Source organism: Patagioenas fasciata, chromosome 1 (assembly GCF_037038585.1).
Source record: "Patagioenas fasciata isolate bPatFas1 chromosome 1, bPatFas1.hap1, whole genome shotgun sequence".
Lineage (NCBI taxonomy): Eukaryota > Metazoa > Chordata > Aves > Columbiformes > Columbidae > Patagioenas > Patagioenas fasciata.
In genome coordinates this window covers 139,564,067-139,696,625 of record NC_092520.1, presented here as the reverse complement: position 1 = coordinate 139,696,625, position 132,559 = coordinate 139,564,067, and the positions used below count along the sequence as shown (strand labels likewise).

General features: G+C 40.1%; 1 protein-coding gene across 7 annotated transcripts; it reads right to left on the bottom strand.

Annotated features, from left to right (window-relative positions):
* Window positions 1-12,598: 12,598 nt before the first annotated feature.
* On the bottom strand, window positions 12,599-103,162 carry RASSF8 (Ras association domain family member 8). 7 transcript variants are annotated; one of them, XM_071816086.1, is made up of 7 exons: window positions 103,023-103,162; window positions 63,345-63,439; window positions 51,254-51,335; window positions 34,408-34,603; window positions 21,782-22,671; window positions 18,056-18,200; window positions 12,599-16,929 (listed from the first exon to the last, which is right to left on the bottom strand). In XM_071816086.1, the coding sequence occupies exons 4-7, from the start codon at window positions 34,508-34,510 to the stop codon at window positions 16,808-16,810; spliced, it is 1,260 nt and encodes a 419-aa protein (XP_071672187.1). In that variant the 5' UTR covers window positions 34,511-34,603; window positions 51,254-51,335; window positions 63,345-63,439; window positions 103,023-103,162; the 3' UTR covers window positions 12,599-16,807. The 7 variants fall into 7 exon arrangements, with proteins under 7 accessions (XP_071672187.1, XP_065701592.1, XP_071672185.1 ...); XM_065845520.2 differs by lacking the exon at window positions 51,254-51,335; XM_071816084.1 differs by lacking the exons at window positions 51,254-51,335; window positions 103,023-103,162 and adding an exon at window positions 102,495-102,943.
* Window positions 103,163-132,559: the final 29,397 nt, after the last annotated feature.

Below are 132,559 nucleotides of genomic sequence, written 5' to 3'. Positions count from 1 at the left end.
GACACTTCATTAGCATAGCAGATGCTGCCAGGCTAACTTTCAAGTACCTCAGCCTTTTCATGGTTTTGCAAAAGGACTCCAGCACCAGGAGTGCATAATACCATAGCAGAATTTGCTACACATGTTAGATACCTGAACTTTTTATTTATTTAGGAGCTGCCAGTCTTCCCTGCCCCGCCTGTCACATAGTCAGTCTTCCCATCTATATTTCTCAGATGTACCTCAAAAGGCCAACCAAGGCTGGAGGACCATGAATGGCACCCCACTGAGCCTCCTGCTCTGCCATGGGGTGGTGCCGTGCCAGGGAAAGGCATCAATACCAGCCTCAGCAGCTCTTGCTGGTTTGTTTCTCACTGCAGCCAAGGGGCCAAGAGCAGCCCTCAGTCCTGGCCGCAACATGATCCTGCTGCTGCACACATGACACAGTCTGGATGCAGGAGCTGCTGGGTTCTGTGTGTCTACAGGGCAGCAGTGGAACATGAACTCACCACAGTTGGGGGGACCAGAAGAGAATCTTACGGTGTGGTTAATAAGGCACATCTGTACCCCCTGCTTGCTCTGGGCCTCTACTTGGATCTTGACCCAAAAGCCTTTCACAGAGGTAATATAGATACACAAATCGAGGTGTTTTTGAACAGCTGCCTTTATTTCAAAACTGTTGGTGGTGGCAGCACTCACCAGGTGGCAGGGGAGGCTATGGCTGGAGGCACATATTGGACAGCACAGAAAGATCAGAAGATAACACAGTAATCTGAGAGGAGAAATGGAGATTCCAGCCCTGCTTTGCGATGTTTCTGCATTTTGCATTACAGAACCACTGGAAAACAAACAAAAGCAGACTATCACAGGAGCTGGGAAAGAAAATGTCACCCTGGTTTCCTCAGTAAGAGACTGCTTAATTATTCTGTGCGAACTAGGACAAGAGCCACAATAAAGACAGTACACACATCTCTGTGAAGAGCTTTTGGCCAGGGCCTTCTTACAGGGAGTGGGAGTTGCAGAGGCGAACCTCCTTGGAGGAAGAATCACCTACTGAGAAAGAGATGTTGTAGTTCCCAAACTACTATTTAAATGCAGGGTTGCAGCTTTTTGTGTGAGGAGCGGTGCCCTCTGTTGTTCTAGAGGGAAGCTGCTATGAGTTAGGGGACTGAAAGCATTAACATGAGATTGGTTTGTTTTTTCCAGTACAGCAAACTCTGAGTGCACTACAATGGGGACTCCGGTTTCCAGAGTGAGATCAGGAAGGAGGTACCTGTAGAAGGGTAGGTATAAACATGAGTAGGAAAAAACTATTTAATATTAGACTGCTTAAAAAATAGAAAAGGTATGACGAGTAGGCAAGAACTGCTTATTATAGGTGCTACCAAGGTAACTGAAGAGTACCAGAAAGTGTGTGGGCAAGGATCAGAGTTAAGGCTGCCTGGGCATCCTTCAACATCTCCTGCTATCTGAGGGACAGGGAGTTATCATGGCCTAACAAGCTGCCATCATTAGATAATCCTTGTGGGCACTCCTAGTCCATCTGCAAAGAAAAATGTGATTGTGTAACCCCAGGCTGTATGTGTTCCTGCCCCTTGGCATAACAGAGAGAATTTTATGTTTGGTTTGCAGTTTGTTCTACAGACCAGCAGAATAAGAAGGTAAAGGTATATCCACCTGTCTGCAAAACGTGAAGTGGTTTTGCAAAATGCCTGACACAACTGGTCATAGTGCCAATTCTAGTGTTGTAAATTACAAAGTAAGTACAGTTACTTAAAATGACCTTTGAGAGTAATCTCTGTGCCATGGCCCAGGAGCCATCTATGGGAAGCGTGCTCCCATCACTGTCCTGCCAGGCCCAGAAGGTATTTCCAGGAGTCCAGCTGTTTGCTGTGGTTGCTGAACATGCTGAGTCTGCAATAACCGTTTTTAAAAGTACACAGTAGTGTTGTGGGGTTGCTTGAGTTTAGTAACCCCAGGGCAATACATTCAAAGGGGTAGAGGGCAATTCAGATGCCTGTCGAAGTCAATGAGAAGATACCGCATGTCCCTTCACAGATTGGTTCAGGGAATGGTTGGGGCTGGAAGTGACCTCTGGAGATCATTTTGTTTTGCTCAGAGATCACCTGCACCTTCTTCAGGAACAAAGCTGCCTGGTCTGGAACGGCACTGTGGTAGAGTTAGCCTAGCATTTTCCCTAGTGGGTACAGTCAAATAATTTGTATTTGTACAAGCCTGTAAAGAGGGATCTTCTCCCTTTCCTCAGATGTTCCCAGTGAGTCCATGTGACAGTGCCTTTGAGATGCACACTTGCCCCTTTGACTAAAGGCACCTCTGCATTACAGGAGAGTCTCAAGCTTCTGGCTGGACCAGAAGGAGCAGAGAGGCAGTTTTGAACCACTTCTTCATGGCTGCATGCTGCACAACTGCATGCTGCACAAGAACCCTTTTGATCTATGCCTGTTGTCAGTACCATGAGATAGCTGGAACTGCAACTCAGCCGTGCAGCAGTGAATCGTAGCAGGAACACCACTGCGAAATGGCAACTTCTTTGCATGTACAGTTTCAAACCACTGTAGTTTCGTGGGTGGCTTCAAATCTAAATATAATCACAGTTTGCTCTTTCTAGTTTTGGTGCACAGCTTTACTAGCAAAACAGGTAATTTGTGGGTGCTGACAAGAGAAGCAATAAGCTAAGTACTATTACCTGAAAAAGAAATCAGAACAGAGTCAAATTTTAACCCCAAACACAACTACCCCAGAATTGCATTGCTCAGATGAAGTCCCTCTTACTAATACCCCATAGTTACCTTTTCACCTTCTGGCTTTAATCAGACATGGAAGAAGTGAAATGCAGTGAGCCCATCTGCTGCGCATCAGAGAGTGTGTGCATTTATTTCTATAGCCACAATGAGATGGAGCAATGCCAGGAAATTTTCCCTTATTCTTAGTTCAGGCTCTAAGAATGTTTTGCATCCCAAAGGTGAAAAACTGATGGAGGTAACTGGGGTCTTGATGGTCTGAATGACAAGAAAACACAAACCTGACCCTTTATCATAGAATAGCTTAATGTTGTTGTTAATTTTGACTTCCCCACTTTGCAGTCCCTGATAAAAATCTTAAAACAAATGGGCTTAATTCTACAAGGAACTGAACTCCTGCAGATGCTGAAGCCACAGTGCTAAAATCAATGCTAGATGAGAACATTCATTTTGCAGAGTAAAGCTTTAAGTTTAAAACAGGCTAATTAGATCTCAAAGGTAAAAGCTTTATTGTTCAAACCTAGTGCAATGCTTGCAAAATGAAAGATTAAGAGTAACTTCTTTTGAAGTGCTTAGATTGTTTATTTTGGAAGGGAGATAAGTCCTCTGCTATCAGGAAGAGGTTTAAGCTTTGGCTGAAGGGTTAGGGAAAGCTTCCCATCCAAGAAGGTTATTTTGGTAACTCCAGACCAGGGTGCTGTTTACTATTGAGCTGCCTGTGCCCATTCAGCTCTTGTTATGGATCTAGAGGCTGAATGCTAGGCCAGCTGGCCCTCCAACCTCACTGAACCATAGTTGGACAACTCTGTATTTCCGTGTGATCAGAAGAGACTTTTCAGTGGAAGATCCATATATAAATGTGGGTACACAGAGATGAAGGGCAGATACTCATTCTGTTATGGCCCTATTGAAACTTGATTAGTTTCCCAAGCAGACAAAAGGGATAATGATATTTAATGACTGCACTACACACACATATATGTGTGTGCATATATGAAAAATGTATATGCTTGAGATCACTGTTATTCAATGATAATAACATAAGAAGATAGATTTTATTTCTTGGGAATGTTAGGGTGTGTTCCAATGAACAAAGACACATTAAACAAGTAATTTCACTGGGCAGTCATGCTTCTCAGGCTACTGAGCCCGGTTTTGTGGTTGCTTACAGCACCCAAAGTATGTGCTTGTCCTGTGTGACTGCACACCTGGCACATGACAAGGCCAGTTTTCTTACCAAAGGTGAGACGTGTTCCTAGAAGCAGGTGCTTCCTGCTGTATGGTTCCTCAGATCACCATGGTCAAAGGTAGCAGCAAGAACTTTATTGAGTAGGACATGAGATAAAATGCCCCACAACAAATTATTAATTGCCTTGTCAAATGTCGGCAGCTGCACAAATTATTACCTAGATGAGTTCAGATGGCAACACCTTAAAATGATCTTTAGTCTCAAAACTGAGTGGTAGGCTGAATCTCTGTGGTCAGGCATGTTGAAGGGTGCTCATTCTTTGCAGGTCTCCAGAGTAAGTGCAATTGAGTTGTTTGTTAGTTAATTAACTTTATTTGGAACATGTAGAAAACATTTTGGAATCAGAAAATGACCAAAAAAAGGCACCCTCTTACAGTGCTAACTTGCGCGCTTTCTGTCTTCAGCCCCTAGTAGCAAAGGGCACTTAGGTATCTACAGACAACTGTGAAATGGCAGCCTGTCATGGTCGATTACTACTTGCACACACATTGTTAGACCATCAGACTTGTGGAAACACTGGAACATTTAGGACCACCAAGCAAATCTCAGCCTGCTCAGTCAATTGTTTCTATTGATTAAGTACAGCACACTCCCAAGTAGCACTTGCAAAAGGATTTAGGCTGCCTCTTGAAATAGTATCACTTTGCAAGAAGAGTAGAGTTGAGCAAAAGTTGAAATGAAAGGTTTTTATTCCTCTACCTGCCACTTTCCTTTTTACTCCTTTAGAAAAAGTAATTAATTTAAAGCTAAACAAGAATTCACCTTCAGAAACCTCCAGCTTCCCTCAGCACACCTGCATCTTGCTCTCTAACATAAAACTAACTTAGAGTGACTTCTTGTCTTCCTCTTGGTACCATATAAAAATATGCTGTATTGTAACAGTATCTAGATGGCACAGCCAAGACCAGGACCACATTGTGCTAAGCACTATTTGCCAAACAAATAGGAAATAAGATGCGGTTCCCCACGGGGCTTACGGTATATATAGACAAAGTCAAAGGGGGCGAGGTGGTATTATCTCAAGCTTACAGCTGAGGGACAGATTATAGTAGCTTCCCCAAGGTGACACACAGGAAATCTGTGGCAGAACTGGGAAATGAAACAAGAGCTTCCCAGGCACAGGCAAACATGCCAGGCATAGACTAGTCTCTGAAATGGAATGTTTCAACCACCATTTGTTCAGTTTTCAGAAAGCTACTAGGCCTGAGCCCTCCTCACAGAGACTGTGGGAGCTGCATCATTTGTGCGTCAGCTGCACACATGCTGTGACTAGGACATGCTTTTTCATGAGTATTATTGTGTTCTTTCTGAAAGAGATTATTTAAATGGAATTATGCATATTTTATGTGATTATCACATGCTATATATGCCCAGAAAATCTGCTTTTCAGCTAGCTGAGTGGCTATGCTGCTTCAGCATGTCAGCATGTGTTGCTGCCCTCTTGCGTAGACCTTGTAATTGCAGTGTTGTGACAGAGTTGAGGTGACAAGATTATCTGGTGCCCTGCATCTAGTGTAACATTTCACCCGAGCTGTACAGCTAGTGGACATTGTTACCTTTCTCATTTAGCCGCTGACTTGTCCATGCTTGTTTTGTCGCAGTCTCAGTAACCATGATGCAGATTTGTTAGGTTAAGAGAACAAATAACACAACTTTGTAGCAAAAACCCGTAGTTAAAGGTTGGCTGATGTTCTCAAGTTTCCCTTCATCTTTCCAGAAGGGGCAGTGCTACCTCATTGGTCAAAGTTCACCTCAGGTTGATTTTGACTCCTAAAGTCAAACCATCTTTTCTGGGCACATAACATTTAATGAAAAATAGTTTGGTACACCTGATAAAAGGGTGTCCTGATTTCGGCTGGAATAGAAACTTGGTGGGATGGATCTCATGACTGGAGAGTGGTAATCAGTGACTACAGGCTGTTCAGAAGGGACAGGCAAGGAAGGGTGGAGGGGTTGCCCTCTACATCAAGAGATGAATAGAGCATGAAGAGCTGTCTCTGAGGAATAGCCATGAGCAGGTTGAATGCGTATGGGTAAGGATTAGAGACCAAGGCAACAAAGGAAACCTTGTCATTGATGTCTACTGCAGGACGCCCAATCAGAGAGAGACTGTTGATGGAGTAATCTTAGTCCAGCTACAGGAGGCATCTTGCTTGCAGGCTCTTGTTCTGCTGGGGAACTTCAACCACACTGACATCTGCTGGAAAGAGCATGGTGAGCTGTAGGCAATCCAGGAGGCTCCTGTGGTGCATTGAGCATAACGTCCTGAGCCAAGTAATAGACAGGCCTACCAAGGGAGATGCAATACTGGACCTGATGGTCACCAATGCAAGTTAGCTAATTGGTGACATCAAGATTGGAAGCAGCCTGGGCTGCAGTAATTACACACTTGTGGAGTTTGCAGTCCTGAGGGATGTGGGACAGGCAAAGAGTAAAGTCAGGATCCTCAATTTTGGGAAAGACAACTTCCAGTTCTTCAAGGAACAGAGCTGCAGATCTTTAAGGTTGCTTTCCACAGAGCAGAAGAGCTCCCAATTCCCAGGTGTCAGAAATCAGGTAAGGAAGGCAAGAGGCTGGCATGGCTGAGTTGAGACCTGCTGGTCAAACTAAAGGACAAGAAGGAAATGCACAGGCAGTGGAAACAGGGACAGGTATCCTGGGAAGGATACAGGGACACTGCTCAGTTGTGCAGAGATGGGGTCAGGAAGGCCAAGGCACTGGTTGAGCTGAACTTGTTGAGGGATACAAAGAATAGCAAGAAGGGATTCTACAGGTATGTCAACCAGAAAAGGAAGATCAAAGGAAGTGTAACCCCCCCCGATGAACATGACTGGCAAACTGGTAACAATGGACAAGTAGAAGGCTGAGGTACTCAACAACATCTTTGCCTCAGCCTTCACTGGCAAGCTCTCTTCCCACACCTCTCGAGTGGAGGAACTGCAAGATGGGGACTGGGGGAGCAAAGTCCCTCCTACTGTAAGGGAAGATGAAGTTCATGACCACTTGAGAAACCTCAACATGCCTAAGTCTATAGGATCTGATGAGATGCATCCCAGAGTCCTGAGGGAATTGGCTGATGTAGTTGCCAAGCTACTCTCCATGGTATTTGAGAAGTCACAGCAGTCAGGGGAAGTCCCTGGTGACTGGATAAAAGGAAACATTGCAACCCTTTTTAAAAAGGGTAGAAAGGAGAACCCCAGGAACTACTGACCTGTCAGCCTCACCTCTGTGCCTGGGAAGATCATGGAACAGATCCTCCTAGAAGCTGTGCTAAGGCACATGGAGGACAGGTAGATGATTCAAGACAGCCAGCAATAGCTTCACCAAGGGCAAGTCCTGCTTGACCAACCTAGTGGCCTTCAATGATGGTGTAACCACATCAGTGGACAAAGGAAGGGGTATGGATATCATCTATCTGGACTACTGCAAAGCCTTTGACATGGTCTCCCACAACAACTTCCTAAATTGGAGAGGTATGGACTCAATGGGTGGATTGTTTGAGCGATGAGGAACTGGCTGTGTGGTTGCATATAGAGGGTGAAGGTCAATGTCACAGTGTCTGAATGGACACCGGTGACAAGTGGGACCCTCAGGAGTCCATACTGGGACCAGTAATATTTAATATCTCCATTAGTGACATAGTGGGATTGACTGCACCCTCAGCAAGTTTGCAGGTGACACCAAGCTGAGTGGTGCAGTTGAAACGCCTGAGGGATGGGATGCCATCCAGAGGGTCCTGGACAAACTCGAGAAGTGGGCCCATGCAAACTTTATGAGGTTTGACAAAGCCAAGTGCAAGGTCCTGTACCTGGGCCGGGGCAACCCCCGGTATTAATACACGCTGGGGGATGATGGGATTGAGAGCAGCCCTGCAGAGGACTTGGGGTACTGGTGGATGAAAGATTGGACATGAGGCGGCAATGTGCGCTTGCAGCCCAGAAGGCAAATCGTATCTTGGGCTGCATCAAAGGGAGCATGGCCAGCAGGTCAGTGGAGCACTCTGGTGAAACTGCACCTGGAGTCCTGTGTCCAGCTCTGGAGCCCTCAGCACAGGAAATATATAGACCTGTTAGAGAAGGGCAAGAAGAGGGACACAAAAATGATCTAGAGGGCTGGAATATCCTCCTATGAGAACAAGCTGAGAGAGTTGTGGTTGTTCAGCCTGGAGAAGGCTCTGGGGAGACCTTGCAGCCTTTCAGTACTTAAAAAGGGTCTATAAGATAGAGACAGACTTCCCTGGAGGCATTTCAGGCCAGGCTGGACAGGGCTCTGAGCAACCTGATCTAGTTAGAGATGTCCCTGCTTGTTGCAGGGGATTGGACTACATGAGCTTTGAAGGTCCCTTCCAACCCAAACTGTTCTATGATTCTATAATTTTCTTCCTAGTAGCTGCTATAGTGCTGTGTTTTAGGTTCAGTATGAGAAGAATGTTGATAACACGCTGATGTTTTAGTTGTTGCTAAGCAGTCAAGGGCTTCTCAGCTTCTCATGTCCTGCCAGTGAGAGGGCGAGAGATGTCCAAGAAGCTGGGAGGGGGCACAGCCAGGACAGCTGACCCAAACTGGCCAAAGGAATATTCCATACAGCATGACATCATGCTCAGTATATAAACTAGGGAAAAGTTAGCAGGGGCGCTACTGCTCAGGAACTGGCTGGGCACTGGTCGTTAGGTGGTGAGCAATGGCATTGTGCATCACTTGTTTTGTATAATTTTTTTTATTATTTTATTTCAATTATTAAACTGTCCTTATTTCAACCCATGAGTTTTCTCACTTTTCTGATTCCCTCCCCTACCCCACTGAGGGGCAGGGAGTGAGTAAATAGCTGTGGTTTGGTTGTTGGCTGGAGTTAAACCATGACAAAGAGATGTGCTGTTGCAGGTTGTGACAGTAATATATGAGAAGCTTCATAGGCAACAACAAAGACATTCCAGTTATTCTCACTTAAAGGCTGGCCTGAATTTTATCTTAGCAACAGCTACTGCTGGTACCCAGTGATACCATGTCAATGGTGCTAAAGCTGGATTATTCCTTTCACTGCCCATCACCTGGGTAGTGAAAGGGCCTTCAGGGCAAATCTGAGTCAGGTTAAAGGTGTTCTGCATCCTCCTCCTCTCCTCCGCTGCCCCTTTTGTTTTTTGTTTTGACCAGAAGCCCTCCTTTTTAAAGTATCTAGGCAGGTAATTGTTGGTACTCATTTGTGTTTCATCGGATAAGGCTTCTCTCTAAGTGGACTTTGCATAAGCCCAACTGAAGGTCTTCTGAATATTTTTCTTCAAGCTTTTGCTCACTAAAAAAGAAATCATATGAAGCTTTCCACCTTGACCCAGGATTGAATATTAGGTCTTTTGTATTGCATTTTCTCACTAAGTCTTCCAATTACTTATTGCCTTCCTCCTTCTGCAGAGGGGTAAAGCAGACAAAACGTGTACCTGAAACAACAGGCACAAAACAGTATATGCACAGAAAGGGAAAACTATAGCTTAAACAATAGCATCATTGTTTTGCAGGAACAGTGTACATGAAAACATGCTATTGGAGAAGAAGCCAATACATAGGTAATTAATTCATTACACTGTGAGACAGGGGCATGGGGCATAGTTCATGACTGTTGCAGGCCAAATGTGTGTTACTGTACAGGTAACAACTGTCCTGTTGATTTGACTTCATGTTGTTTTCATAATTCTGCTTGTCCTTGATATACCTGTGACTCAGAGGACTAGAAACTGAAATCAAAGTCTCATACACTTAACCCATGCAGACCAAAGCAAATACTGGAAACTAACACCCAACTGCCAGCTGAAGACCTATTCTGCTGTAGCTGTATTTCACCTCCTTCAGCTTCTAGATGACTGAACAAAAATGTGTGATGACACTATGATGACACTCTCTCTGCCAGAGATTGCAGAGATCCCTGCGGCCTTTCCATAGCCAGGGATTCAGATCAGAAAAGCTTCTCCAGAAATAAAACTCCAGTTTGCATGAGGGACAGACGTCTGTCTTAGCCATGAATCAGTGCAGAGCACATACACATTCACAGGAGAGAACACCAGGGCTGTCTATATGACAGAAAGGAGGTTTCTTGCCTGAAGGAGGCACAGACTGACTCACCACAAGTGGCATGAGGACACTGGCAGGGTCCGAGTTAATTGAGCAACCTCACCACCTGTCTGATCAAGTTTATTGTCTCTGTTTGCATCAAGTTACTTGTTGCACTAGCATGTGCCAAAGGGGCTCTTTTCAAGCCACTCATCAGAGAGCAGCTCACATTTATCAGCCCCAGAGCTTGCTGACATGACAGCACATGAACAGGGAACTCACTGCAAAGAATGGGAAAAATACACTGTATCCCCACCTGGAAAAAGAGAACAAAACAGACCCGTTGAGATTGTCTCTATGCAACATTTCTGGAGAAAGCTAATGATGAAACAGTGGCTGACCTAGAAAATACTTGCTCATTAATACTAGCTACAATGCAAAATGTAGCAAATATATTATTTTCAAGAAAGGCAATAATGGGGACCATTGCTCATTGTACCCTATGTCAGACACTAAACAACTTAGTTGAAACAATCATTAAAAATTAGGATTATAAAGAAATACCACCTAGCTGACAAAGATGTGACAGGCAGAACCCAGTAGAGCTTCTAAATGAAACGGACCATTGATCTCGTCTGGTTTTGCAACTCATTAGAGGTCCAGTTACACTGAGCTAGTGAGTGCTGCAGCAGCCACACACAAATATACCACTTTATTCTTTAAAGGCAAAGCAACAGATCAGAACCATTAGCTGTACCCCAGGCCCTACTAAGCATGCTGGGAAACCTTAGTTACCACAAACCCCAGCCAGCTGACTCGCACAGAAGCAGAAAAGGGGACCTTCAGGGAGCAGAGTCCTGCCAATATGAACCCCAGATGCTAGGTTTCAGCACAGCTCGTGACATTCTTTGTCTTATTGCCAGTCAACAGTGCTACTACTGTTAGCTCATTTCTCCCCACATCTAATGAGATCAGGCTCCAGGTGGCTTAGGAAAAAACATTTGTTGGGATACTAGACTAAGGACTGCATTTGGATGGCTAAAATCAGAAGTCCTCAGCTGTAGCAAGTTCTCTGTCTTGATTAGCTCAAATGATTTCAAGCAATCTTCACAGGCACTCCAGTCTTCAGCACAAGGACTAAACCTGAACTGGGTCTTCAGTGTCTTGTTCAAAGCTTAATTCCTTCCTGCCCCAAAAGCATCTGTGCACCTCTCATTTGTTGTGTGAAGATGCTGTACCTTCCTCTTCCCGATCATCTCCAAACAAACCTCTGCCTCTTTGCTTTAAGTTATACTTGCTTGTAACTTTACCAGTCACTTAAGTCAGCAGTCGCTGACCAATTCTATCTTTTCAGGATTAATATTAATCTCAGTGACAGTTCCTTAGTTGAAAACGAGCTGCTCCAATCTTATAGTTTCTGGGCTGTATTTGATTAAAATGCAGCAGGTGCACACTTTATGGTAGAGGACCTCTCTTGTCTTCCAGAGAGTCCCCACACCAACCAGTTGTACGTACCACACCTCCAAATAAATGGCCATTTAGGGGAGTTCATTTTGTCCTAATGCTCGACAGATGGTCATTTTAGGACAAAAAAAAAAAAAAAAAAAAAAAATCATCGAACTCTAGACACACCAAGTGTTACCTTGGCCTGCTTTTCAGGCTAAGTCTTCTTTCACTGACAGTTCCAGTAGCTGTATCACAAGATGTGCGCGAGATGTACACTGCAATTCCAGCAAACCATGAACTGTAAAGACCCAAAGTTTCAGAGGGGAATTTATTGTATGGGAGCATATCCAATATCTTTTGTCAACCATTCATGAGAATAATAAAAAATAGAAGCTTTTTAAATGACAAAAATATAGTTACATATAATACAGATTTTCATCTTGCATTGAAGCAGAGCAGGAATAAAAGGATCACTCGTGTTTTCACAGTTAGTTTGTGTTGCTTCTCTAGGTTAAAGCATCAGCAACTCAAATCTTCCAGTCAGAACCCCTCGTTAGTAGTTTCATGGGGTGATCATGAGGTTGAACATTCTCTGCATTTTGTACCCTTTACAAATAGAGCAGGCATGCTTGATCCATCCCAGAACTACTCAGATTTTCAGAGGTAGCAGCTACGCTTGAAACAAGGCATCCTTGCTGCAACTGAAAAATTTTTGTATCAGAACATGCTTTCAGGCCCAATTCAGAAACACATCTATGGAATACTCAAGAATGTGCTTAAATCCCAGTTGGCTCAAAGGGCTCTGAGTTGATCCCTCATGACCACCTCAGCTTTTCTTGCCCCTCGCAAGCACAGCACACTGGCACGATGCACTAACCAGCATTTGACTGCATGTGTAACTTGCTTGCAAGACCACAAAAGATTTGAACATTCTTCAGCACTCCATTTACTTGAGACCTAAACGCATTCGCTGCATGCACAATTTACATATATACTGCCAATTCCCCCAACCCTCCCCACAATATTATTGCAATAATTCTTTGCTGGTATAACAGTTTATATACCAAGTTTCACTTATTTAGTTTTCTATAAACATAGAAAAAAAACACCTGAAGAGAGCTAGAACAGCTTTCAATCAGTCGCTATATTGGCATTGAAAGCTTTATTTTGAAAACTTGAAGCAGCAATACTGAATAAATAGACAGAATGATTGTTTTGTCATCTCCATACAACTGATGGCCTTCATCCAAAACATTAAAATACTGTAGCAAATAGAATAAACATGCATGTTTCAATGTTCTTAAAAAAAAGTGTAATATAAAAGTAACACTTTGACACTTACTTTAATACAGTACAGACCAGTAGAGACTATTTTCTGGAAAAAAAAATCTGAATACGATTTTGTTATTTACATGGATCATTAAGGCCCAATTCACTCAAGTTAATGCACATCAGGAATTTATATGCTTCAAGATAACTCACTAAAAAGTACAAGATCAATTTGTTTGCTCGAACTTATATGATCCCAGTTCACTAAAATAATGCAATACTCTTCATGCTAAAAACAAGGCAATTATTGCCCCAAGATAAGATATTTATTTCACTAAAGGGTCTTTTCCGTCTTACCTCACAATGACAGCATGTTTGCATATTGCTAATGCTAGTGGTAGTTCTCTCCTTCCAGAGTTTCCTTCCAACTTGCTAGGACTTAGAAAAGCAAGTCATTTCCAAGCTCACATACCATTTCCAGAAGCAATTCAGGCACTTGGGAACCTAAGTCCCACAGAAAGATAACAGGAGGCAGGTTCCTGGATGACTTTTCAGAGTGGGACTTGGGTTTCTCCCTTGCTCGGGCATTCAGAATGTTCACCTTGGCCTTAACCTACTGGCTTTTCAAACAGTCACCCCACTCCCTCCCTTTTCCCCACACAACATAGCATCACCAGCAAAAATAAACTGTATCCTCATGGATGAGAGAGGTAACACAGTTGATGTCTATTAGTAATAAATTACAGGAGTTTTCCATATAAATTCCCTGTGCACTGGAAAATAGTGCTTGTGTATTCAACTATTTAACACGAGCAAAAAAACCCATTTTTTTCATGCTGACCAGTAAATAATATGGCACTTGTTAAAACTAATATGTGTAGCTTCCTTTATGCTAATGCCCCATAAGGAGGTTTGAAACACTTCTGAAAAGGAATTTTTCTACATTTGTAAAAAAAAGAGTGAGGTTCTGCAGTTGATTAGAAGCAAAACTCCTAATGCCATAACATAAGGAATTTTTGTAACTGTAATACATTGTTCAAGTCACATTTAATGCAAGGGCATGCCATTTCTTTTTGGTTTATTTACAGAGAGGGTGAAAATGCTACAGAACTTTAACCAAGTGAAATTCAATATGCAAGAGGAGTATGGTTGGGGCAGGGGAATTTGTCAGCGTCTCACAAGTGACAGGTTTGGATACTAAAGCCTCTCCTTTGCCACAACAGTGGCTAAAACTGTAAATGTTTTTCAGATCATCTTGCCACATGTATTAAAGCCCTGACAAGGAGGGTCCACTCAGTGCTGATGCAGTGGCTGCTCCTGAGCCAGCTCCAGGCTGACCCCTCTGTCAAACAGCTGCTGCAATCAGCAGATACTATTTTGTAACTTAAATGACAAATTCCTTCCTTGATTCTATTACAAAGCCATAACTCAAGCCCTCCAAAGCTGCTCTTTCTCATCCGTTTAATCCTATTTCTCCTCCCTCCACCTTAAATAACCTGGCAGAAAAAGAATGCAATTTTTATGATGCAAGAGTCCAATTCAGCTCAAACTGACATCTGTGGGAAATGGACCAGTCACAAATTATGACAAAAACTTGAACTGGTAAGTATGCTGACCTGCCTTAAATATTTTATCTCAGTACAAGACTGAAATTGCAACAGGCTTTTCCTTGTGTTTCTCCCCACCCCTCTGCAGCATAATTTGGGCCAGACTTTGCAAGGTGCTGAGTGCCTCAGGTCTCTAACATCAAGAGGTGCTAAAGATGCAAGATATCCACTGGAGAGGGCCATTTTATTTCTGTAAATTGAACCCAGAATGTAAGGCATATATGCTCAAGTACCTTGGGACAGATATTGTCCCCAGACTATATATATTTTACACTTTTTGAATATATATATATATATACACACACTTTTTTTTTTTAATACAAAGTTATGGGCACAGTAAACATGAGCATGGAACTGTGATAAACCAACAGTAAAATCTGTGAGCGCTGCAAAGATTCCTCAGGTAGGAACATCTCTTTTTCCAGTTTGCTCACAAGGGAAAAAAAGGCCTGTTAAGCAGTAAAAATTCAGAATCCATTTGGAAAGGGCCTTTATATATTCACAGCCTTATCTGTTGCTGTTAGTCTAAATACAGCAGCATTTTTAGAATATATGATGCCATTAGTAAGTGGAAAGGGAGAACAAAATGCATTAAACACTCAAGAGTCCTTCATCTTGTACTACATCCTACAAAACTTCAATTTGTCAATATGATCAGGAAGGTCCTTTTTTAAAAAAAGAAACTTAAATTAACATTTATCTGCACATCAGTAAATCAACACAAGAGGATGCTAGGAGTTAAGAATTCTTAAGTATTTTCTATGGCAAAAAGCTTGGAGTTACCTTCCAGTGGTAAAATCTTGACCGTCCCAAAGGCATCAGGAGTTCTGGCGTTTTGCCACTGACTGAAGTCCAGGTATTCAGTACTGCAGCAAAAACGCGGTGACCCCCTCTCATGTCAAAGGGCTCTCAAAGGTGGGGATGATAGTATGGAGTTGCTGTTAGAACATGAAATCCAAATGCAACGAGGTAATGCCCATCCCTTCTTCAACTCATCCATGAGGCCAGCCTCCGAATGTGTACAAAGTGTTCCACTGATGCCAGTCACTGTCTCTGCAAACTTGGCATTGACTTTAGCAATCTAGTTTCACTGCCTGTAACAAACATGCTACGTGGTAGGGTCTCACTGTCTCACTTTCTGCAGGGAAGCCATTCTGTCTAATCCTTGCTTAGCTCTGATTGCATTAGAGTGACACCAAGATATGACAATGTTATCTTTTCACATTTTTTGTAAAAATAACTACCAAATGTGTGAATTTCCTGTTTGTAAGCTTTATATTCTGTAAGTGACCAAGCAGCAATACATCTTTTAAAGGGGCTAAAAGTCCGCCATTTAACATCGAGGACCTGGAAGGAAATCCTGGCCCCACTCAAGTCAGTAGAAGCTCTGCTATTGACTTGAGACTCTGCCAGGTTTCTTTCCACCACAAAACTTGAGTGAATTTTGGAAGGCTGGAAGAGAATATATATTTCTTTTAGATTATTCTTCTTCCCCAACAGTAAGATTGACCACAAAACAAGAACACTGTAATGGCTAGTGGAAAAAAATAAAGTACAAAATCACACACAGTGAAAGCCTCCTACTCTCTTTTGGTAAGATATATGAAGACAACTTCTTACATTGTTCTTTTCTTAAAAGGCATATACAATGTGTCAAAATATTTCAAATATACATTCTATATAATAAAATATCATCTAACTAGTGCATCCTCAATCATATGCTGGAAATATTTTTACCAAGCCGAGTTTTAAATTCCATAAATCTTTCAAACACTAGGTGCTTCATTCAAGGCAGATTCAACAGCGAGTGAATCCCACAAGCTCACTTCTCAAGCCTTAAAAGGTAGCAATGACATACTATGACCCACAACAGAAATTAACAGCGTCAGTGGTGAGAAACCATTTCAATGGTTCAGCACTCCACAGGACTCTGCATTGCAAGTTGTTGTACTTGATCAAATGGCAGATGGGTGTACACGCAAATTAAAGTCACCTTGTCAGACTGACATACAGCCATACATGATTATTCACAAGTTAAAAATAAAAATATAAAAGGTCAACATTCACACGTCCATTGATTAAAGGGAATAAATTAAACCTCATTTAAGTTGCATACATGGTTTCCTTCACCCTCAGTCTTTTATTTATGCCTATACATGGAACAATACTTTCCCAAATACTTCTGAAGTAGCAAAAACAAATGAAAGTTTTTGCACTCTAGTTGTGTTGATAGCAAGTTCATCCTTGACAATTATGAATCAGGACAGTTTCTCTGTTTCTTTAGCATCAGTGCACAGGGTATGGCTCCAAGGGGTGTGTTGGAGGAAGAGGAAAAAAATATGTAGGCTTAACCAAAAAAAAAAATTCTTCTTCCATTCACCGTTGGCAGAAAAAAAACCAAAAGCGTATCTTGTCCAGGGTACCTTACTAGGTCCTCTCCAGAAGAGGTATATACTGTCATACATAAATGCCCTCTGGGTTAAAACCAGATGATAGGGGATTCTGTAGAATCCGAAGGTTACTGGGGAGTTGCCTTGATGACCCAGGGCGCTTGAGTGACCCAGACTGAAATGTTGGCTCTGCAAGAGAAAAAGGGCAGTTAGAAAGGTCATCATCAAGGGTGATGTCCATAGAATGCCTCTCCTCTTCCTGCTTAGTGCAGTACAGAAATACTGATACCACATACCACAAAAAACTGAAATGCTTGGCTAGGAAGTTACGAGATCCAAGGTTCCCACTTCCTACTCATTTCAAACCACAAAGATATACCTGCTCAATATAATTACCCTCCCACAAGGAACACACACAGGGATACATGCAATACATTTATCAAGTAATATGCAGAAAGTGGTTGTACCTACACAATTCAAAGCTTCAGCTTCCAGCCCACTTAATCGAGAAGCTTCATACAAGTGCTGACATTTAAGGCCTGGTCGTCTTTTCTTCTCTCCCCACCTCCCTACCCTCCCAATGCCTTTTGGTTAGAAAGATTTCTGAGGGGAATGACAGAACCAGCTAAGGAGAATGCTGAGATAAACAGACCACTTGCAAACAGGGTACCAGATGAAGCACATTCCAGCAGAGGCTGAGCCACAGCAGAGGAGTTTCTGCTTGTGCCACGGTTCTGACACACAGAAGCGCTCCCGTGTTTCTGTCTAGGAAATGCTGGATTCAGATGTGGGCATGCGGAGAATGCACTGATCTCAATTTGCATATGCCATAAGAGCCACCCATGCAGAACTTCTGGATGGCTGGCAGCCTAATTGGATTAGCTCCTCTTTCCATGCAGCTGCTGTCTGGGATTGCTCGAGATCCAGACATTCCTTTTTCTACTCTGACAACACATCCCACCAGAAGGGTAAGAACCCATATGAGCAGCCATGTCAGACATGCAATCAGGTTGCGTGCCAGCTTACATGCCTGCAGCCATGGTGGCCACACTTAAAAGCTGCTAGCCTAATGGGTTACTGATGGGACAAACACATGCATAGGCACAGTGGGAGAGAAGTTATCTACACACTGCACTTTACTTACAGCTTGCTAAGCCCTTGGAATGAAGAGGGGTATTTGCCACATTGCTGTTTTAATATTTTACTAACTTCTTCGCTGACATTCACTTCATGCATGAGTGCTAGCGCTAATGCAGCAGGTAAACGCACTGCCATCCCCTTCTCCCACCCCCCACAGGTATTCTGAGTGCTGCACCTCTCTCGAGCTCCACATGTGGGGCCTCCACCTCAACAGGGTCTGCTGGCAGCACTGTGACCTTCGTTCCCGTTTGCTGGATGAACTGTTGGAGATTGACCTGTCGCAGCTCCTTTGTCAGTTGCTCCAGTTCTTGTTCCCTGTCCTGCGAGGAAACAGAAAACATCTGCTGAGCAGTAGCAAGCAAAAGGCAGCATTTCAAGAACTCTATTTGCAAATGGGCAACTAATGCTTGACTTTTGATGAGAAAGCATCTGACTTCTAAACTCAAATGGAAGAGCTGAAGGTTAAAACACACTCGTAATTTAGAAAGCAAATCAACACTCACTATTACTCATTAGGGGTTACTACTGGTCTCTTTATAATGCTTCTTGGATGACTAGCAGATGGTTCTCACATTACCTGAGAAAAACACATCAACTGAGCATCAGCCTGGCATTAAATCCTAGCTCTGCCAGAAGTGTCCAGCATGACTTGGATATTTCATTTAGTTCTTGTGTTCCTAAAAGGACAATAATACCTTTCTGTTCTTGTTCTTTGCATTTTCTGTTCAGAGTGTAGATTTTTACTGACAGAACTCTCACACTCTGCAAGCATACTGGGTTTTATGCAACGAGGCCCAATCCTGGCTGGTTCACCACCCCTTCATTAGCACAGAAGATGATAACTGAAGATCTTCCTCAACACTGTGTCATTCTCACATGATATACAAAACCTACAGTTCCAAGGGATTAATGACAGTCTCAGACTATAATTATTCCCTGCTGGCTCCCCACATTCAGCTTCATTAGCCGACAGCTGCATGCGGTGCTCTTCCACAGCGAGCATGGGCCCTGTTCGTGGGCATTTCCACACAGTGCATACTGCTACATCTTCATTGTGGCAAGAGATGGAGGTCGGGTCAATGCTCTTTTCCCTAAATATCTCGTGTAAGCAGAATTATCCATGAACTCCAGAGAAGGATTGGGGCAGAATGGTTTTGTGGATCTGTTCTAGGAACGGTCGCAAACAGCAGAGCCCTTCTTCATTTAAAATCTGCAGTAAGGTCACAGCTGAGGCCAAATTTAAGAGTTAGCAAAAAACTTAACACAACTGACCTGATGTCTCAATTAGGACCTTTTCAATGTCCATTGTTTTGTCACTCATGTGTCTGCTTGATCTGTTCAGACAATGCACGTCATGTTGTTTGTCTCAGTTTCTCACGCTAGACTTGTGTTTCCATTCATTTGCTATGAGGTTTCAGAGGAACTGGACCAAGAAACAGAAACCAAGCCATCTCCAAATTTTAAAACAGTTCTACAAAAATATTCTTCTATTTATTTTAGTCCTGTTAGACTCTATAACTGGGCACCTGGGAGACAGGAAATTCTCAACTGTCTTTACTTACTACAATGTTAATTCTGCAGCTCCATATTTTAATGATATTGTAACAAAGTTGCCACTGAAGAGAAATCGGTTAAAAAAAAAAAAAATCACTGAAATACACAGGTTAGCAGAACTAACATAATAAATAACTTATTAACGACATTTCCCAACTTTCACAGGAAAAAAGCAGAAATGCTAACTATCACCCCAAATTTTATTAGTTTAAGCTCTTATTTTTGTACTTCAATGTGAAACTTCAGTGAGAGCTTTTACTTGAAGAAGGGTGGGATAGGAGGTGGGGTGGAGGCGGGGCAGGTAGGGCTTGGAATTTAACATCTTTCTCTAGAAACAGGGAGAGCAAAGAGCGCTGCATCTGATCCTCAACTGAACACAGCATCATCTTGCTGAAAAGTAATTTAACTGGTGTGGCCAGAGAAAACGAATGAAATACAAGAGGCAGGACAAATTACTATAAATTTATCTCATGCTATGAAACATTGCCACCTTCCTGTTCTTATCACTTAAAATTTAGTGAATCAGTATTTTCTTTCCTTCCTTATTGAAAGGTTTATAAAGAAACCCAACTTTTATGGCTTCAAATCGGCGATTCTATGAGTGTTACAAACTTGAAGCATGCAAGAAAATATTTCTCTATTCCTTCCATCCAAAAGTGTGTAACATAACATAAAATTGAGTGTATTTTCTTCTGAACTTCTGGATTAGTGCACCTTTTGGTGTAGAACAAGCTTGGAAGATCTGTATTTAATAGGAACTCACCACAGAAAATGGAACCCTAACCTAAAAAAAAAAAAAAAAGCAAGGAAGATTTTAAACTCAATCATAGACTCAGTAGGTGTTACTAAGGATTGGTAAAATACATACATTTTGCTTTGGAGGAAAATATTACATTTTTTACCCCCCTACATTTAGTAAAAACAGCTTATATTGAAATGGTTTGGGGTGCTCAAGAGTGATGATGCAAAATCCCTTTATATATTCACAGCAGAATCACCTTTACTGCAACTGCAGCATTGTGTAATATAGTAACTGTGAATTCCAGGTATGCGGAGAGAATTGCGACTCAAACTGATGTGCAGTGCCTCTGTCCTATCTTACGTTGCACACTAAAATCCCAGGAGCCACAATCTCTCCTTCACCTCATCCAGCTAGCAGCTGGATTTCCATTTATATTTATTCTTTCCTGCTCTACCAAGTTCCAGGTGATATCATTAACTTTAGCTAGGAAGCAGAGACTGGCTTTTCTTGTGACACATGCTGCAAACACCTGAGGTGGAGAGAAAGCAAAATTCTGAACACCAACGCATCAGGCAGGAAATGGGAGATGCTATTCTTTAAAACAAAGGCTCTATAAGCTAACAGCTGTTTTAGCTCTACATCCATCTATCCATGTGCTGGTTTTGAACTGTTCATCTGAATTCATCTGTGGCAGACAGACCTAGAAAACAATCTGAAGTTTAGCCTCAGAAAAGGCTGCGATAGTGCAAATTTCCATGAAGTTTAATAATATGAGTGACTGAGCTGCCAAGGCCTAGGACCTAAATCCTCAAGATACCTAATGCCAAATCAACAGAGGCTTGAAGACTTAAACTTTTAAAGGCATTAGCCTGAGAGCACTATGGTCCCGTTTAGCATCCAGCAGTACAACAATCCCCCGCCAGTCCTAAATGTGCTCTTGCTCCTCAAGGAGCTATTATTTGTCTGAGGTGCCCAGACCCGCCAGCAGAGCAGCACCTTGCTGGAGCCAGCGAGCTCTCCCTCTCAGCAGGACGAGGCAGTCAGATGTATCACCATGGGGGGCAGCCAGACTGCCCTCTCCTAGTTTGGCTGATATTAGCTCTGGTGTTTCTCTATCATGGACAACTGCGCAGTGAAAATATGCTTCAAGTGATTTCTCAGAGGTCACCAGGCAGTCAGGGAATGGTAGCAAACCAAGCTGTAATTGCTGGGGAAGAAAGTGAGCCACAGCACATGAATAAATGAAAGGTGTTGTGGCGCTCAGCGCTAAGCCTGCAGGCCACTCAGGCCTTCCAAACAGACAGGAATACAAGCACCAAAATATCTGCTGGTTTATCCTGAGACAAGTAACTAAATCCTATTTTTCTTTTCAGATGGTTTGAATGAGTAAAATAGACACAGGTGAAATGACAACTGTCTGCTCTTAAAAAAAAAAAAAATCTGAAACACCATTTGTAAATTAAAGTGACCCTTTCTTCCTTTTACCCACTTCACTGTGGAAACTTGCTTGCATTTTCTTTCATGGGCTCCAAATCTGCATAAGAGAAACTAGTTACAGTCAAATCTTTCACTGTTCTTTAGCAATGGATAAAAAGGACATCTTACCTGTAACCGTTTGGTAGCTTGGCCCAAAGACCTTTCTACAGCTTTAATGCCATTTTCCAATCTGAGACTCTGCTGGCCCTGAATATCAATTTCACCCTTCACCTTCTCAATCTTTTCCTTGACCTCTTCTTCATTTACTTGGGACTCTTGAACTTCCCGCTGCAACTTCTCTGCTTCAAGGCCACTTTCCATGTTGTGGATTTGAGACATGTAGTCCTTCAGCTTGTTCTCACACTCCATGATCCTCTGCCTCATCTCCTGCAGCTGCTCTTTCAGCTGTTTTTCATTTTCCTGCTCGATCTGCAGCTCATTTTCCCAGAACTCTTCCTCTTCAATCTCCACTTCATTCCTTTTGATCTTCTGCTCCAACTTGAGGATTTCTTCTTCCAGGCTGGAGTTATACTTTTGTTCCCAGTAGCGGATCTCAACTTCATTGGACTCCAGCTGTTTCTCAATGCACTGAAGTTTCTCCGTCTGCAGGTGGATCAATTTCTTCAACTCATCTGCTGTTGTTTTACAGTTGTTGAGCACCTTTTGCTTGAACTCAGATTCTTTGCTTTTCCCAAAGATGTCCATTAACCCTTTGGCCCCTCCGGTGAAGGTGAGGGATTTCCTTTTCGGCTCCCTCCTCTTCATGGATTTGTCACTGGGGGGCCTCAGCTTGGCCAGGGGTGGTAAGCTTTGTCGGTACAGAGTCCTCTCAGGGATGCGAGCCACACTGTCCGAAGTCGGTCGCTCGCTCAGCGAAGGCCCGGTGCGGCGCAGGATGAGCTGCACGTCGCTCGCGTACTGGCCCCACTTGTTCAGCGACACGATGGGGTTTTCGTGGGGCGCCAGGTGCCGCTCCGTGTCCCGCCATTTCTCGATCAGCGTGTACCTGCCGGTGCGACCTGCAAGGCAAGCACACCCGTCAGCGGCTCAGCCCGCCAGGGGGCGCTGCCGGACAGCAAGACGGGGCCGGAGCGGGCCGTGGGCGCCCCCTGGCGGCTACCCGGCGCCGCCCTCAAGCGGGCGCCCCACGTTCGAGGGGGAAACGGAGGAAGGGATTTGGGCGGGGGAAGGGTGGAGGGTGTGTGTAAAGCGGGCAGGCAGGACCCTGGCGCTGCTCTGCGGAGTCACCCCAGAAGTGTCTGTGCCCGCAGGCGCTGCCGGCCCACAGAGGGAGCAGCCACCGACTGTTCCCGGTGTGTTACAGTAAACGCTCCTCCATTCACTCGGATAAGCACAGTGTCTACACACTACTTATTTCAACTGTAAATTATCTCGGGAATATCCTCTCCACAAAGAGCAGTAACTAAAAAAGTGAGTACCAGTTTACACTGTGCACACAAGTGAAACTGCACAAGTCCCCGTGGCTTCCTTCACATTTTAAGCCACTAAAATCGAAGCAAATGACCTAGTGATGCTGGTATCTAGCAAAGAAACACAAACACACATCTCCGGAGGATGAAAACAAGAATAGAAAGAGTTCCAGAACATCCTTCATACAGCCACGCAGAAAAATCAAAATTTGGAGACAGTGTGTTTGATTTTAAACTGTGTCATCAATCAGAGAGGCAACTGGTAACGAGGTACTGAGTCTTAGCTCACCATCTTGTGCTCCCCAAGTCAGTCCAGACACTAGGGAAACTGCCTGGGGGCCACAGCAGTGTTGTGCCAGCTCACATGGGCCGTGGCAGTGCTGCTGACATGACAAACCTTCATGGAGCAGAGCACAAGGACGAGAGCGGCCTGAATTGGAAACTAGCAACTCTGGTTCCCTGTGCAGACCTTTCATCTGTAACAGCACAACACAAGTTCCCTGGGTTGGGAAACCTTCAGGAAGAAGCTAGAATCCTTTAATAACTGTTGTGCTGTTTTCCAACCTCTGTGCTGACAGCCAGCTGTACAATGAATGTGCTATGGTTTACTTTTAGGGTAGGGGGAAGTACAACTTTTGTCTATGGCTTCTTTTGTGCTGCTACCAAACATACTTTAATTCAGCATAACGGTCTTTTTCATCTGGGACCCTCTATAGGATGCTTGGAATGCTACAAAAATATAGCATTTGAAGTTTTCCACTATTCTATTTTTTTTTCTAAACACTCTTTCTACTCCTAGATACAGCATTCTCCAAATGCAGAAGAGTCTCCCTTATCACTTCACTTAAAAGCCATGATACTGTTTACAAAAGGTTTGAAAGATCAACTGCTTTTAAAGTGTATAATTCTGATGACGTTCTGAACAGCACCACAATTGCCATTGACCTTAAAACCATCATTGGCTATTTTAATGCATTACATATCCATTTCTGTGATAGATCATCATTCAAACAAGGATTTATTTCAGCACATAAATGCCTGAAGTACCCATCATATATGCAACTATGGAGTGGAGGAGTTGGAATAAATGTAGTTAATCAGCAGTAACTCATTTGATGCATTTTCTTTCCTTACACCACCTGCCCAACCCCTGTACTTTTCCCAGGAGAACAAAAATACCCTAATCTCAGGCTGAAGATCTGCCTCTGGCCTCCAACCAAAAATGTGCACAGACACCCCACTTGAAATTTGTAGGAGACAACTTCCACTGTGGCAATTAACACACTAAGCAGCCCCATAAAATCTGATATTGTCAGATGAGCCTTATAAAGAGGTCTCTAGGATATAGCTACTGTGTTGGAAATGGCTCCTCTCACCTCACTTTCTCACAATTAGCTCATGATGCAAGGAATAGCAACAACAAAAATCAGCTGCCCAGGCACCGCCTAGAAAAATAGGCTGCTTTGGTTTATGGGTCATGCTAGTGGTAACTAGCTGGCCAAATAAGAGACCAAAATGTCCACGTTCACTTCCAAGTTAGGAGTGAGAGCTGAAAGGCTATATGAAGATTTGACCAATAGAAGTTGGCAAAACAAGGCAAGCAGCATGGGAACAGCAATCCAGCCCCTCTAATGCCTTAAAAATAAATGACTTTAGGTAAGCACTGGGGGGGTGTGTGGGGGGATGCAATCTATCAGCATACCAACATGTTTGGCCAACACTCTCAGAAACAGAGTTAAAGTTTATTACAACAAAGTACTTCAAAATCAAGTTTACTATGTCGAGATACAAAGTCAGAGATTTTTGCCAACCCACAATATTGTTCATTGATCCATGAAGATTCACAGTTTGTAGTAGGCATCGGTGTTACTACAGGAAAAATAAACCTAGCGATATTTGCCATAGCATACTAACGATAAAATCACAGAGAAGAAAAAAGTAAAAACATACCACAGAACCCCGGACAAAGCTTGCATTTTACAACTCTATTTTGCTAATCTTAAAAGCTTTCAGCTTGTAATCATGGTAATGCTACTAATGTTCTTGTGTTAGAAACAGCCAAGTTCAAGTAAGTCGTGAAATTGTAAACAACAGTAGGTATCACTAGGGGAGTCTACTATTTCTATTCACTTTACTATTAAATGCATTACTTCAAAGAAACATAACAAGAGGGGGAAAAAAAGCAACAACAAACAGGGGGAGGGGAATAAAGCTAACAATCTTGACCAAAGTTAATTAAGAAATTAAGGAATTAAGTGAGGCACTTGCCAAGAGCTGTTTTATTTTAGCTTAGGGGTCCCAATCAACACACAGTCCTAAATAATGAACTCAGCACTCAAGATCCCTATAAAATAAAGTTTTTTGTAGGAGTAATACTTACACAGTTCAACAACCACACCTGGAGTTTAGTGCTAGTCTAAAGCAAAGCTGCCCTCATCTGATATCATTAGCTAGGTTTACTGTAGTCAGCCTATGTATGACACAGATTAACAATACCTGAACAACCACAACTGTGATGTTTGCTTGCAGTAGAAGGGATTAATCCACAAATGAAAGGGTGAATGAGTTAATTCAAAACTAATGACAGAATACTTCACAACACAGGCATCCTTGTAACAAAGTGCTGGTTTTGATGAGACACAATTCACAAGGAGAAAGCAGGTTACTTGTGTTGTTGACAAAGAACAACACCTGCATGCTGCTTCTTGTCTTGTGTGCTGTCCATAAGCTTCTGTGCTTATACAGCACCTTGCAGAACTCAGCCCTACCTCATTCACGCAAACCTTACCATTTAAAAAATTAGCTACTGTTGTATTAATGTAATGCACCCGTGCATCAAGAATAGTGCAGCCAGCAGGACTAGGGAAGTGATCGTCCCCCTGTACTTGCCACTGGTGAGGCCACACCTTGAATCCTGTGTTCAGTTTTGTGCCCCTCACTACAAGAAGGACATTGAGGTGCTGGATAGAGTTCAGAGAAGGACAACAAAGCTGGTGAGGGGCCTGGAGCACAAGTCTGATGAGAAGCAGCTGAGGGAACTAGGGCTGTTTAGCCTGGAGAAAAGGAGGCTAAGTAAAGACCTTATGGCTGTCTACAACTCCCTGAAAGGAGGTTGTAGCATGGAGGGTGTTGGTCTCTTCTCCCAAGTAACAAGTGACAGGACAAGAGGAAATGGCCTCAAGTTGTGCCAGGGGAGGTTCAGATTGGATATCAGGAAAAATTTCTTCATGGAAAGGGTTGTCAGGCACTGGAACAGGCTGCCCAGGGAAGCGGCAGAGTTGCCATCCCTGGAGGTGTTTAAAATACACACAGATGAGGTTCTTAGGGACATGGTTTAGTGCTAGTGTTAGGTTATGGTTGGACTCAGTGATCTTGAGGGTCTCTTCCAACCAAAATGATTCTATATGGGCAATGTATGGCATTCATTAAACCATTATGTTTTCCCAGCTGCATACTGAATACATTGAGTCTCATACAGATTTATGAAGTATTTCCAGGCAGTTGTCAATTCAAGCTTTAGTTATTGTACTGATGTTCACAACAGCTATGTGCCTTGTTAATGGATCCCTTACAACTTCTGAAATCTTTAAGAATATGTATGACTAAAACATATTGGACCACTTCCACTTTTTTTTTTTTAATATTATCAAAGGCTCATACTAATGAGAATGGTAGAGAAAACAAAGCAGAGAGCCTTCAACAAGCACCAGCTGGGGCTGTGTTCTGTCCTTCCCTCCTCAGAAAACAGCAATGCAGGGGCTGGAGAAAGCACAGAGCCTCTACACCCTATTCACTGGCTAGCTACTTCTCAATAATATTCTGTGCTGAGCCCCTGACCTATAATATTACCATCTCAACACAATAATCAAGAATTTGTATCTGTTTTGCAAGACAGCAAATGACAAGCTTTAACAGAAGTAAGTATATATTTACATATATAAAGCACAATGCATCTGCACAAAAGGCCAGTGTCAATGTTAACAGGTTTATACCTACAGCTACCTAAGCAGACAAATTGATCACATGTTCTATTAATACAGGAACATCTTCAAAACAATATTTTATATTAAAAGTGAGAAAGATTTAAAAAAAAAAAAAAAAGGAAATATATGGACTCCAGAACATTGATGTACTGATAGCCTGCAACTAGTTGTCATGAGTGGTTTGAACCTGGCTTTAATACCACCAGTTATCACTTAATCAACAAGACATTAAAGAGTTAACTACAGCCACTACTCTGCTGTACAGCCAAACGCCAAGATCCAGACCTGAGTGCCTACCTCATGTGCCCAACTGTTGTAGTCTTAGTTTGAGATTGATGTAACTTGGTAGTTTAAGCACAGATTCCATTACAGTGAATGTTGGTTAAACTAATGAAATACAGGAACAAGATAATTGAGCTTTTTCTCTTTACTCTCAAGAGATAGATTTTAAACTGCACGGCATGAAGGTAGTAGGACCCCTATAACTATTATTCACTTTAAGCTTCTATATATGCTTTACTATTTGCAGCTGACACAGCAGACAAGAATGAGTATTTCTGCTGCCAAAAGTAAAAACTAATTTCTGAAGACAAGAAGCAGTCGCAGTGTTTCTGATGCAATGCTTTTCACAGGACTATAACTTGAGAAGTCATCAATACTGTTCTTCAGGACATAAGTGATTCCTCCCTTTCCTCCCTCCCAAAATCATATCATCCTCTGCACACAAAGCATTTCAGGGACAGGCACTACAATTTTTGTACGCAGGTAGCATGATACACCAGGTAAAACTATCTGTGCCTTAGCTTTCCAGTCAGGCTACAAAAGTTTACTTCAAGCACCAAGCCAGCTTTTCATTGTGTCTCCCATGCTTCACAGACAAGACCTGCAGTAGGGAGTCAGTGCAAGCAGGTGAGTCATTGCCCTGGTCTCATATTATTTCAGGGAAAGGTGGCTAGATGACCAGTCTACAACACTGGAGTACCTCCCCTTCCCTAAGGAAGGAGCTGGTGGGGGCAGGAGCAGAGCAGGCCTTTGTCACTAGAGGTCATGTGCTATTGCTCCCAGTTCCTCCTCTTTCCCCAAGACCCCCAGGCTCACTTGGTGCCAGGGAAGTTTCCTGGCAGGCAGACTCCTTGCTCCCATTTTCGCCAGGGATCTCATCACCTCTGCTGCCACACAGCAGCTGTGCCAAACACTTTCTCTGCAAGGTGGCACTCCGGACAGAGTCTGAAAAAAGGCAACTTCTGTCTTGCATGCAAGTTTAAGACAGCCAAACTATAAAGGAAGCCCTACTAGTCTTGTTCTTGAGCTAAATCTGATTGAGCACCCCAACCACACAACAATGCATAGCGAGACACAGCAATCTCTCTGCACACAGGTTTCTGTGGAGGAAAAGCCAGGTATGCCAACATATGCTCCAGTTGAACCCAGACTTCCCAGAGCTCTAGGGACACTGACAAATGCACTCCCTCCCCAGCCTGGATATAAACTCCTGATCCACTTGGTTTCCCAGAGGTAGCCCTTCAGCCCTAGGCTAAAGGATGCTCTCTTCCTTAACAAGGCAATATAAAGCAAAAAATAATTGCACATGGGTAAAATATTGTAAGAACTCTTTAACATGTGAAACAGACAGGAAAAAGTGATCTGTCTTACCAAAGGGACAACAGCATTAACTCCTGAATCTTCAACAGCACTCATAGAAAAGTAATTGCTGGCAATTTTCATAAACCCAGTATGATTTGAACTCAATGTCTTTGAAATATGAAGCTGACATTTCATTTTTTATGTGCTACTTAAATTAACATCAATAGCAATTAAAAAAAATACCATTCTAGCTACACAAGACCTCATTAAACACCCAAGATAGATTAAGAACAAAAACACCCTTGAAAATAGAGGTTAGGGTTTGCATTACTCAGATTACTTAATTCGTGCCATATTATGCACATGTATGAATGCATACCATAGAAAACAATGAAAATCAGAGCAGGGGTCCAGTCCTAAGAAAACATGCCCACTGAGATAGACAGGCTCAAATCTAATGGCAGGAAGGGCAGTTTGCTTCCTTCACTAGGTACAGCTGTGCCCACAGTGTGATCATGTGTCTTTATCAGGACTGAAGTCTTTGTTACTATTATCCTTTCACTCAAAAACAAAGCATTTCTCATCATTTCACCCTCCCAACTGCCTTCCACCTACGCACCCTGCGGTATGGCACTTATTTTAGACCTGTTTCCTAAATAGGTAAAACAATGCAGAGGAGCAGTTTGGCCAAGCTCAAACAGTAAGATGTGTCAAAGCAGATCAAGCAGCCCAGGTTTCAGCTGCCCCTGCCACCGCTACACTAGACATCCCATATCATTACAGGTTGCTACAAATCATCCCACCCCACCACCGTGCCTTTCAGCAAGGTGACTGGCAGTAGATTTCTGAGCCATAAAGTTTATTTGAACACACCATGCAACCACCACAGTGTGCAGCTTTCTTGTACTTCTTATCCCTCTTAAAGTTGCTATTTGAAGTAGCAGAGAATAAAATTTTGGGGTCAAAAATAACAAAAGTTTAGCAGATTCTTAGCAGTAAACTGCATGATTCATTCAATGTTTTAAAACTTTAGTTTGTACACAACAAATATTGTTGCCTTTTTCAATCCTCTTCAGACTCAAAGCTACAATTCAATTCAACCTCAGACTCTCTTCTTTCTCTCAAAGTGTCTGACAGTCAGCTCTGGCACTTGCTTTGGCAGAAATTACCTGGAGGAAGGGACAAACATAAGAAGCGACAACAACAAAGTGGTGTGGTTTTTCCAGATATGATGCTGGCTGAGCCTTACAACACTATAATACATGTTCGAAACAGCATGAACAAATCTCTGCTTTATTTTCATAAATACACCCCATTTATCTTTGAGGAAGAATACTCAACTGCAATAAAAAAACTGACAGCTGCATTTGTTTAACTTTAAAAAGACACAACTGTACTTCTTGTTCAGTGAAGTGTTGCTCATATTCTCCTGATATTGTGCTAAAGCCAGAAAGCCAAAATCCACAGCACTATTTAAAGCAAGTCTGCCATTTCAATTATTTGCCACAGAAAATTATGGGGAAGGCAGAAAACAAGAGTGCACCTTGGTAAGAAATTCAAGCTTTGCTTCTCCAGGCTAAAATGTTCTCTTTCTAGGAAACAAATGTGTCATTCTGAGTACAGAAGATGCACTCTAGTCCCCAGAGAGAAAAGAAATCACAACAAATACCGTAAAAATCCTCACAGGGGCCGGAACTGGGAAAAGAACGCTTCTGAAGAAACAGGGAAAATATATTTGTGACTGTGCTATCTATCGCTATGTTCCCTTGGAAGACTTTTATTTTTTAGATTTGAATGGAAAACAACCAGTAAAATCTAATGTAAAAAAATATAATCTTCTGTAGTTAAACTATATCTGCCTAAGCTACTAGCTAAAAAGATTAGCTCACTTTCTTTTAGGATACATACCATCTGCTTTTTCCCTCAGTATTACAATGATTTTTTGAGAGGAGCCGCTACACTCGCACACACTTGAGTATAAGTCTACTTTGCAAAACAGACCTCTGACTGGATTCACCAGCCATCTCATCATACATATAGTTGAAAAGTAGCAATGAATTTTTTTTTTCCTCATTTTCCAGTTGCCCAAATTAAGAAGAGGAATCAAAATAACAAGCAGCATCTACACAAAGCCACTCTGGCATGATTTTCACAGAATGCACAGAAAAGCTAGTGGAAGCAGAAAAACAGGCAGTATTTGCTGTCAAATGTACATTTTTAAAATAGACAATGATGGATGTGATAAAATCTAGCTCATCTCTCCTGGCAACAATATTTTTAAAACTACTCATGGTTCTCCATTTAAAATGCGTGCTGTGGTATATTTTCACATTTTGGTGAGTGCTTAGTTTGTCATGACAAAATGATTGCTTCTCTTATTTGTATTATAAGGCCAGATCTTCCTCTTTGTAATTTGCAAGCAGCTTGAGTTGGGGAAAAAAAAAAAAAAAAAAGGGCACAGCCCTGGGTCAAACTCTCAAAAAGTTATATTAAGTATTTTTCAGTATCCCAGTGGAAGGTGATTTGACTCTCTGGAAACTAGAAACTAGTCTGTCTTGAACAGAATTCCAGCAACCCTCCCTCCAGCTAAGGCATTCCTAATTCCTTCTAAGTTAGAGACACAATCATTACGGCATCCAAAATTATATTCAATTGATACAAGTTTTACTGGGATCACCAAAGGAGACAACTCTCCCTTCTTTTTTGTTTTAAAGAATGAGGTTTATTTGAGATTTAATTCAAACCCTTTAACTTCAAGCCAAATGGAAATTAAAACCCCCTTAGCTGGTACAGAAACTTGGAGGAGAATAGTTTCCTATTCTTCAACGATGAAGAAAGGAACAACACAGGATGGAGATCATAATGCAAGAACAGTTTACACAAATGCTGTCCATCTGGAGCATAGCCCCAATGGAAGAGACACAAACATGACTTTCCACTGAAAGAGATAATACTAGCAGATACCAGTTTACAAGGAATAGGGCAAGGAGCATCAGCTGGGCAAATCAAGTAACAGGACTCCACTGTCAAAGGATTGGGGTACACTTGGGGTACAGCACAGAACCTCCTACAAAGAGGCAAAGCCCAGCATGATCAGCTATTTCTGTTCGGTTATAACAGCTCTAGAACATAAGTCCCTGTCATTGCACTTAACAAAGAAAGAAAAAAAATACTTTTGTATCCTGAAGTTATTACTGAATTTCCATGACATGAGGGGAGAGTTGGAAAGCAAAAAGATAGAAACCTTTTTGTTGCTCTTATCACAGCAAGAGATCAGGTGACATGGCTCTGCCTTTCATCAAGTGACAGGAAATTTCTTGAAATACAAGAAATTCCATTCAAACATGAGGAAAAGTCCGACTGCGGGGGTGACTGAGCACCAGAAGACCTGGCCCAGAGAGGTGGTAAAGTTTCCATACATGGTCATATTCAAAATGCAGCTGCACATGTCCTGAGCAACCTGCTCTTGTTGGCTCTGCTTTGAGTACTTTGAGTAGCAGAGCTGGACTATAAGATGTTCAGAGTTGCCTTCCAACCACACCCCATTCTATAATAATTTTTACTTTCTTATTTTTGAAATAAATTGTAAAGCTTTACTTTTCAGATCTCTGGAAGAGAGGTAGCTTCAGTTTGTTCATGAGAGGCTTCTTGAACTATGGATGTTTTAATACAAGTATCATTGGCTTGTGTTTTCTTTGGTGCATGACTGTAAAAAGTTAATTTGCAGATATTTCAGACACTGCGCTTCAGCACAAATAATATACCTTTTGCAGTTCATACTTCAGGCTCAGTGAAATATGGAAGGGTGTGCGTGTGTGTTAAATTTTTTTAAGTTGAGGACCCAACGAGCTGTAAGACACAATAAACCAGAAGGAGCATCTCAAAAACTTTGCAGACAGACCAAAAGACAGACAAAATAATACTGAGTCCTGCTAAGCTATGTGACTGCTGAAGGAGCCAGACTGCAAAGTGGAAAATAAGATCAGAGCCAACCAAGGAGGTAGCCAACTAAGTCTGGCTACTTTCCACCACCAAATGTCAGGTGAGAGCTGAAGGGATACATTTTAATAGATTCCCATCCAAATTCAAAGGACAAATATTCCTGGTAAGCTGGTACCTATAGCCAAATCAAAGGAGCAGACATATGGTTGTTTTTCTGATGAATGGTCTGACAGGAGGGCTGGGAAAGCCCTATCTGCCAAAGACATGCAAGAGTAATTTATACGGTGTTTAATATTGTCCTAACAGCCCCAGTGAGAAACTGGAGCATAATTATTCTAGGTGTTTTCTAGAGAGGATATTTGTCTCAGGAAGCAGTTTCCAAAGGATTATCTTAATTTGGCTCTGGTTGCAACTGAAATTTATCTCCACATGGAACAAGAGTCACATGTCCCAGATGAACTGGTGATGTGTTATGGAAAAGGAAGTCTGCTGACTTGACAAAACACTGTGCATTTCAAGACTGATGGAGTCTTTTCAGATTTCAGGATAAGAACTCAGGATACAGAAAAAAAAAAAAAAACAAAGAGAAATTACACAGGAGAACACAAAATTATTGTCTAGAACTGTGAGTATGAAGGTTTTCGTTTTGCAGGAGGAGGTACAGGAAACATGATAAAAGAGATATTGAGAGCAAAGAACCAAAGTCTATCACAACCAGTTCCTTTTTTTTTTCTAAATATGTAGCAGTTCTTAATCACCACTAGGGAGTAATCATGCTAGCATAATTACACCTTAAAAAAACCTGCAGGCAGAAAATGAGATATGGATGCAAGCAATTCATAAATCAATTAGCACTAAATGAAAAGCTGTAACTAACACAAACAGTAAAAGCACACTTATCAGTTAACCATTGAATATAAGATTTGAGAGACATACTGACTGAATTCCTATAATTTTTAAATGAAACTTTAAAAGGCATTTGATGTATATAGGTAGAGCACACCTATTTATTAGAAAATTATTATTTTGCAATCAAGGCAGACTGCTAATACAACCTCACAAAATTATCAGAATACCGACAAATGCAAAAGCTAGCCCTTAGATTATGAATTTAAGTTAAGACATAGGTTTTAATGCCTAAATTTAAATAGTATGTAAAGCCAATTATAAAATCTTAACAAAGAATAAGATTCAGCATAGGAAGCACTGGAGGAATGAACCTGAGGCTTATTCAGGATGCTCTCAATCACTGAGAAAGATCTGACAAGACTGAAGGAATGATCTCATAGTGAAGCCCAAAAGGTGGTGCTTTTTTTTTCTCCCCACTAAACTGTTCAGCAAATAGTTAATACTGGACAGACTTCAAGTTACCCTTTCATTAGTACTGAGTCATGTGGGGTGCAGGAGTAAGAAGAGGACTTGAAGAGTCTATTTTGTCATTCTATACTATTCTAAATATAGTCAGAGATACTTTCAATGTGTATAATTTCAATGAACATCATTAGCTTGTGAAAGCCAACAAATTATTTTGCACTGCTTTTATATTTCTTCGTTACTCAAACATACAGCACCATATTATTATTTAAAGAATAAAACCGACCTAGTTTAAAGTCTATAGATTTCAAAGTGTTTATTTTTAATCTCCCTCTGGCAGGTTAAAAATCAAAGGCTGCAAGTTTACACTGCAAGGTTATCCCGGTGTGCATTATATGTTCCTGCTCCACTGAATCTCAGTGAAACCCACCTCACCACAGTTCAGCTTCATAAAAAAAAAATTCACCCCAGTTCTGAGACATCCAGCTGACAGGTTACTTACCAATAGCCTGAGCAAGGGCTATTACAACTTCCTGGCATGTTGTGACTTCAGTGACCCCACACACAATTCTCTGGACTCCATCCACCCATACTTTGAGCTCCATGGTTCACCAGATCATCCAAGAGCCATGAATGCAAATCAGTCAAGTCATACTTGCAGCTATAGCAGAGATAATGCAGCAGGCTTCTCTCAGCAGCTAGAAGAGAAAAATCCTGGTGTTTATATAGTGAAGCATTACCAATTTTAAAAGTTAACAAATTCACCTTGACATCTATTGGGTAGAAGAGGCAACATGGTTTCTTTAAAAATAGTAACAGAAATCAAACATCCCTTGCTTTAGCAATGTCTACCCATTCTGTAGATGTACCAGAAGTTTCATGACAGTTTATTTCCTGAAATATACAAAGTTATTACAAAAAAAAAAAAGTAGCAAAAGAAAGAGCATTAAATAAACAACTTCGGAATGAACTCGTAACAGTTTCCAGTAACAGGTGCCCCTCTTCCTCTATATACTGCCTGGATGTCTCAAGGTACTCAAAGAGTATTTCCAGTATTTCTTCAGTAATTCCTAGCAGCTAGTGGTATAACAAGACAATGGGGAAATATCTTTAACTACAGCATCCATCAGAGCCCAGCCTTGCTTTCCATATGGAAGCAGTCAAAGGTTCCTGGTCCAAACAAACCTGTGTGTTTAGTACCAACACTGGAAAACCCAGAAAGGAAAGTTAACAGTCTTTCTTTCTCTAAAACGAGGAGATGCATGAGAGGAAGTGTCGTAGAGGTGGTTTAACCCCTGTCAGCACTGTGCTGGTTCTGTAAAAAAGCAGATTTTGCCTGAAGTGTTATCCTAGGTTTCTCCATAGGCATTGCAATGCTACTAAACCAAAAAGCAAAGGGCTCTGCTGCCTTTGCTGAAATAACACCGAAGTCATACCAGCTAGTATGGTGTACTAGCTCCCTATCTCATTTTAAAAAAGAAAATTCCCAAAGTTTGTAAACGGAAAAAAATGTTCAGAGGGTTGCTTTTCTCTGAAACAGAAAAAATCTCGAGTCCAAAAATCTCTTTCTGCACTCAAACACCAGAAAAACTTTGCAGCATAGAAATGAAGTTAGAAACTTCAGGAGGTGGGTTAGGATTTAGCAATCAGCCATCTGCCCTCTGCTGTCTTGTTATTGACAATCAAGCTACTTAAGGTTTATCTAGTGTTAACTTCTGGATTAATTACTGATCTGAACTCTAGTGGTTTTGCTACAGGTTCAGCTTTTGTAGAAGCTGCTGTTCTTCTGCATAAACAAATCCACTCGCATCAGGGCTTACAAGACTTAATTTCTAGCTGGAAATGCCAAGATGCTGAATTTCAAAAATGTGAACAACAAGTCGAAGAACTGTCTCAAAAATAAAAAACCCCACTCCAGCCCCAAAACAAAACCCAAACCACCAATAAGGGTGATTTTTCTTAACACACACACACACAGCACCCTCAAAACGAAACACACACCCTCCCTCCTGCCCCAAACCAAAAACTAATGAGAGTACAAGTTATTTAAGCAGATACAGGAAAAATAAACCATGTTAGTACAATAAAGGTATTCAGGTAATCCAATATGGATAAAGTGATAAAACTAAAGACAATATTTTTTAAGAATTAAGTACCAGTAAAATGGCTATCACAGGAATAGAGTGAAAGAAATATGAAAATTATTTAGAGGAGATTACTAAAGACAAATAGGGTAGGGTTACACAAGAAACATGGAATCTGATGATGCTGACGGATTTAACAGAATTGCACATGGAGACAGAAACAATGCAGGAAAAACTTAGGAAGCAAATATCTACTACAATTCATGTTTTACAGTCTAATCAGCGCTGCCTTTTCCTGCTGAACATCCCTCTATCAGAAAGATAGACTAGTGCAGCTCTCATGCTATAATGGAAAGATGTTTTTCTCTCTACAACTAAATCCTTCTGTCATGGTTTAACCTGAGCTAGCAATACAACCACAATAGTCGCTCACTCACCCTCCCCCATCCGCCCCCAACAGGGGAGAGAATCAAAAGGGAATGGAGAAACCTGGATTGAGATAAACACAGTTAAATAAAATAACAAAATACTAACACACTGCTAGTAAATATATCTATATTTTTATATTTATATATATACATATATATATATGTAAAATAGGAATAAAAGATAACTCAACGCAATTCCTCAATTCCATCCACACTGAGCAGCCAGTACCAGGAAGCAACCCAGTCCCAACAGCTGATCCCAAAGAGACAAGAAAGAGAAAAAAGGCAGAAAGTCCCAAAGACCTCTGCAAAACAGCAAGAGACCAAACTAAACGTCCTGAACCAGAACTCCCTCGGCTGTGCCCTAGAGCAAGCAAAAGCGAGTGGAAGAACAAACTGGAAGGCCCTGACTCCTTAAATATGAAGCATGATGCTGATGAGATGGAATACTCTTATTGCTCAGTCTGTATGTCAGTCAAGCTCTGCCCCATCCATACCCCCCTTCCTCGCTGCCTCACACCTGTGGGCAGAGCACTCAGAGTGTCCTTGGCTCTCAGACCAGAACAATTAAAAACATTAACTCTCTCCCAGGGTGTCATCTCTTCTCAAACTAAGTCCAAATAATGACCTTGCTAGCTATGAAACAGAAAGGTTTCTAACTGCACGAAGAAAATTAACTCATTTTCAGTCAAAACAGCACAACTTCATTCAGCAGCTGACAAATATTGACACGTAACCCAGAAGACAGTGATCTTCACCTGACAAGCCATGGCAGCCAGCAGCAGGACACCTCAAAGCCCAGAGTGGTCACACCACATTGACAGGATGAGTGTTAGTGGAGAAGCAGCGAAGTCAGGCCAGCACATACCCCCAAACCCCTGTCCATATGCGTCCATTTAGAAAACAAAAGAAACACTAGTAAGTCCAAATGCATAAGAAAAATAAATTTCAAATATGCTTCTATAATTAATCAACAAAAAAGTGATAGTGCTTAAGAATATCAGTGTATACAGAGTCTTTTGAGATATGAGTAAGTACCCGCAAACCCAGAGAGGTCAAAGAGTTTAAATAAACATTTTCTAACATAAAGTGACATACTTCAAAGAAAACTACTAACCACACAAGTATTAACAGTGCACAAATAGAAAAACTTCAGTCAGGTAACACTGCTTTAATGTGCCAATAAACTAAGCGGAAGACAGTCTTTTACTAGCCTGCAATATAACAGCGACCACGAAAACACCAGTGACCTCTTTTGTTTATTCCTGGACTAGCTGTCTTCACAAATAAACAGACCTCGCATTCCAAGCCATGCCGTAAGGACTTTGTTAATTCACTTAATATCTTGCCAAGAGCTGAACAGTTCAGATTTGCTGGCACAAAATAAGCCATCTCTCCATGTGACAGTACATATGTCAGCAAAGCATCCGACAGCTCTAATTGTTTTGCTGTCTGTCAACATCCAAAGTATTCTCTCAATTTTGCAAGCCAGCAAGTGCATTTTCCCCCCCCAGTCAGCGCTCAATGTACAGTCTTGTGTTCAGTGCATATCAGTTTTGTTCATCTGTTTCCCTACCATATATATATTTAATTATTATTATTTTAAAAAAAGGCAAAAAGAAAAAAACTAAGAGAAGCATTATTTAATAATGAAATATTTGCTGACACTTCCAATTTTGAAAACAACATTCACCAAAGTGGTAAATGATTCGAACAAAGTGTCACTGAAAGAGCCTGAGCTCAGGGTAAATATTCCCATTCATTTCTTACAGGGCAAATAGTTTTAATAGACTAAATAGCAACAGCAAAACAACAAAGCAGCCTGTGGTATGTGCTTTCGTCAGATCAATATGCAGGGCTGAATTAAAGGACTACGTGCCCCACAAGTACTAATGGGATTCTTTCAAGGACCTGTCACTAAAACCAGAACACACACAGACATCAGAAATGTAAGATCTATGTGCTGAAATCACTGTGTCATATACTTTCTAAGCAAAGTTAATCTATCACAAGTTCAACAAAATTAATCTAGGAGGGGTTTGGTTTCTAGGATTATGCAGAGATTAAAGAGAGATCTGAAAACCAGAAAAATCTTTTGGCCGTATGTCTACCTCCATTTTCCAGTTATAACTCTGTAACACCTTTTTATTAGCAGTTGGTTTTCATATGCACTCGGTTCTTTATTTGCTGACGGTTAACTCATGCACCATTAATAGCTTCTTTGCCTTTCAACTTAGGGCCATTCTGACAGCCCCAAACACATTTTTCAACCTATTGTTTGTATCTAAAATGCACATCATGCTTTTGCAATACAGAAGGCAAAATAACCCCTACCTCCAATACCAAGCAAATTTCTCTCTGAAGCAAATGAAAAGGGTCACAGGAAAAAAAGCTCACTCAAAGTTTCACAATGCCTTTAAGTTCAAAAGCAGTTCACCTTATGCATAACTTATTTTAGCAACAACTGAGAATAGGAATGCAAAGCTAATTTACTGAGGAGAGGCACGTGGGCCAAAGCATGTCTCTGATCACAACTTCCCCTCAGCTCTTCAGTGATCAGCTCCATAGTGCCAGGTATTTCTGCTTGGAACCAAACACCTGAAAGATGACATCCCTCAGCTACTTCGTAGCCCCAGCTCTCATGTGCTTTCTGTTCTCCACTACCTTGCCTGAAACCTCCTCAATCACATTGTTTGCTATGCACTAAACAGATTTTCCTTAAGTTATTATTTTTATCCTAATTGACTGATAATAACTTACTCTGAGACACTTGTTCAGTTTTTAAGCGTAAAGAAATACCCAGTATATATACAGACACTATATATATGCTATTATTTGACTACCTCTTCACAGCTAGTTTACAAACAATAAAAAGTCTGCAATTTCATAGAACTAACAAAGTGCAAAGGGCTTTTCTTGTATTTAAGCAAAAGAGATATTCCAAGCAGATGTTTGCAAAACCTATCTATCCTTGACATAAGTGTTAAGTATGAGAAACCCTGAGAGCTAAAATTAAGTTGTTGATTTCACCTCATTTCTAATCTTTAGAAGGTTCACATCATCCAAAAGCAGCATGCACCTCAAATCGAGGCTAAAATTCTGTTGCAGCTGAAGCCATCTACAGAATTTTGACCAACCACTTCAGTTACTTTCTGTCCTCCCAACAAATAGTCATCATTCTGTTTAGTATACTTTAAAGTGAGCATACTTTCATTCATAATTAGCTATAACCAAACATCATCTAGAGTTTGGCACTTCCTCTTTACTTCTCATTCTCTGTGCACTATGGCCTAGTTGCGCTCCTTGCCTTTCTCCATTATGATATCAGATAAAGCTCTGGACAAGGAGGCAGCTTGTTCCACCCAGGTTGGAAACTGTTAATAAGAAGAGTTAGTTAGGGCCAGTGAGGCTTGATTGAAAAAAGAAAACAAAAAAAACCCCCACCAAATAACAAAGACACCTCAAGCACAAATAAGCCAGTTCAGCTACCCAGAAAGAGCTTATAAACCATCCAGAAGACTGTGATAGTACCCTCCTATGAACACAGAGGTATGTGGCAGATTCTCCTTACCATAAGAATTCTGGTATAAAGCAAATAACATTTTCCAGATGAAGTTGACTACAAATACAAAATTTCTACTGGAAACAAGCTAACTACTATTCACCAAAAAGCCTCCTCCCTTGGATTGATGAAGGAGAAACATCCTACGAGATAGGACGCTTCCCATCAATAAATACACAAAAAACTTTCATAGCAGGTTCAAGTAAAAATATCAGTGTAAATCTTCTGCACACAAAAATGTATTCGAAAGGAACAGGTTGTGGGCTTGAAATCAGTATATAATTTTCTTTGAAAATAATGTGTTTATACAGAGGTGGTATCCAATTTTTTTAGTGGGATCAAGTGATTTCCTCTTGTAGAGTGTTATTATTTTACTATTCTAGAAGAATGCTCAGAGGTAATAGGCACCGCTTAAAGCAAGCAAACCAGAGGTACCACAACCATGCAGATGACAGTGTTGGGAACAAGTTTGAGAGTGTACACAGCAAGGAATTTTTTCACAGAAGACTGACCAAAAGATGGTCTAATGCACATCTATATGAAACAGGCCAAAATCTGGATGCTACAATAGCTATCCAAGACACACACAAGCTACACACACACACATATATATATATATATATATATGTATATACAGAACCTGCGGCAGGACAGGACAGCACCAACGCATGAGTTCGTATAAGTTCTGAACTACAAGAGGATGTTTCCAGCAACGATGGCTGCTGGAAATCTTGCCTCCAGATAACCTAGAATTCCCCAGAAGTCCCAAAATCAGTTTCCCAGATAAATTACTAGTTGACTTGCATCCAAGAACCCTAAACTGTCTAGTCCAGGAGCTGTTGCTTGCTTTGCAGTTTCTCTTGGTGCAATGCAGTTAACAACATGGTGGGGAAAAAGAGGAAAAGAAACATTGTTCCAAAGCAGGGGATACTACAGTATACGTTTTTCTCAATTACAGAACATCCCTCACCTCCTTTTGAGCTACAATCTTTACAGCACAGAAAAAAAATCAAATTGGAAGTCTTTCTTATCTCTGTCTTTGTTAGAACTGACCAGAAAGAATTATGAACCTCTTTTCCTTTGGGGCTGGAGGAGTAAACAGGTGAAAGATTCATCCACACCTTTTGCCATCTCTTTTAAAGATAAATTTTGGTAATGGCTTCTATCAAGTAATATATTAGTTGAAATGAAATAAAAAAGTATTCCACCTTGAAAATAACTTCAGTATTTCATGATCTCCGATTTCAGGAGGTGTGTTTGCATTCAGGGCATTTTCTTCCCTTACAATGTCCTAACCTCAACCCTTGCATCTCTTGATTTTTCATTGTCTGCCATTCTAAGCCATCTTTGCCTAATATGTAATCCGTTTCCTTTTCAGATACACAGAAACAAATGCCATCTCAAAAGGCCTCAGCACAAACTGTTTCTTCCCCTCCTGCCTCTTTTTTTACCCCCAGTTATTAAAAGCAATAGAGGCTGAGTCTTTACTGCCCCTGCTGACCTTAACCAAGCAAGCTGAAGGCCACACCAGTATACCAAGATTATCCCCAAATTCCTTAATAGGGCATCAGTGCTCCTTCTCCACTATCAGCAGTTTGCTTCATTAGGCTGGCTCATGATTACAAGTAAACAAACTGAAGGAATCCAAGATCCCACTTAGAAGTGATTGAACTGCAGCACAAAACAGGATCACCAGCTTAGGAGCTGTAGTACAGGAGATGAGGTAGCTAGAAAGCTTCATGATCACAGATTTTCTCTAAAATACAGGTCTTTACAGAAAACTAAGTTCCACCCTGCTGTTATGAACATATATTGATGGCTGAAGTGCTAATGCTTTCAAATCCCACAGTCTGTAACACTTCGTATCTTGACCCACAATTTTGACGCCACAAAGCTTGACCCATCTGTGTTCCAGAGTATTTTCTAATCACCACAAAATGTTAGAAAGAAAAATCGACAGGTGAGCTAATGAAACACACGGCTTATTAAAGTCTCTTTTTATTTGGTCACTGTTAAGAACACAACCTTGCACTTCTAACAGTAAGTTTCACACCCTCACACTTGCATTGATTCAACAGGAACAACAACTCTAATTAATACGCTCCTTTAAGATTAGATATAAAAAGCACCTGAACTCCACATAGATTTGAGGTACTAAAACCCAACAGCATTTTGGAGATGGTGACAGCACTCAAGTCAGAGAGACTCAATGATCATCGCTTCTACTAAGTAGATTTCAGTCACACAATTCCAAAGCAGAAGTTTAAAACTTGAGTTAAAAGTATTATATTTATGACATATTCCAACAAATCAAAACAATATCCAATGCAGCACGCACTTGCAGCTCTTGAGATACAATTTTATTTTGATAAAACTCTGAATCTAGTTCAAGCAGGCTTAATCACTAAATCCCAACCTTGAATCTGTTTCACGATTAGGACTGAAATATCATCTGCAGGCAGTTTTCACAGAATAACAGAACGTCCTGAGTTAAAAGGGATCAACGATCATCAAGTCCAGCTCCTGTCCCTGCACAGGACAACCCCACAGTTCACACCATGTGTCTGAGGGCCTTGTCCAGTCTCTTCTTGAACACTGTCAGGCTTGGGGCCGTGACACCTCCCTGGGAGCCTGTTCCAGTGCTCCACCACCCTCTGGGGGAAGAACCTTTTCCTAATGTCCAGCCTAAACCTCCCTGATATATCTTCCTGCCATTCCATCGGTTCTGTCACTGGTCACCAGAGAGAAGAGATCAGCGCCTGCCCCTTCTCCTCCTCTTGTGAGGAAGCTGTAGCTGCCATGAGGTCTCCCCTCAGTCTCCTCCAGGCTGAACAAACCAAGTGACTTTAGCCGCTCCTCCATGTAGCTTCTGCTTCAAACCCTTCACCAACCTAGTTGCCCTCTTCTGGACACTCTTCAGCAGCTTTATATCCTTTTTATCCTGTGGCACCCAGACCTGCACACAGTCCTCCAGATGAGGCTGCACCAGTGCAGGGCAGAGTGGGACAATCACCTCCCTCGTCCGGCTGGTGATGCTGTCCTGGATGCACCCGGGACAACACCTGGCCCTCTTGGCTGCCAGGGACACTATTGGCTCATGTTCAGCTTGCCATCAATCAGAACCCCCAGATCCCTCTCCACAGAGCTGCCTTCCAGCCTCTCTAATTTCACAGTCTGTATCTAGTGCTGCTGTGACCAAGGTGCAAAATCCAGTACTTGCCCTTATTGAACTTCATACAGTTTCCTCACTCTGTCACCCAGCTACTAACAAAATCACAGTATCAAACATCACAGTCCTGCTAGAGAGGCAGGACTGAATGGACACATCCTAGAAAGCCTCACTGTTCACCACAGTTCTCAAAAGGGTTGGACTGTTGGTAGCAGCATGGCAGAGTTTAAGAGAGTTATCAGCTAGGATCTGGGATGCATTTTAGTCTGTGGTAGATGAATATCCTTTTCCAGATATGTTAGCAAAGGAGGCTGCACCACATATAAATTCTGTGACAAACAGCTCAAGAGAGTCATATCCAATAAATAAACATCTCATTCACCATCTCAAGTCAACAGGCATACATTTACTACACTGCAATATCTTCCAAAACCCTGTAAGTATTTGTTCTTCATTAGTACCAAATATATAGCACATTTCAGAAAACAGCAACCACAACTTTATTAATAACAGCAACATTAAGTGGGCGTCACATTTATACATCTATAATATGGTCTAAATGCTGTGTGGGAATGAAAGAAAACACAACAAAGAGCAGAGGAATAAGCAAGCTATTTCATTGCAGGAGAAATATTTATATGAAAGTTCAATACACACAGGTTACTTCAAAGTTGCCTTCCACCTCTAAATACCCTAGCTTCAAAGGAGAGAAAAATACGTCATTCTTTCAGCTGGTTTCAAGGAAGACACAGCTCTACTCATTCACATTTCCCTCTGCAAACATTTACAGCCAGTTGAGGGATTGCTTGAAGACATTTGTGTGCAATTGCTAATGTTTACACTAAAGGCAATGAGGCCATCTGCTCCGTTTTGGCAAGAACTGGCTTAACTCTTGGTTTTGTAAGGCCAAATCTGTTCTTTACACTTCAGTCAAACCCACGTGCAACATTTGCTGTGCTCTGTCATTTGACTACAGCTACACTGAGTCACAGCTGTCAAAGTAAGGTGTTCCTTGGACTCAAAATGTGAACCAAGTGCAAACTTCATTAAGCTCAGAAAAACATACAGAAACCTAATTATACTTCCTGTGTTTCAAGGTATGGGCCAAAACACACCACCTCCTTCCACTATATTTTTGGGAAAGTTGCATGTAAATGAGCCCATTTCTCCACTTCCATGCTTGCACTCAAGGATACAGGAAATAAAATACATCTTACAGTTGAAATATCTACTTATATTTGAATTAGCTGAAGTTTTAGAGGCATATGGTCTAAAGCTACAGTATTACATGATTACTGAAAAGAAATTTTACTGTAACTAAATTCCTGAAACAGAAATAAGGTGAGGCACTTTCAACTTATTAACAGTAACTTTTAGAAAATTATAATCTCAAAGCTTTATTCAGAGAGTGGCTACATTATTCATTAAACATTATCTAAGAAGTTTCAAGTCACTCTAGTCACTTCCTAGGCAACCTAGGAAAGTCTACAAGACAGAACAGAACATATTTCTCTACAAGGAGTCTTTAAACAGTTAATGCAAGTAAGAGAAACAAGTCAGGAAAACCCATCCCTTTTTAAAAGTTACACTTGGCTAAACTTACTTCCATATTTCCCCAAGCACAAAAGAACTTTTTTGCTTCTTCTGTTCTCTATTTATAGGACTCAGTTGGACCCCTTAAGTTTTCCCCTCTCTAGACAATTGTAAGTTTGGGTAATTTTATTTATTAGAGCAAAACCTGAGATAATCATAATACACAGTTATAGCTTATGGACTAGAATACTCTAACTGCATTACTTCATTCTCCCAGCCCTGCTCTCAGTGTGGTGGTGGTGCTACAGCCAGCTCCACACTAAGCCTACATTGCTTTGGCCACCAGCCACACTGTCTTAAAATGGATGTGGAACTGCAATATCACTTCAGGAGCTGAGTATACATAAGTATCTCTGCTCTATTCCACTGATAATTTCAGGGAAACTGTTACAAGCTTCGTACTTTAAAACCACTAATTTTCTTTTGATTTGGCTAAAACTCACTTAAAAAGTCCAAAACTCACTGGGAGAGGCAAGAAGCATAGAGATGAATAACATCACTATAAACACAGTTGCCCTTAGGTAGCAGTCTTAGAAAGATCACGTATGGCATTCATAGAATGACCCAGAAGAGAAGTTATTTTTGTTTTTGTTCCTGAAAAGAATTGTATGCAAAAAAAGTTGACAGCAACTAAACATAAATCAGACTGCAATACTGCTGGAAAATGGATATTCGCTCAAATTCAATACCAAAAAAAAGTCTTTATTTTTCTGTTTCTACCTTTTCTGTTGCAACAACTTCAAGTTCGTCTCTGAACTTAATTATGAGATGCCTGGGATGCCAGGTACTGGTACTGAAGAACAGAGTCCAAGTTAAACAAAACAGCATCTCAGCTGCTCAGTAATGCTGTGATAAGAGCCAAAGTGCTGATATACTCTCTGTGCTACCACCATACTTATGTACAAAGGAGTACAAAGTTCAGCTTGCATTTCCTTCTTGAAACAGAAAAAAAAAAAAACCTCAGATAATCTGATCAGGACATTTTTAGTTTTCACTGTTCTTTCCCTTACCAAACTTTAAAAAAACAATAGTGTCCACTTCTGTGGACTCATCTCCACACAAACATGTAGGACAGGCTGTGTAGTCTGGAGAGCTATAGCCATTAGCAGCAGTGAACGAGTTAATAGACAGGGTTAAGGATTTAGAACTTTGTGACATATCTTAAAAAGAAAAAAAAAAAAAAAAAAAGAGTCCAGCCAGTTTTCTTTTAAATGAGAAATGGTTGCTGGGATTTTTAATCTTTATTGATATGTAGCTATGGAAGTGTACAATACCAGGTGGCAACATTAGGAAGCCAGAATGGCTTATTAAGCACAATTACCTACCAAGCAATTTAAATCCTGGAAAGAACTCAAGGGCAAGTGCCTACATAAAGTTTCTGCTACTTGCAAGATAGTGAGCAAATAAAGACTTGAATTTATCCAAAAGATACAACATTATGAGTCCAGACATCCAAACCACAACATTTAAATAAAAAAAATCACATAAGCATAATATATCAGAAAACAGAATTAAAGTGGTGTTCAGGTTTTAAAATTATTTATTTTTGTAAATGAACAAATTGAAAAGCTACATAAAATATCAATGTACAAATTAACCATGTACTTCTAAGTATCTTTATGAAAAAGAAAGTATCCTTTCCTCTGAAAAAGGTATTAGGCATTAGCAATTCTAGGGAATGGTTCAACACTGTGGCTTGGACATGTTTAGCAAAGTTGTTTCATCAATTTCTCTTGGTTTTCTGTGCAAAAAAAAAAAAGCAGACAACTGAGTTTTACAGTAAATGCATGTAATGCAGGCCAACTTATAAAAAAAAATAAACAAACAACACAAAAACCACCACCAAACAAGAGATCCACCATCAGTGCAAGTTCGGGACATCTGTGTTGCTGAAGAGGTGATAATAAAGGCCTATGGTTTAAATATCAACTATATCAAGATTGTTCACAAAGCACATATTTCTATGTGTTTCATAAGTTCAACAGGCTCTAATTTCCAGAAAGTGCTGAGGCCTCAGGCTCTGCAACTTCAATCACTTCAAACACCTCAAGTGAAGGGACCCAAAACAGATGTACTCTAGTGACTCCAAGTTTTCATCTCGTTCGTCAAGATCCCCATCTTCTGTTTTTATTTTGTTTAATGTTTTCACTACATATTTTTATTCTAAGGGCAAAACATCTTTGTGTAATTATTTTACATGAGTGAACGTCAAGTTTTCCAAGGAACCTCTGGCAATTAAGTCATCTAACAAACCTTCCACCTCCTGCTTGCTTCTTCTCATCTCAGTTACAGAAACAGCTTCTCATGTCACCATTCCTCCTCACAAAATGATTGCATTGTGACAAAGTCCAATATGCAAAGAACAACTTAGGGTTGGTTCCAGGACCTTAAGTCTTCTCACTTCATTTATTCTTCCTTTCTTCTACTGTGTAAATAATGCAGCCATTGGTACGGACAGTTGAACAATCTCCAAAATGGCAGAATAAGGTAACATAATAATGGCAAACATATCCTGCAGCCTGATAGATGTACAAACAAGACACATAGTTTTTATGATTATACTAAAGGCTATTGTATACTACACAGGGAATGTATTAGGGTGGTTACAATAATTTAATGGTTACCTGCTAGAAACCAAGTATGGCAAATCGGGCATTGTAACAGAATTTGCAATGTCAGGTCTTCGCATTTCATGATCCCCTTTCTCAACATTATCTGTATCCATTCAAAACCAAGACAACTGGATTGCTCAAATGTTTATCATTTTAAAATGGGTTGTTCTTACATAAATCACAGTAAGTTGTGAACGTAAAGGTACCCCACACTTCAGTCCTTTGAAAGCCTGTTTTTGAAGGGTAATACCATGTTCTGTAGAGATGCAGTCATACATCTCTGAAGGGAAGGCATTGGAGGAGTCAAGATCATTAGGCAGCAGCCTTCCATTGAGAATGGGAAGATCCCAGACTGTCCCTGAACCCCTAAAAGACACTTCAGCTCTGTTGTCTACAAGCCAGTGTGACTGCTCATTCACCTCCTGCTCAGAGTTTGGCTTATACAGAGCTCATGCTAAGGCCTGATGTGTGTTGGCAGCAGCACCGTTATGTCAAAGTGAGGGCAACATGTAGGCAGGATGAGGTGGCCAGAAAGAGCTAAAGGTCATTATGCAGCCATTATCATCTGCAGCTTGCTGTCTCCTGCAGCCATAATCACTGCATGCTAGCTGTCTGGTAGTTTCTTCAGAACCTGCTAACTCATGGAAACAGTATAAACCAAATTTCCAAGCTGGAAGGTAAAAATACGTCAGACTATGTAAAAAGCTTTTGAAGCAGATCCAATAACAGCTGGACTGCTGAGGCTTTTGTGTTTCCTGGTACAACACAGGGGATGACTACAACGTGATGAAGGAGTAAAGAGAAACACTCTCAACATCAGCTGTGTTACTGTTCTGCTTAAGGTGCACAAGTTGTGAACCAGAGAACTTGTGAGTTAGAAACCTCATGAATTAAGTGATGAATTAGTGAATTCAGATGTTAGACTAGTCTGTACAAATGGGACTGAGCCCTTGTTTGTCATGTGTGTCTGTTTTCTTTCCTCAGGAGCTCATAAAATGACGCTTAATTTAACCTATAAATATGAGGGATCCAAATGAACCATGACAGCTACATCTGATATTGATAAGAACAAGCTCTTCACTATGTTGCAATTAAAGTTTTGATTGGTTTCCTCTTTTTGCTTTTAGAAGCAATGTAGTTCAGCAACAGTTTGAGAAGAAAGGGTTAAACCTGCTCTCAAGGGAAGAGATCCAGTCCCCTGACCTAGAGATCACAGTAAGGTCACTTTTAATGTGTTTTCAGCATAACCTGAATTCGAGTACAATTCCATCCTTGACATTCTGACCAGCCTAAACTTTGTTCTGTAACAGCTACTATCACTTCCTGAGAACTCATCTGTGTGTATGCAACCAGCACAGTTAAAAGTAGATAGTAGCAGTTTAGATTTCTCTGTAAAATGAAATTGTGCTGCACACAGATTACAAGAAGTACAATCAAAACTTTCAGCTCTTATTTTCATTTCCAGCAAATCTCTGCCTGGAGAGGAAGCAATCTGCTTTCACTGTAATATCTATATCCTTTGTAGGTGGTCAAGTCTGCTGTGCTCCCAGGGGACTAAAGAAAAATTCTATGCATGGAAACTTATGAGTTTCCAACCCTCTATGTGGGAGTAGTCTGTCAAAGAGAAAGCCTTTAATTAAAAACAACTTTGGAGTTGAAGTCCTGCTTGTTCAACTATTTCCAGTTGCAAAAGCTCATTGGGATCCTAGATACAGGAAGCTGAAACACTTAGGCTGAACTAACCCAACTTCAACGTTAATAATACACTTTCTTGCTTTACTAGTGTGTTAATACTAGGTATATCTGGAGATCAAGTATAATAGCTCCAAGCTATTTCTGAAATATTTGCTTTCATGATGCTAAGGCACATTCAACTAATGCATAAAGCTATACTCATACAATTTCATGTATTTTACGGAAGGAAAAAAAGCCAGAGAACAGTATCGCTTTATCTAAATTCCACTGCTAGGGCTGGGGTCATACTGTTTCCATGTGCAAACACCATGTGGTATATCCTGCACTTTGCTGACAAGAAGCAATCTAATACTAGGCTTCTGAATCCTAAACAAACAATATTGTAATCCACTGTCAGCTGCATAATGACTGCCGCACTCTGTCAAAACATACTTTTAAGGATAAACACACTAAGAAAATCTGCAGGAAAAGAGATCAGATACTAGCCTTGCTTGAGTTCTAAAACGCTTTCTTCCACATGCCATCACCCTTCAAACATTACACTTGCAGAACTGCAAAAGCAAAGTGAAGTATAAGTTCTTGTCTTTACAGCAGAACACAAATACACTGCTGCAGGAGCACTTGGAACAATATTATTCTAAACAACAGAGCCAGAATACATGGCAGCATGGTTGCAGGCCCAAAACCAAACTGCAGGTGACAGTACTTCAACTTCCAGAATGGACAGGAAAGCTTTATAAAGCAGTATTTAAGACAGCAATGAATAACATTGACTGGAAGCAGCTGGGTGATCTGAAGCAAATTTGTAGGGTTATATTCTCTGGTAAAGACAAACCAAGAGCAAGACATCTTTACAGACAGCATGCTGGGCACTGCTACATTCTTTCTGGGCTCCACAAATGAACTTCATAAAACATGCAGTACCAGGGCTCCATACTCAGTGCAGTAAAAGTACAAATGTAAATAATTGGGGACAGTCACCAAGTGTCATTGTGCCCAACCCCCCATGAGACATATGCACCTGCAAATGAATCTCTCTTGCATTCAGGCTCTTCAGTCAGGCTGGGTGAGGAGGGGGAACATTCACAGCTCAAAGTTCTCCTCAGGAATTTTAGTACCTCATTCATTCTTTTGGATTTGAATACTAGAGCCAAGGATGAGAAGGAGACTATATATAGTAGCTCAGAGCATTTGCCTCTGAAATGGGAGAGTAGGTTTCTAGACTTTTCTTTGTTTGAAGGGCCCCAAATTCCATCTTTTTATTTTTAGACAAGTATTATGTCAGATGATGGCTTGTATCATTCCTCTTGCTGTCATGAAGGCAAAAAACCCAACCACCACCACCCCCCACAAAACAAACAAACAAAACAACAAAACACCAACGCTTCCCCACCCCAAGACACAAACAACCCCCAAAAAACCAACAACAACCAAACAAAAGCAACGTACTTGAGACTGCGGAAAAAGCAAGGAGGACTTTAGTTCTATGAACCTGGCAATTGAAGGCATTCTTATGGTATGGAACAATTTTCAGTCCTTCATACTGCTTACAGATTTTGGATTAAAAAAACCTGCTTTCATAGAAATGCATACACAGTCCTGTCAAAGATGAGAACTCAGGAAGCTTACACTGTACGTTTCCCAAAGCACAGAGAGTAAAGTGTGCGCACCAGGGTCACCAGAATAGTACCACTGGGTGAATACTAGATTAACTTTCAGAGGGTGAAATACAAAAGCCATCTCTTAAACACTCTAAAAGACAAACAGTGACTAAAACCAGGACCAGATGTATATCTCTGCGTGAGTTATTCAACAATAGTAAAAAGAAAAGCTAAACTTTCATGAAAAATAAACCCCAATTACTTAATATTCTGAAAGCATTAACCCAAGGGAGGAAAGAAAGCCTGAAGACAGACGCACCTTCACACTAAACAACCTGAAAATATAATTCACTGATATTTTAGATTATCAATATTATTTATCACAGGGACAGTAAAATTTGAAAAAAGCACACTCCAAAGCAAAACAATGTATCAGCTCGATTTTCAGACACGCTTTAGACAAGTGCTGGATCATCTATTCCAGTCTCAGATGTTTTCTCCATCCTAAATGGCTCTATGATTCTTATTGCCTTGTCAACACATAAGGCCAGGTTAATACAAACACATGCATATTAACCAGAAAGTTAAACAGTGTTTAGCCTACCTGAAGCAGCTTTTAAGTCATGGATCAAAATCGACTGGATGAATCAGCACCAGAAACTGTTATTAAGTTCCAATTTCAGCATCTAGGGAACAGTCAGAACATTTAAGCCTTCCACCCTGTAACGCTAACAGATAACTACCAGGATTTCTTGCTTCTGCTGACTCTTGTCCTTGTGACATTTCAAAATGAGAGGAAATGGAGAGTGTGGTACAAAAATTGGTAGATAATATTCAGGCTCTTTTTTTTTTTTCCAGAGGTCATGTTGCTCTTCAAGTGCTTTATGAAACAGAATTTTGCCTTGAAGCCCACCCTAGCTATCTAATCTATGCATAGTTTTAACCTTGAAGTTGCCTCTGTCAGACAGAAGCACCAAGGATGTTGCCTTGGCCCAAACACAGAGGTAGAAAGCGCCTGTTTTCTCAAATAGAGGGCGTCTACCACAGAACGTTATTTCCACACTCACTGAAAGGCAGATTCCCCTCAAAACTTTTGAAGTAGTCCAGCACAAAGAGATTCTTGTTAACACAGAGTTTGAGATCTGCACAGAACTTTCTTAACCTACTTATGTCCTGTGGCATTATTGCCACCTCATTGCAAGAACACGTGGAAAGAGACTAAAACTGCACCAGTGAAGGTGACAACTGAGCTGCAGGCTCAGAGATCCTTAAACTGGCCTAGCGCAGAGACTACAGGAAATCACTCGCAGAGGTCAGTCTACAGTCTCAATATTTAGCCAGCACTTGCATTCAAAAAAATCCCAAGCCACACACCCCAAATCCCCTGCATGACTCTGAGAGAACATAAAAGTCAGCTAACAGGCCATAATGACTAATTATGCACAAGCATTTGGTCATTGCAGCAAGAGAAAGCTGAAGAAAATGCACCACACTAAAACACAAATGTAAAGCCTAATTAAAAATAGGAAACCTTAATTCAATTCAAATCCAGTTTCGCATAGATCACTACCAATGCAGCTTTATTGTCTAAACTATCAAACAAGCATGACCTTCCTCTCACTTAATAGAGGAATCAATCCAAGTAGGCCAAATGTCAGACGTCAAAGCGCGGTGTCCGGGATAAAATATTGAAAAGCACACACAAGCTTTGTTAAATAGCGAAGTGAACGTAATGAAAACCAAACAGAACTGCTAAGGGAACACTGCAGAGCTCTAATCCTTGCTTAAATCTAGAGAATTCAGCATCAGAACCACTTGCCTGACTTACCAAGACATGCACCAAGCTCAATCTCCAGTCTACCTCTGTGGTTTCATAGAGAAAAGGAGTGTTTCTAAAACTGCCATCTGCCTAAGAAGAACTATTGCTACTTCACTTCCTTTTATAAAAAAATAAAAGCATACCATCTTGTACACTTGTAGAAGCTTTCAAGTGAGTGGATACCACTCCCATTTGACTAATAAGCACTTTTGTCAATACTTTTAAGCTGCTGTGCAAGCTTTGCAGATAAAGGGTTGCTGGCATACCTAGGAAAAGGTTATGTTACTATAATGTATGCACATCTTTATACCCATTTATACCTTTTCTATAACCCTGCGAAGGGGTCTACTGCAGATCAAGAGCATATTTTGCTAATTCTATGCATATCTCAGATTGCAGTAAGACGACAAAACCAAAAACAAACGAACAAACAATAACAACAACAAAACCCACAAAGCCACCAAACACACAAACATGTGATGAATTCAATTTAGAATCCCTGACTAACAGAACAGACTTCATATGCCACAGTAAAAACAGAACCTAAACCACTTGTGACAGACTATGACATACAGGTCCCTTTCCATGTTATTTTAAAACCCGTACATACAAAGCACTTCCATAACACATTACTGGCATTGAGACAGAAAAAAGAACTTAGTGATTGAAGTAATTTTGTAGGTACTTTTGACACCTCTCCCAGGAAAGTAAAGGCATTTGGGATTCCACTATAAAACTGCATTACCATCTATATTTTACTAGATAAAGCTATCTTTCCAGTACGACCATACCCTTTGCATCAACAGCACAAAGAGTAAGATTTATATAGCCTCTATGGAATTGAAAATGGAAAGCTTAATATTACTCTCAGAAGCCTATATTTCCCCTATCTCAGGCCACACGAGCTGCAAGATAGAAACTACTGCTACTTAAGTTATTTTTCTAGGGGTTTCCCACATTCACATTTAAGTTTTGTATTTCATAGAGCTATGCTTCAGTAAAGAAAATATAAGATTCTTCAGCTATGAAGATGGCAAAGATTCACTCCCCACTCCCTACACCCCAAAAAAACCCTACAACCCTGTAAAGAAACTATTTATGGGTATATTGAAGAGATTGAACTAGAGACTGTCAACTACACAACACACTACTGATGTCCTTTTCATTTGATTTCTTTTAGTAAAACCACTGTACTTTTGACTACAATGTTAGTCTTTTAGATACAAAATAAATGAGGAAGGGTGACAACTTTTCCTCGCCAAATTCTGAGGTAGATTTCAATGCTAAGATGTGAAGCAGTCTTAAATCTTACCAGAAAGCTTTTGTTTTATATACATATATAAAATTCATCAGAAGCCAGGGAAGCAGCAGTACTTCTAGTATTTTGGTTTAGTCATTACTATGCTGAAATAAAGCTCTTAAGACACTTTGTTTTGAAGCTTGAGCATACTAACTCCCCCAGGACCCCAGTACGCTAGTATGGGAAAACAGGGCTTTCCAACCAGCATCCAAAGAGCTGCAAAGACCAGGGATAGCACAGAGATTCAAAATGGATATTAGGAAAAACTTCTTTCGTGAGATGGTAGGGCAGCCCTGGAACAGGTTAGCCAGGATGGATGTGAAAACTTCCCTGTAGGTTTTCAAGACATGGCCAGACAAAATCCATAGCAGACTTTATACTGTGTTGGTGATGGTTCTGCTTGGGCAGGATGTTGGACTACATGACCTTCCAAGGATCCTTCCAACCAACATTTTCTATGATCCTGTTTGAAAGGTATAGGGGGAATTGCACAGCTTGCCTGTTCTGAATAGTAGGCAAAGATTTATGACTGTCTGACAAAGACTCCCATGCTGTGTTGTTTTTTCAGAATCAATAAACAAATTACACAAGACTGTCTGAAAATCTCTGATAACACTACATTTGGCAAAAATACTTCTCATATGGCTGAAACAACACTTAACAGGCACATAAAGTATGCAAAGATACCTAACAAATCTGCGAAAAGCCTTTTGATACAGAGTCTGTACTATCGTGTACACTTATTTGTACTTCCAGCTTACACTGTTTACACATGTGAAATGAAGAGCTGAATGCATCAGTAACATCGCATGGCAGAAAGCAGACTACACATGCTTTAGACCTGGACTGCTAGATTGTTGTCAGCAACAGAGAAGTATGAGCAGTGCTTCATCCTTAATATGACTCTCCTACTGAAGAAAATCATACAGGTTTACAGAGAGTGAGTAGAAAGCTAAACTGACACCACAAGTTAATAAGAGATATTTTAATATATGGTTCTTGCCTTCACTTGCATGTCATAACTTTCACTGCAAAGAAAGGGATGGAGAGTGCAGTTGCAAGGAAGGGAGGAGAGGAAGAGGCCACACATTCTGCACACAGTGTTTACAGCTAGCTGGGAAACAAGCTGCTGCCACAGCACTCCCCAGCCCCCAAACTGAACTACTCCCATTTTTCCAAGACTTCTGACCTGAAAAACACATCATCATCACTGGTTACACTGAAATGCCAATGCCATATTAATTGCTACATTAAGTTGCTTGAATAAAGCCTTTGTTCCTGTATTTGAACTTCTAGCAAGCTTGTTCCATCTATTCTAGATTATACTTGGAAATACTTGAAAATGGTAAATAAGCTTCATCCTTACAAGACCCTCAGTAAATAACATGTTTCATCTTCCTGACTGTGTATCTACTTCAGATGTGAGTCTTCTGATGTTTACATAATTAAATGACCAAAACCACTCATCAAAACAATTTGTTTGTTTGTGTTACAGGAAGCAGACTAACAGCATTTTATCTTTCAGTATTATTACAGCTATCTGACCCTCCTTGTCTGAGCCTCTTGAAATCAAGTGCATTTCTGAAGTCTTATGTGCATAAACCAAGTTAAAAACATGTGGAAGAGTATTATTTCCAGAGGAAAAAAAATCCAAACCTATCTACAAATTAATATCACTGTACAGTGACTCCTTTCCCCATTTACTGAAAACTCTCTGACTAGAGTAATTAACTATTTGTTTTCCTGTTTGGATAGACAGGGTTCTAAGAACATCTAAATAACATCCTATAACTTTTTCCAGCACAGGGAAAAATAGTGGCATACACACAGTAGCTATATTTTAGTTACTCTTTTTTATATTAAAACTGTTGCCAACAAAATAAAACATCTATTGTCCAAGCATGCTCTAGAATATCTGTTTCAACTAATAACAGCAAACTACTGGTGCTATATATTATGATACTAAATTAGAATAAGTGTTGGAGTTTGTACTTTGGAAGTGAGGTTCTTGGATACAGTAAAATATGACAATCTTTACTGCATAATCTTTACTACATAATCTATGAAGACCATCATGGTTTACAAGATCTTATTTTCCACTCAAACAAAGAGAGCCACAAGCTTAAAAAGGCTTGAACACATGCTTTGCTTCATATACACAACTAGATTCACAGGAGAATTAAGCATACACATAATGCTCCTTGAAAGCAAGGATCTGACAAAAAAACATCTTTAAAAATACAACCTTTGTCCAAATCAAAGCAGAAGTGACATAAAGCTACAAGCCTCCTAAACTATGTTCAGACTTCAGATTGAGTGTTTGTGCTAAAACTACTTAGAGAATTTCACTAAGTGAAACTAAGTGCACAAGTGCATACACCAGTTCCCTGCCAACACCCTGCTTTAAGAGTTTGGTTTTTTTTGTTTTTTTGTTTTTTTTTTTTTAAATAAAGGACAAGATGAGGATAAACTATGCCAAGAAATTGTGCTAATCATCAGGCTACAGAACTTTGAGGAAAACAATTCCAGACACCCTCTCATTTCCTGTGCAGAACTTACATGTTCCCTGCAACAAGGACTTCAAAGTCCAGGAATCTCCCAGAGACTGGCCATGGGGAGAGAGAGGGGCAAACTGTCTCTGTACCAAACTGAGAAGATTCAGTTTAGGAAATCCTGTTCAAATGCCCTCTGGCAAGAGAGAGGCTTGAGCCTCATTTAGAAGTGTGCTCACCACTGATCTTGTTAAACAAAAATATAATGCAATGAATTCCAGCAGTTGCTTCCCTTCCTTTCTGATAATCTGAATTGATGGGAAAGCCTGAGATGAAACAAAAAGCTGAGAAGTTTGGTTTCACCCAAAATAAAAAGGCGGGGGTGCATGTTTTAAAAATGACTTTGCTGGTGAGCTCAAAAAGTCCACTCCGAAAATAATAATTTCCTTACCCAGCCTGAAGAGATTCACATAACCACAAAATATTTGTGTTTAGAAGAAATATGGCGGAATCTTAACCTTTTGGTTTTGCTCGAAAGCACATGGGCTTTCAGTCTTTTTTTGGTGGGGAGTTGGGGTGGCAAAGAAACAAAAGCCTTGCTATGGAATTCAAAGGGATGTTTCGTTCAAAATGTAAAAAAGTAATCATCTTGCTACAGGTGGCAGACTTGGCCAGCTCTGTGACAAACTGTGTGTTTCTCCAGCTTCCTGGAAAAACTTGAAGGCTTTGATTAGAAGCCTTCTTAGGCCTAGAAAAGGTTATACAAAAGAAGTCTGAAATCGCTCTTAAAAGCACAAAGCTAGACTTAAAGAGTTAAGGCAGGCATTCATGTTTCTCTTCCTATTTAGTGATGAATTATCCGAATATTAATTTGAAGGTATTTGCAGGTGAGATTTTTAAAATTCGACAAATAAGATAGACTTTAAATTTGACTCAATTTAGCTGCTATTTTTTCTTCCTCACCTCAAGATACGAATTACTAAAGCATGTTTCTTTAACAACTAAAATTCAAAAGGTAAACTTCTATTTCTTTACAGCCTAGAAATTCTCCTTTTTAAAGTATTGTGAAGCTATCCTTTGCAGGAAGCAGTCTACAGGATTGCCAGACCTTCAGGATAAAAAGATTGTATTAGCATGACATCTCTAAGAAGCAGAGTTTCTTTCCTGCCAGAATGAGAAATTACTAATGTGCATTGCAATTAGTGCAAAAATCAATACTTTCTTTGCAGTTGCAGGCTGGGAAAACACCATTTTTAGTTACTGCTACACAAACTTCAAGCTGAAATACTTTGAGCTGTTGTCACAAGTTGGGTAATATGCACATATTTTTTTTTCAAGTGTTTAACAACTCTGTATCATTAAACATCCATCAGGTGAGGTCTTCTACACGTTGCTACTACAAATAATAGAATATTGCAGAAGTCTGTAGTAATCAATACATTAATAAAAACTAAACTATGACCTCAAAAAGGTCAGTGAGGCTAGCTTAACGCTAAGAGTCCACAGGAAATGCATGATCCCGTTCTTTTCACTGTTCTACAGAAAAAGCCAGCCCAGCAAGTGCAGCAGTGAGCGGATGCAAACCTTGCCAAAGCTCAATGAATTAGCGAACAAAAGTATGACATGGTTTGCCTGCAACACACAGGGCTTGGTTGTGATGACCCATGTCCCAAGTAAAAAAGAATGAATCAAACATCTTTTTAAGCAGAAAAGCTAGGCTTCCTTGTCTCTTCACTTAAGTGGCATTTCCACACATCACCCTCCCCAACATTTATTATCAATATTTCTGCCCTTGTTTCTAGACACACTGTCTCCACTTCAGAGACATTCCATTTTCTGTTTGCCCTCAGTTGGCAAGAAAATGAATCCCGATTTGGAAAAACCACTGGCAGAATTACTATTTTTTTTAAACATAAGACCAGAATATTTCCTCAGAAAAGCAGTCATATATTACAACTTTAAATGCATTTCAGAAATTTGAAGTATAGTTGTTACAAACAAACAATTTAGATCTGGATACAAGATCTGAGTTTTATGTAAGGAAAAATTTACATAAGACAATAAGAAGGGGAAGGAACATAATGCTTAAATGAGAAAGCAAGAAGCAACATGTAATAAAAACGTGAACAAGTGAGCAAAACGAATGAAACAGATTCACATATTGTGGTATCTTCAACTTCAGTTATGCTATCCCACCAGTCTGAACAAGCGCAAGGTCATTAAAGAGCTGCACCACAGATAGCAAGAGAACAAGAGCTACATTGTGCAGTGTTCAACTCTGGGCCTGTGACTGGAATGGAGGGACAGAAAAGATTAAAAGCATTTTTGGTAATCTAAAGAATGCAGCAATATTCAAGAATCCCAGTGATAACATTGTCAAAGCAATCTGGGGGATTTTTTCTGTAGTGACTCAAATACAGGATGAGAAAGGGGTATACACAGCGAGTTGAAACACAGAATGCGAAACAATGAAAATGCAAAAAGTCAGAATGTTTCCTTTAAGATTATTTCTCACCTCAACCAGAACTTCTTGACTTGTCAGAGAAAAACTCCCTCTGAACCAGAGATGCTTTTAGAAAGCACCTGGGAATTTGCTCCATCTCTTCATTCCTTTCAGTAGATACTAGGAGCAAAGATGGAGGGGCAGAAATCACAGCCAAATCAGTGAATGAGATTTCTGGTTCATGATCTGGGACATCCAGATGAAAAAGAAAATCCACCCTGCTTTCATGGGAGAAATGTGGCTCTGGATGAGAGCACACTCACATTTTTCAGTCTAGCTAGTACCTCTTAGCTCAGGAGGGTCAAAGACATCTACTTCATGCACACCACAGGCCACAAAAGACTCCAGCAGTTACTCAACAGCTAGAGAATACAAATGAAGTCTCATTGCTCAAACACAAAAGTCTGGTTTTGTTGCTTATTAAACTTTCTAGAGAAAGTAATATCTCCCTTTCTGTGTTTGGAAACCCACACAGCAGATAGCCAGTTAGAAAACTTTTGCAGGTCACACAAATGGGAAAAAAAAAGCTGTTCAAGAAAGCAGTGCTATATACTTACTGATCCAGTAAGGAATTATTACTCCAAAAACTGAAGTGGTGTGCTGCTGGTGAAAGCCTCTGAAGTGTCTCTCAAAACAAACGTTTTGTCAACTGCATTTAAGGCTTTGTGCTAGTTAAATAAGTTTGGAGACCTACACTGAACTTTAAAGAAAAAAAAGTCTATATTTCTTAAGAAGGTCAATTTTTATTGACTAATCATACTTTCAGGTGTGGAAGCAGGAAAAAAGTTTATCAGAGAAAGTCACTCCTCTCAAAATAAACCAGTGACATGACTAAAATTCTAATTCACTGGTTGAAAGAAGTTTCATGAAGTATAGGGGTCCTGGACTACCTAATATTCACAAAGAATCTTGTCCTGAACTACTGCTTTTCTAAGCTGTGAAGAAAATTTCAGAGAATCTACAACACCTTAAGACAGTAAGAAGAGGAATACTGGGCCAAGACTAAATGTTCATCCAGCCCTGTAAATCTGTCTCCAACATGGATTCATCACCATAAGCAGGTCACTGATGCTGACCTTGCACAGTAGATCTTTGAAGCCCCTGGCAGGAAAATCCATCACCCTTGGGGGTTTACAAGATTTTCACTATCTGGTGATATAAAACACATTTATTCTGACTAGCAGCCGCTTACTTTCCCCGTAAACAGTCAAAAGCAACTGCAACTATGACATTCAAAAGGAAACAGTTTGCACAAGTACAAAGTCTCAACACAAGAAAGAGAGCTGTCCTATATGACCTGCAGGAAGAAACTCCACAAGTGAGAAGGGTAGTGCCCCTTCGAACAACAAAGAGCAGGACCTGAAACCTTTGCTGATGCTGTTGTGGAAAATACTTGGAACTTGCCTCAGAAAGCTAAAAGACAATAAATACATTGGACATTAACATTCCTAACCCCTAAAAATAAAAGGAACGAGGAGTTATAGCAAATGCCCAGAGAAGAAGACAAAGGCTTCAAGAATACTTTATAGTTCTCCTGAAAGCCCTGTTGGCGTCCAACTGGTCTCAGATCCTGTACTCACGGGTGTGACTTGTATTTATTAGCCTCAATTGGATTTCTCTTCCACTCACTCTTCAGCCTCCACAGCTTCATAGCAAGAGTTCCATAGATCTAATTCTTGTAATATAAAGAATGACTTGCTTTTTGTTTATTCTGAACTACATTCCTATTAGCTTCAGTTGATGTACACTGGTTCTTGTGCTGCCAGAGTGAATGAAGTAAGTCCTGCTTGCCTTCCTCTCATTCATGATTTTGTAGGCTCCTCTCCTACATTAAGCTGCCTTTCTTTTGGACTGAGAAGTCCTAACTTGCTAGATTGATCATATCTCTCATCATCCTTACTGTCCTCTTCATGTTTTCCAGTTCTACTGCCTTCTCTCTGAGGTAAAGAAACCAGACTGAAAGACTATCCAAAACTTTTCTTTTTTTCTGTCATTTTATTTATTAATTGACACTGAAAAAAACCCCCACTATTATAAGTACAAAAACCTATTATGACTCTTATTTCAGCTGGGAAGAAGTGTTTTATTAAGCTGACCCTTTGTCTTGTGCTCCAAAATAAATAGCAAACTGAAGACCCATAATAACAGATTAGTGATGCTTATGAAGAAAGCATTTGGTTTATTCAAAACAAGTGAAGGTAAATAAGTAACTCTGCCCATGTGAGGATGGACAAGCACCACCTTGATGAATTTTCAGCAGGCACATGCCTCCTGTTCTCACACAATAAAATAATTCAAAGAGCTTAAATCACACGGCTTGTTTCAAAGTGACAAATAGAGGAGTGACACTCTAATGACCTGGCAGCTAGCCACAGACTTGCTCCACTGAAAGTAATTTACTCAAATAATGGTCACAACAAATACTGAAATATTTTAGCTTGGCAGAAGAAAACCTGACTCAATACCATCACATGCTCAGTTTCCTGGAGTTACAGGTTAACACCCATTTATATATACATATAGATACGTGCCCTGGTTAAATGCCACCTGGGAAAAATAAGACCTGTGTCTTTATGTATTCTACATGCTGTTTCAGTCAACAGGGTTGTCTTCATTGCTAATACTACTGCACCACACAGAATCATCATATTCTTTAACAAGAATATATTGTGCCAGTTGCAAGCACCAATCAATACTCTGGAAAAGTCTGCTTTAGAAAAGATCAACTGATTTCGATCAGAGATACATAGCATGCCTAGAACATGAGACTGAAAGTACTGTAATGAATAATCAAAAAGACCTCCTAAATACAGGACAAATTAAGACTGTGTCAGGCTCTAAAGCTAGACTCCAAGACATTACAGCATTTTTAATGCTGTACATATGTATATATGCATATGCATACACATAATCATTTAGGTTGGAAAAGACCCTTAAGATCATTGGGTCCAACCATAAACCTAACACTGCCAAGTCCACCACTAAATCTTGTCCTAAGTGCCACATTTACATGTCTTATCAATACCTCCAGGGATGGTGACTCAATAACCTCCCTGGGCAGCCCGTTCCAATGTCTGACAACCTTTTCAGTGAATACATTTTTCCTAATATCCAATCTAAACCTCCCTTGCTGCAACTTGAGGCCACTTCCTCTCATCCTATACACTTCAGCACAGCTCCTATATAGTATACAGAGTGCATTTTAGATATGTCTATATATGTTTCTACTAGTGAACATTTTACACTATATTAAGGACAATGAAAGTAAATACTTACAGTCATGCAATATTGCTGCCTGTCATTACAGGGCTAGAAGAACCACCAACAACGGTGTGCTTAAGCCTTTCACATAGTAAGAAAAAGCTGCTGTACCCTTATGCTTGCCTGTGCTTCAAACAGACAAACATGTCTTAAGCTATCATTTTGGCAAATTATCTAAGTATTTTGTCCTTTTTAGTTATACTGGTCCCTCATCTGCTTCAATTATCAGTGGAATACTAGTACAAAGTATTGTATTTGCAATAGAAGTCACTGTAGAATGGCATTCTACACAGGAAAACACTGAATAGGGTGTGATTGGTATAGAAGTCTATCACTTAAAAGCTGCCTATACATATAATACAACTTAGCTTTAAGCAAGGTAAACTATGACAAGCCAGGGAAGGAACTGCATTCTGCTCATGGACCCCAGAACACACTGTAAGAGTGATGTTTCTATCACTGGCTTCACTAACTTAATTTATACCATAAAACAGTAGAATCAAAACAAAAAACCCCACAAAACCAAAGCAATATTAAAAGTAGTAGCAATGCATAACCTGACAGTATGTATTTTAAAGTGTTTAATTCCAAGTTCTGGTATTTTCACTACATCAAAGACTAATCACATTGCCAAAAATCCAAAAGATGTCAGGAAAAGAAAGCAGTAGCAGAAAATCCTGACAATGTCTGACTTCCCAAGCTGAGGATGTCTCCTTATATCCAGCACTGTGTTTTAAATGTATGCTCACATTAAGAATGGGAAACAGTTGGACTGCTGGGTTGTTGGGGCTGTGATGTGGGTGTTTTAGTCACAGTACTTTTCCTACCAAACTTTTATTTGAATGAAAAAAAAAAAATCCCCAAACCCATGTGCAGCCACAGCTGATTGCTTGACCTACAAGTCACCTCCCAGCTGTATCTGGCACTGAGAGCTGATGACCAAGAAGGCCTGACAACTAAAGAGCCAGGGATGAAAGTCTCTTCTCATTCAGGGCACACTCCCTAGCAACAGGATAGTGTTGCGTCTCCCTCTTACATAGCTGGAAGGGGCATATACATGGAGATTGCATCAGAGGAGATAAACTTGGCAGGACCATTGCAGGTCTGCTCTGGAACACAACTGTTTCAAGAAAACAGATGTTGCACAGGACAGGGAACCTGGGAACTTGCTCAGATTTCTAACCTTAGGAAGAAAGGGGAGTGATGAATGTATATTTATGAAGTTCTTTAAGCTTTCGAGGTCTTGGCATACTTTATGTGCAAGTACTTTCAGAAGAGATAAGGAAAACTCTCACTTGAAGTTTTTTGGTCAATTCTTACCTGCAGATGAAGATAGAGATGTCTGCTTATACAAGGGGCTTAGCACAATCTGCTGCTCCAGGAATAGGTGTCAACTCTGCTGACAAGCTCAGTTGCTAGAAAAAAAATTGAAACATTATCATACATTAGTAAAGCTACCTTCTTGAGGGTAAAGTCCTATTCCCCCTCCTCCCTGTAATGCTCTGGAAATCCACCTAGCACCTACATATATGGATAGATAACAGCCTGCTGCATGCAAGTAGTATTTTAGTTTTTTAAAGTTAGTTCAAAAGAAATGTGGAACAGTACACTTAATCTGATACCTTTTATACCTGGTGTGACATTTTCCTGCTATAAATAACTTAGTGTGGTAAACAACATTTCAACAGCTTTCCAGAAGATTAGGAAATAATAAGCACTATATTATGTAGTCACGAGCATCTACCACTGCTATATTGTAAATACAGGATATTATTTCACAATCTTTTTTCCTAATTTCCTTTTTAAGGAAAATAATCCTCAAACTAGAAGCATTCGAGATATAAAAACCACCAAGTGCTCTTGAACTGCACACCCCAACACTCTTGCAGTCGTGAATCATGAACAATGCACGCATAAGAAGCCAAAAAACCAGGCAAGGGGTAACAAATCCCAAACTGCTCATTAAGACTAATATTAATCAGCTTGGAAGGGGTGATTACTACAGTGATGTTTAACAGCATCATTTTGACAGACTCAAACATTGCCTAATACTATGTCATGGCCAAGAAGACGGGGTTATTTTTAAACCTTCAAAGACTTTCTGAATAATATTTCATAGGAATTATGTGTAACACTAAATGAGAACTTTACAGCTTGACAGAAGCATAGAAGAATAAATCTAAATCAGGAAAACTTTCCTCTAGTCTTTTAGTGTCTCCTCTTTCATTGTTGTCAGCCACTGAATTCTGTCAAGACAAGTGGCTATACAGACAAATTCTTTCTCCTAGTACCATCAGAGCTATATGAAAAGATTCAATAAGCACCAACTCCAGTGCAAGCATGTCGTAAGGGTCCAGGAAACAACAAAAACCTCCTAAAGATCTGGAAGGAAAGGACTGGCCTGTTGTAAAATACTAGACTACATGCACTACACATCAAAGCCCTACAGGAGTAACTACTTCTCTCATTATGGGCAAAAACTTCAAAATAGGACATTCAGGAGCTCCAGAAGTCTCAGGGACATATCAAATCATTTTCATCACCATCAGCTGATGGTGTTTTTACTCACAAACCAATATTCATTAAATTCCTGAGTTGTCAGAATGTGTCTTTTTGATGTTTTATGCTTTCCACCCTGTGTACCCACTATCAATTACTAATGGTTCACATGAGCCTTTTACTTTAGCTCCAAAATGACCATAACCAGTTTTTGGTGAGCTTATGCCTCCCAGCTGTGAAGCTGTAACTTCATACATGGAAGAAGAGCTTATTAAAGCAGCCTTAACGTATTTGCTTGCAGTTATACTATAGAACATCAATCACTTCAGATTCTGTACTTGGGTTTACTCACCATGTAGTCATAGATAATGCTGAACACTCATTTAATTCAATAAAGGTTAAATCACCAGTGCTTGAGCCTCAGTTACTTATCAATCCTCATATACACATGCTAGATTAGGAAAATACAGATGGTGACTCAGTTAATCCAGAGATGTATATGCTTGAATTTTGCTGGGGGAAGGGGAGGTAAAGAAGAGAGAAATATCATCTCACCCCAAACTATGAGAGCTCAGCTTCAAGATGCTAAAGTTCTCCTCATCTATTGCAGACTGATAACTGCCAAGATACAAGCAGTAAACATTTCAGTTACTGTTCCTTGTTAGCTACTGCAGAATACCCCACACAACAGGCAAAGAATAGCGGACTTTTAACCTGAGAATGGAGTAGCTGCAATGCTGATCCAGTAGCAGGGACCGACACTTCCACTCAAACAGGGCTGCATTATCTTTAGCTCTATTGAAGCACTAAAGCTCTTCTCAGACCACTTTACAAACTGAGTGGGAAGGAGTAAGGATAAGAGCCACATTCTGTCCTTAGGGACCCCTATTAAATCAGATTCTCAACATCAGCCACTTCCTCTTTGTCTTCCTCAAGCCATATGGCTTCCTGACAAAATCTGTACAAACAATAAATCCATTAATCAAGCCACTGTTGGAGGAAAAGGGTGGGCTTTTTTTTCCTTCCCTTCATCAATATAGACATTTTAATGGAGATCTTTTATGTATTTAATTTTATGGGAGTCCCAAGGAAAATACTAAAGTCTTCTTTGTTCTCACACTGCAGCCTTGTAGACTGGAGCCCCAGTTTCAATACATACTTGTAGAAGGAAAGCCTAGCATGTTAAAGTGCAAAAAGATACAGAAACAGGGAGAAGTGAGCCAAGCCAACAAGAAAGAGGTCCAGTTTCATATTGTATCCCTACAAACAGATTCAATAAATTGCTGTCTAGGCTTCCTAGCATGCTGCATCAAGAAGCAAAATAACTACTTCTTTAAAAATCAACAGAAGTAGCTAGAACAAGAGGGATTAAATGTCATTTTTATTCCTACAAGGCTCTGAGGAGATGCACATATACAAATGCCAGAAGTAGGCCACAAGCAGCTGAAAGGAAGAGCTTCTTTTAAGAGATGCCACAACAAACGACTTCCCCAGAGACCAGATTTCTTAGCAAGGTGAACCAAGATGACCAGTTCCACACAACAGGCTACATAATGTGTTTGGTGTCTCCAAACTAGTGAAAACATGCAGGTGATCATGCCATTCCAAGATCATGAGAAAATAAACACTGCAAATGTAAGGAACTCTGGTATGCATAAAAAGCATAAGATTTCTAGCTCTTGTAGGTGGGAAGATCCCCCTCTCCTGTAGGAGAGAAGAGAAATAAAAACAAACCTAAGCAGGCTCATCACTTCAGCAAAACAAACATAAGCCCGAGACTCTGTTTAGCTCCAGTTCTGCTGCTCTGTGCCAGCAGGCACACCAACATGCCAGCTTCACACTGCTGCAGGGTAAAAATCTGTTCATAAAGAACATACATACATTGTTGGGCAAGCAATATGTAAAGTGAAAGTACGGTACAGCATTTGCTTTCTTCCTATTTGATCAACAGGCTCAAAGAGGGTACAAGGCTGAAAATTCAAAAGCACAGAGGAAACAAAGACCTAATTTTCTTGGCTTGCAACAGCTTTTGAACAGACCCTTCTTGTATTCCCAAATGTCGCTTTGAGACACATGTGGTGTCTGTTATCCCTGCCTATCCCAAACAACTACTTGCATCACACTTTGGAGCCTACCCAGCAGAGAAGAAAGGGGTTTCCTAGTGATGATGGAAGAAGGGAAAAATCGAAGACAATTCATCATCCAAATATATGATGGCATTACCAACAGAAGCAAACTGAACAAGGCTGACCTGCCAGTCACTACTTCAGAGAATATGAAAATACAAGTTTATTTTGGTTGGGGTTTTTCGCTGTTGGTGTTTTTTGAGAATTTGTTCCCACTGATTTTTCTTCCATCCCCAAAGTTTCCTGACTAAACTTTCACAACTCATCTGCATTGCAGAATGAGGATTTAAAAGAACAAGAAATTACTTTCAAATTCAGGTGCTCTCTTTCAGTCACACATTTCTAAAGCAATTCTGACTCTTCCACTCACATAGAAGGAAAATAGGACTGGCATCATAACAAATCCTTTTCTATCTTAAATCATTATGTTGTTTTATAGCTTACTGAACTATGTCCCAGTTCACATGAAACAAAGTAATCCTCTGTTCAAATTAAGTTCGGGAGAAACACTAAGCGCTTTGACACTGAAAAATACCTTAAGGAGAAACACCATTAAAAAAGGAATGAAGCTGGCTTTTCAAATTTTTTTTTTTCCTTCCTAAATACAGGAAAACAGCATCCTTAATCATAAGCAGGAAATCTTTAAAGTGACTTTGTTGAAATTAAGTAGCAATTAGCCATAAAAGAAAAAATATGGAAAGGGTAATCTCAAAAGGTTGAGTCATCGCCTCCAAGGAGATGTATCTGTAGTTTTTAACAAGGTCAGAACATTTTGGTCAGTTTTTTGGGCTAATGGGAGATAGAAACATAAGCTAATGTTGTGTATCACAGTAACAACAATTCTGAAAGACTGCAGACATCACATGGAGCCTACAGCTATAAATTATTAGCCTCAAGGTCACAATCATCATATCCAAAGTACGGATGGATTTCTAAATGCCTTGAGGTAGTGGTGAAAGGTATGTTTGTTTTGGACAGAGTAGTGAGGGAGATCAGGTGCTGCAAGCTAGGGAGGCCTTCCACCACATCTGGGTCAGATGGTCCCAATTATCTTCTCAGCATTGTTAATCAAAAGTTATCCTTCAGCAGCTATATAATAACCTATGTAAAAATAAATCTGGAATGTGTGTTCGGCTCCTAGCAAGGAAAAAAACCCTTCCCTGTCACAAATCAGTGCAAGCAGCAACCTCATTTGAAGTCTCATGAAAAAGCATGAAGGTCTGCAGTTGTGATCATGCCTGCATATCAAATGTCAAGATGGAATACCAGAAAGGTTGACAAGAAAATTTAGGGGTGCACCAGCATAGAGTAGAAAGTAGCTTTCCCTCCTGCTAGCTCAACTCTTCAGTCCTGTCTGACCCCACTGATACACAGCACGTGCTCCCGAAGTAACAGTATTGTGTCAGCCCATCCAGGCTACTGCTCTTTCCTATGCAGAAAAGACTGATACAAACCAGAAATACGACACATTATCAGGAGAATATAAAAGGAGCATCAACTTGTTTATGTTTTCACTGCACACAGACTGTAGAAGGTAGCCAGTCACAGCAAGATCAAAAAAAGTTTATTCTCCCTCTTCCCCAGAGAAACCTGACACCTCAAACAGAATTGACAGAGGAACCATCGAAGTGCAGACTTCAATGCATCATTCTGTCCTATGTCTGCTTGTGGCCGATTTGACTACAGCACTCAAGTCCTGCTTACATTACCACCTGTCTGTGGTCACATGCAAGTAAGCAGCTAATGTCTCTGATCCCCATGCAGTTTTGTGTGTTTTTTTAAAGTCATATCCTGTGTTTGCAGAAGCAACAGCATTAACATCCCTTCCTACATAAGTCAGAAAAGTGGTTGCCTTTTTCTTACTACTATTTATCTCTTCTCAGGAAGAGAAAAGAATTGGACAACAATCTCTTCAACCCTAAAACAAACTAGTTCTTTAAGCTCAACTGAAGTGCAGAAGAGCAAGCGCTACAAACATGTTGATAAGTAAAACAAAAAGAGTGAAAAAAAAAAAAAAAAAAAATTTTTTCTAAGTTTTCACGATGATCTTAGGAGCTCTGCCTGTCAGTTTTCTCCCTGCAAGTATGTGAAGGGCATCTGTTTTCCATTCTTTTCTTTCCAGGAACAACAGGCTTGAATTCATTTAAAACAGTTTTAAACCTTTAGAATTCCAGTTGTTGAAAACAGGGAAAAAACACACACTGGAAGTTATTTTTCTGTTGTTGTTGTTTTGTTTTAACAACATAACCAATAGACCCCAACATGTAAACTAAGAGGACATCATCATGTAAAGTAGAATACTCACAGGTAGGGTACATTGTTTTCTCTTCCTCCAAAGTATTAACATTTTACTTGGCAACACCTATCATTAAAGCTCACTGTAACAACTAATCCAAGATCAAAAGGGCACGCTGATACAGAGAGCCATCAAGACTCATCCCCAGACTGTGCACATACTACACTAGTCCCTCATCTCTTTGCACATTCTGCACAACTCCATTTGGAAGAATACTAGATTAATAGCACAGAAACAAGTAATTTTCCCTTCTTGTCAGCAAGTTGTTTCTAGAACAGCAGGCATTGCAGCACCACGCTTACTGACAGGAGGCATGCTTTTGTCTGCTTCCCACAGCAGGTTTAGAACTGCAAAGGCTCCTGGAGGCTGCTGATCAGAGACCTCTGCTAGGAACCACTACCTTGGCCACACTGCTGTAGTTAGATGTATTCAGGCTCACTTCACAACCCAACATAACAGTAGAGAAGGTGTAAAGTCATAACAAGAATTTGCATTATGGGGAAAAAAAAAAATCACCCATAGTCTTTTTTGCTCATGATCAGTCTGCTCTGTATATTTAAAGTACAGCGAGCAGCTCTACCACTTTATCTGCCTGCCTTATCATTTGAAACAAACTGTACAGTTGACTTTCGGTTCTTTAAACACAGCAAACTCTTTCCATACCTACAGATGACAAAATATTTTGCACTGATTCTCAGAAAAGCATGTATGAGAAAGTATTTTTTTTAAAAAGGAGAAAGACTGAGGTAATACAATCAAGTGGTATTTAGCAGAAATCATTATCAGGTCTGTGTATTCACATATCCACTGACCTGTTTGGGTTGTAGATAACCAAAAAGTGCATTGAGTTAGCTCCCATTGTTATAAATCCTATTGGTTAGAAACATAGGAAGACATTTAAAAAGAACAATTCAAGTTAAAATGTATATGTCATTAACCATGTACATCTCCAAAAAAGTATAGCTGGACAAGTCATTCATGTATTTAGGCAACAAACATGGTAGCACCTAAAAATGGTAGTGCAATGATGTGGCATTTGGTTTAATTCCTTTCCTTGATGATAAATCTGGTTGACAGTAATTGAGAAAAAAAAAAAAACCACAATAGGATTCAGTTTAATTTGCATTAGTGTAGGTAAGGACACACATGCACGCAAAACTAGTGAAAGAATAAAGTAAGATTTCTCTTCCTCTGCCACTGAGCATGTGTCCCAGCCAGCATCAAAACTGAACTAGTGGCAAAGGAGCACTCTAGCACTGCAGTCCGTGTTTGCAACATAGGCAGAATCCAACAGTCCCTTTAAGTTCACTCATACAGTCAACATCATGGTTCTTGAGAAAACCATTCTTCATTTTTTAGGCACTGCCAGACACTCTGTTTCCACATCAGAGCAATTCACAGTCAATTCTGAAGAGCTTGTTCTATTTAAAAAAAAAAATTCTGAAAGACTGCCATCATCTTTGCAAGCAAAGACCATTCTTTCTGCTTCTATAGGTTGTTTACACAGCATCACTTTATCTGATGATTTAGTCTGTTTTCATATGAGGACTGAGGTAAGTTAGTTTGCAGAATACACATCAGGAACAGAAAATAATTAAGTTATTAGAATGAAACCGTCACTGCAGATTATTTGTGAATTCAAATTGGTTTGATTTAACATTAATCCAAACAAAAAAAAAATCCAGTTTCAAGTCAGTTGTGTCTCTAACATTAGTAGGAACATCACTCTGCATTTCCAACTAACCCCTCTGATACAAGAAAGTTCTCATCCAAAAGAATGATTTCCCAAAGGGTTTAAAGGTTAACTTCAATTACCCTTACTTAGCAAAGAGACTTTTAAGCTACTCCTAATAACCCTCCCAATTCCCACCTTCTTATAACTGCATAGGACAAAGTGAAGCTCAGTAGTGGCAAAAACTGGTGGGAGAGAGAGAAAACTTGCACCTTTTCTGAAGGCCTACAGTGCTTTCTCTTTGCCATCTTGCATGCAGTGCACTACAGCCTTCACATTTGATTCCACAAGCACATCTTTTCCCCATTTCAAATGCACATAGTTCTATTGACACTTTAAGGCAGAAGTCAACTCTGCAGCCAAAAATTGTACCACTCTCCCTACCTGCTCCATTTCTTCCTGTCCCACATGGACACCTCTCAATTTATAGTGAACTGGGTTAGGAACCAAATCCAGATGTGGTCATCTACAAGGAAAGGACTATACCAAAACAAAATATTTCCAGTCATGAAAGACAACGGAAAGCCCACCCCTTGGTGGGTTTTTGCAGACAAGGAAAAGTTAAAGTGCTCAGGCACCAAAGAGACTTCACATTATCATCAGTATATTAAGATATCTTTATTTCAATGAAGTTTTGAAAAAAACTCACTACTTAAAGTTTTATTGTGCTGATGCACATGAAAAGTGGAAGACATCACATCATTTTGTTGCATATATTGGAACACACTCAAAGTAAGTCAAATTCAGTATAAGAATAACACAGCAAGTTCATTAAGTTAGCACTCTTTCAGGTAACTTGTGTCTGCAAATAGCTTCTATAAAATGAACTTCAAATGTCTCTAACTCAAAGCACACACTAGATAATAAAAAGGTAAAATACTGAAGTATACAGCTGATATGCATTTCATGGTTGTAAAAACAGTCACAGATGGCACCTGCAAAGTCAGGGCTTAAAGCTTGCAGATTTCTAGTTTACTCTACAAGCATTTGTCCTTGTTGAAAATGAGCACCTTCCATCAGACCTTCAGCCAACATCTGTGTGTCAGGTGTTGTCACGTCCCCCCTTCCTGAGTACGTGAGGAAGTGTTACTAGTGGGATCATAATACACCATTTCTTAATTGTTGCTAATCAAAGGCATAAACATTTTATAACAGCTACTGCTATTACATAATCAGAGACTTCTTTCTTCTGAGTTTTAATTTTTCTTCATTATGTCATCAATAGAAGCCAAACTACCTACATTTTTCTTTCCTTGCAATTAGTAGCGAGTCAATGAAAGACAAGCAGCTGATTTTTGCAGGTTTTGCTGCACTGCTTCAAAAGAAGTTTAATCAAGCCTCTGGAAGCAATCCTCCCAGTGCAATGAATTTCAAGTATGCTTGAACCTTGCATGGATGCAAGTGTAAGATAAATATGAGAGGTTGAGAAAAAAATTAGTTCTCTACCACAAACCATTACTTCCATCTCAAACAACAGTAAGTAAAGCCATATAATCTGTCTAGTAGAAGACATTAACTTAAGAGAAACCTTGTAGAAAGCAATCAAGACTCCCACAACAGTTTCATAAGCAATGATGATGTCTGGTTAAACACTTATTGGTAGTTAATTACTATCTGGTAGAATAAGTGCCAACTAAGCACCAGCTACCAGGAAATGCTCAAGTGACAATTTATGCGACTAAAGTCTTTGATATTTATTTGTTTGATAGCATAGAGGTAAATAGCAAGTTTTTGCTTTACCTACTACAAAACTTAATTTGTGTCATTGGCAACATAAGTCACCATTTAAAAGGCCACTAGTAACCAAGAAGAAAGCAACACTTTACAGTTTAAGATTACATTAGTTTCACAACTAATGCAAACATATCTGGGATTTAGTTCCTAGTTCTCAACAGGGTGACTATGTCTTTAAATCACCTAGGATGACAATTACATCTTAACTCACTCTGGAGAGGGAAAAACAAAACAAAACACAACCACAAAACCAGAGGGCTAATTTTAAAGATCCTAACTCAAATATACAGAAAAATCAGATGTGTTCAGTAATTGGCTAGAGAAAAAAGTCAGACTGCTCATCTCAGAAAGGCAAAAAGAAGACAAATCAAGATATTCTGCCTACAGTGGAGGGGAATGAACACAACCCTGAAGATATTTCTATGAAGCTAAATAAATTAATTATACATAGATGGTATTAATTTAAACAGAAGACAGTTCACCAGTTGCTTCACATTGTGTAAGTATAACATCCATATGAAAAAATAAAACTGAACCTGGCAGATTATTAGCTCATTGCTTCTGCTATCCTGTAAGATGTTCTACAGTTTAGCTTATGGTATAGGCCAGTGCTTCACATCTCAAACCACTGTGGTTGTGAAATGCAAATAATTAATGGTGGTTATAATGAAAATGCTAAAAGCACCACCCCAGGTTTTCTTACATAAATATGATCCCCACCACTCAGTACTTTAGTTCTCTGAAAAGGGTAAAAAAATCAGTGGATCTACACTTTTGGGTAAATGAAAGTTATGGGATGGGAAAAGCTATTTTGATATATGACTGTTCAAGATTGCCAAGTCAAATAAAAGAATAACCACAAAAAAAAAAAGGTATGTTACAATAAATAACATAGTGGGTTGGTTAAAAAGTATATTGTATAGCAAAGGGAAATAAATGTCATAAAGCTATAGGCTAACCAGACTCTCCAAGCATTGGAACAGTGGAAACAGAGACAGCCTTTATAACCCCGAAGCCTTTTCTTCATGAAAACTTCAAGCCAGGAAATCCTTTCTTTGTTAGTTTTTTTAATCCTCACTGACTAAAAGTCCTCACATTAAGTCCAGTCAGACCAAGGTAGAAGTCACCACTTACATCCAAAGACCTTTCCTTACAGTTCAAAAAACATTTGTTTATTTACTTCTACTTTTTCTTTTCTTGTAGGGGACCATCAGACTCACTACTTAAGTGCTCAACATAGGCCAGAGAAAAGGGAAAGCTTGTCTTCAAAGTTCAAAAGCAGGATTCAGATCCTGCTGCCATTAGCAGAACAAACAAACAAAAAAAGGATCAAGAGAAACACAGCAATAAAGCCTATCATGTCTGTTAGGCTGCTTTCAGACTTCTTTGGCACCATCTCTCTTGATTTAGGAGCACCAGCCAGCAAAACCTGAAATCCCTTTGAAAAGGTCCCATGCGCTACAAGGACATGTGGGAGGTACACACACACTACAGCTGCTAATCAAACTTCTGCAGCTCAAAGCCAAAAAGCTGCTAACTCTAGAGGCAAACATGCTGTGAAGATGTACTGCAATGTTAGTGTGCCAACACGTAAATACCAGCACATGGAAAGTTTTATTCCTTCACTGCAACAGCACGCTTCATGGAAGGCATGAAGCTTCAATAGGTGTTGGCCACTTCCCAGGAGAAGTGTGAAGACCCTTAGAGGGGGCTGAAAGAAGCAGTTCCAAATAGCCCCCTGAATATGCACTGGGATCTGAAAATCCCCATCAGCTTCAGAGTACTGCTCAGTCATTGGAAACCTGAACATAAGTGGCCAAAAAAAAAATGCAGTCCAGATCTGCTAATGTATGAAAATAAGTCTGTTTGATAGAAACACACAAAAGGTTGACAAAGTCGTAACTCATCAAAACAAAGCTCTTTTTTCAACTACATCTAGACAGTTCAATAAATCCCTTTCTCCTCCTTCCCAAGCCTAGTTATTTGTTTGCAAAATTGCAAGCATTTTTTTATAAGGTATTACAAATCTAACTCCTCAGCCAGCATACAGCTGGGAGGAATACATGGGAAGAAAAATGAAATTACTACCCCAAGACTTAGACATGTTTTTAGTTAACACTGATCCAGATCCCATTCAGATTACACTAAAACTGATCAGCACTCCCTTGCAATTTCCATTATTTCAATTAAAGCCAAGAAACAACTAATTAAGGCCTTAGGACAGCTTCTTCCTTAAGGGCAAATACAACCCGTCCATATACAAAACATTCAAATATGGCAAAGTGTGCATACTTTTCAAAACCAACATTCCCAATCAATGAAACACTTTTTGAAATACCAAGTATCAGAGATGAATCAGCCTGAACAGGATATTTTGATCTTTGAAAATGACAAAGACCATAGGGTGAGCTAAAAGGTTTCTAGAGCACAAGAAATGCACAGATTGTTTCTAGAAAAGTGTAATCCCAACCCATTTAAAAAATACTATCTTGCTGCTACATCAGAACACTAGCACTACAAGTATACAAGATGGTCATGGCACAGAATTAACCAAACTATAAGTAGAAGAATTCCGTAGTGTCCAAACTCTTCATCACAAACCCTGCAGTACAGTGCTACCTCTCTGCAAATTATTTGAGAAAAATGTGTATTTTCCCCCTCTATTCTTCATATGATTTAATAAAAGGATCTTAAGAGACCAAGTGGAAACTAATGAAATTACTTGAATGAAAATGAATCACAGACCTGAGCTATCCCATGACAGAATTGCTCTCCCATGACTGGCAGCTCAAATATTGCATTATAAGCAAGATGTACACCAGGATTTGGTGCTGCAAAACTTCGGAATTCAACCACTGGTAAATAAACAACTTGCCTCCCATGCCCCCCACCAGAACAAAACACATACAGCTGCAGTTATAACCAGCTCAGCAAGTGTTTAATTGCTTGGGCTTACCTCTGCTGAAAAATCTTTGGAGGTCTTCAAACTGGAAAAGATAAAGGCTCCTGCCTGCATACTGCCTTACAAACTAACCAGTCTACTACTTCACTAGGCAAACCTCACTGCAAATGGACTTAACCTAGCAGATTCCAAAAATTATGAGAAAAAGATCTATCAGCCGGGAATTATTTTATCTGGCTTTACTGCTTTAAATGGAGTCAATACCTTCCTTCAATATGTTCCAAGCATTTTTGGCTATCGTCAGCAACATGAATGATCCAATTCATTGTTCCCTTGTTCAGCTCCCATCTATTGCTCCAAGTACTCATCCCTAATTTTTCTCCTCCCTTTTAGAAAGGGGTCTTTGATATTTTGTCCGCATGGTCACCATAGCACACAAGATGCTGGACTTGCTCCAACTGAAAACAATGATAACATGACAGGAGAGTCACTTAACTGAGGTCACAAATAAAATTCCTGCTAAAGGTAATATGCAATTAAGCATAGTAATGGTGTTCCAGCCAACACTGGGCTGAAGTCAGAGTACTTCAACTATCTCTAGTCTAAAGGTTTCGAAAGAAAAAGTTAAGGGAGGAGGGCTCTACTTTACACACTTACTGCTTACTTTTTCCAATAACAACACAAGAAAAGCTAGCTGTGGGTCAGCTAACCTAGTATCCCATTGCACACAGTGGCCAGAGTAAGGCCTGTTGTCACTGCAGCAAGAGTTTCACAGCTTAACCACAAGCAGTTTTATAGTGGAACCATAGTATGAATTACTCTTGAGGAGTGATCAGCCTTCCTGGACTCCTTCGCCCTTCAGAACTACCTCCCAAGGGACTCTCTCAACCAGCCTTCTAAACAGGCCATGATGAGCTAGCGGTTACTAGTCTTGGCCCTCTGCAAGTATGAAGTAAAATATACTAGGTAAAAGGGAAGCAAAGAAGTCCATACTAAAGCATTTTAACTTTAATGAGAACAGGTTAAGAACCTCCACAAAGGTATGCATATTAGCTTGTTAAACTACTGTAACTCAGTGTATCAAAGTCTTTAGTCTCTCAAGTCTCTTTTGAAATGTTAAAAGATAATGTAGTGAGACAGGTACTTCACTCCTGTATTCTAAGAAGATAACTTCCCTGGTTGAAGGATACTTCACCTATCCTCTCTTCTTATAATACCATTCTATTTTTCCCCCCATGAGTAGATATGTACTGATAATTCAGACTCACTTCTTCCAATGTTAAAGCAGTTTAGAATGCTGTAAGAGCAAAGAGGAGCAGTGTGTGCTATTGACAGCAAAGACATCTATAGTGTTTCTGCATCACAAATGTTCCACATGCTTTTATCCCACCTCCACACCATTATTTTCATCATTTACACAGATCACTTGATCACAATGTTTTGCTGTACTTTTAAGTGCTCCCCAGTTTCTAATTTATGATCTGCTGTAGCTGTGAGTTGAACAAAAAAATTCACACAAAGGTTTTTATATTTACTCAAGACATACTGACCATGAACTTATTCAGTTCCTTTTTCCCTATGCTGATTCCCACAGTGACATAAAACAATTCTACCTCCAAAGAAATCAGCACAAAACACTAACTATCCTATCGATAGCATCTACTTCCAAATGAAGCAGGGTGGTGTAGCACCCACAAAGAGCCTCAGTAATGCCATTGAGCAGGCAATATTTCACATATTAGGTCCTTATGGATATGCCATATAAGCACCTAAACTTCCACTGGGAACAAAGAGTAAGGGATATCCCTGAAGAGTCCATTGTTGTTGTTTGGTTGGTTTTGTTTGGCTGTTGTTGGGTTTTTTTCTCCATGTGCTTTCTTGTCCCATCAAGTGAAAAAATCTATACTGTTTCCTCTTTAACTAAATGTTCTGTGAAAAAACACATGGCTGCAACTCAGTATTTAATCTTTATTAACTATGTTAAGAATGTACCAACTAATGACTTAGTAATAGCATGTTTACAGTTTAAAACTATCAAAAGCTTTAAAGTACTTTTATACAGCTTTTAAGTTAACAAAAAATTAAATAATATCTGGTTAATGTTAAATATGAAGTCAAAACACCACTTTACAGCTAGAAAATGGGCCACTGTTCAATACATTAATGACATCTTAGTTGTCTGAGTTAAAACCAACACTCACATCTTTACTAGCTACTACTGTTTATAATCACTGGAAGATCAGACAATCTCTTCAGTTGGAAAGAAGAAATAGATCAATAGGAATGAAAATTTTATTCAGTTCCACAAAAGATAGAAGTATCAACTTATAGCTCACTGTATAATATATCAGTTGGACATAATATTACATTCAGCTGCAGCAACTATCATTCTCTTAGCAGACAGAAGCACAAAAAAATTGATTTTTCACCTGATCGACTACAACTAAATAATTCTACATTGTAGAATAAAAGGCGGTTTTCTGACATAGCACCAGCTGCCTGTGTTCAGACTTCTCTATACTTCTAATAAAGAGTTCAACCATAACTACTGCTAATTTTTTGGAGTCAAGTTCTAAAACCAGCTACAAGGGCAGCAAACTCCAATAATCTTGACTCGCCAAGTGGATACTCTGTGCTAAAGAAAGCACGGCAGAAGCACTTTTAAACTTGCAACCACAATGTATCACTTGACACAAAAGACATTTTGCTCCCCAAAATCTAACAGTTTAGGCCAGTACTGGTTTCCTTTGCCAAATCTATTCCACCAACAGTGTAGTTGTGCTAGTCCAGGTCTACGAGTCAGACATGACTACAAGAAAAAGAAGAGATATAAAGTCTAAGTAAGCAGTTTTCAAATAATTCTGTATTTATGATAGAATTATCACAGGAAAGCTAATAATTCTTGCAAAAGGACTAGAAAAATGTAATCAGGAAAACCTTCAATAGGATTTTATAAACTTTCACAGAAGGCATTCAGAAATGAAATGAGGGGGGAAGAACAACAACCACCATGCAGCTCAAGACCACTGGCTTTCAAACCTATGCTGCAGAGAAATCAAACACGACTGCATTTACTGCTTAAAGCACAGCCTTTTATCAGCACTTTCAGGAGCAAGTCTGCCCTTACCACAAGTAATAGACTGCTATAATTGATAGAAAAATCTAATAGCTGATACACAGCCTTTACACCACTGCACTTAAAAAAACTCAAACTTAGAGGTTTTATGTAGCATGTGGAGAGCATACTACTTCAGAAATTAAGATATCTCCTCACCTCACTGTGTCAGTGATATTTGCAGAGGGCAGAAAATAGCATTTCTTCAAGCATTCACCAAACCGATAGGAGAACCAAGTGGCATCAGTCATCACCAGTGACAGCATGGAAGTGATGCACTCCTGGCTACAGCAGAACATTTCACCAAGACATCAAAGCATTATACAACCCAGGACAACTTTCCAAGTGGTAGAAAGCAGTTATGTTTTTGAAATCTAGGTCTTTATCAAAACACAGTGGGAGTCCCACCCTCCCCCTGCACTGGATTCTTGCTCAGATACCCAGTATCATTTCCACTAGAAGGCAAGCCACCCAGACAAGGGCAGAGTGAAATGTTACTTTTTCGTTTAAACAGAAAAACTTTCAGAAGAGGAACGAAAGTTTAAGTAGTCCAGATCTTTAGAAGAGAGAGCTAAATTTTTAAAGGCCATGTCAAACAGTGATGAGGATTGGGAGCAACAAGAATTATCTATATTTGATGTGTAGCAGAGGAAAAAACATCAAATCCCACCAGCATTAGTATGTCCAGACACCCTTATTATTCACTTTAATGTCTCAATACCTTTTAGAAAGGACATTCCTTGGTGGGTTTTGGGTTTTGTTGTTGGGTCTTGGTGTGTGGTTTTTTTTTTCTCCCTCCATTTGAAAATATAAATCTTATTTCTCTATTCCAGACATTTTTGACCTTCTTGCCCTTGAGATTTGATTAGGAAAGCACATACTTTGCATAGGACATAATATCCTGTATGAGAGCAATTATTAGATTTCATAAAAAGTGAGTAGGCATCACTACACTATTTTTTTTCCCCCACAAAATATTTTTAGAGTGGAAGTAAGATAGGACAAAAATGTTGGCTCAGTCACCTTCAAATAACTCTCTATAAGAAAGAATATACAGGCAAGAAATATTCCACTAAGTTATCATATTCACACACACACAAAAAATTAAACAACAAACACCCCACAAAACCAAACCCCACATTCTTAATATGTGATTCTTGTAAACAAACCAAAGTTTATAGCAAAGTCTCCCAAGCTACTGAAGCTGCAACATTAAGTAATGGTTAATATGCTATGTAATTGTTAATATATAAGTTTTTCAAATGCATTAAAATCAGATCAGCATTTTCTTGGCAGTTTGCCATTAAAGATGAACAATTATTACATTTTTGCAGTAGTACTGCTAGCATAGCAAGCTGGTAGCAATCCAACTGAAAAGTTATTCTGTTTCAAACTTGTTTCCTACCCAACATTAACTGAAATTGGTTTACTTGACTAATGCAATAAAAGCAAGACTGTTGTCACTTAAAGTATATCATCCATTGGACATCATTGCATAGCTGAACTATAAATACAATTTATATGCACACAAAAAAAATCCACAATATTTAATACTGTGGCATATTAGTCCTAGAAAAGCCCTTGATCACAGCAAGAGGTTTGCCATAGATGAAGTCTGAGGCATAGACAACAGCCTCACACGGAAACCTGAAGGGTAAAACACACCTACCCCATCATTTCCCCTTGAAAATATTTGCTTTTATTCCATCATTTAGGATTGAAAGTTCGTTCACCAAAATAAAACAACGTATCCAGAAAAGAAATCCTCTTGTGCATGTTTTATCCAAAAAGAAACAATGTCTGAGCATACAGATTTTAGAAAGCATCTTATATGTAGGTCACCACCTACTTTCATTTAAAATCACAGCAATAATACATACCTACAAAAAGCCCCCCAAAAAACAACCTCAGAACCCGAAGAAAATGGGAAAGGCAACAGTATCTTCAAAACGTCAGCAAATATTTAACATTCAAACTTGTTTTCACATAAACTAAAAGACGTGCCATATTCAAATACAAAGCCTTTTGCTGTCAACAACTGCGACCACTTTAGAATGAACCAGTTCATTGCCTGCTGAAGCAACATTGTTCATCAAGAAACCAGTTTCTGCCATAGCACTATTTATAGTTCCTTCTGCTTTGTCTGAGAGACTGCAAGTAAGATGTAGACATTAACACCTCTTGAATACATTTAACTTTCCATTTAGCAATAGCTTTATTCAGCATGACTGTAGATAAGGGTAGCAGCAAACAATTATTAAAGCTTAAAGAACATTTTAAAAATAAGTACCAAGGCCTCATATTTGTTCTGAAGCTGTTTGTTTTATTTTCAGGGAATATTGTGTAATTTAATTGTATCTATATTCTGAAGAAGGTCACAGAAACTGGAAGATACGGGAGAGTGCTGCTATTCTTTTACTGGAGAGGTCAACACAGACGAAGCTGGAAAACATAACTGAAGTGTTTGTCACCAAATATGCCTCAGCCCTAGTAAGCACCTGGACGTAGATCTCCATGATTACTGAAACTGCAAACCAGCTCATTCTTAACTTGCAGAGTTGCCTTTCACAGACAGCAATGCGAGTCTTCAAGATCACACAAATTCGGTGTCTCCAACAAGCACACATATGCCTCCCCATAGCTACGCCATTCTGGAACACCTTCCAGGAAATGTTAAAGTAAATTGGAGGCAAAACAAAATGAAGAACAAATCATTAAAGTGAAACGACATGCAAAACTCCGAGCAGCACAAAGAAGTACAGTTTTCCATTATTCTAAACACTGGCCATCTCAAAAAGATGAAAGGTGTGTCTATCGGTATGCAGCTCATCATATAAAGCACAAATTAGGATCTATTCATCATCATTCACCCTATTTTGTTGTTGCTGGAAGAAGAAAGCGAAATTTTATTTCCTTTTGCAGCAGAAAGAAGTAATCCACATGCAGGCTGGGCATGGGGTTGGAAGGGACCTCTGTGGGTCATCTAGTCCAACCTGATCTGCAGAGGTTCCTTCCAACCCAAACCATTCTGTGGTAAGACTTCAAGCTAGTTAACAAAACAAAAACAGGGTTGTTTTTTTAATCCAAGGCGTGAATGAACTCATTGTCTTCAGCAAAAGGAGCTTTTAGTTTCTTTAAGATGGGAGTTAGAAGTCATTGTCTTCTGAAAGGACAAGCCCCCATTTACTTTAGGGGTAGAATGGCCAGATTTTTAAGACCCAAAAAGCTTGAGTGCCTTCCTAGCATTCTGCTGTGTTATAAGACTGAGATGCTGCTAGTGTTTTCTATGCTTGTCATTCTTAAATTATGATTCTGGGAAAACACGTATATTCCTAGTACTGATAAGGTTATTATTTAATGTCATTAAAAGCCATTTGACCAGGACTGAGTATGTGCTAGATAATGGATCAGATCACTCTTCACAGTAATTCAATTACAACATCACTGCTTGAGCCTTCTGAAAATAAGTAGTATAATGTCAGTAGTGTGACAGCAAGGAAATTACATTCAGGAATGACATGAACAAGAATCTTAGCTCTTAGATTCTGGGTGGAGGAGATAGGTACTTACAGGTATCAACTACTAATAGCACCAGAAACCAAACTACTTTATTTATTATGTTTGTTAAGTTTGTGTCTATTATCTAGACATATTACACGGAGGTGGAAAAATGGAAAGAAATTCAGCATTTCTCAAGTTGTTTACCTGCATCTTAGCTTTCTACATACACTGAACAAAGCATAAATAACAAAATCCCTGGTAAACTTCACCTGTTAAACTGCATGACCATTGTACAACACGGACAGAAAACAGTTTTCAGCGAAAACAACATCAGATTATTCACATTTGTGAGAGGAATAAAACCTCACAAGATTTTGAATCAGTCACACAAGGTTTTTACACAATACTCATCTTTTCCATTGTTACTTTTTTTTTCTCCTTTAAATCTGCAGCCTATATAAGAGAAGTCAAGTAATCATGGGAGAACTGAACATCAGGGATGAAAAAAGCAGCTGAATAACCTCTGCACTCAGACAAGCAGCAGCTGAATAATTCCCTGAGCAGGCACACAGATATCCTGGCTTGGCCCTTTAAATAACACCTGCTACACACAAAGAAAAGTTGTGCATGAGTTTACTTGAGGTTTGCATAGTTACCATTTAAATTCACATACAAGATAAGAAATGCCAGCAGGAGGAAAGGATTTTAGTATGTTAAAGCACTTCCAGTAAGATTTTAAAGAAGATTAGAAGCTCTATTTAATTACTTATTGTTTTTGCATTTAGCTGCAGGTAGTTTAGGAGCATTTTCCCCCTTAAGTAAAAGTTTACCTTGTACATATACCTTCTTAAAACTTGTCTTCACCTTTTAGACTGACTGCTGGAATAGAAAAAACGTGATTGTCAAATCATTATGACAACACCTTTCAAACACAAGGCAAAACTCTTACACAAATAAACAAGATTTCTTGGCTACACCTAGTCTTTGCAGGTAGCAACAGAATTATTCAACTGTGGTTATTTCTGGCTCTCTCCCAACCCTGCATCTGTGTTCTAAGAAAAATGTATGTCCTTTTTGCTACCAGCTCCTGGTTTTAGATCGGTAAATTCCAATTTAATTCCACCAATCACAGCAGGGGAAGAGTCTCACATATTTTAGAATGAACCTGGAGCCTTCTACCTCAAGAGTGGACAGACTAGGTAGTCACAGTAACAACGCTGCAGGTTCCCAAGACAACCTCCCCTTAAGCAAGCCTGCTATATTGCATCTAAACAGGCAAGCACATTGAAATCTGGAATTAAAAAGGAAATCCAGGCAGGAAGACAAACCTTTAAGATTTCAGCTCCTGACAGAAGAGTATGTCCAAACAAAACCATTTTCCCTTGTCACTCCTGAGACTACCTAGCTTACTAACCTCATAACAAAGGAAAAATATATACCAATGAACAAATGATATTCCTGTCAGATAAAAGAAACCCTAAAATGCACAAAATTTTATCTAAGTTCTCAATGGCAAACATTTTTTTCTTCAACATTTGGGAGATACCCCTGCTAAGTCAAAGTCTCAGGCATTGCTTCAGAACCACCTTACTTTTTTTTTTTTTAAAAAAAAAATCAAACTTGCACCTTGCTGTAGCTTATTTTAAAAGCTGTAAGTTTTAACTTCTTGATTTCAAAAGTAGTACTATTTACCTACCAAAACAGCTTATCTTTCGAACTGCCACATTACTACACAAAAAACTGAGAAGAGCTCTTTCTGCAATTTTGTTTCTGTTCATACACATCCAAGACAGCCTGCATGCCAGTTGTGCTCACAGAATATATCACCTATGTGGTAACAGGTCACCTCCCCTGACTGACAACTGAATACCCACCCACAGAGACCACACAGGCACTACTGAAAAACTATTTTACACTCCTATTCCACACCAAAGAAAAAGTAAACACATTTCTGGCTACGAATCTCTAACATAATGCTGTTTCCCCATACGTTCAATATACTTCTACTGTTGTCGTGTTCTTGTGCATTAAAGTGAATGATACAAGCTACCAAAATACATAAGTGCCAATTCATAAAGAGCACTTGCTTTCACATAGTAATTGCAGTGATTAAAACAGCCGTAAGTCAAAGTGGAACACTGACAAGGTACATTGAAGTTAATAAGAAAAAGTTTCACTTAACCAGCCAAAGCTTCAAGAACAGGAAAGTTACCTTCTCACAAGGGAAAACACCAAAGGACTGCAAGTTTTTCCTGTCAACTGTCATCTTGAACACAGTGGGACATTCCTCATATTCTCCATGATCTTCTCAACAACCCCATTCCACTTCGAAGCAGGGAGAGCCACCAGGTCCTTCAGGGCTTCTTCCAGAATGTTAAGTCTTTACCTACTGGGTTTGGCATAGCCATTCTGCCATAATAAACTCCACACAGACCAGGCCTGGCAGCTCCGCCTTCCTGGTAAGAGCATAACCAGAACTTAAAAAATTTTCATAATGAGCTGGTGCAGTTGAGCTCCAGGGTCACTTTGAGTGGAGACTCATGATGTCTGTATGTGTCAGTTGTTGCTGCAGCTGACGCATGCACATCATTCTATGGCTGGTACAAGGCAAGGGAGGACACCTGCATTACCGGACAGTCAGCTTCGTAATCTGTAAAACTACACCACCATAATGAAGTAATTGTCCACATCAGGAAAGAAACTATGATCTTATACATTACGTATATGAAAATTCAATTATTAGATAACCTGGTATGAGCTCTGAACACTTAGATATCTGATCTGTATGCAGTTAAAGCTATGCATCTCTCAAATTAAATACATTAAGTAATTCTAATTTCTCCATCTCCACAAAATATGCGGTGCTAATATATCAGCACAACTCTTGATTCCAAAAGGTTTAGTGTAAGGGAACAACTTAGTTTCCCCAAAGCCAGCAAGCAGTTTAAGTTGACAAGCGAGAGTACTAAACTTCCAGTTTCCATGGAAATGAAATTTGGATCAGAACAGATTTCAGAATTTAAACCACACTCCATCTTACACTCTCAACTCCAACATTCATTTTCCCAGCTAACAACAGTTCAAGAGAGACACAGATGCCATATGCATTAGCGATCTAGTATATACACACAGATACATATCTATCTCTTGAATATTTATAATTTATATACTCTTATACAACATACACACATGTACAGTGCAAAATAAACCAACTCATTTTTATTGTTGATATGAGACCCCAGAAAAGCACAGCAGCAGAACTGTGAAATTTTTAACTTTAAAAATCCATTGTCTTTAGGCAAGAACCAAAAAGGTCTATTTTATCACCACTAACACAATGCTTCCACAGCAGCTGTCGCCCAGTGCTGCAAGGGGGAGAATTCCAACTTGTTGATTACAACTGCAGGATGCTCACTGGCAGCTACAACAGTTTGCCAAGGGTATTTATGGCTCCTGTTCCTTGTGTTTGGCAAGGGCAGAGGAAGAGTAATTTTCTGGAAGTATTTACATTGATTTTGCAGCTGATGACAACACTTTGTCTGCTCACACACACTTTGGTGCCTCTGCCAATTTCTTCCCTAATGTATTGCTTTCTCCAAGCTTCACCAAGGTTTCTCTACTTCCTGAACTTCTTTCACTAGGTCTGGAGAGGTCATTTCAAGTTGTGAGCAAGACCTTGAGGTAGAAACATCTAGCCCTATGCCTTAATCACAGATCATCAGAAAAATAGATGGTATTTCAAATTACTCCCCCACCTCAAGACCATGACCTCCAGAAACCTACAGATATGGCTGATAGCTTCAACAGAACTGTCAAAGTCCCTGAAATGAAAGGGTCTTGAGGTCAATTTGGAGAAGGAGAATTTAAAAAGACTCAATTCATTCTTCTATAAAAAGCCCCATGGAAATTAAGATTTCATCGAGCATTTAAAAACGCGGCCAAGTAAAGCAATGTCCTCTCTATAAAAATATTTGAGATTCGTACCGAGCAAGACCAATTCTGAGTGCAATACTTGTGGTGTACATTGAACAGATGGAAGGATTCAGTTTCCACCTGTCTGCGTGACACCTTTCATACACAGAGTTAAACATGAAAATAACTAGCAAAAGCAAATAAAGATTTGAAAGCCTGAAATTTTAACTTTAAGGCATATTCTCCAAGTTTTATACAATGATCAAGCTACCTTTATGTCATTTGTTATGAATCAAGATAAAGTATTCCCAAAAAATGTAACAGCTCATCTTACAGCATCACATAACTGAAAAATAACACCCCAAATGTCACATTCAGACCTCTTAGGATAAAATACTCAATCCACCATAAAAAAATGGATTGTGAGGTCAGAGATTCCTAAAAAGTTACTATAACTTCCAGCAGCTCACAGAAGAACCATAAGTATTTAAACCCCCAAGGGCTGAGATAAACAGCATCAGGCTGCTCATCTGTTTTGTTTGAAAGCAGGAAAGTCGGTTAGTGTGAAATTATGTCACTAAGGAATAACCCCAACAGGATGAATGCAGAAAATGCTTTAATCCCTTTTGTATCAGTACACACATGCGTAAATTCATTTACTATTAGGCCTAGTTCAGAGATAACTCTGATCTGTGGTGTGCAGGTCGGATTAGATGACCAAAAGGTTTTTGTGGCGCACCACCTGTCTCAAAATATCTATCCTATTTGTTGACAAGAAAAAGAATGTACCTGTAAACACAATAATCCTTTCTTCTAATAATTTGCCCTTTTCCTCTCTTTCCACTGACCACCTAAGTAGAAGAAAAAGGCAAATCATGGCAAGTTAAAAATCAGGTGTCAGCTTTATTCCACTTCTTCAATTTGTCTTGGTTACTTTTAAACCCTAGGACAACAGTGATAAGCCCAGAAAAAAAAAAAAATAAAAAATTGAAATAAGACTTTTTCTCTTCTGGGAGCCCTAAAATATATAAGCAACTTACTGCTTCAAGCTATAGGTTCTGAGAGAAATTAAAAGCTGAAAAATCTTTGAAGTGACCAATCTCTCCACATTTAGGCATTAGACTGAGGTTTGCCTTTGTATCAAACAAAAGACCAATTCAGCAGCTACCATCAAATACAGCAGCTTGTTTTGGCAACTTCATTTTTCAGAGATCAGATTTAGCTACTCAGCTTTAATGCTCTTGTTTTTGAATTAACCATCTGTTCTGTAACATTTAGACAGACCTAGTAAAGTAGCATGTCAATCTCAGGGGTCTTAGGGCTAAAACACTCATATGTACACACCCACAACAGGCAGAGCCCATCAAAATAATAGTCAACCTTCTCAACAAGGAGTTATGTTGCTGATTTTTGTATCTAGCCTGTGGTTTCATTTTATCTAATTAGTAACAGGAACTCCAGCCAACACAGTACATATTTTAATCAATTAACACAAAAAAGGGAAATTTTAAAAGGCTATATAACAAAAAGACTTCTATTTACAACAGCTGTAGGTCAGAGTTCTTAATCTAGGCCCTTTTAAGAAGATTGCCAATAATAAAGCATGCTGTTCCACAGTAAATTGTCACTGTAAAAGAAGTGCAAAATTCTTACATGAAAAGACATAGCTAGAAAGCTCTGTGTTGCTGTGCAAGTATAGAAGCTTCTTTTTCCCCTTTCAAAAAGATATGTACAAGCACACAAATGCTCTGGTATCTGAAGTTACATCAAAAGAAAACAGGATTTATAGGTGCTGCTTGACTAGTGAACTTTTAATGAACACTTTAATCAACTGATCCTTTTAAGAGAAACACACCATCAAGAAGCCATTTGTTTCAGCCAACTACTAACACAAGTGGCTAAAAGATGGCCAAAGTATGCTACAGAAACATTTGACAAGCTCACAGTTCCCAGATCTTTAAACACCCTTTTCCACCTAAAAGCTGTGCATTTCAATGCACATTTCCTCCAAAATCATGAATAGAATGGCTTGCAACTAATACTACTACAGTAGTCTCTCCAAGGCATAGTATGACCTACTTTCACAACCTGGTCAGTAATAAGGGCTTACTCGTCCCAGGCAAACACTTGACTGACCTCCAAGACCTTCTTACAAAAGCCGGTACAACTGCTTTTACAACAGCTCTGGCAATGAGGCTGCATATTATTGTAAAGCTGGTAGCACTGAAGTACTACAATGTTTATTTCAACTCTAAATTAAAGCATTGCAACTACACACCCTTTAAGACACAGGGCCTACTACAATTAACTCTTCTATTCCCATCCGTCTTCTACAAGAAAATCTCACACTGAAATCCAGTAATACATCAATATAGAGCAATTTATGTGTTCTCTTACTCCCACGAACAACAATCTGTGTCCACCGCACACCAACTTTCCACAGCACAGATGATCATATCTACAAAAGTACTGAGCAGTGGCTCAGATCCACCATGTCCCACCTCAACTGGCATCAGTCCACTGACTTTGGAATTAGCATAATGTCTACATATTCAGGAGTCCCATGTTCAAATGTCAATAGTCACTTTTCACTTCATAATATATTGCTTTTTAGTGATTAGACTACAGAGCTAAACTAAGAGCTTCCAACACAAGCTAGAACATAGTTAAATCAACTCTTACATTTTTACCAAAATCAGGAAGCAAGAGATACCAAAAATTCCTCAAGAAACAATTCTGAGGCAAAACAATCAGGTAATTGAAAGGAAGAAAATGAGCTTTCAACATTCATTTTATCAACTGCATAAAATTTTTATGTCAGTACTTGAACAGAAATAATCCCTTCCCTGTACAAATAAAGTGACAGTGGAATGGTTTGATCACAGATTTAATTTCAAGAAAAATTCTGGTGATAAAACAGCTGGTGAAAGACAGGGTATTAATCAATTATTCCTCTTCAACTTCATTAAAAAAATTGTTGTTCTACTCCCACTTCAAAGCTTGTAGCTGAAGCTTTATTTATCAAGCTGGGCCCAGTGTGGCATGTTTCTGTAAGTCTCAAAGTTATCATTAGTGAATTACAGGCTTATCGTGACATAGGCTGCCTAAGCCTAAATACATGAAGGAACACCCACTCTACTATTCCTGTCACAAAGGAAGCAGTAGGTGAGCAAGCTGATTGGAAATACTGGATCCATTAACAGACATATGTTTTTCTCCATATGCACCTTACTCAAGTACACACACACACCAATTAAGAAAAAGATCTCATTACTCTTTTCCTATAGAAAAAGTCTGTATTTTTAACTCATTACAGGTCTCATCAGTTGAACGTATAAATCAAATTCTATTAGAGGTACCCTGGCTAATACCTTTTTTCTTAGTCAATACATTTTGCATTATTATTTCTAATGTTCACCACATTTACAGCTATTTTTCATTAAATAATTCATAGCAAATTTCAATAGCTTATACATCTGTGACAAGTTTCCCTAAAACAGTCTGTCTGCTGAATTCAACTACAGAACCATTAGATTCCACATAAAAAAAAAAAAAAAAAAAAAAAAGAAAATCCAGTTTCTGGAAAGCTGAGAACTTATGAGAACTTACCCTAGAATTTTGAGCAGGGTCCCATCAACTTGCCCCACTCCACACCTCTTTAAACAAAGATTCTGCAGTAGACAGAAAAAGAGATGCAGAGAAGTCCTAGATGTTCTGCATTTATCCAGCAGTAGTGCTATAAAGGTAAGTAAAAACATGTTACAAAAAACCCACTTATGAGCAAGGATCTATTTCCACCTCTGGTTTAATTGCTGGAAGTATCAGCTGATGGGGGTTGTGTGGTACAAAAACCTCTTAAAAATAAACTAAACAGAACCCTTCAGGCTGAAAGAACCCACAAGAGCTCAGCCTCCTGCTCAAAGCACAGCAAACACTCAATTCAGACCAGGCTGCTTTCATCAGCTAGGTCTTCAAAAGTGACTTGAAGAATGAAGATGCTTCCCTAGAAAATGCAAGCCTCAGATTCTTTATGTATCATCATTAACAACAACACAGTTCAGACACTCAGTCAAGCCCTAAGTCAGTGACAAATCTTGATGACTTTCTTTGTTAAATACTTTTACAATTAACAAAGTTCAGAGTTACTGAGCTACTCCGGTTTTCCACACATTCCAAAAGTTTTTTTCAAAGTGGAAGAAGTATCCCCTGTTACTAATGCTTAATGCATTTGTAATCAAGTCATGTTCACTTACAAGTGCATCATGGGTAGATGTACACAGGCATGGTTGAAGTCTCAGAAGTCAACTAGTGTTGACTCATCAAAGTAATAACTGGGTGTCTCAGAGCCTGGGACCAGTGTCTTTACAGTGGAAAAGGTCAACTTGAGTTTCATATGAATAGCCTATGTAAATACATTTTCACATTAGTTTTTAATGTGAACTGTCACAAGTGCATCACTTTTCCCCAGTTCAAGATAGAATACTAATCAATTGTCACAGACAAACCTGATAACGCAAACACAAAAGCAAACTTAAAAGTGATCTGTGTCACAATATTTGTTTGGGGATGATAGTTCAAAGTGAGTTGCATGAGATCAGTTTACCTCGCTCTCTACCAGCTGCATTTCTGATGCTTCAGATAAGCTTGAGCATTTATTGACTGAGTGCGAGAGTATTTCACATTAAGACCAACACATTTACATATGGCATATTCTTTAATAGCAAAAGTTGACAAAGTAACATTTTTACAGGCCTACATAAATCCATACTTTAAGCTTTTTTTTCCTATTCAAATAAAATCCCCACATCTGTTAAACATGTACAAAGCAGCTCATTTTATATACAGATTGCAGGAGGTATAAGATAGATAAAATAGGTGACTTGATGTTTGGTAGTTTCAATACTCATTGACCAAAATCTGGGAATAATTAATTTAAAAAAATAAAAAATATGAACAAACAGCCAGCAGGGTATCAATCCAAGTGTTAGCCCACAATCACAAACTGCACCTCCTCTAAGCCTGCTCTCAAAATCAAACCAGAAAAAGCAGCAGTATAAGAGGCAGGGAACTTGGTACCACACAGTTCTCCAAAGGTAGCACAGAAGGTTAGAAGACTGGCTTCTTTCCTGAGGGTTTGCTACAGCACAGGAGACCTTAGAGAGATCCTCATGCTCCTATCAAAAAGTACAAAGGGCAAGCCCTGGGTAATGGAATCCAGTTTAGCCACAGAAGAACATTCCACACTCAAGTCCTGAGGATGATTCTTCCTCAAAGTTCCCCAGGCAACTCACACTGCTGAAGCATATGCAAAGATTCACCACATATCTTTACAGTCCTCAAAGAAAGTTTATTTTGAACTAATGTATTATATTCCATATCATTAAGAGAACTCTTAAATAAAAGTAAGCATGTTAATAAAGTGACAGAAATTAAGTGACTGATATATTGAACCCGAAATCTGAGATCTGCATAAGAGGCAAATGTAGACACAACCTAACAATTCAGGCATGTTCAAGCTCTGACTCAGGTTCACACAGTCAGATTGTTCTGAGCAAATAAGTATTAGCACTGCGACCAATATTGTTACAGTTAAATTTCACAGACATGCTTGGCCTCCATTTTAATGAAATTAAGCAACATGAATAAAACACAGAAAGAACATCCCAGTGCATCTACAGGACTCAGTTTGATTAATGCCTTTGAAATGAACAGAAACCATTTGCATCTTAAGTGCTAAAGAGTGTAAGGTAACAAGTCAGACACACAGATGATGGGATTGGGATGGCAAAAGAGAATCTAAAGTTCCTCCTGTAAAACTGATGATAAATAATTTCTCAAAGGATACTCTGATCAATTTGCTACTTTATGGACTTGAAGTAAAAGTTTAAAGACTGGAGTTTTCATTCTTTACTTCGTGAGCTCTTTGAAAATCTGTGTTAATTCTCAACACTGGGAATAAATCAATTGCAGGAAATCATGTGATCAAGACAGGTTTGTTTTTTTTTTTTAAGGGCTACAAAAATGCACAGAAGTCAAAATACTCACTAAGTTTGCCTTGGCTTTAATGTCTCACTTCAACATCAAGCTTAGCAGAAAGGACCCATTTTAGGCTGTACAGCTATTTCCATTTTTCCAATGACACTACAACAGCTGTATTAAAACTGGTTGCAGAAGTCAGTAAGACATGGAACACACCACAAAGCAAGATGGCAACACTGGACATACAAGATGTTATTTTGAAGTTTCATCAGGCACAAGAACAGACAAACCCTCCTAAAAAAAGCTCTGTATGCTCTAACAGTATTAGAGCATTGGTCATTAGAGTTGATACTTTGTAGGAAAACCTAAAGTTCCAGGAAAAGATGCTGTAAGAGTAGGCAGTAGTTTATTATTTGCTACACACAATCTATGTACCAAGTCTTAGATTACACTATACATACACACTACCTCTGAAACCAATTAACAAGTTTATACCATAAACACACTCTTCTAGTTAGCACTTCTGACATGTCCACTTACAAGATGAACCTTGCCTTTGACATTCATTCCTTAAAATATCATTCATAAAATACTGTTGTTAAGTATGCCATGAGAACATTTTTAGATTTCTCTTTGCTTGAGCTTCTGACCAGCAGAGATGCTGTAGTTTAGCTATGTGCATGCTGTTATCCCACTCAACGTGCTAGGTAAGTCAGGTTAGCTTAACATCTTCTACAGAAGTTTCCCCTGGCCTATGTGACAGCCACAACACACAGGTACTGTTAATTACACAGAGGCTCATAAATGACCTCTCTCTTGTCCATTGTAACTTCACATCTGCGCCTTTGAAGGTTTAGAATAGCATCCTGCTGTTAAGCATTTCAGAATACTGACAGAAATGCTCATGTTGACACACAAGTTAATCAGCTACTTGTCTGCAAAGCAGGACTTGATTACAGTGTTGTCTTGCTGGGATCATCAACAGTCTCTCTGGCTCAGGATGGGACAGGTCTAATTAGTTATCCAGTAGCTAAACCTTCTAAATTTTTATGAAAAAAAGCCACTCAGAAATAGTAGTTGGATATCCAAAGGAAATTTCTCCTGTAATCTCATACTAAGGTTTGTACTATGAATGAAGCATCTCAGATAGCTCCCTTCTCAATATTAAAATAATTCTCAACTGTGCAGTAACTTGAAATACCAGCAAGTAAGAGAGGCTTAACATTACTGTTACGCATCATGACCTAACACTTTTTATGATAATCACCAGGGATTCAAATAATACTAACTACTGATCTAAAAAAGTAATCTTTTTTTTCCCCTATGAGATCCCAGTTTGATAGTGACCAAACTTTCATTAGTGCCACTTCCTAGTTGCAGGACTCAGAAACCAATCTCTTCCTGCAAGCTCCAGAGCTGACAGAAGTCCCACTGGGCCTGCAACTCCACATGGGTCATGGTGCACAGTGAGGGAAGCCATTGTCTATTCACAGAAGCCACCTGCCCATGTTACTCTGAGCAATAGGATCCATTCTGAAAACTAGGGGATGATAAGATATATACTGTCTGACGGAAAGCTGGGAAAACATTAAGTACATTTTTCAGGTCAGAAAACATTTTACAGCAGGCATGTAGGGAGGACAGATGCTACAGCACAATCTTCCCTTGTGTTGCGGTTTACACTTTGTTATAGCAGAACTGTCTTCTGCCTACCACATGCTTGATGTCCATGAGAGGAAGAAAAATGGTACTCTTAAAAAGGGTGTTTACATTGAATGTTGTCCTCACTCATACTAGCAAAACTGACAATAATGGAGGTTAATTTGAAATGCTGTCTTGCAAAGTAAAATACAGTTTGTCCAGAGATCATTACAGACTGTTAAAGTAAATCACGGTCAGAAAGCATATAGATTTCTAATTATTTAGGTTTTTGCATATGCATTTAGAATGACAAGCATGAAGCGCACTAAAAGAATAGGAAAAAATAAATGTTCCAGCATATATTTAAATAAATCCAGTCATCCTCTTCTCTGCTACCCAGAATTAAAGCAAATATGTTTTTACAACAGCTGAATTACTTAAGAACAAAATAATACTATCTAGACGCAACAGAGCATTTCTCAGGAAACCATAAGCCTAAACCAGGAAAGTATATTTCCTATTTCCTTCTATTTATGTTACATTTTTATCTTACAGCACATAAACATATTTTAAAAGTCATTAAAATTTGTACACAAAACAAATCTTGAACTTATGTGCCCTTACTACAGTAGTGGTTTGTGCTCAGGGAAGGAAACATAGGGCTCTTACAACAGGTGATATTGGTATATTGTAAAACAGAAATACAGCCACTGCAGTTCCTTACCCTCCTCTGAGGATAGATATTTTTGTCCTGACAAGTAGTGTACACAGAAAATATTTACCTGCCATAGGCATTTTAGTATTAAAGTCTAGCCAAAAAAAAAAAAAAAAAGCCTAAGTAATTTGACTGTATTTGACAGCCTACACATCTGTTATGGTCAATGTTTCCAAGCAGCTCCTAAAAAATAATCAAAGTTGAAGAGTGAAAGGAAAAGCAGCAGATAAGTGAAACTAAGAATCTTGTCAAGAAAGATAAAAATGTGGTTAGAGGTCAGTGAAGGACAAGGGGATGGAGGGGAAGAATTCTAGAAAATTCTTGGCTTGGGTTTCCTATAAGGGTAATGCAGAGCACTGCCAGAAACAAACACGCTCTCTCCCAGGGAGCAGGGGGAATGAGTGCTGACAGGATGTCAGGATCACAACAGGACAGGTGCTCTAAATTAAACCCAACTCCAGGACAAGGAAACAGCAAAGCAAGTGTCCCCATCCCTGGCTCCAAACAGCTCGGCAGCAGAGGAATTTAATAGAGGAATGCCTATCTGCAGCTGCAAGTGCCAAAGAGAAAATCCCAGTATCCTTCTCCCCCATCAAAAAGCAAGCGCTGCGCTGCAACTAAACAACCACCTCGAAAGCCACTAGTTCATGAATCAATATTTAGGAAGCCTTCTAGCAGAGCAGAAAGAATCAGTAGTGCTGTCAGACAGAGCACATGAACAATTAACTAATTGAAAGTGTTTACAGAATAACAGTAGGTACAGTGAGAAAGCAGCATCATTGGGTTGAGGAAGAACCGCATGTTTTAAAAGGCACATGGCAAACTCAACATCTGGCAAGTCAGACCAGGAGAGGATATTCTGCTCTACAAATACACCCACAACAGATGACACATGCAGGTGACTGAGGGGATCTCTGACTAGGACACCAGTCTATAAGGCAGTAGACCAACACTGCATTTCCAGCTCATCCCTGCCATGCCACACAGGCAGGTCATGTCAACATTCTCATCATCTGCCACCCCTTCCCACCACGATGGGAAGGGAGTGCCCATCTCACCAGCACTCACGTAGGGCTGAGCAGTAGAGGTCAGGATCTCATTACTGTAGTATTCAGAGGCCTTGAATAAACTATCGCTGAGAAGTTGCTTTGCAACGCATCACAAACGTAAGATCAGCAAGTCCTAAGAAACCAAATACCCAAAAAAAAACCCCATCTGTCTTGCTAAAAGTTTAAATAAACCAAAACCACCACTTGGGTACTTTTAAACATGTAATTCTTTGCTGCTGAGAGCCCAGCTCCCTCCCACCCCACCTAAGAAAGGTGAGCCTCTTCCCTTAACTTCTACTGCAAAATACAACCCATCATGCACAGAACTTCAGTTCACCAACAGCAAACTCATAGTCAAGTCTCTTCTCACAGCACGTATCACCTCTGGAAGCTGTGCTCCATTTCTGTTCTAGCCTTGCCTGCAGGGACTGCGAGTCCCTGTGCTCAAGTAAAAACACAAAGGAGGCAAGTAGCTAAGTAAGCAGCAGGCCTAAGGTAAAATATCATCTTGAGTTACAAGGTCAGACTGAGTTTCCTTGCATCAGATCACCCTTGCAGATGTCCATTCTGTTTGTATTAAAAGGCCTCTAAAAAGAGTTCTCCAGAGTCTCCCACAGAATAGTTTAATCCCATGTACCACTGCTTTATTCTATATCAATTAGTTGCACCCTGATCTGCTCTTGGGAAACATGGAATAGTCACATACCATATCGGTTATGTCAACTCTGCACATATTTCATTTTGTCATCTCTTCAAGTCTTCCATTCTTGGAAGAAGAAAAGCTTAAGCACTTTTTATTTATATCTCAGTTCGAAAGCAGATAAATTCACAGGACATAAACTGTTAAGCAAATACAGGACTTCAGTGAAAGAACACCAGTAATAAGACAGAAAATTACTTTTCTATGCAGACTATTTCGTAAATTCTTGTTAAATCAGTCATTTTCTGACAGATCTTGTTCACTAGAATGAGTTCTGATAAAAGATTTTACTACACTATTTACCAACTCCTTAAAAAAAAAAAAAAAATCAATGTTCCCTTGTATGATAAATAGCCTTTGTTGTCTCTTCGTAGTATCAGGTTACCAATTCCTATCCCATTAACAGCATGAAAGCACTGAATTGTATTCAGCGTTAGTCCTGTTGCTCATCAGTGCCAATTCCACTACTTGAAATACATCGTCTCAAACACACAGCTTCTTCATTGGAAGTTTCTGTCCTTGTTTCCAATGAAACCAGTGCAAAGGCTTTGATTGACTTGGAGCCATGGATAAAGCTCAGAACAAGCATACACACAAAGGGAACAGTTCTGATGACTGAGAACACATTTTAAAAGGCAACACAATCACTTTCTGATGGGCAAGGACAAGGGTACTCCACCACTGCCATACAATTTTCTCCACACGTCAGTTATTCCAAGTAGGAGGGCTAGTTAATGTTGCTGGTCATACAGCTGTAAAGGCACATTTAAGCATTTGGTATCTTGATTTCCAATATCGACTTTCAAATATTATTAGCTGTGGCATCTTCCTACTTCTCAAGGAAGAGTTTGACATGTGCAGACACCTGATGAGTTCCTTACAGTCTTTGTTTCCTTCACGTCACATTGAAGCAGAATCAAGACAAGGATCTCACATGTCTTTAAGAAGTACGGGCCAAACAAAGGTGCAATTTAGTACAGAACTGGGGAATTTGAGTCTAAGGTTACTCTCCTATCTATCTGCATCAAAACCTGCTTTCTTGATATTGTTCACTTAATGCCACACTAGTCAGAGTTAATACTAGCATTAATCTGCTGGACAATAGCCATAAATTAACTGCCAAGTTACATGCAGCTTTTCTATGGTTTTAAGCATAATATTAAAGAAACACAAACTGAAAACAAAAATATCTACTTTTTAGAAAGAACAAAGGATGCTTTTCACTCAGTTTACTTAAAAGGAGGTGATCACTATCAGTACAGGCATGGCAGGAGGGAGGGGAAGGGAGAGAAAGCAGATATGATCTGTTGAGGATCCCCAAACAGTCCAGTGACAAGAACAACAGACCCTCCAACTCCAAAAGCCACACTGTCTTCCCACTTTGGCACAGACGTAAAACATCTGGCCGCTCAGCGGAATTGCAGCCTTTCCTTATCGGTGCTCATGAAACTGCTGACTGATGATAAAACAAAGATTCAAAAGGTTGCTCTGGAAACTCCAACCCCCCTTCTGAATAACAGCTTGAAAACATTGACAAACACTTCAGGAGTCCAAAAAAATCTTTTAGCAAAAAACTTCCAATTCAGTTGAAACAAAAGGAAGTTACAGCTCTTTGAACATTAGGAAGCATACAGTAAAAAGAAAGCACCAATACTACCTCACCATTTTAAACCTAGATGATCCAGAGACACAGGAAGGCACATGCTGGAAACACATCAGGTACTGTTGCAATAAGGGAAACAAGACGCAAGGTTACACCTAGTACAGCTTTCAAAGTGAGTAAGGAAATTCAAACTACGACATCAGCCCTAGAGCAAGTGCAGAAGCTGGATGGAAGTCAGTTGCATTACACATTTCTAGAAGTTTCCCTCCTCTTTACCTTCAAATGGGTACTAAGACATTAAAATCCAACATCTCAAAACACCATCACAACTCCTGACACTGGGAGAAGTAACTATCCTTTCAGAGGCATAAAGGTTACATCACAGTATAAAGGCAGGAGTAATACTACAGCATAGGACAATGTTCAAGCTTACCTTTAGAGTTTTGCTGCTTGTTTGCAGCTGAGAAAAATTCTGGAGTGCCTCACAATTTTTCAAAGCTCAAATATCCTCTTAGTGAATCTGCATAATCATTTTCCATTCATAAGGAAGGTTAAACCCTCTTAACTGAAACACACATTACCTACAGTACGCATCCCAAATCCTCAAAATTAACGTCAGTCCCACGCAGAAAAGCTTCAAGGATCTTTACAGGTTACCAATAGTTTACTTGTAGTCTCCCTGTTAATATTCCCCTCTGAGCTCCAGTATCTGGGACTATAGAGAGCACATAGCTCACAACTGAAGATTCAGTTGGCAACTGCATTGAGACTTGTCTTGTACAGTGGACTCCAATATCAGAATTTAAGTAAAAAAAAATTATAATACTTGGAATTGGCAGCATCCTAGTGTATCACAATGCACGAGTACACAGGTTTCGTTAATTTGTTACCGTGGTCTGAGCTGTGGAATATTTTCCCAAATATTTTCCCAAACTCAATCTGAAATACCACAACACAACAGGCTCCAGTTTTAACTTTATTAAAAATGTTTCAAAACTAAAACTAATTCAGTAATATATATTGCTACCTTTTCAAACACTTGAGTAATCTGTTAGCTACGTGTTTTAGGGAAAAAAGAATTAAATAATTTCTTTATATGTATTTACCCATTTAAATTACAGACCTAGTGTGTTTGTTACATACAAAGACTACAGAGATGACCTGTCCTTATTACCATTCTTCCCTTCTCATGCTAAAGATAGCATAGAGAGTAAAAATAAATAAATCCTCAATAGCATTAGGAATTAGACAGTGTCATGTTGAAAGATATCCTAAATGATGAGCCTTATCTCTTCTTGCTGGCTGGAGCAGCAGGGGGGCTCTGACCCTTGGCGGGGAGGTAGGGTTTAAGCCTTCACTAGGTGGTCTCTTTGCAGTAGGCTCCATTCCCAGCTGTAATTGCTTGTCAGCCCTAACTGGATGCCTGAACACTCTGGAATAGTTCAGCAAAGTATTTAAACAGATGGATGGTACAGGCCACTGGAACAAAACTCAGTTTTTTCTCTTGCCATGGCTCTCTTTCAGCACATTCCTTTGAAGTCTGTGCCACTGAGGAATCAACAACAGCTGAGAAACATGTGTTATCATACAACACTGAGCACAGCAACAATATTGCACAGCAAGATGCTTTTGTTCAATAATCCTGGACTATAGAAAGCATTACAATGCCTTTTGTTGTGGGTGAGTGCTTTTTCCAAACACAACAAGAAAGTAAACAGATTCCTCCCTCCTTTAAGGGGTAATCCAAAAGTAGAAAGGTGAATTAAGAGGATTTCTCAAGTGTCTCCCATCTGAAAGCTTATAGTGGCTATCTCATCAAGTTCTCTCAGACATATGCAATGTTCTCTGTTTTTATGTTATCACAAAGGGAAATAACAGCAGTCCCTGCGGCAGATGTGACAAGCCCCTATAAGCTACAGCTCAAATCCACCTTCCTTTCCCAAGCAGGACAAGTTCTGTGATCTCAACTTCATGGCTAATGAACTGGAGAGAGAAGCTGCAGCAGCACGGTATCGCTTGGTACACACTGGCCAGGTTCCCCCCTCCCATATCTTACCAATAAAGAGAAAGATGACATACAGTCCTCAGAACAGTAACATGCAAAAATAACACAAACATCCTCTCATTAGCCAGGAAAACTATTCTTGCCAAAGCTGCAAGATCACCACACACTTTGAAGTGAGTTAGGAAGGATAAAAAGAATTAGTTATTTATGAAACTGCATTTGAAACTAGACCAAATGTCCAGATTCAGAAGCACAGAACTAGCTATGTACATACACAAGAGGACAGTAAGTTATAACCCAAAGCTGATGCAGCTGCCTAATAGCAAGTTTCTACAGAATCACGTCTCTCATTTTCACTAAGGAGAAAGAACTACCTGCAACAGGGTAGAGCTATGTATTTACAAAGTTAGAGTCTCAAACACTACAGGAAGGTAGACACTGAGATTATGATGCGTCCCATTACACTGCAAAGTCCCAATCCCAGCATGAAAAAAAATTACAAGCAAATCTGAGCTTTCAAAAAGCCCTAGAAAACCACACAACATTTACATTTAATTTCAAGATAGAGATCTTAAAGACTTCAAAACCCAGCAAAAAACTAAAATTAGAAAGCAAACAAGAAAACCCACGAATACTAAGCCGATCTCATAATTACAGAGCTCACACACACACAAAAAGCCACCCACAAAAACCAACCAACCACCACCACACACAACAACAACAAACTCTACAATACAAACCAGGACTGTATGCATCACGCTGAGAAGGGTCCTCAGCCCAGTCCCCACAAGACAGTTTTCCACCCAGCAATTCAATTTAATAGAGTTTCTTTCTGGAGAGGCGAACAGTGCCGTTCAAATTCAGCTTGAGGCAGACTGTTAAGGTACCACAGAAGCAGCATGCACCAGTATTGTCAGAGATATACAGGGGATAAAAATAACTCTAGTCTCAAAACCATTACAGCAATGCAAAAAATCTCACGCTGCTCTCAAAATAAGTGGCGATGATCAAGAGTTCTACTTCACAACTTTCAAAGAATGAATATTAGCACAAGCAAAGCTACCACCTGACCAGCATTCAAAACCACAACTCAGAGTAATACACTTATATGTAATTATTCTTAAAATAATGTGTAAAAGCACATGACAGAGATTCAGGAAAGCCTCCACATCCTATGAGGTGCAGGCAGGCAGCTGAGGCAGAGGTCACACTGCCATGCGATGGCAGAAGCAGGAACAGAACCCACCATCCCCAGCACTCAGCTCTGCAATTCAGCAACTCCATCTCCTTCTTTCTATCTAACACGTTCCTTTTCAGGGCCTCCCTCAAAAGGATTTTGAAAAGTACTACTCATCAACTTAATTTGTCTCTTTAGAATTATTGGTGGTGTTTCCAGAAACAGTCCAAGGAACAGTTTTGAAATACTTGGATGAGTTAATTTGTTCTTTTTCTATTTCCCTGTATCCAAAGTTTTTCATCTCCAGAAAAGATAAAAAATAAGATTAATTCAAACAACTGATCAGATTCTGTTGAGCTTGTCAGGGTGGGGAAGGAGAAGGATAGAGAGATTAAGTGTAAGAAGTGAACTACCTTAACTCTCTCAGTTGTTCTAAAGGGCATACAACTAAACACTACGAATGCCAAGCAGACATTTCAGTTCCCCTCAGCAGTTCATCATCTATGAAATAATTTTTTGCTTTAACACACAAAGAGAAGTACTTCTAGTTCGATGTCTAGCCCACTTTCTAATTAGATACCATCAAATAAATTCAATCTGAAATGGTATTTTCTCTGTTCTTTAAAGAGAAAGGAAGAAAAGCAGGGCTTGGTTAATTTGAAATTTAGCAACATAACCCTGTGGTATTCTGGAATGGTATCTATCAAAACAGGTAACATAACACAACCAAGATCCACATTGTTTCCCCCTGACCTGAAAAGTTGACATTCGTGAACTATGTATTCTTTACTGAAAAAGACATCACTTTTTAGTTTTACAACACTTAACACAATCACACCACTACCAAACACAATTAACTGGGAGATTGGAAACCCTGAAACAGGTGTCTTTGCAGAAATCGTTAGGCAATTGATTTATTGCTCTCCACAGCCCAGCACATTCTTAATTTTAACATGTAATGCTGAGTAGAGCAGAGGCAGAAGCTTGTGAGGTCCAAACCAGATTTCATAAGCCACACGACAGCACTTTTTGACATGGATGTAAGCAGTTTCCAGAAATTCTGTTAATGTGTCAACCTCTGACATATCTGCAGTTTTGGGATGGAATCCATGACAGGTGTAATACTAAAGGGGACACTGAAATCTGTCACCTTCCCCCCACTTCTGATTTTCCACGCTGATGAGACCCACAAGCAATACTGAACTGCAATTTAGCACACAGCTCTGTCGGCATATTAAAACGCTGCTTTGCTGAACAGAAAGTAGGTTGGCGCATGCCAGACTACTACAGCCCCAAACCAGAATGTGGACCAGACGTTCCCAGCAATAGTTTACAGCTGCACAAATCAAGGAGAAGAATCCATTTTCTTACCCTTTAAAGTCCATGCCTCTGTATTGTCCTACTGTACTGTATTTGCTTAAGTTTCTTCTCACCAATACTCTCCCACTCGTCCCCCCACAAAAAGAAATACAAATCTCATACATCCCCTGGTGTCAAAACAGATTTTCTTTCAATCGTTTTTGTTGTTTTTTGTTTTTGTGTTTTTTTTTTTTTCTTACCGGGGGAGGTGTTGTGGCTGGAATAAGAGAGATTAATCGTGAAACAGAAAGGCACTGTCTGGAGGAGCGGAACGCGGGGTGGGGGGAGGAAACCCACAACAACCAAAAAAACAAACCACAACGGTCCACGTCGCAAAAAAAAAAAAAAAAAAAAAAAAGAAAGTTCGGATTTAATGTTCTTTTCGAGGACAGTAAGACGAAAGGTGAAAAAGAAAAACCTACTACCGAGATTTCCCCGGATAAGAGAAGTAGCTTCTGAACTTCCTTCCCAAGAACACCGAGAAATATCCTTTACTTTTCCACACGATGCCCGAAGGAAGGCGAAAGACAAAATGCCAGCAGAGAGGAAAAGCTGGAGGGAGCTGGGTGGGGAAGCAGCAAAGGAAGAAGCGAAAGGACAGGAATGAGTGCGAGCGGGCAGGCGAGACGCGTAAGGGAAAACGGGAGAGCCGAAAATGCAAAAGAAAAAGAAATAAAAAAGAGAATCCGAGGGGAAGCGGGAAATGGGGAACACGGACGGGAAAGTTGGTGAGCGCAGGCAGAGGAGAGAAGGGGACAGCGGGGAAGAGGCGGCCGGGAACAGTCACAAACCCCGCAGTGGGGACGAGCCGAAAGACGCCGGGGAGGAGAAGAGACCGGGGCGGGACGCGGAGCCGGGTGGGCTGCGGGAGCGAGCGAGCAGGGCAGCGGGAGCAGGGCTGGAGGGCGGGCTCCGGCGGGACGGCACCGCGCCGGAGTTGGCCGCGCACTTACCGCTCGGCCGGCGGCGGCTCCGCGCCCGTCCCGCGGCGGCTCCCCCGGCAGCGCCAACGGCCCCAACGGCCGCCGGCTCCGCCTCGCGCCCCGCGGGGGGGGAGGGGGCGGTGCGGCCGACCCACGGCGCAGCGCCCGGGGGCTCGGCTCGGCCCGGCCCTCCGGGGCGCACCGCTCCTCCCCCGGCCCCGCCGAGCGGCGGCCGCCGCCGCCACTTCTCGCCCAGCCACGCGTAGGTGTTCTCCGCCGGGAGCAGCCACCCGCGCCTCCTTCCTGCCTCTCCCCTCGCTCCCCTTCACCGGGAGAGACATGTAACGGAACTGGGACGCCAGCACGGCATTGTGGGAGCTCTTAAAGCCGCAGCCGCCCGATGCCCCCCGCCACCAGCGCCGCCGCTGCTCCCCGCCGCCGGCCCGGGCGAGGGCGCGTCCGCCCCGCGTCCTCCTCCCCCGCCGCTGTAAGCAGCGGTGCAGGCAGCGGCAGCAGCCTTTTAAAGGAGAGGCGCTACAGCCCTGCCTAAAAATAACCCCCCGTGCAGGGGCAGCGAGTGCCGGCGGGGGCAGTTCAGGGCGAGCGGGGCTGCTCGCACCCACCTAAGCCGAGGATCCCGCGAGAGGGAGAGCTCCGGTCCCAAACAAGAAACGCTGCTGAGAGCTCTGGCTGAGGCATAGGCTTGGGTTTATTTTTGTTTTCCCGGAGATTTTTTTTTTCCCTACTGTTTCTGGAAGAAGGAAGAATGCCTTTCGTGCTTATTTTGAACTGAAATGTGGAAAGCCGGCAGTCAGTGTTATCAATTGTTTCTGCGTTGGGTTTTGATAATGGAAAATTCCTCGAGGAATTAGGAGCCACAGGCTCCTAAGCAGGCGGCTATTTTGGGCAGAAAGTTTTGAATAAGAAGTTAATCAGGTTTTTTGTTTATGCAACTTAGAATAGGAAAAGGGACCGTTTCTTAAAAAAAACCCGCCAAACCTGTTTGAAAATGAACTTCAGAGCTGTGATTCACAGATCTTTTTCGCTGTCAATTAACGTTCACCCTGGATCTGCTTGGCCATCAGCAGCAAAGTGGCCAGTGGTCTTTCTCTTACCTGGGCTGGTGGCCCTTTCAAAGCTGCCTGTGCACTATGTTCAAAGATCAGGACATGCTGGTCATTTAGAATAAGTGTGTCCTCAAGAGAACTTTTTTGTTGCTTGTTATCACCTTTTAAATAGTATTCCCATACCATTCCTCTGTGGACTTTTGAATGTAGCACACTTTCTCTTCTTATTTTTCTTTTTGTTTGTTTGTTTGGTTTGTTTGTTTGTTTAAGTCCTGATTCTTTAGGCGAGAGCAGGATTTTGCTTCCACATGACCCTGTGTTGATGCTACATGGATAACATTTTCAACAACATACACATGCTTCAATTTAAATGCAAGCTTATAAATATTTGCAAGATTTAGGTTTGAGGATGTTTCAACAGATATTTCTAGTAGGTCATGATCACGTCTTCCTTCATGGCTTTATACCGTCGAGCATCATCTTGTAAGCACACCTGGCAAGATGTAGGAAGTCTTCCGGATACAGAAGATCGTTCTGACCGGTGTCTATGCCTTTTTGTGCTCTTTTAGACAGGCAGAAGTGCTAGACAGCCTTAAGCACAATATGAAATTAGATATGGTTAGGAAGAAATTGGAAAGATTAGTTGAATTTGTTGTGGAGCATGTGGTTTACATGATCAGCTGCACACACACACAACCCTTCACCTTAAGAAAAGGAAAACAATACTGGAGACCCCAGGAGAGAGGAGTGTTGTCGATGACCAGTTCTGCTGCGATCTACTGGATGAGATTTGTTTGCACATACTGTTTTTACTGTGACTCTCAAGAGTGTCAATAGACAGTTTACAAGCAGGAAAAAAATATGTGTTTTCCAGATAGATTGTTGCAAATATTTAACCAAATATTCCTGTAAAGATCCCGAGAAGTACTGTGCTCAGAATACCACTGCTTCCTTTTTGTCATGAAGCCTGTAAATATACCAGGAGCTACAAAACTCATGGAAGATCTTTTCTCAAAATCCAAGCTTTCAGGGACTCATACGAAGAAAGGAGAGTGATCTGGGAAACTACTGAAACTGTATGACCTGGGAAATCGTTGTTAGAAGGAGAAAAGCCATTTTCAAGGAGTTAATGGTTTACTGAAAACTAGAACTTGATAAGTCATTGTGTTTGTATTGTTTACCACTCCAGGTGTTTAGCAGAACTTGGGGCCAGAATATCAAACTTCACATTTTCTATTGAAAGCTAGCTTGCCAATTAGTTTCTCAAACCCAACAAATAATTTTTATACACTTGCTACATAATTTCCTCTTAGAAACTTTACATTAGTGAATGAAAATCACCCTATTACAGAAGATAAATTAATGGCCACAATTAGGAGATTTCTGGATGTTCAGAACATGCATAACAAGGCATAAAATGTTTATGCTTGATATTGGCATGGTATTTCACTTGTTGGCAGTGACAGCCTTTATGGCCAGTAAGAAAGCACAGTGGCATTTTCAGTATTCTAAAGTCTTCTTTTTCCTTTTTGTAATTTATTTGTGAAGGCACCAAAGATAACACATTTCTGCTACTTCAAAATAATGTTAGTGAAATATTCAGAGTAATTTTTGCACAGATTGATAGGCCAGTAGGGTGTCAAATACATTTTTGAGAGTGATTTTTCACATTAAAAAATTGAACTCTTTGTGAAGGTGAAGTGGTGGCAAAAAGAGAAAATACAATCTCTGTGTTGCTGGGATTGCATAAACACGTAGAATTTGACCAAGGCTATCTCCAACAGAGATGATGACAACGGTCATTTAAGATAAAAAGGGGAAATTATGCTGAAATCCAGACATAAAATAAGGGTAAATTTTTACAAATCCCGCCCCCCCCATGTAACATAGCAGCTTGGTTTCTCTTTGAGCTATATTGAAAGAACAAGATGCTTTGCTTCCCCAGAATACTGGTTAGGAAGATATTACGGGGTCATGCTAAGTTGTACCATGCAAGGACACAACTTTGTGCCCTTCTAGGATACATCTGCTGTGACAGTTCCTTGCTCTCAGTGCCCACCCCAATCACTTGCTGACTTAATTCCTAAATAATTTGTATTTCATTCAGCATCAGTCAATCCTTCCTTTGCACATTGTTGGAAAATGGTAGGGACTCTTAATTCAGTAAAACATTTGAGCACATTCTTACATTTCTGTGGAAATCCCGAGGATCTAACCAGAGCTCTCTTATGGTCTGTATCACTGGATGAAGTTTTGGGAGGCAGATTCCTCATGAAGATCCTGTTTTGTTTTTGCCAAAGAGGTAATTAAAGTATCCAAGGAAGGGAAGGAGTAAGATGCCCTTTTGATGCCAGTGCTGAGCGTTGCACAGGGAATTCCTTACACCACACAGCCACACATGCACAGAGTCCTACGCATACGCTCTTAATGAGGACAAAAAGGAGAAAATAGGCCCGCATGCCTTTTGGTTCTGTAAGTTTTCCATGAATTATGCCTTTTTCACCAAAACAAGGAAGACAACGTTTCTGAGGTTCCTTAATTTCCTCCTCTTCTTGATTTGATCTTCAGCTACCACTGCCCTTTCAACTGCCATTTCACCTTGAGAAAGACAGTGTCTCAGAGAGCTCTTAAATTTAATCCAGACTATAAAATCAGGCTCACTGAGAACAGAAACAGCTCTGTGTGACCAGTTACAAGTAATCAACGCAGCTTTCAGTATCATGTATTTGCAGTAAACTCTTCTTGGAATAAAACAACTCTGTCTCTGCAAACACTTTCTTGAGAAAAAGTAAAGTAGGTTTGGATTCAGCGAATTATTTAACTGTGTACATGTATTTAAGCATGCGAATAGTCTCAACGGGAATGCTTGCATGATCAAAGTTATGCATGTGCTTAAGTGCTTTGTTGAATTTTGTCCATAGCAAATAAATCTGAATTGATCCTCAACAAGCAGAAAAACAAGCTAATTTGGAGTGGGGTTAATTTACGTCCTGCAGTGTATTTGCTTAACTGTAAAATGAATGTTTCAAGAGGCTGATTTTGGTTTTTTTTAAATAGAGCTGCTGTCTGAAATTCAGGGGAAGCAAACAACCATCAGATTATAATTTAAGTTCAGTGCATTCTTCAGGCTTTTTCTTCTTAGTTTTGTTATTCTCTTCAGCTGATATTTATTTCTTGGAGCCTGAAGAACAATAATTCCTGGTTGTTTCTCCTCCGGGTTTTCTAGATCTTGTCTTGTTATTTGCTGTTTATTGAATATGAGTGACATGCTGTATTAGATATACAGAAAAATGCAACCTCAGTCTTAAAACCATTGAAATCCAAACGACTGATATTCCAAGATGCGAAATACGTTACATTTTCATTTCACACAGCAGATTCTGGATGCTCCCAGGGACTTGCAGGTTTCAAGACTCAGTTCCATGGAAGAAATCAAAATTAGCTCAAATAAACAAATCTAATCCAAACCCCTCCTTGTTCTTCCTGACCTGGCCACATATATTAACTCACATTAATTAGGGAACTAGCCTTGAGTAAGTAACCAGGGTGATCCTATACTGTTGTGAGTACGACCGGTAGTACTTGGTAACTCTCCCAGTTCATCATTCCAGCCTAAGCACAGTATGAATATATTCAGGGATAGTTACAGTTCCGGCAGGCAAGATACTCATTACTCATGTGTGTGGCTCTTCTGTTTAATGCACAGGAATGGGAATCAAGTAAGTCTGGTTCTATCTCTTAATCAATAAATGGCTCTTTTCCTCTGTTTTTGCTTGATTAATAGAAAGTCATATTCCATCAGAGAGAGTTCAGTTCACTCAAGTTAAAGGAATGTGTTGAAATCTAGAGGGGAGGGTGTTTCAGAGGAGTGAAACATTACTAGCAGATCTCACCCCTCTGCATTAGCCATAAAATTATAAGATCCGGATTGATACCTATGAATCAGGTTTAAAAGTTTTCACTGGCCTGTTTGGATCCATAGTTATCTGACCCGTTCAGTTGCAAACCATGATTTCAGAAGTATTTTTCTTGAAGTTCTGTCTTCCATAGATTGTTGCACAAGAGTCTTGGCTTTTATTAGAAAAACAGTATGTTTGTAGTTGTCATGGTTACAAAGAAAAGCAAGAAAGGTGTGAACCTTGGCAGTTTCAAAACCAAAATGCAAATAAGCAGAAATCTAAATGTCATATGATATGGGGGGAGAAGTTACCAATATTAGTTAGCGACAACAAAATGCTTTGCCTATGAAGTTTTATGAAAGTACTTTGTATCGTCTCTTAGCCAAATCCTGGCAAGATGTATCAGTATAAATCTCAAGCAATTTAAAAGAGAGAAAATGACTCAGTAAAGCTCTGATATAGTATGGGCAGACACCACTTAAAACAAATAAACATCCCTATGGGCCCTCATATCCATCTTCTGTAGGGGAGCTAAATGGTGACAGTACCACTACACTAACCAAGGACTCAGAAACCATCTGAAGATCACGCTGCGCAAAATGAGTCTTCTGTTGAAGAGCTGGTTTAGTACAGAAAAAAACTCATAGATTAAAAAATTGCCAGTGGTGAGGACAAAAATAGTTGACTTGTCTAGGGGTGTATGAGAAGAAACATATTTTAATTTGGAAACCTGGAAACGTGCACTTGAAGCAGGTATGATATTTAATGTAGAAGTTAATTTGCTTGATGTCTGGAAATCTGGTCCCTTCTCTGATCAAGGACATTTAGACAAGAATATTCTCTTATAATACACAGAAAGGTTGTAAAATCTTTGTGATTCTAAGTTTGTTTTTCCTGTAAAACACAGAGGAATCCCCTCTCAAGGTATGATACAAAGCTTTAAGATACTAGGATGTTCCCCCATGAAGCTCACAAACCAGCAATACCTGAAGGGCCTGTCATGGTACTATTGCTTATGATTTAGCACAGTTATAATTTCCAGTGTAAGATATGGCTCTATGATTAATGTATTTGAATACATTTAAATAAATATATAACTATATTCACTTTCAGTTTATAAATCAGTTTTGTTGTTCATCCATAAAGCTGGCAAAAGTATTCCAAAAACATACTTTCTTTTTTATTATTCACAGATTTCTATCACTCACATAAAAAGAAATACTAAACCCTTTTCATATTTTGCCCTTGTCAATGAATTCTAGAACCTCTTTTTTTTCCTAATACATAGTACTTCATCAGAAATGATGGGAATTACCTGTCCCCTGAAGCCGCAAAATCAAGTCTACTATACTTTAAAATACACAGAGTGCAAAAATTTCAAAAACACTTTAGTAATTCCAGAGCTTAAGTCCCATTTTCATAAGTAAGTTAGAGCCAGATTTCCAAAACTTTTGGAAAATGCAAATAGATGCCCAGAGGGCTTTCAAAAGCACACATCAAAATGGAGAAGAAAAAACAACAGAACAAAGTATTGTTGGTGAGGTTTCCATATTAAGAAGTTTGCATGGGAAAAAAAAAAGGGGGGGGTTTTATTGTGGATTTCTGGAAAAGCTTGGGAATAAACACTAAAACTTCACAGTACAACAGATCTTCAAAGCTTTGTAATAGATGTTTTAGGTCATCCTAGCAAATCTGTTTCAGCAGAAAACAGTGCTTTGCTTTGCAAGGTCTGTATTTAACTTGAATCCAGCAGATTAATTTCTTTGTTGAAACCAGTTTCCCTGTTGTTTTGTAAAGTCTTTTTCTCAGTTTCATTCCTTGCTTTTGTCATCTGTCAGTTGGGAAACATGAGAGGGCAAGATATGTGGTTTCAACAAAGAACTAATTTCCTGATCCTTATGACCTGAGTGCACCAAGCTTCCCCACAGAGAAACAAATTGGATGACTATTTTAGGATAATTGGGTAGTTCAATGCCTTACAAGTAAGTTATTGGAAATCAGAGCTGTGAAAACCTCTTTCCTGGCTTTACCTGTTGTTGCCTCTCATTGAGCACTTCGTTTTTGAGAGGTTTCATATTTGGTCTACTTCAGACACAACTGAAAAAGAGCAAAGAAAATAGCAAAAGCAGGTTTGTGAGAAGATTTTAGACACGTGCATTATAGACTGGTTATGATTTGGAAGTTTTCTTCCTGCTGCTTTTCTTGTCCCCTTTTCTCTGCCTTTTAAATGTCTTTTTAGGTCCAAAGTCTTCAAAAGCCTTGTGTGCCTGTATGAGGGTCCATCTGCAATTACACTTGCATTTACAGGTCTGTGCATGTCCTCATTGAACAGAAGAACAAAGTCCTGGTAGGAGAGAACACTCTTTCTGAGACCATCTGCTGGTGGTTAAAGGCAAGTCCTTCTCCTGACTATAAATCTACAGGAGAGCTCAGATCAACAATAATATAGCCTTGGAGAAGACTGAGGGGAGACCTCATCATGGTCTACAGCTTCCTCACAAGGGGAAGAGGAGTGGCAGGCACCAAACTCTTCTCTTTAGTGACCAGCCACTCAAGGGAATGGCAGGAAGATGTGCCCGGGGAGGTTTAGGTTGGACATTAGGAAAAGGTTCTTCCCCCAGAGGGTGGTGGAGCACTGGAACAGGCTCCCCAGGGAGGTGTCACGGCCCCAAGCCTGACAGTGTTCAAGAAGAGACTGGGCAATGCCCTCAGACACATGGTGTGAACTGTGGGGTTGACCTGTGCAGGGACAGGAGTTGGACTTGATGATCCTTGTGGGTCTCTTCTAACTCAGGACATTCTATGATTCTATGAATATTCTTTTTTTCCAAGAGAAAATATTATGCTCATATGTGAAAATAGAACTACAAAACTCCAGAAAATGTTCATGCACGTAACCATAATGCCTGGAGAAGAGTGATTTTAATTTTGGGTTCAGGGCCATATTCTCAGCGTTGCTTCAAAAAGGTCTGTAGCATTTTATACTAAATTAGGATCTGGTCTGTAGCAAAGTGAAAAGGAGCACTGATTTAAGGTTTTTTCTCCATTGTTCCTCATAGCCTGAAGCACAACCATCCAGTGAACAGAATGATGAATATTCCAATGTCCTGAACATGATAGATTTTAATTTCTTATTAGAGGAAGCAGAGGAAGAGAGAAAGTAATAGCTTCAGAGAGAATGGCTCTGGGTTTTTTTAAGTACCTACATTTGCCTGGTGGTCTGCTATGCAAGTGAATTTCCTTGAAATCTGATTATTGATGTACATTTTTTTTATTATATCTTGTATGTCAGACAGCCCACCAGCTCAGTTCCTCAATAAATAATGAGAGGGGTGTGAAAGCAGAAAAAGAACTGTAATGCTAAATGGCAGAAAGAAAATTAGCATTAAATATAGGTGGTCAAAAACCAGCAAAATAGTTCTGTTAAATTGTTGATGTTTTTCTGAAACACTCAGCTGCAAAAGGAATCTGTTATGTGACATGGTAAAAATTCAGAGCAGAAATTTCCAACACAAAGACATAATTTCATTTGTGCACTTAAACTTTCTATTGAAATGTAAGGACAGGCGGTGAAAGTAATGCAAGCACAGTCCTCTGACGCTGCCTGGATCAATAGTGGATATATTCTTCTGCATTGCTGTAGAATCACAGCTCCAAGCTGCTTTCAAGGGTCTGGTCAGTTAGTAAAGGCAAAGAGCGTGCCAAGCAGGAAATCAGTAAACACACAGTAAATTGATTTAGGTGAATTTTTATTCTTTCAAGCAATAACAAGTAACCTGTAAGCTCCCTGTTTTTCTGACCTGTCTGTGACTTCTTCTGCTATTAGTTTGCTTTTTCATGTCACACAGTTCGTGTCATGCCTAAATAAAAAGATGGAATGGTCTTTTGTTCTTGGTCACTTTTAATTTGTTTTCTATGAGCTGTACTTGCAGATGGCAGAGTTATAAGGATCATAATACTAAGGAAAGCTGAAAACCAGAAGGTCTTGAATGAGATTAACTTATTTTTAGGTATTGTAGCAGAAAAGGCTTTCTTAACTAATTAGCCAGCCTTTCAACCAAAGACAGAAACAATGAGTCAAGCTGCTACAAGATAATAGTTCTTTTGCCGAGAAATTTTGGGCTGGATGATCCTTGTGGTTCCTTCCAACCTGGTATTCCATGATTCTATGATTTTACCATCCTATGACTCGGTTTATCTGTGCTGTACAAACACTACTTGTAAAGCGATAATAAACACTTTGCAGTTAGATAACACAACTGATCCAGGCATCTCTCTGAAATGGTGCTCAGATCTGCCAAGATTCAAAAGAAGCTTCTCCCTAGATTCAAGTTGGCAATGGTGTTCCAGATGGTCCAGTGAATATTTTAGAAATGTCAACAGATTTGTTCTCCTACAGTTTAGTGAAATGTATAACATGTGAGTACTGGGGTGAGCATCCCCATTCTTCAGAAAAGGAAAGGAGAAAGGCAGATTAAAATTTTTGTTTCAGAGCAGGAATGCCACACAGAACCTATCATCTTTCTGCAGGGATGCAGTCACTTCCCTCTCACTTCATCCTGCCTTTGTTTGATGGCTCTCATCAGTGAGAAGGACATCGAGGAGCCAATGCTGCATGTCACTTCTGTCCTTTGCGTGAGGACAGTTTAACTTCACTCTGAATCCCCACCATTCGGCTTCTTGATCTCTTTGGGGTTCTTCTATGATTTTAAGCATGCGACATCTGAGGAACATTCCTGACAGAAGTCTTAAAATTCACTACTAGACATTTTCTGACACACCCCCCCAGTCTTTACTGTTGATCAAAACCTTCTTGGCTGCCTCTATAGGAGCTGGGGGTCTGCTCCATCTCATCTTCCTTTATGCAGACTGGCATTGAAATTGGAGGCACTTGGGGCAAGCAAGGATAGATCCTGTAGGCTGTAAAATGACAGAAAACAAGAACTTCGAACACATATAGAGAGGCAGGCTGACTATAAGGAGATCAGGTTTAGACAGTTTTGTTTCTTATCAGTGAGAGGGTTACAAGGTTGATCCTGTGTGAAACTACTTTTGTTTTCTGAGGACTTTTCATCCAAAGGCACTCTTCCTAAAACAATGTTCCCATCCCTGTTTCACACTAAACTATTGGGAAAAGTTCAGCAAGGTCATACACCTATTTATGCCTAGAACTGTGTGAATATTTTATCTTTCACAAGCCATGTCAAAGAGACTCATCATTAAAACTAGGATCTAAATAATTCTAGGACAAATGAGGGGTGGTTTTCTCTGTTCTAGTTTTAAGTATTTGTAAACTTCGTAGGAATAATAACCTTGAAAAAAATTAAAAAAGCAACATTGCTTTGAAAAAAATCATGCTTTATTTCAGAAATGCTACAATGATACATCTGAAATAGTTTTTTTTGTTTTTTTTTTTTTTAATTCTCATTTTGCTTTGGTTTTGCTTTTGTTTTTTGTTTGCTCCCCCCAGCACAAGCAATTTGTAGACACCCACAAGACTCAGTGTCCTCAGGGCTACTCTGGCTTCTCTTTCATGAAAAATAATGGAATCTAAAGAGTTCTCAGAAGCCTATCGTTTTATGTGTTGTACTATGGGTCTTTGCTGACAGAGAGGACAGGTTGCATATCTAAGCACGTATTCCTTTTTAATCTGTTTTCTCACGGTCAGTATTTGCTTTCCAAGTGGGTGAAAGAATGCTGCTATTGATCATTCCCTGAGCGATGCCTGCACAGATAGGCTACAACTGAGGAGTGTGCCTTGGAGCCGGACTGTTGTCCCTGTGAAGCCCTGGAACGTGTCCTACAGCTCATTGCCTCAGCCGTTCCCCCATTCATGGCCCCTTGGACCAGGCACAGCCACGCGAAGGATTATATAATACTTCGGGACAAACAGCTATGACTGGCATGGTCCCACAGAAGAAGAGAGGCCAAGGAGCTATGGTAAAAATGTGTGAGAGGGAAGCCAAGGGGATGAGGGGTGTGAAACTGTGGCCTGTTCTGCAAGTCCTGCGTTCAATATGTGAGACTTGAGAGGCCTTGTTATCTGAGGGCTAAGGTAGTGTATTGTTACCATGTTAGCCTTTGGGGGAAAAAAGGGCAAATTTCACCTTCTCTCCAGTTTCTTCAGGGTTTGGCAGTAGTTTCAGAGCCCAAGCATGTGATGATTTGTTTTGCTACATGGCAGGCTAATGCAGGACATCATCTGGGATATTAAAAAAATGTTTCTTACTCAGTATCATGAAAATTCCTAGAGTGTCAGAAAAACACTGTGCTTTCTATGGAGTGAAGTTATATGTTTGCATCTTCCTAGTTCATGTAGACACAGAAATCCCCCAGATCAGCATTACTTTTCAAAGCCGTTCTAAGAAAATACCTATTTTCCTCTGTTACTGGCAAATTCTGCTGGTACAATCAGGTACCTTTTGTACCTGCCTTCTGCGTGCACCCTTTGTGACCTTACCTCTGTGTAACAGAGAAATCCCTCTGTGTAACAGCTACGACACAGGAAACTGGTGAGAGTGTCAAGCAGCTCCAGCCAAATGATTTCTGACTAGAGTCCCCAAAGAACACTCCACACATCTGCAATGTATTTATGGCTCTGCTTACTCATGATTTCTCCTCCTTGTGGTCTCTTTTAATGAAGGGTATGAAAAATTAAACTCCTTCATAAACTCCAGCAAACTACACAGGCCTAACAAAAGAACGGTATGTTCCTCAAACACCATTATACCAGTTACTGGTTGACAAATTCACATCAGTACACAAAACGGGATTTGTTACGAATTTCCTGCAACCCATAACTTGCTCACGGCCAGACGGTGCCAGAAGCAGGAGCCACGTGAGTCCCACCCTGTGACTGAGGGCACTTTTATGGCCCTTAAATGGGCAGCACTGTTTATGCAGCAGTGAGAATGGCTAAGTGAATTTACAGTGCATAACTCCAAAATTACATTTTATAACTACGTAGCAGCAAAATAGCCCAGAAAGGGAAGGTGAACCTGAATACCCTTTATGTTGTATGAAGCAGTCAAAGGGGAAGGTTTGATCTGTTGTTCTGTTACCTTTAAAAAAGGTAAATCTCCCGTAAGTTGTAGGGAGATCACATCATTCAGTCATTTCAAGGTGGCTATAACTACAATACACTGTGCGATTTACAAAAGACGTATCTTTGGTTAAATTCTTTGGAAAGGGTACCATCAATTTAAAGATTACATTTTCCTGGGTCATTAAAGTTAGGCACATACTAATTTATTAAAAGGTAATGTATTATATCTAGGAGGAGATAATATCTGCCAGAAATTCCAGGGAGGCTTTAGAGGTCTTGCTGTGATGAGTCAAGCTGATAACGGCATACAGTGAGACAGCTGCATTAATGGAGCTGCCTGTGTATGAAGGAAAAGGAATGCAGTGCAGCGGCAATAATCGTTTGGGAAGGTAGCATGGTGAGACACAGCAGTGGAGCCTACTCAGAAAAAAGGAAATGCATCAAACCTTATTTACTGGGTAGTGCTGCAACACATTACAGAAGCAGTTGCTAACTTCACTTAGCATGTGCCAAATGCTGTCCAGCCATGTGCAAATAAAAAGCTCCTGTACCAAAGAGATTTCACAGTCACAATGTGCAAAAAGCCAGTGTGGATGCCCCATGAAGTAACTAGACTGTCAGGAGATTTGAAAAAGGTTTGCACTGAAAATAACCCCTTCCTAAGATCTCTCTTGGTAGATCTTTGGAGTTAAAATGACCCCATGAGGGTAAGGGCCCAGATCACAGTGGCTGAGGTGGAGGTAGTATGGCTGTGTTCCCAGCCCATGTGACATCAGCGAAGAAAATGAGTGAGCTGCAATTTCGGAAGTCAAACCTGGAGGCTACACAACCTCCATCAGTGAGAGGATGAGCCACTGAGGCTAATAACTTGGTTGGGGCATGAAGATGCTTCAGTGTATCAGACACTGGAGCAACAACATGCTGGAAAGTGTCAGCTAAGGGGCAAGGTGGCAGATGGGAGCTGCAGGAAAACCTCAGCTGGAGGAAAGCCTCAGCCTCCCTCAGTGCACTGGGATCATCGTCCCTGCAGGTCTGTGGCTTTGGCTGAGAAACTAAGCAGAAAGAAGAAGGAGGGAAAACATCCCTGTTGGAATCAATGTTGGATTGCACAGGTTGCCACAGCAATATGGGAAGGAGCTGGGCAGACAAAACCATGGTGGAAAACCTATGGCTAAGAGTGAGGAGGGAAGAGCAAAGGCTGATGATATGAGACAGCAGCGTGAGAGGCTCTGGAAGTTTGTCTCAGCTCGAACTTGGCCTCTGTGTCAGCAAGATTGTGTAAGTGAGGAAATTCCTGCCAGTGTCTCACTCTGGGGCTGGGAGCCCGAGACTGGTGGGGACTGCATTGCTACAATGGCTGAGTTTCTCTTATGTGCGGATAATCCATACAATTTCCCTTATGTGAATGCCAAACTGGGCAAGAGGGAGAGAGCTGAGATAAAGAATATGAAGAAAACACACTTTATGCTGAAATTATTGTATTAATTATTGCAATTCTAAGCCAGTCTTAAGAATTTTAAAATAACATGCTCGAAGTTCAGCACTAAGTGGCCTACCTGATGTCCACTGTTTTGAGACCACAAATCATTTCCAGATCTTTGGCTTGTAACATGCTCCATCAGCACAAGCCTTTTCCCCAAGCATTCTCTGTTTTTAACCCTTGAAAGGGTCTGGGAAGCTCTGACATTTTCTGCTTTTCCCTAACTCACAGGGAGACATCACTGAGAAGTGAGAGCTGGAATGCTGTGGAGCAGCAAAGGCACGTCCCAGAGGCCAGAACAAAGATATTTTCCTGCAAGACATACTCTGGGCTATCAGCATCCCATACCATGAGTAACACACAGCCTCCTCTTGCTCCATCGAGGAGCAGGAAGAGCAGAGAGGCAGGACTCAGGCAGCCAGCCAGCAGCAACCCAGCGACAGAGCCTGACTTGGAGTGTGAGCAACCTTGCCCTTCCTGTAGATATTTCCTTGAAAGGAGTGATTTGGCCTTAGGCGTAGGAGCCAAAAAGGAACACCAAGTAATAATTCGTATTTGGGAATTGCTTGCTTTCCTTTCACACAAATTTGCTTTTTAAGGATGACCCTGATTGTTTCACGTGCTCATCTTCTGGTATTTAGCAGCTTTTAATGTGAGAAAGACACATGGGAAAATTAATGCTTGTAGTTCCTGAATTGTAAAAAAGCTTTCAGAGGAACTGAATATATTTTTTTAGTGTTATTGTCAAGAAATCTTTGGGGTTTTGAAGCTAAAAATCTGTTTTCCTAATTTCTCATAAAAATTGTCTTCATTGTGAAGGTTTGATCTGAGCACAGAATCTGAATTGTGCTCTGGGCTCCAACTGGAGGTGGATCTGAGGCTTAAAGAAGGAACTTCAACTTCACCTCTTCCCTAGTTTCCCATCTGTGAATTATTGTTTTTCTTCCAGCAGAGCTTTTTAAACATCCAAGCGAAAAGGCCTTGGAGAAGTATACTGTTATACAACTGCTAATCATTACTATTCTTCTATTGTATTTGGTGACGTAAGAAAGTTCCAGCCAGATGCCTTAAAATCTGAGGAAATGTCTGCAAGGCATCTTTGTGGTAACACATGGGTGCAGATTCCATTCATCATTTCCTTGACAGTTTAACTAACTTAGTCCCAAGCCAAAAAAGAGCACTGAAATCTCTTCCAGAAATATTAGCTGAAGGACAGGAGCAAGTCACTAAAAGCTCAGGCAGCCAGTATAATTGGAAATGCCAAAGCTCTCGTACTATCACGAAAGGGTCTGCAGAAGGTAATAAAAAAATGCTAGCTCACTATGCATTGCCTTAAATTCTACATGTAGGGATTTACACCACCACTGAAGAAAAAAAAAAATAAAAAGAAAAAAGAAAAAAGAAAAATAGTTTAGAGCTCTGCACATTGTACATAGTTGGAACCACTCATCCAGAAACTCTGTTCTGAACTTTCCAAAGTACCTGCGGGATTTAGAACAAATCCTGGTTAACTTTGGTAGAACTGGGGCCCTCATATCGCTTAAATAATTGAAAGCTCAAGTCAGACTTGCCAGAAACATGTTTTTCAACCTTTTACAATTTGCAGCACCTTCAAACTTCCCCCCCCACCCCCTTTTTTTTTTTCTTTTCCAGTGGAAGTGTCAGTTCCTGTATAGTGATTTAATACCACAGAAAATAGGTTTGCTTTTCTTAGTTACCCTCTGCAGACCCCTTAAAAACACTCTTTGAACACAGATTGCAGGTTAAAAACTGTAACTTTGACATATCTCAAAACATTTGTTTTCTCTAGAGCACTCTGTCCCGGTATATTCAAACACTACACAAAAGGCAGAATCTAGTCCTTGTGTTTAGAAAAAGCTGAAAAACATCAACTTTAAATGTTTAGTATTTAAATGTTTTTATTTGCAAGCAAATTTCATTATTTTTGAGCTCTAGCTTACAATTTTCGAATGTTCGATGCTGGTGATGATATATTCCCGACATTTTCATGATACTACATGCTTTATTTTGGTCTTCTAGGTGTTATAAGCCCAACATTAAAAAAAGTCTCATATTGAAATATGGGGGGGGGGAGGATTGCCCCGCTTGTTTTCTGCTGAGTATCTTAGAAAACCTGGGGAAGCAGTCTGCCCAGGACCATCAAAATATAACATTATAAAATTATATAGTGACATATGCAAACTTCATATCCAGATCCATGCTTGCTTCTGGGATAAACTCTGTTCTAGCAGATTTGAACTCATCTCTGCTCACTATTAAACCCTACAAGAATTAAAACCTGAGGAGGCCAAGACAGAGCCAGGAACAGGCCATCAAACACAGCTTTAAAGGTTGTATTACTCTTGCTACCAGAAACAATGGCCATAAGCGATTTGCTTTGTGTTTATAGCTTTTACCTTAGTGTGTCATTTGTCTTATAATCAACCTCTTGACTCTAATCAACCAAGCAGAGGAGCTTTCCGACCTGACTGGGGAAAGGAGGAATGCATCCAGTTTTGAAATTATGCAGTGAAATCCTGCTTTACATATTATAGCTACAGCATAATATATTATCTAATAAAACACAACATGAAAAAGCCTTTGACGACACACTGAACAGTCATCGAGCTACTAAGAAAAATGTGAAGGAAGGAGTCCGCGAGTTATGTGATGAAGGGAGGCAGTCCAGGGCAAAGGCTGAAGGTTTCAGCCTTTTTGAGGTCTTACAGGTAACTGGAGCTGATGGCTTTGGCTTGAAAAATCTGTGTTTGATATGGTCATAAGAGAAATAGTCTTTGTTGGACTGTAAAGAGCAGCAGATGGAAGTCATGACGATCTGTTCGATGTGAAGAAACAGAACACCACAAAAATATCTTCAAAATTGTAATACATCCCACTGGATACAATAGGACCGAACATCGCAGGTCAAGAGTTGTCACTCCACCACAGAAAGCTTGACCACACTAGGGCCACTGTCACCATCCCTACACACTGCAGTAACATCTGATACCTAGACAGTGACAGGATTTTAGGGACTAGCAAAAGCAGCAAGGCTTCCTCTGAAATGAGGAAGCACACAGGGGCTGAGAAACGAGTGGCATGATTTTTGTGTTTGATCTAAACTGTGGCCAGTCTGGCGGGGGTCCTCAAAAGAAACTGAGGTTCTTCTGTGTATTGGAACAGCTTTCTCTCTTGGCCTCAGTCTCACCAAGGATTGACAGTGACTGACCTGATGAGCCTGACCTGGATGTTTGTCTAATAGTTTGGATCACTATTTCTTTTGGTTTGATTCCTCTAAATAAGGACTTTACTGAAGACATTATTAATTGGAGTGTCTGCAGTGTTCATTGCCTGGTTTGGTGGGTAGAAAGACAAGCCTACATACACATTTTGGCATTGGAAAGAAATTGTTAATGGTTGCAGTTTGGAAAAACAAACTTCTCCAAGGTTAAATGTCTGAGGATGTTAATAATATGAAATAGTGACTTTCAATTTTGAATCACAGATTAAAACCAAATCCAAATGAGGTATATCCAAAGTTGCTACTTCTTGAAAAAAGCTTGGTAGGCTGCATGAAGCTAGCTTAGCTTCCTCCTTCCTTTGATTTGCACCAACGTGATCAGTTTTTAAAGCGATTGCATTAATCTAGTCCTCAGCCATGCTGAGGTGCTCACATCTGAAATATAGCAATGTAAGCAGAACTGCTGGAATAGGTCATATGAGCACTTGTTTCATCTGTTCATTTGTTTCAGTGGTAAGTCCCATGGCTTAGTTCAAACAGCCTTTCATGGCTGGTAAGTTAAGGGAAATCTTGGGAACTTACGGCCAACATGGCAGTTTTGAGGTCAAATTTGCTTTTAAACCTTTGGGGATTGGTTATATGGAAGTATGGCATAACAGTATGACTGAGCACAAACATTAAACAAACCATGAAAAGATAATTTCTACTCTGAAAAGACAATTTCTTAAGTGCCAGGAAAGGCCATGCCTACATGGTCACTGAAACCTTTATCCAGTCCCTTGTTCAGAGCCACTTTGAACACATCTTTACTTCCATGACCTTGTACTTTTATCTTTCTGTAGAAAAACAATGGTCTCATTAAATAAACCTGACCAAACTGGTTCCTATTGCACACCCATTCTGTGTACTAAGCATCACAAGGAGAGAAATAAAAAGCTATTGCTCTAATGAACCTTGTGATATGCATAAAGAATGAAGTAAGATTATATCTATTGACAACTGGAGTTTTCTGAGTTTCAAGTACCCATTCTTACACTGGATTATCATTTTTCCTGCCCCTCCAAGCCTTGTTTGTGGGATGTCATGCAGTTGTCCAGAGTGACTGGCAGCAGGAGGGGGACCCTCTCTTCTGCTCAAGCAGAATTTTTGGGCTAATGAAAAGCTAATGAAAAGCCAAGAATGACCATGAACTTGCAACTGGAGAGGCATGACACACTTTGGAGCCAGGTTTTGCAAAGTATTTGCTGATAGCAGAAAACCAGTGGACTCCTGATTTTCTCTCAAGGCTCCAGACAGGCATGTGCTTTAAGGAGCACAGTCTTCTGCCTGGCTCTTTGAAGCAACATCTTGCCTGTCTCTCCTTCTAATTCTTGGGATGCTACTGTGCTGCCTGGGCATTCACCCACCATCTCAGGTGGGTTTTGCAAACCATGTGAGTTCCCAGGACCCACAGCTACAGTTAGCAGTTAGATTTGAGGTAGGTTTGGTATACCTGCAGCAATGACAATAGAAATAGTATGTTCAGTATATACATATGCCTAGTCCTATCTCTTCCCCACTGCAGTTCTCCTCACTCAGCTAGACAGCTCTGTCCTCCACATAGTCAGTGCAGGCATAGCCCCCTTTCCCCAGGACAACAACATTCATCCTTACTGGTCATTCCTTGACTTGCCATCCAGTGTCAGCATCTTTTTTTCTCCCCAACTGTTGGTCTCTTGGACAACCAGACTCCAGTCTCACGACCTGACTCCCATGTCATGCCCAACCTACCTCTTGCTACCCCAGGCATCCAGTCCAGCCTCTGTAAACCTCAAGTCTTTGTCCTCTGCCTCAGGTATTGTGTCAGAGTCTGATCTCCTTCTCTTGTTCCCCACCTTACTTCTCACACTGCCGTACGTTTCTGGAAGCTTCCTTCTCCATGGGGTATGTTCAGGAGGAGGAAAATCCTGGGAGAGCACGAGGGAAAGAACGCCTGCTCTTTCCTTTGGTGCCCCAATCCATGGACAAGAGGAGCCAGAATTGCAACTAAAATGAAAGTCCTGCTCACCCCTAGGATGACAGGTGTGTAGTGGAGATGAGTTTCAGCAAATCTTTAGAAAACAAAACTGTGAAGCTTTATTGAGGCTCAGTTTTTACAAGAACAGGTGTGCTACCACCCTTTATCTTTCACCAGCACTTGTATCTCTCAGACCTACATCTGATGACTGTCAGAAAACTAATCCTGCCACTTTCTGTGGGATTAGTGAATTAGGGGAGCCCACAGAGGGGCCTGGTGACTGTGAGAAGTGACATGTGGAGGGGGCTGAGACAACCTGGCCAGGTAAAGGGACAGTGCAGGGACCTTACCATTCTGTTAGCCCAGAGCCCCTTGACAAGCTTAGCTTATCAGAGAGATGCAGGCTCTGAATCTGGTCAAATGGTACTGCCTACATTTTTCTCAAAGCCTTGTAATGCGGTCAAACTGGGCAGTTTTTCACAAAGGCAAATTTCATGTTGCTTTTTCAAAGTGCAGGGGCATTAAGGCCTCTCTGGGAAAGATTACTAGAATATTTTGACAAGGCAAAATATACCTTAGCCCTGGTCTTAGAGATAAGAGAAACTTCTGACTAAGAGTTTCCCCTTGTAATTCATGTTTAGGGAAATATTCAGCTTGGAAATTTTAGCTAAAATATCTAACATTTGGTAAATGTACTTAAGCAATCTTGACAACAGAGCTACCAGCCCCACCTACAAGTGGTTTGCATCCTTTTGGCAGAAAGATCTAAGATTGAATGGGTATAAGTCAAAGCTGGGAAAATCATGTTGTTCACAATTTCCCAATGAGTCATCAACAGGTTTTTGAAAACTTTGTAATAACAGCATTTTTTTAGGACACACGAGATGCTTTTATTCAAAAAGTAGTGTTGTAATGAGGGAGGAGTGGAAATGCCTGTGCTTTTCATCTGCAGAAAATAAAAAAGAGACTATGTAATGTAAAGCAGACCTTAAAAGAGACAAATAAGCATGTTAAAGAAAAATACTGGTAGAATAAATCTGGAGAAAAATGTTTCAAGTGCACATTGAAATCCTTTCATATCATCTGAAGTATATGAGCTAGACAGAGAAAACTACGCCAAGAGTCACAAAAGGGCTGATAGATGGGCTCACACGCCCAAGACTGATAAACAAGTTTTGTGCAAATCTCTTTCATGCTGTTTTGCTTTTCTTCTGATAAATATTTAAAAAAGAGATTTGTCTTACCAGGATGACTTTAATATGAGAAAGTGAAAAGACCAGGGGTTTTATATTGAGGCGTTAGAAAGAGCTTTACAAACTGTTTTGTTTTGTTTTACTTTATTTTGTAAGATGTGCAACCAGTATTACTTGCAAACTCTCACACAGAGCCTTTGCCACCCTATGTTACTGTGGTTACAAGCCACTCTCAGTAAAGTCTGAACAATCAGGCCAGGTACCTTTATGGTCTTCCAGTTTCCCTATTTTTCTCCTACTGCTTCCTCCCTGTCTGCAGAGCCCTGGAGACAGGATAGCCCAGACCCCACCCTGCTGATGAAAAGTTCATGGAAGCCATCAATCAGAACTAGTTGCCTTTAGCAACCACCAACAAATCTGCCCGAGTTAGCCACAGGGATGGAGAGTATGTGGTTATTGGTGCGTTGATGTTGTTCAGCTGAGAATTCCTGGCATTAGGAAGACTCAACCTGTAAGAGCTTCCAGAAAGAAAATAAGTATTAAGTAATGTCTGCAGGGTGTGATAGGAGTCTCCTCCAGCTGGGCTGCACCCCAGTCACTGTCGCTTAGAGCAGAAAGAGACCTTAAGCCAGTTTGGAAACTAAAGACCAAGGGGTTCCTCATTTGAGGTGTCTGCCTCAGTTGTTGTAGGGAAAGGGCATGCTAAAAATGACACTGGACAGCCTGCCTTGCAGTCCTCAGCAAGGTTTCTTCTGGTTGAAAATCAGCAGGGACTGAAAGGTCACAGTCAGCTTTTCTAATAGGCTGAATTATAGTATATTTTAATATTAGTATTGCTGACTTGTTACACAAAAACATCTTGATAGAGGAAGAGATATATATCTATTTATAGTGTGTATCTAGATAGATAGATAGATAGATAGATAGATAGATAGATAGATAGGTGTGTGTGCTAGATGTACCTATATTATATTGAGAAACCATATATATATGTGACTCTCTGTACCAGGTGGTCCTTGACCTGTGTGCATACTATCTCCAGTCTCACCTAGGAACACCTTCTGCCTCTTCACACCACAGTGAAATGAGACAGCATGAGCTGCAAGACTATGATGCACAGAAATGCACACAGAATTACATTTGTTTGTAAGCCTTATCTGTGGATCAGTCACTGCCTCCCACGGAGAGGGTCTAATAAAAGTGCGGAGGTCTCTGAGGCTGGATGTCAGCAGAGGGATTATAGGTTCTGACTCTCGCAACTCAAAATGTTTTTCTAGGTCAGGGCAGTGTGAGTTTCAGCAGCTGCCCTGGTGCTAACATCTATACCTTTGGGAACAGGTGGAGGAGAAAACAAGGGAAAACATGGTCATACATTTCAAAATTGGCTCAGGTTTCAAGGGAGAAAAAATGGAAGGGGATGATTTCTCTTCATTCCTTTCCGTCCTTGAGCACCAGATGTGGGGAAGGAGCCTGTTGTGGTGTTGGAGGGAGGCAGAGCTGTTGTTATGCAGATTGCAGCATCTCTGTTCAGTACAACTCATCCTGCCTTTGGGGAAGTTCAGCAATTTCAACATGATCTTTGGGATTTTCCAGAGGGCACAATCTACCAGTTAGTCATTCAGCCTGTTCTCCTAGTGCTCTTTTGAAAGAATCATGGCATTTTCAAAGGAGTTAGAGGTCATCACTGGCTTGGCTTGACATTTACACTTGGATTTTTTTATCAGGAGATAGGAGAATGGCATTCAGTACTAGTAAACCTGAAAACAGTGAAATCTTTTTCCCCCTGAAGATTTTTAGAGCCCGCATTCCCACACATATTCACAGTCTAAAAATAATTCTCTCCTTTCATCAATTTGTTAGCAAAAGTACATTGCAGCACACTGCACCTTGTTATTGACATTTCTTAGCAACACAAACATTGCTGCAGAATAACTGCCTGAACACTTCTGCTGGACAACAAAATGCCAGAGGATATATTCATTCCATTGATAGAGCAATTAATTTTGAACTTCTCCCCCCACACACCATCTTGTTACACCTGTCTGAAAGATATAGGAATGCCTGAAGCCAGAGGAACTGCATAGGTTCTGCTACCTGAGCATTTGGTCTATCATTTAGTAGGTCTGGGCACCAACATCCTTCCTGAACATAGCAGGTGCTGCAGAGCCAAAAGGAGAAGTAGAAGAGCCTAAAATAAAATACTCAGCTTTGCATTCTTCAGAATTCCTGGTGATAGGACAGAGAATTTTTGTCATTAATTAGATGTACTATATAGTATATACACTAGATTTTCCAACAGATAAAGACAGAAATTTTGAACAATATTGTTCTAAATTAACACTAGATGAACATTTTGAAGTCTCCATCGAGCTCAGAATCTCGTTCCTGTGGGCTAGGTGAGAAGGCATTTCTTGCCTTGAGGAGTTTAAAACCCAAAGAGATCAGAGAGTCATCAAAGTCAGGGACAGCCCTCTTTGCACAGGCAGAGAAATTAGACCTGCAAAAGCCCCAGGTCCTTCTCTATAAGATTACCTCTTTTGTTAGACATTCTTCTAATAATAAGACAAACTTTGCTTATTAGCAGTATTGTAAACATGATCTCTTCTTTGGCAAGTGCATTCCTTAATGTGACAATTAAAATAATTCCATTACCTTCAGCCCTCTTGGTTTATTGAGAGACCTCAGAGTACATCAGCATACACACAGTAATAACCCATAAGAGAATAAAGTTATAAGTAATCCTAATTTGTATTACGCTGGGTACATCAAAAAGCTCCTTTTCCATAATGCACTTATTGCCTTTGTAATCCTCACACAGGACCTCTGAAAATCTCCCTGGAGCATAAAGATAGAAAAGAATCAAAGAGGGAGGGGAAAAGGGAAGGACATTTGATAATTAAGGAAAATCTCATTTGAGCGAAGGATAATTTGTGAGCACACGAAGCTCCATATGGTTCCATGTAAAGGCTCCAAATATGGCTGGAATGGAGAAAAAACAGTTGTGTCTAGCAGATCTAGACCATGCACCTAGCATCTAGACCTGGACTGATCAGTGTCATGGACCTAGGGAAAACTTGAGCTTAGGATGGAGGGACTTTGTTGTAAAAAGTCTACAGGGAAGCAGGCAGAGCTAAAGCAGCTTTAACGCTCCTATCCGATTCGGGGAATACCAATTTCACATTTGGTTGCCCTAGTACAGAGAACTCATCTGTTTCCAGAGCAAGTAAACATGGCTTTACTTCACATGGGAGAACTTTATCCCTACAATATAACCTATCCATGGGATTAGTCCTCTGGCTATGCCATGGCAACTAGGTAAACTGAGTTATTTCAGCTCTGTTTTTACCATAGTTTTGAGGCAATAATGAAGAGGTCCTGCAAATCTCCTGGAAATGTAAAGAGATCCTATGAATATGTCCGAACTCCCCTTTTAACCTCTCAGATAAAACTTCTGTGTAGAAAATCTGGCCACATCCAGGAAATGCAGACGTATGTGTGGTAGTCCTACCTAAATCATATACTGAGTTCCCATGTTGGGAAACTGATGCAAATAAAAGGGTGTTGGGCCAACGTGCATCTGTGTGCACAGATACACAACAATACAATAAAGGGTTGGGCTGCATTCCTTGCTCAATACTATTGCTCCTGGTAGTAAATCCACACCCAGCAGGGATGGAAGAAGGAAAACCAGCCACAAGAAACAGACAACAGGCACAGAAATGACTGAAACCAGTTCTAGGAAGCATAATGCTCCTGGACAGGCTATGGGGGCCCTATGGACCCCGCTGGCCTGGCAGACCCTGTAGCAGATCCCTGGAGGCAGCGCTGGTGTTGCTTTTGCTTCTCCTTCCTTACAAGAATTTGCAAGTAAAGGTCTTGCGATGAAGTCAGCTCTTTTTTCTTTTCTTTTCTTTTCTTTTCTTTTCTTTTCTTTTCTTTTCTTTTCTTTTCTTTTCTTTTCTTTTCTTTTCTTTTCTTTTCTTTTCTTCTCTTCTCTTCTCTTCTCTTCTCTTCTCTTCTCTTCTCTTCTCTTCTCTTCTCTTCTCTTCTCTTCTCTTCTCTTTTCTTCTCTTTTCTGTTTTTTCTCTTTTTTCTTCTTTTCTTTTCTTTTCTTTTCTTTTCTTTTCTTTTCTTTTCTTTTCTTTTCTTTTCTTTTCTTTTCTTTTCTTTTCTTTTCTTTTCTTTTCTTTTCTTTTCTTCTCTTTTCTTCTCTTTTCTTCTCTTTTCTTCTCTTTTCTTCTCTTTTCTTCTCTTTTCTTCTCTTTTCTTCTCTTTTCTTCTCTTTTCTTCTCTTTTCTTCTCTTTTCTTCTCTTTTCTTCTCTTTTCTTCTCTTTTCTTCTCTTTTCTCTTTTTTCTTCTTTTCTTTTCTTTTCTTTTCTTTTCTTTTCTTTTCTTTTCTTTTCTTTTCTTTTCTTTTCTTTTCTTTTCTTTTCTTTTCTTTTCTTTTCTTTTCTTTTCTTTTCTTTTCTTTTCTTTTCTTTTCTTTTCTTTTCTTTTTTCTTTTTTCTTTTTTTTCCTGTGGTCTCCCTGAAAGCAGAACACAATTTCTTCAGCTTTGTAATTCAAAAGTATTTTAATTCTGTAATGGCATTTATTCTTCGGGCTGTGAACTGACCATAAATAGTTATCTGCATAATTTGCTATTGGGACTGTGGTATTTATTAGACACAAGTCAGATAAAGTACCTTAGGCTAGACTGCAGCCCATTTGGTCTCTGTTCATAGCAGAAAGGAAGTTGGAGGGCCTGAGGGGATCTCCCCAGCCGAAAGCACATCACAGGCTTTCCACTCTGCTTGCTCACTGCATGAGCAGCATGGGAGGGCTGGGAGAAAGAGAAGAAATGTCCTGTGCACACTACAGACCAGAAATCTGTATTCCAGAAAAGCTGATGGCAGCCAGGTGAGTGTGCCATAAATCAGAGCAGCTTCTTTTATCTACAGATAGATCTAGAGGAGCATCTCTGCTCTGAAAAGTGAAAGAGGTATCGATACTGCCCTCTTGCTCTCTGATGCTGTGCCTCCTGCAGTCCCTATGTTGAGGAGCACGGTCTGGAGTATTGCCTATGATATTGTGTGCCCTCCTTTTGACAGCATCAAAACACCCCAGTACAGAACTGCCATGACTGGCACAGGTTGGTGGCACTGCTGTGGCATCACTGGGGTAGACTGATGGCCTCAGGCTGGGCTGAAGTGTGGTCCTGAGCCATGGGCAGGGTGATGGGAGCACTGGGAAGGGGCAGTCATAACAGGCAATGCCCTCAGGGACCTGACAAAAATTGATCTGGGCATGCCCTCAAGTTTGTATTCATTGTAACTAGACCTATGTACCAATACAAATATTCTGTGGTGAATATTCATGGAGGAGCCTCAATGACTTAGGAGCACATGTGCCAACAGAGCTCAGCATACTGCACAAACCCTGAATAAACACATGAAGCAATCACAGTCACAGCTTCAAGTAGCCCTATTTACAGACATCTAAAAATAGCAGTGATTCAAACAAACTGCCTTGAGTTAACAGTGTTCAGGGCTTTCATGCACACACCACGGATAAAACAGTTCTCTGCTCTTGGAAGTCAGTGGTTAGATACTTCTTTAGAAGATTTTGAAGTTAATAACATTATTTGTCCTCAAAGCAGGCCTACCTAATTGTGAGTTGATTTTGCTGTATGGTGATCTCGACATCTACATGTACTAACTCATCATTATGCAGTCTCACAAGTGAGATCCGTAGAGTGGGAACACTGGTTACAGAAATTATTGCCTGAGCTTTGATGTAGTATGTGTCACTGCCTTTCACATCAAGAAAGGCACAAATCCCAGTATCATTCAGGGTGAATCTGCTGTCTCTGAGTTGAATTTCCCGTGTACTTTATTAGTTTAAACTTTTACAGTGAATCTAGCCTCCCAGAAGAAGCTGTGACACAGAGGAAGAAGGAACAGTCGAACTGTTTGTTTCCATGGATCAAATCTCAAGACACTTTGCAGGCATGTATTGACTTGAAGACTGATGCAGCAGTATCAAAGAGACTCCCCGTACAGGACAATTATTTTGGAAGCCAAGCAGTCCAGGAGTCAACCCATCCACCAATAAGGGTGTAATTCTTTTGTTACTTGGAGAAAATGCAGAGCTATGATTACCAGTATCAGTGTCTGCTGCTTATTAAAAATAAATCTCACTCTGCCTTCATGCCCCATTCAAGAACTTTCTGAAATTCTTGTTCTACAAAAGCATGACTGATAGGGGATGCAGCGTGTTCCTATTTTTAGTTTTATAGCTATACTTGCCAATCTTATAAGTGCATTGATACAAACCAGAAACAGCTGGATCCTCAGTCAGCAAAATGGGAGAGATAGGTGGCGAGTAGTCATTGAATTAAGAAGCTTCACTGCTGCCCATAATCACTGATTGGATATTATCTAATGGCAGAAGTGTTACTGTTAACATCTGATAGTTTCAATTTCAAGTATTTTTAGGAGATGCATCATTGAAGCAGTGATTAGGCAGAAGTGGGTCGAAACCATCAGTTGATTGCTTTTAGACATTACAACCTCATTTTTAAGTGCATGAAAACAAGTCTATAAATTTATGCAGCTGTAATTTCAGTCTGCTCATGTGTTATGATCTTGCTCTGTTTTGCAAACATCAAAGGGAACTGATTTATGTCAAATGACCAACACTCTTTTCTCCTCCACATGAATAATTCCTGTAGCTGATTTCTGTTGGGAAAGAAAAATACCTTTTATTTCTGTTCTGTGCTTAGACACAGTTTAGAGCAATTAGCTGCATTTAGGATACTTCAGTTTATTGTCTATTCTTCTGGCAGGTCAAGGAAAGTAGCCCAGCAAGATCTGTTTTGAAAGAGACATTATGAACATGTCCAAAGCACTGTATACAGCTGAGTTCAAGTGCTTCATTTCCAAGGTCTTTGTTTTGGAAGGAAGTGATGATTGAGACTAATGTCTGTACACATTCATCAAAAGGGGTGTTTTCTTGACTGTCTATTCAGACAACGCCTCTGACACCATTTCCGGTTAGCATCCCAAAGGCTTAGATAGATGTTTGCTTGATGGGATCTCATCTCCACTGTTACTTGGTAAGTCCATTTGGAAATAACTCTATTTCAAGCCACAGAAAGCAAAGGCAGAATCATTTACCCTGGGCAATCCAAATGAAATCCCTGAGGAAGAAGAACATCTAACCACCACATCCATTAAAACTATTTTGGGGAAGTGCTATGAAATAAATGTGTTTGTGTTCTGAAGATCCCTTTGCCTCTCCTTCCCAACGTGGCTAATAGGTTTTCAGTGGTACTGGGTGTCTGAACATGCAGACACTATATGTTCTTATTGTTGTGTAGTTGTAGCCTTTGCCGTGACCTTTCATTTAGTAAGGCTGCTTTCCTGTGTTGGAATAGGAAAGCAGTTTAAAATGTGATTATGTTTGTCTGTTTTTAATATTAAGGCAGCTCTGGGTTCCTCACTCTTTTCAGAGCCTTTACTGTGCCTGAAACTGGAGATAGTGACAACCCTGTGTTTAAACAAGGGTTTAATAAGCAGGGGTTTGGCATGGTTTCCTTGGCCATCATGAAAAAGAGGTTTTAGGTACCATCAGTTCTCCATTTTATTTAATGTCTGGGTCACTGGCTCAAACAAAATAGTGATTAAACCTGAACACAGCTCAGTATAATCTTGTCTGTGTAAGTGGGAGCAAATGCTTCAGCATGGGACTTTAATGTGCTTTCAACACTACTTGACCTTGTCTCCACCTGCGTGACCAACCTTACCTGTGAAAGTCAAGGTGCTGTCAGCTGGACTATGACTTGAACATAACTGTGCTATCAAGAGAGAGTTGATCTGTGACAGTATTTGGTTCCTATATGCTATCTTTCAGCAAAAGTGTTATTCTATGATAAGTAAGATTCATTGGGACTAGCCAAAGATTTACTTTCTTATTGTTGTCATTTTTTTCACAGAACTAAAGTAAGGTTTTAGGGAAGAAAAATAGTTTTTATTTTTCTCTTGGACTTCATTGAAAAGCTTTGGATTTTCATTGCCAAAAATGAGGAGGAAAAAAAGAATCTGGCTTGTGTGATTTTTTTTATTACAAACAGTCACAACATTTATACAAAAATAGGAATCTTTTTGCAAACAGCATCTGTCCTACCCAAGGCTTCTTTTTGGCTTCATAAGCCTTCAGGCAGATCTAATTCTTACCTCTGTCATATCATTGAGGCATCTGAGGCTCAGACAGATGAAGTGATTTGCCCTGGGCACCCCAGTAGGCTGGTGGCAGAGCCCGAAAGATGTTCCTTGACATCCACTCCCATGCCTGAGCCTGCTCTCCATTCCCACCCCTCTGCAGGAAGAAAGACATTCATCAGTGTTCATGAGGCAGCTCTAATATTTGGAATAGTCCTTATTCTCAGAATAGAGAACTGGCCAGATAATAGTATATCTGGTGATAAATGCTGTCATTATTTGGATTTAAACATCCTCTGAAAAGACTCTGCTGCAGACTGAGGCATTGTGACTGCGAGGAGTATTATTTAGTGTCACACATCTTTCTTTTGCTACTCTCTGCTGAACACTTCCTTTAAGAAGTGATACAAAGGAGAGGGAAATGTAAATCATGTTAGTGAAGCCTACATATCCCCCTGTCAGATAAATGGCACGTAGCAATCAGAGTCTTTGCTATGCTAACAGTCACTACACATTTGAAACAGTGGTTGGGCTTAGTTGGAATACATCATGCTTCAGTACCTGTGTGAGAATTAGACTACATCTGTCTATTGTATAAATTTCTGCTTTGGGGGCACCAAGAAGGGTTTATTTTCACACTGTCAGCTGCTTCTTTACCTACTACTCCAGATTTTCCATAGAGGTGTATTTTGTGCTTTGAAACGATTTTTTACTGTGGCTCCCTCAATCTCATTTGAATGAGGATTTAAATAATTGGATTTTCCATCTTCTCTTCCTGTTTGTGCTGCTATTACATGCAAGCAGCTTTTGCAGGACATGGGGCCTGTTATAGCCAGAAAATAACATATATTGAATGTGATACTATCCAATTTAGCAAATAGTGTTAATTTACTAGGATTGTATTATTGGATTGTCACTGTTTAGTGAATGCATCTAGAGAAAGGTGAGTGCTTCAATAAACTGAGGCAGTAGTTCTTAACATATATGTTTTTACTGTTACTTTCCTGCAAGGTGTATCAGCTCCTTATTTTATGTAATACAATATATAGAATGTAATACATATTTTTAATGCTTTTGCTTCAAGAATATTGACTAAAGACTTCCCTTTCTCTTTGATTGGTAATCCCTATATATTTTTTCTCCATCTTACAAGGCTTGTTATTTCCGTGTCTTCATGATTTATTGAAGAACTGAGCGAAGTAACGTTTCAAGTGTCTGTACCGTGTTCAAATGTCATGGATGAATTTCATTAACAATTGCAAGGACAAGTTTAGTTTGACTTTGATCAGATCAGTGGGAGACTAGGTACCACAAGAGAAAAAGTATTGCAGGGATTAGCATGAGTATATGAAAGTCACAACCAGATGTTTTTCTTTGCCCAGATCTGGTGTTGTCAATACCTAATGAGGTGGGACCTTAGAAGAAATGTGAGGAACCAGGTTCT

Coding starts and splice junctions, on each gene's coding strand:
- RASSF8 (XM_071816086.1), bottom strand. CDS start 34,510: ATGGAGCTCAAAGTATGGGTGGATGGAGTCCAGAGAATTGTGTGTGGG. Junction 22,672..34,407: donor AGCCCTTGCTCAGGCTATTG/GTAAGTAACCTG, acceptor CTTGCCTTGCAG/GTCGCACCGGCAGGTACACG. Junction 18,201..21,781: donor AAGCTACCAAACGGTTACAG/GTAAGATGTCCT, acceptor GTTTCCTCGCAG/GACAGGGAACAAGAACTGGA.